The sequence below is a fragment of the Nelumbo nucifera genome, chromosome 2 (assembly GCF_055504915.1).
Source record: "Nelumbo nucifera cultivar China Antique chromosome 2, China Antique-T2T, whole genome shotgun sequence".
NCBI lineage: Eukaryota > Viridiplantae > Streptophyta > Magnoliopsida > Proteales > Nelumbonaceae > Nelumbo > Nelumbo nucifera.
In genome coordinates this window covers 62789349-62933527 of record NC_142650.1, presented here as the reverse complement: position 1 = coordinate 62933527, position 144179 = coordinate 62789349, and the positions used below count along the sequence as shown (strand labels likewise).

The 144179-nt window shown below is 38.5% G+C and overlaps 4 protein-coding genes and 1 pseudogene across 6 annotated transcripts; 3 read left to right on the top strand and 2 right to left on the bottom strand.

Annotated features, from left to right (window-relative positions):
- Nucleotides 1-30534: 30534 nt before the first annotated feature.
- LOC104607693 (protein SELF-PRUNING-like) lies at nt 30535-32172 on the top strand. Its single transcript, XM_010273385.3, has 4 exons — nt 30535-30823; nt 30993-31054; nt 31530-31570; nt 31647-32172. Exons 1-4 carry the CDS (start codon nt 30614-30616, stop codon nt 31862-31864), a joined length of 531 nt encoding a protein of 176 aa, XP_010271687.1. The 5' UTR covers nt 30535-30613; the 3' UTR covers nt 31865-32172.
- Nucleotides 32173-46454: 14282 nt separating this feature from the next.
- Nucleotides 46455-94523, bottom strand: LOC104607694 (Sodium Bile acid symporter family). Of its 3 annotated transcripts, XM_010273386.3 has the most exons (14): nt 94211-94522; nt 93848-93953; nt 90616-90723; nt 90447-90514; nt 87887-87965; nt 87706-87764; nt 87547-87615; nt 63124-63237; nt 62212-62233; nt 49485-49552; nt 48214-48299; nt 47350-47479; nt 46768-46869; nt 46455-46686 (listed from the first exon to the last, which is right to left on the bottom strand). In XM_010273386.3, exons 1-14 carry the CDS (start codon nt 94406-94408, stop codon nt 46612-46614), a joined length of 1284 nt encoding a protein of 427 aa, XP_010271688.1. In that variant the 5' UTR covers nt 94409-94522; the 3' UTR covers nt 46455-46611. The 3 variants fall into 3 exon arrangements, with proteins under 3 accessions (XP_010271688.1, XP_088754467.1, XP_088754468.1); XM_088898341.1 differs by lacking the exon at nt 63124-63237 and having other exon boundaries at nt 94211-94523; XM_088898342.1 differs by lacking the exon at nt 46455-46686 and having other exon boundaries at nt 46762-46884; nt 94211-94523.
- LOC148802267 (THO complex subunit 5B pseudogene) lies at nt 58457-60242 on the top strand (annotated as a pseudogene).
- Nucleotides 94524-118107: 23584 nt separating the features above from the next.
- On the top strand, nt 118108-120963 carry LOC104607695 (zinc finger protein WIP3-like). Its single transcript, XM_010273388.3, has 2 exons — nt 118108-118814; nt 120328-120963. The coding sequence occupies exons 1-2, from the start codon at nt 118245-118247 to the stop codon at nt 120775-120777; spliced, it is 1020 nt and encodes a 339-aa protein (XP_010271690.1). The 5' UTR covers nt 118108-118244; the 3' UTR covers nt 120778-120963.
- A 21052-nt stretch (nt 120964-142015) lies between these two features.
- LOC104607696 ((RS)-norcoclaurine 6-O-methyltransferase-like) lies at nt 142016-143498 on the bottom strand. Its single transcript, XM_010273389.3, has 2 exons — nt 142606-143498; nt 142016-142395 (listed from the first exon to the last, which is right to left on the bottom strand). The coding sequence occupies exons 1-2, from the start codon at nt 143356-143358 to the stop codon at nt 142093-142095; spliced, it is 1056 nt and encodes a 351-aa protein (XP_010271691.1). The 5' UTR covers nt 143359-143498; the 3' UTR covers nt 142016-142092.
- Between the last annotated feature and the right edge of the window lie 681 nt (nt 143499-144179).

Below are 144179 nucleotides of genomic sequence, written 5' to 3'. Positions count from 1 at the left end.
CAAACGATTTACATCAAATTTGATTGTCTTTTACAGGAAAGCAATATGACAGGTTACTGCAGAGGAGACACCTGTCAGATTATTACAATAAAATTTGATTTAGAGGAAAGCAATGCTGTAGTTGGAAACGGCAAGATGATTCCATGCCTGTGTTTGGAAAACGAGCATTTTATTGGGGAGCGGGATCGTGTAAGTTGTAAGAATACTTAGGCCAAATGAGTTTAAACGCCTTGAGTCCAACTTGAGGCCGGGTTATGATTAGGGATGGAAATAGATCGGATCAAATTCGAATTCGATCCTATACTGTTCATGGTGGATCCGGTCGGATCGAATCTGATAGGCTTCTATCTGAATTCAAATCTTATCGGCAAGTCAGATTTTCGGATCTGATCCAATCCGATTTATTTTCTTTAAAAATAATAAATTATTAAAAGAAAAATAAAATATATTAATTTAAATTTAAATAAAGAAAAAACAAAAGTACAAGAATTTTTTATAAAAAATAAATAATATAACAAATTTATAAAAAGTACAATATAAATTATATATTTATAAATAAATAAATAAATAACATATATATGTATTATATATATTTATATAAATAAATATATAACATACATCGGATCAGATAGGGGGGGTGATCCAAATCCAGTCCAACAATCCAAACAGGGGGGGTGTGATCCGAATTCGACCAAATTGGATAGGATCTCGGACCGGATCAGATCGGATCATGATCCAATCCATTTGCACCCCTATATAGACCCAGCCCATAATTTTACATGGTCTCGGGCCCATAGACTTGAGGCTTTTTTATTTTTTGAGCTGAGCCTAGGCCTAGGCCTAGCCCTTAAGTAGCCCCAACACAGCCCGAGTTCAAATCAATTATAGACATTCATACATACATATATACATACAGACTGAGCTTGATTCAACTATGGACATACATACATAGATACATACTTACATGCATATTTACAATATTTGCATATATACATACATATATGCATACATATTTACATACATGTATACATACATGTCTAATTATAGAGTGGATTCATTGACCAATCTGAGCCTGGCCTAGGCAAGCCCATCCCAAGTGCATTAAATTATGGTGCAGACTGGACTTGGGTTGAGAAGATCAAGCTTGACCTTGGGCTTGGTTCAGGCTCAGTCTTAGGCCCAAATCTTAGAGTTGGGAATAGATTGACCATAAACCCAACCATGCCCACCTGACCATAAACCCAACCATAAACCCAACCATGCCCACCTGACTTGCACCCCCGTCAACATGGTGGCAGCAGGTTTTGATGCCAGATCTCATCTACAACAAGTTAGAGATCCTACTAATTGAGCCACCATCAATTGGTAATTGACCCAAAGTCTAAAGTATTAGTCTTAGCGATGAGCATGGTTTGGTCCTGTTTGAAGGTAGAATCTAGAACCTGTCTTGTAGGGGTCAGTTCTAGGGTCTACCCTCAGAGCCTACTCTTTCTTTTACCAAAAAACTTGATTTTCAACAACAACAACTATAATATAGTTCAAAACCTATCATTATAATTTAAAATTTGTAAATATTACCTTTTACATTATAATTTAAAATTGAAGAAAAATGACCAAATAACTTAAGTTATTTGATGGTCAAGTGAGACAATGGTCTTTATAACTATGAATGCATTGGTCTAAATCTTCACATCTTCAAAGTATTTTAGGATATATTTGAAGGCAAGTTCAGCTCCACCAAGTAGGGGTGTCAATTGGATTGAATTTGGTCCAATCTGATTCAGTTCAATGTGAATCAATTACAAATAAATCAGATCCAATCCAATCCAATGAATATTTTGGATCATTTTGAATCGGTCCAATTCAATGTTTGGACTATCCAAACTGTTCAAATTCTGTTTTAATGTTGTTATCAGCCTTACAAATTTACAATTAGTATTGCACAAGGGTTTATACCAACAAAGACCAAATTCAGTACCTTTTTATTGTAATGGGAACTAGCCATAAGCCCTATCTCTTTATCGTTTACCTAGATAGATGTTACCAAAACCCTATAGCCATAGCAACTATACCTCCAGTAGACCGTCAAATGAATTCAAATCTCTTACCCACGGGAATTCTACCCACACCTACATGATACTATAGCTGTACATTGGGAACAATAAGCTGCATTGCATCTCTCTACCATAGCCTGGATAGATGTTACAAATCATATAAAAAACATAACCATTGATATAGAATCATTCAAATTCCAGGAATGGTCCACCTATTGAAAAAAATTGTAAGGTTCCATTTGCAGTGGAATTGCACCAGTAAAAGTGCATGGAAGTGCAAATAAAAAATGGAATTTATACTTTATTTTTGCTTTATAGGGAGATGCTTTATATGTTCGGTTGGGTGATTATATTTTCAGAGTGTATGCAGAGTTTTTGGTTTTAGGAAATCTCATCTCAATGGGAGGAAATAAGAAAGGGCAAAACCTAGAACAAAATCAAACCAGAATTTACGTTCAAATCATTTGTATTTCTATACTTTTGCATCAATGCAAATGAAATTGCATTGAAAACAAACTAAGGCCTTGCGGGACCACTGCATCTTAACTAATAAACATATTGCTGGAGCTTCTTGATGTAAAATGCCAAATAATGGAGGGAGCATCATTTAATATAGAAGTATAATTCGTCCAAATTGCCAACTTGTCGCTTCCTCTTGTTCACATTTCAACTCATTCCTACAAAAAGATTCTTTCTTACTTTTATTCTTTTTGTTTTTTTTTTCGGTATGAATCATTTCCATGAAGGTTACCAAATGTGACATCTTTCTTTCTTATTTTTTTGTAAGTCCTAGGACAAACAAGTAAGACCTGAATATGAATGAATAGTATTTTTCTTGGGTAAGTGTATTTATTCATGTTTTTTTATTTTCCAAGTAAATAAGAAAATAACCATTTTAGTCATAAAAAGTCATTATTAAAAGGGGTAATTTGGTCCCATCCAAGTGTTGGCAATTTTCCCCCAAGTGGGAAAAGTTATTTACCCACTTAGGAAATGGGTATCTGGAAAAAAGAACATGGGTATCCCATTCCCCAACTCCCCCCCCCCCCCCAAATCTGAAAAAAGAACAACCATAAGGGTCCATTTGGTTCGTGGGAATATAGGTATAGGAGTCTAGAATCGGAATTGGAATGGTCATTCCCTCTTATCCCCCTCTCTTGGGAATGAGAATTCATTTCAGCTGATTTCCATTCCTATTCCAATTCCACTCTGAACCAAACAGGTTGTAAGTCTCTAACATGGGTCCTTTCTCATAGGTGTGCCAGAACTAGGGGTGGCCCACGAGTTGAGCTTTTCACAAGTTATTCAAGCTCAAATTGTGAAAAGCTCAATTTGAATCGGTTTAAATTGAGTTTCAAGCCAAGCTCAAACCCAATATATAGGCTCATTTACTTATCCAGCCGAGCTCAAGCCCAATAAAGCTCGGCTCGTGAGGCTATACATACATACATACATACATATAAAAAATATATATAAATAATATTTTTAGTTTTTATATATAATAATTAGTTTTATAATTCATAATTTTTATGTCAAATAAAAAAATATTTTTATATGTATAATTTTTATTTTTACAAAACGTTTGGTTCACGATCCTATTCGAGTTGAGCCGAGCTCGAAATTACAAACTTTTGACTCGAGCTGAAATTGAATAGCTAGATATTTGAGTTGGCTCGGCTTGACTCCATCCCTAATATTTGAAAAAAAAAAGTTCATCAGGTTTGATACAAGAATAAAACTAACTTAGGCCAATTACACATAACCCCAAAACTAATGCTTGAGTTGGACTTGTAGTGACAACTCAATTGGGAATGTAACAGGCTTCTTCTTCAATTTTGCAAAACAAAGCCCGTGCATCGCCTGGAGCCTGGCTGCTAGTAAGTAATATTCACTAGATGAACTCTCAAGCGAAGGGATTTTCCTTGAGCAGAGGATGTAACACCCCAACCTCTTGGGTTATAATTTTGGGCAACAGAAATTACTGCAACTGCAAGAACATGAAACAAAACTCTGTTACACTTGCACAGAACCCATTTTTTTTTATCTTTATTCACCACCTCGTTCCATGTGTTTATCAGCCTACAACACGCTAGTGTTCATCCAGTTTCAGTTTGACAGCATCACACATTTACAGCCCATGGTAGAAGTAAACATTGAAGCAACCCAGGGGATACTAAGTTCCCATACCATGAATCCATCAGAGTCGTGCCAGTGAGGTTCGTTCAAGTTCAAACCTATGTCATTACATATGAACCAGAATTAGATCATGACCCATGACAGGTGGCAAAGAGACAAATAAACAACATATGTATACAACATTTTTTAAGAGAAACTATGTATACATAATTAAAGATTTGTTTTGCACCTAACTTTGATTCAGGTAAGAATTAAATCAGTTAAATGGTGAATATCCATGCCAGTGGATATCAATGCAAACAGTCTCCAAGATATTACTCAATGCCCTTCCAGGTAGCTAGAAAGAAGGCTGTCAAATGATCATATCATGACCCATCTCCAATCAGATACAACTGGGTTAAGCCAGATTTGACTCTCAAATGGTAGATCCATTTATAATTGGAGAAGATTTAGATCTTATTCACACAGACAGAGCACTTTAGGTACATGCATACATTATAAACATATAATACCATAGTTTATCCGAGTAGTGTTTTCAATGAAAGGTTGAGGGTTAAAAAGCACACAAGACTTAATAGCCGGATTTAAATCAAATTCCCATGTAGTAAATACGTGATTGGATCAAATTCCCATGGGAAAAGAAAAGTATGTTAACAAAGAAATCTCAGTTATCAGTTTAAGAAAAGAAAAGAAAAAAAAAAAAAAGTTATATACCTACTCCTAGCTGAATCTGAATGGGAAGAAATATATTTAGTAATTGAGCTTATGATGTAGAGCCCATGGCTGAAAACGGGAAGCCAAAATCATATTATTATCTACGCGACTAGGCCCATACAGCTCTCATTAGGCCTTTGAATGAGTTCCATGATGGACCGGTTATAAGGCCCGTGAAATGAGCCCAACACTTTGGGCTTTGGAGACCTACTGACTACTGAGACACCAAGAACAGTGACAGGTCCCACAAAAATTTCTTGCACTGACTCCCAAAATTAAATATTATATGGAGCAAATTAACATTTTTTCCCCTTAGTGTAGAAGTCCATCCTTGTGTAATGAGCAAATTAACATTTATAAATAGCGTGAAAATTATTATAAGGAGGGAATTAAATGCAAACTCCACACCAGTGTTTAAAAGGCGTGGGAGGATGAAGGTGCCCCTGAAACACTCTGAGCTGCGCTGACAGATCTGAGGCGTACACGTCATCATATCATTCTTTCATGAGGCGTGCTAGAGGCGTACACCTCATGTAATACGATAGAAAAAAACAATGGATATGAACCACCAATCGTGTCACTCTCTCCATAATCAAACATGATAATACAATGGATATGGATAGCCAGTAAATAGGTTGAATTCATAAAAGAAGTGAAAAGCAGCATACAGAAAAACAATCACTACATGATATTCTTTGTGCTAATGTTAAGTAGAAGGTAGCAAGCACCATAGTTTAAAAGATATGGCTCCACACAAGAAATTGCATGTCAGAAAGCAGCACAGCCAGCACTTCAATTAGACTTCAGTAACAAAACCAGGGATAAAAAGTAACTTGCAAGGCAAACACGAGAGACCCTGATAGAGGTCAAGAGCATACCCATCCAAAGCACTGAAACCGAAGAGGAACTTGTATTTTATTTCTAATAAAAAAAGTAGAATAAAGAGGAAAAAGAGAAAAAAGAGGAACTTCAATTAGACTTGTAGACCTTTTAATTCTAAGGTTCTATTTGGGAAGAGTGCAAATACATGGTCTACAAGAAGATAGGATGCATAGTGTTGAACTAAATCTTGTAGCCAAACCACCAATCCTTTCTGTGCAAACCACCACATTTGCTCTTAAATGAGTACTCGCATTCTATTGCAATCTGCACAATTTGACAGGTCAACAGCCCAGATTTGCCATGCCAAGTGTCCAGCTGCAGCCATCAGAAATGGATAAAAGCATATGAACTTTAATTATGTATTAGGTGTGTAGGAGATAGGCTTTGGGATTCTACAACCCATAAAGGTATGTATAAGGTACGGTATTAGGCTAAACCCAACCTACATATTGTTGAAAAGCATATGAACTTTATGTACACAACCAGAGATTCTATTGTAGGTAGGATAAGGTTTGGTTGGGAGATGATCTCTTTGAAAGACAAAGAAAGACTAGGAATTAGGGAGATTGGCTTTCGGGCTAAGGGTGTTACGGTAAGGAACCCAAAAGCAAAGGGTGCTCGAGTGTTGGAGGCTGAATATCGAATGCTGAATGACTTTCAATACGAGGAGGATCTCTATTTATGGGGGAGATCCCGAGATCCTTAAAGGTAGGAGATAAAGGTATTTGTGACCTATCGGGTACTGTCAATCATTAAGAGCACCACGGGGTTTTCGCCATGTGTCTCATGAGGATTTTCCTGAGGATCGGCTTTCTTTCCCCCTTAAGATCCCTCATTACTCACATGTGTTACTACCTCTCATGCGCTTTATTTAATTGACGTGGCATTTAGTGACGTCACTGCTTGGTGGGCGGTATCTTGTTAACCCTACGTGGCATTCCACCACGTCTTTTGATGGGATGTGAGTTTATCACGGATTTGGGCACACGCGGGCCTCACCATGGACTCAGCCCAGGTTTCTCTTGGCTCGGGTCACGCGTAGGCTGTGAGTTTATCGCATGTCCGAACAGGTGTGGAGTCCTGTCGCGGGTTTGGCCATGGTTTCCTTTGGCTCAGGCTACGAGTGGCCTTGCCGAGGGTGTGTAGTGAGCCGCGAGTTTATCACGGTTCTGCGATGTGCATTGTTAGTTCATCGCAGAACTTGTGGTGCATTACGAGTTTATCACAACAGGAAGGTTGATTGTGGGTTGCTCACATGCAACCTCATGGTATTAATTTGGTGTTTGATGTTTTCTAAGGGTCTGAGCGGACACTATATACCTATATATACTGTGTTAAAAAATGCTCATACGATTAATAACCCATTAACATGGGTGATTAAACAATTGACCCGTCTGACCTGTTCAATGGATTATTAATTATTTGTATTATTATTTAAATTTTATATGATGATATCATAAATAGACCCGTTTGAACCAATCAATTGAACCATTGAACCTTGACATCCTCATCACCTTGGCTAACTTAACCAACAAAGTCTATGCTCATAAGGTCACACCTCGTGGCCTTTGACCTTTGATTTGTTTTGGTGCTTTTAGGTGGCACCCTCGGCCAAGACACCTCGAAAATTACCTAATCACCCTTTTTACTATCTTTGCTAACATTAAGATGTATATTATTTAAAATCTTAGAAAAGAAGTATTATTCTTCTCGTACCATGTCTTTATGAAATAATAGATTTTTTTTTTGTTAGCAACATCCTAGATTTTCCCATATACACAGGTTAAGCCTCAAAAAACTTCTACGTCGAGTTAGGTTAAGAGGACCTAGGGTTTTTCTTTTTTTGGCTTGGGTTGGGTCAGACAGAGATCAGTTGTAAGCTTATTGAGGGTCTGGGCCAGCCTGGCCTTGGAAAAAAGTCATCTGCCTGGGCTGGGCCAAATAATGCAGGCCTGGGAGGAGATGATGATCAATCCTAGGAATCAAGGTGGGAAGTGTAAATTATCTAGTAATACGGAGTCAAATATAGAACACCTAAAATATGTGGGGGAGAGGTGTAAATACATTAAAATCTTAGGGTTTAGATGAAATAAGATTTTTGAAGCTAGTTGTCCGTGGAACCTCTCAACTACTGCAAAACTAGTAAGCTTCAATGGCGAGGATTTCTAAGGTTTCTATCAAAATCAGGCAGACGAGGTTTATTAAAGTAAGAGAAGTAAGCATTATGACTCTTCAAGTCTTCCTATGTCTTTTATACTAGAACGAGTTTTGTGTTTTGTTCATCTACTTTCACTTTTCCTTTTCATTGATTAAGGTTTTACTGAATAGCACTTGGAGTTATTTAGAGGAGCATTTAAATCAGATAGCTAGAATGTAGAGGTTTCTTTCTGTAATGCCTCATTTTGTTACTCGTTTCCAGTATTTATTGAATAGAATTTGCAGAAAAATGTGGTTTTGTATTCAAATTCAATTTTTTTTTTTTTTGTAATATGTATAGCTAAAACTCAAGAATTTCAAGAAGAAAGCAGTAATAGTATATCTCAAAACTTGAATACATGCGCTGCCTTGCAGCGTCAAATGAAGGATTATGCCACTTATGGTTTGTATGAAGAAGCTTGGAACCTTGAACAGCATGAAGAGGGTATTCGAGAAACCTACTATGTATGACTACAATGCATTTTTGTATATGAAATCAGGTAATGTATCAATAGAAGATTTAGTTGAAGACCATAGTAAGATGAGAATACTTGGGCCATCTCCCAATTTTAGAACTTCTCATTTTCTTTTGGTGTTGGTTTTATGAACATAATTTCACAATTATTTTGTTTCTAAGAAAGAATTTCACAATTATTTTACTTAATAGCCTTATGATTAGTAGTATCTTTAGCATTCGCCTGTCTTTGAATATGTCCTTTTACTTCCACCTTTTACCTTTCTCTTTCTTTTGGATAGGAAATTGTAACTTTCATTAGCTTAAAAATAGAAATACAATTGTCAACTACAGAAATATAAGATGACCCCTGATCATAAAATCAAATTACAATGCAACCCAAAACAAAGACTCCCGATTCACTCCTTGTTTTGCTAGAATGTCAATAAACCATTTATTGATGGTTGATTTCTTAGTCCAAATAACATGTGCACGCAACTCCCTTGTGAGGCTCAGTTATTACCTTACAGGTTGTCTAAGGGACCACGGTTCCAGACTATTTGTTTGCATCCATCCTACTACTAACTTCGAATCTCTCTCCATTTCTAGCTATTGAATGCCCAATTGCTTAGCCAATCTGAGCCCTTGGAGGAGGGCCATCACTTCTGCTCTAAGCAAGTCCCCCAATCCTATTGGTCCATCATACATAGCCGGGATTCTTCCTCCCACATCTCTAAATACACCCCAAATTCTAGAGGGTCCAAGGTTCCCAATAGAGCTGCTATCAAAGTTTAGTTTCACATTACACAACAAAAGAGGGACCAAATTACTTGTATAGTAAAGGATGAAATAGATGACCCTACTATTATACTCCATCCTCTAGTCAAGTCATCTGCAGAGACATCCTTGAACAAGTCTAGAGTTTTCAACTAAAGTATGGCCTTGATGGTGATCCCTTCTATAAATTCACGAACTATTTTTTCCCTCAGAAAATCCTATTGTTTCTCTCTTTCGAACTGCCCACTGGATAAATTCCCTCGTTGCTCTCCACATCACCCTTCCCTTCTTTGGTTGTCGGAAGAAGCTAGGGTCAAAGAGATCTGCAATACTTGATGGAGAATTCCACCTACAATCTAAGAAAGAAGATAACCAATCCCATATAAAAGCAACAAAATGACAAGATATTACCATTTTTTATCAACAACACAAAAAAAAGATTCATTAATTAGAAAAGTTCAAGTACAACAAGAAGTTGTGGGCAAACAACCAGTCCACATTGTCCCACTAAGTACATCACAACCCCAAGCAAACCCAAAAAAAATCCCTTTATTTTACAACACATCTCAACATAAATACCCTACTAACTATAACATAGCCCAAAACATAGATTGCCTTTGAACTCTTTGCTTAGGTAGACCATCAACTATGTTGTTAGCTAATCTTCTAATCTATCTTATTTAGAGGCTTGTTTGAATCACCCGAATTCATTTCTTAACTACCAAATTATTCCCTCCCCTTTTCTCAACCAATTCCCATAGTTTTTGAGTCCCTTTCAACAATCAAACCTATCAATCCCCATTTCTTTGGCCTTTTCAACACTAAACATTGCTGCCTTCATTTATGAACTCACCACATCACCATGTTGAATAGGACCTGAGAACATAGCTAGCACATTTCCATTCTCTTTCCTTATTAGCCCACTAATGCCCAATGGCCCTGACTTTCCCAAACAATTGCTATCATAATTTAATTTCTTCCGCCCAACATCTGGAGGGGATTTGGATTCAATCACAATAGATTTCCTAAATGTAGTGTTTCAAATTGTTCCCTGTGGCCTGAAATAGTCTTTTGAATAAAAATCAACAAATAAATTTAGTGTTTTCGCCCAATGTGACACCTTTAAAATTATCACTTCAATTATAACATCTTTTCTTCTTTCTTTGTTATCATCCTCAAATTTCATTCTTCCTAAACTATCCAAGAAATTGTTGCTCTAATGCATCTTCCCATAATTATGCCTCTCCTTTTAGATCACTTGAAGAAAGTGAGAGCTAAAGAGGCTTTCTTAATTATTAATGGGAGTCCATCTGCATCCAAACAGAGAGGCAAACCACTTCCCAAATGAAGTTAGCAAAAGGAGAAGAGATTAAAAGATGAAAGGTTGTCTCACCATGCATCTTACATAAGGAGCACCAATTTGGGGCAAGCACCAATTTGGTCTTTTCTTTGAAGTAGATCATAGGTATTGATGGAGCCATGTAACACTTTCCAATAGAAAGTACTGACTTTAGAAGGGATGGGCCAAAGAAAAATCTCCTTGTTAGGGAAAGGAGAGGAGGATGTGGCAACAAGAGAGTTAAAGAAGGATTTGTAAGAGAAGGACCTAGACTGATTAAGTGCTCAAACTCTAGAGTCTGAGCTATTGTCCCCCAAAACCTTTGAGTTCAATAAGTTAACCAAATCGGAGACAATAGACAATTCAAATTCTCTCAGATTTCTAACAAAACCCATATTCCAACTCAAGTTTGTAGGTGAAGAAGAAGAGCTAATAAAATCACTAATGGGTTTTCCTTCTAGACTAGAAAGAGCAAAAAGGAAAGGGAATACCTTGGACATGGGGGAATCCCTAATCGAAATGTCTTCCTAAAATCTGATTTTCTAACCCAAAACCAAATCATACATAATGTGAAGAAGGAATAAAGGAAGAATGTCAGGGATGGCCTTCCAAGGAGTAGCCAAAGTAGCTCTATGCAATTAGCCTACCATATCCTTGAATGCGAGGAGTGTTTTGCATATTTTTATGTGCGGTAGGATTTGGATTCTAAAAATCCATCTTTCTATGGGTTTTGGGGTGGGTATAGGTTGAGAGGTTTAGAAAAATGGGTAGGGTCTAGAATTTACAAACCCACCCCATTGTCATTCCCAGATTTGAGGTTCTTGACTTTCTCATTATTGTCATAAACAATAGCCCCCCAAAAGGATTAAAAAGGCAGTCTACTATCAAGGAGGTTCTCAACCACCGTCTTGGCATTGTATAGGATTAAGATGTTCTGAATACCAAGACAGTTCAGATCACCAATGGCCATTAAAATGGCCCTCAATTCTCCTTCTTTGGCAAAGCCACACCACTCGAGGTTTCCTCTAATGAGAATCAAAAGATAGTAGTTGCAACAATCACATAGGCTAGAATTAACAAGGATGACAAAGAGGAGAATGTTGCATTAAACAAGACAACTGCTTCCAACCCGAAGGTTGGAGGTTAGGAGGAGAAACTCTAGACACTCGGATTTCACCAAGCGATGAAGATGCAAGTGAGAAAAGCTCTAGAAGAAATCTATCACAACCTCTTGCAATTAGGATGGGATATAGGATTACTTCATTGTTAAATAGATTATTCTAGGCCTTCCAAATCAACCACACCGTGTAGAATAGACCAGCAATTTGAAAGTCCCAATCTAGAGATGAGTGAAGTAAAGAAAGAAACCATGACTCTAGCATATTGAAAAGTGCCCATTTGGAATATCAAAAGTTCTCACCCCTAAAGGGCTTAGGGGCTAAATTGCTCTCTTATAGTCACACCTCAAAAGCATATACTCCAGACTCACATTTGCTTTTAAGCAAGCTCAACAGAGAGAGAAGACAATAATATGACAATCTACCAGTGATTTCTTCGTTGTAATAACCTCTATACCCAGTCTCCAAATAAAGTTATGAATTTTTATTGAGGCTTTTATTTTCCAAATTCCTTTTCACAAGGTACTATTTAGGTGAGGAGTTAACCTCGTTTGGTTGTGAGCAGTACATGGGATTGAGAAATTCTATAGCTTGACTTCACCGAATAACACCCTTGCTAAAAGGACCCCCAAATAATGGTGATGATGCGCTATCTGCTCGCTCCCTCGTGTCCTGTGACAGGGCTCGAACAAGGCTCTTATCTGGTAATGCCAAGCTGCATGGCCGAGCTGGTATCTGTACGCCTGAGCTGGAAAGAGCTGTAAAGAAAGAAGGATTAGAGTGCCTAGGTAGGTTTTACCCAAGAGAACACTCCGATGCTTAAGTCAGAATGGGGATTTCATGAGAATGTGTGAGAGAGCTTGAGTGCTTCAGTGTGCATACCTCTTTTGGGTGGATTTGGGGTCCTTTTATAGTTATCTAAGGTTCAGGTGCCATTACGTAACGTCCCTGAATCTTTGGCGGAGATGTTTCCGCAATTTAAGGCATGCTGGTGTGCCAGTTGCTAGACTCGCATGGCGGTTACAAGTCACCCTACGGGTCTTGTGGCGTACGGTTTGGCGAGTTGTTCCTATGATCACGGTAACGGTGCCTATGGGGGCGTGGCGTGCGGAATGGTTTAGGCGAGCTCATGTTGGCGGCAGCCTGAGCTCGCCCCCTGCTCAGCCGCCCACTTGATGTTGGGTGTCACATGTTGACTTGGACGTTGTGCTGACGATAGCGTCCACATGCCATAAGTTGAGTGGGGTGACCAAAATGCCCCTCATCAAATGGTATCTTCATTAACTAACTAAGGAGAATCCCTTGTATAGTTGTACACTCCTCAATAGAGAATAAAGATTGAAGCTTCGAAATGTTCCATCTCCAAGGCAAGGAGAGCCTTGCTTGCAAGCTCAAGAAGTCATTATATGGTTTAAAACAAGCTTCAAGGCAATGATATAGGAAATTTGATTTCCTTATGCTTAGGATTAGGTATCGATGAAGTGAATTTGATCATTGTGTTTACATGGAATTCTTTGACAATGGAAATTTTCATGGTTTTTAAAAACGAACCGGTGACCGAACCAATTAGGGGTCCAGTTATTGTTTTGAATGGTCCGACCGTTTGACCCGAACGATCGGCCCGTTCTGACAAAACAATAAAAAAAATTAAAAAAATTGGAAAACGGTCAAAACCGTTTGAACAGTTAACCGGCCGGTTCAACGGTTTACTGACCAAAATCAACGGTTTTGGGGAAAAAAATGGTTTTGGGGGAAAACAGAACCGGTTAGGTGACCGGTTCCCAGTTTTTCCGGTCCGACTATCCGGTCCAGTCCGGTTTTGAAAACCATGGAAATTTTTATTGCTAGTTTTGTATGTTGATGACAAGCTACTTGTGGGTAAGGACAAGGTAAAAATTAATGAGCTCAAAGCACAATAATCAAGTCTTTTAAGATGAAAGACCTTGGCCTAGAAAAACATATTCTTGGAATTGAAATATGAAGGGATAGGAGCCATGGTACTTTGTCTCTTTTGCAAAAGAGCTTTGTTGAGAAGGTGCTTAAAAAATTTAGCATAGAGAAGTGTAAGCTAATAAGGACATCATTTGTAGTTCATTTTAAATTGTCTTGTGAAGAATGCCCAAAATTAAAAGAGGAGATGAAGAAAATGAATGGGATTACCTATGCTAGTCTTGTAGGGAGTTTGATGTTTGCTATGATATGCACTAGAATAGATATGGATAATCCAGGTAAGGTGCATTGGAAAGATTTTGTAGATGCAAGTTACAAATGATCTTGGTAAAGGAATGTCCAATTAATTGGATGTCTAAATTACAAAAAAACGTTGCATTATCTAATACAGTAGTGGCTGAGTATATGGCTTTAACCGAACCTTGTAAGGAAGTGGTTTGGCTTCAAGGTTTGATGGGTGAGGTGGTATTCACTCTAAAGCTATAAAATTATCTTGCAATAATAATAATAATGTTATATTTGCTTGGCAAAAAATCCAGGAGGACAAAAAATATTTTGATGTAATACCATTATGTCCGAGAATATTGAAGATGGAAAGGTGCATTTGGGGAAAGTTGACACGAGGGAAACTTGGCAGAAATTTTAACAAAGATGGTTACACTAAAGAAGTTGGAGTGGAGCTTGACTTCTCTAGGTATAATATAATGCCAAGGTTATTGTTTCTTTAGTGTTTTGGCAAGGTCAAGTGGTGATTTTCTATCAAGGTGGAGATTGTTGTTTGGGTGTATAAAACCACTGTTTTATTTTCTCATTCACTTGAATGGTGTCTTCTTTCTCTCAAAGGGATACTTTCGAAATGTGCATTTTATAACTTAAATCATGGGACATGAGCTGTTTGGCAACAAGTACTAAGGAGGGGTACGTTATATCCTTAGTGGGTTTTATACTTTTTCAACAGAGGAGGAGGAGCAGAAAAGGGAATGGGAGAAAGCTAATTATGCTTGCAAGATACACTTGGGTATGGTGGTTTTCCTCTACAAAGGTTCTTTCCTCTTCCTACAAAAGGGCGGATTCCATTTCTTTGTTTTCTTCATGATGTTATTTAGGTTTGTGGTGACACTGTGAAGGTGTAACACTCTTTGCTCAGGTTGTAAGAAGGACTTGTATAAGTGGGTCATTTCACAATACTTTTAGAGAGGTGCTATACACAATCTATTGTGCCCCTTTTCTTGATAGCGAATCAATGGCTTGCTAGCTTTGCCCGTGAATATAGCCCTCATTGAGTGAACCACGTAAATCTTTTGTCTTTCTTGTGTGATTGATTATTTCTTTTGCATTCCTTTACTTTAAACTCTTGATTTGTCATTTGTGTTGCTTATTAGTTGGTGATATTAGAATGCTTTAAATGTTGTGAATGCTAACAACTTGTTTAGTCCTTGGGCATAGCCTTCAACACCAAAGAAATATTCCTTGGTTGAGTAACTTGAAACCAATCATAATACCTTTCCATCCTCACAAAGCTTGATGATTAGTCATTTGCTCTGGGATGACCTGTTGGGGAACAATATTTAGCTCCCGGCTCCAATGACTTTGCTCATAATGAATGAACCTCAAAGAAAGTTTAACAAGTAGGGCTTGCTTGAAGAGATGCATCTCTCAAAAACCCACTCGACTTAAGGAGATCCAAAATGTCCAATAGAGTAGGTCCCATATAGTTAGGACAAGGCTTAGATGATGATAATGATGATGATTGTTATTGATCATGTACTTTGTCAGCTTGACATAAAGCTCTAGACAATTGTGAACTTTAGTACTGCTTGAACCATTTGAGTTGCTTTCACTTAGTTGTTTGAAGAATCCACCAAAAGAAACTTCAGTGGGAAGCCACATGTTTTTGGCTTTAAGATGGTTGCTTTGGGCTTTATGGGGTTTTCAAAACATAGCTTATAGGCTATCTACGTGGATCCTACTTCACAAAGCTAGAAAGCTACTGCATGAAATTAAGCTCCCCAAGTTGAGGAGTTCAGATCTGCTAAACACAACACACTGTTGTCCACGTCCACCTAGCCGCACATTGGGAAGATTGGTTGTATTTTACATCGTTGATATTCTCAATGTGTGGCTGGATGAACCTGGCCAACAAATGTGTTGTGGTTAGTAGCTAGATCTAGACTCCAAATACGACATTGAATGTTTTTATCACTCGTTTCATTTGAAAAGGATTATTTTGATATGTTAATGAAAAAGCACACATATGAGTGGACAGTAATCCTAGGGATTCAATGCCTAATTTTAATGACAAAAAATTTGTTTCACAAATGGTGTCCAATTCAAACAATTAAGCTTAATTTTATTATGTTGATTGTTTATATGGCCAAGGTTTCATCTTTTTAGGGAAATTTTAGAGCTCTAAATTAACCCATTTTGAGGTCATTTGCCCCCATATCCAAGACATTTTAATTTAGAATCCGCCATAGATATCAAGATCAATGGTTTAATCTGTAGTACAATGATATGGAAAATTTTGAAAACCAATGTTAGGAACTACAGTTATTTTCATTTTAGAACTTTTTATGGAAACATTAGGGGGCTGGTGTTCATCATTTCCAAACAAAACAATTGTCACATCAGTTAATACATAATTGCAAGATAGGGCTGCAACTTGCGTGTATCCAATTTGAGCCTACCCTCTAAATTGTATAATATATACACAAAATGTGTAGTTGTATACATCTATATATACTAATATAAAATGGATACTTGCTTTAGTTTTGGTGTAGGTCATAAAAGTAAGTTTTGATTTTATGATAAACTTATTACCACATTTACTTGTACACATGTCCTCACACTATATATATATTACAATATATAATATGTATATTATTGACCTAATAAGCTCACACCCATGCACAAAAATGCATAATATTATGCATGTTATTTATATAAAAGCATCTTTTCGAAATCATTTATATGCACTTAACAATGACATTTATGCATTTTTTTCAATCCATCTTGTTCCTAAATTGGGTATAAAGCCCACCAAAAAGAGAATGTGCGAAATACATTAAAAAAAAAAAAAAAAAAACTTTCAAATCCAACCAACTCAGGCCCAACTAGGCCGACTTGAGATGTTAAGCTTGGGTTGGTAAAGCCAGGTTTGAGGTGTAAGTCTTTTTGTTGGTCAACCTGACTGTGAGCCCCTCGGGTCCCCAACTTCAAGTGACTAAAATGTGTAAGTCCTAATGTATACATCATGCACTCATTGGCTTGAAAGTTTCTTCTGAAAAACTTTTTGGTTTTGAGGTTTAGACTGTGCCAAAAAAAACATGCTGGTAAGGTTGTAAGAGTTGCTTTTGGAAACATACCAATAAAGCCGAAATAATTTTAAACCCTTAAGTGTTGTTTGTATCACCCAAATAATAGGTTGCCCGAGAACACCTCTCTCTCTCTATAAAAATTATTCCCACTTACTAGGTAGCTTAATGGCTTTTGCTATGTGGGTTATTGAAACATCTTTGTAAAGGGATAACTGTTTACATAATAATATATATATATATATATATATATATATATATATATATATATATATAACTCCTCGTGTTTTATAGCACAGAGTTACTGTTAATTTTAGGGAGAATGATGGTTGAACTCAGGATTAGAATTTGTAGGTTCAAAGTACTATTGGGGTAGATATTGATGTCAATTCACGAACGGGCATTGGTGCATAGAGTGTGGGTTATTGACATTTTGAATGTTTATACCTCTGTAGTGGAAATACAAAATTTGTATTGGATCTATCTGTACTTTTCCATTAATTTTAAGGGGTTTTATTGGCTATTTTATTTGTCTGCACGGGAGATTTGCCAACTGTGCAAAATAATCTGATTACCTTTCTAGGAATGCAACCCAATAATAACATAAATCTATTCTAATATTTTTTCCAAAATTAAAAGTCTAATCCAAACCAAAGTTAATAAGATGAAGTATTATTTCTTTATTTCTTTTTTTAGGGGTTGGTCACAAAAATGTTATCTATATCTTATTTACTCATTAATTCCATGAAATTTTGAATATGTTATTTGTTGTCCATGTAAGAACGTAATCTTAGGGAGTCGTTCAACTACCTGACAATGACCTCAGAAATACATGAAAAAGATATATGTTTAACCGATGGAATACTGGACCCAAGCGTCTACTTTTAAATATTTAGGGTACTCAAGTATTACAATTGAAAGTTCAAATACCTATCCGTTACTACCCCCAAAGTACATGGTAACTATCTATAATTTACCCTATCGTTAATACATATTCATATACAGCATTAGATGGGCTAGGCTTCGTATATCACTCATTTTCAAATACTCTATGACAAGTAGTCCTATTATTATTCTTATAAGAGCAATTTTATAATATAAAAAAATGTTTCTATTTGCGCACAGCGCACTGAGCTATAAATGTTGCACGTTGCAACAAGGGCCACTCCAGTCACTTATCAAAACAAAAAAAGGGCCACTCCAGTCTATAAATCTCATATATGAATACAGAGTGCAATATATGGTGATTTTATATGGTATCTTATCATAGAATTTAGGGGTGTAATTTGGGTGGTCCAAATGGTAGGGAGACACACTTTGTGGGTTATCCGAAGTTGATCCGGACCCAAATGGTAGGAATACACATTTGCTAATTTCATCTCTGTTGGAGGCATTTATTCGATTTTTTTGGCATTTCTTGAATTTGCGTCATTTGCAGAGGTTTCTCAAGTTGTTTTTGTGATCAGTGCTTGTGATTACCTACTTTTATCTCAGCAAACTTAACATGCTTTTATGGTTGTATTTTTCGTTATTGTTAATTTTCTACTTTGTAACCTGAGTATTTATGAATGAAAAGAAAACCCAAAATTTCATACAAACTAGGCTTACATGTTCCGTCCTTGGGTTGGGCCTGGGCCTAAAACCTTAGTATTTTCATTTTTCATGCTGGACATGAATCTAACCCTTGGGTAACTCCAACCTGACCTGATCCTAGTCCGACTCTAACACAGTCTGAACCTTATACATACATATAATAGATAATATAGTCTACATACATATATAAGACGACTAATGCATGTATATAGTTCATTAATGGATGATACCGAAATTGGGTTGATTTCCTATACCTTTGAATATTTATTTTCTTATTTAATTATTTTCTCACTAAATAGAAAAACAATAAATAAAAGGCTCCCACAGAAAGCTTTTAGGCTATCTGAAACATATATTTTGATATGACTAGAACTTGTCCCATGAATAGAGATGGAGGCAGGAAGGCACTAAACCAAAGATATCATCATCATCATCAACTTTTAACAATTGATTTCTTCTAGTTATAGAAAGAGATTTATGTCAACTTGGATATATGGAGTCAATCGTGTCAACTTATTCAGTCTTTACTACTACTCTTCCCACCCAAATGACAAAATTCAGTTGATGGTTTTCTTGCCATTTTGTGAAAAAAAGAAGTATTTTTGTTGCCTCTTGCATTTTATTTGCCAAAGCCAAAGAAAAAAGAAATGACAAGTTGTTCAAAATTTTAATACAACTTTGCATGGGAATATTATGATGCAAGGGGAGAAGGAACAGAACTTGCTTACGTAAAGTATGGCTGGGGAGACATCGGGTTGGTCTCCATCAACATTTTACATCGATTTGTGTTGGGGTTTTCCGATTTTAGTCCATTCAAATTTTGATAAAATCTGGGGTTTTCCGATTCGAGATTTCCGAGTCCCACACTGGTTCTCTGTTATGTAGTATGCTCATCGAGTGTGCCTATCAGCTCGAGAGACTAAAGCTGTACCATAGAGAGAGAAGACTAGAATATGGCCCTTGTCCGAGGAAAAAATGTACAAATGGAGAAGTTGGTTAAACTAAATTTGAATTTAAGTATATTAAGGCTGTGTTTAGTTTGAAGGAAAAAATAGGGAAACGAAGAGAAATATAAGGAAAATATAAGGAAATCTTTATAAATCTTGTATAGGTTTTTTCTGGTTTTTAAAACTGGATTGGATAGGGAACTGTTTTGGGGTCTGGTTTTTGGGTTGAGCACCGTCCAGTCGAAACGAACAACCTGCTTTAACAAAAAAAATTTAAAAATAAAAAAAAATAAAAAATGACCAAAAACTATTGTCTGGGTCGATGGTTTGACCGCCCAAGTCAGCGGTCAAAAACCATTGGCCAAAACACGATTTTGGGGTGAAACGGAACTGGTCAAGTGACCGGTTCCCTGTTTTTCCAGTCCAACCATCTAGATCAGTCCAGTGTTGAAAGAGAAGAAAAGGCAGGCATATACATATTTCATATTACCAGCATTCAAAAGAACAATAGAGATTTAAATAGGGGTGAGCATGGATTGGTTCAGTTTCATCACAGAACCTATAACCAATTCCAGGGTCGATTTTGGCCTTGGCATTTTGTTCCAGAATCTACTTGTGGAACTTGTTCTTTTTTTATTCTCCCCTTTCAAAAAAAATAAATAAAATAAGAGAAAGTGTTTTTTAAAATCTTGATTTTCATTAAATATAATATATAATATAAAACTTATATTATCTTTATTGATTAAAATGGGATAGCTATGGTTGTTGGGGGCCAACAATATACTGTTGGGAGCGTTTTTTAGGATGGGCATGTTCACCTATTCATGCCCATGTCTTTCATTTTGATCAAAATAAAATAGGGGGCAATTACTAATTTACCCACTATCATCGTAACGTGGTATTCCCAAAATCGCTCTCAACAGATGTTGTTGGTCCCCAACAACCAAAGTCTTTTCCGATTAAAATGAATAATTTAATATGTAGATTATCATAATATATTAATATATGGTTCAAAGCTTATCATTATAATTTAAATTTTGTAGGTACTACATTTTACATATTATACACATTCAAATATTAAAATGAAAACAAATGATCAAATCACTTAAGTAACTCAATGGTCAAGTGAGACCATGACCTTTGTAACCATGAGTGCTTGGGTTCAAAGCTTTACATCCTCAAAAGTGTTTTGGAGTTTATTTCAAGGCAAGTTTAGTTCCAAGGCCGGTTCCACAAAGGTTTGTTCCACTGAGACCAACCAAGGCATGCTCATTGGGTTGATTTAGGTAGGGTAAACCCCAAGACTTTAGAATCGGCCTAGGTGGGGGTTGGTTCCAAGGATACGGTTGGATCAAGACCAGTTCAAGGTTGATTCTATTTGATTCCAGGTACCAATGAGCTCTTTTCTTCTTCTTCTTCTTCTTCTTGGGCTGGACCTGGACCTAGACCTTGATTAACCAAAGCCGGAGCTGATCCAATCCTAACTAACCGTCACCCAACAATAACCTAGTCCAACTATATATGTATATACATGCATAGTGAATAAGTTATTAAGGAGGATGTAATCTCATTAATGACAATATGACTGAAACTGAATTTGGGTTAATCACTAGAAAACAATGCAATAAGTTATTCAATTCAGCCACTTTAACCTAATTTACTTCTGTCTAGGTTGCCTTAGAGTTACAGTCCCACCCCCTAAAAAGTAAGGAAGGTTGAAAGTTGAAACATATTGATATGCTGAAGATTAGGAAGGGCACTAAACCAAAGATGCCATAATCAACAACTTGCGTTTAGACAATTGATTTCTTTTCTGTATCAAGAGCTCTTTCCAATCACCCCAACTTGGATGGTGGAGTCAAATCTGTCAATTTATTCACTCTTCTCCTCTTCCCTCCAAAATGGCAAAATTCAATTAATTGATGATCCTTTTTGTCATGTTGTGAAAAAAAAGCATTTTGTTGCTTCTTATACTTTTATTGTCAAAGATATAAGCATAGGAACATTATGATGTAATGGGCGTTGAACTTGCTAATGTAAAGTATGGTTGAATATCTCTTTGGAAACATCTATAAAATTGGAGTCCGGATAAGCTAGGCACATTTGGTGGAATTTAGTTTTGCTACTTTTGTAAAGGAGGGAATTGTAATGGTGGATGTTGAAGCCACCTCATCCTATTATATAATAAAGGGAGTTTAAATCAGCCCCCCACAAGATTGCCTCCTACAACGTCTGTCATGTATTGGGAACATCTTCCATGATGACATCATCATTTTTTTTATTATCATCAAAGATATTTTCAATACACGACAGGTACTGATGGGATTTTGTGGAGGGCAATCTTGTGGAGGGTTGATTTGATCTCTAATAAAGGTTTAAATTTGTTCAAAACATAAGAGATGTGGTCTTATTATGTAATGTGAAAATGACCATTCCCTCCTTTTTAAAAAGGATAAAAGTTCTTACACTTGGTGAGTACACTAAGCACACAAGTGTGCAACACCTGTCATACAAGTGTGCTTAATTTATTTATCGAATAGGTGCTACACTGTTGCACGCTAAGATATACGGTTTCAAGCCCTACTATTGGCTCCCACGGAGAAGAGTTGTTAGATTATTAGTGAAAAGTGATGTACTATGCTAAGAAAAAGTGAAATACAGTCCCCTGTGGGAGCAAAGGGGATGATTGGTGATGGGTCAATTTGATATCCGACTAGAAATCCGAATTCAATATGATATTCGATGGATTTTGAAAATTAATATTTGAATTTGAATTCGATTAAATATTTAAATATGCGATTCGATTTGAATTCGATTAATTAATCATTTTAAGTAATTGATAAATATATAAAATAAATATTTTATTTATATAAAGTATATAAATATATAAATTATTTATATAATTTAATTACTATATATATAAATTATATTAGATATTTAAATATTTTATATATTATATATAAAAATTAAATAATTGGTCGAATTCTAATATTTATTGAACTGAATCAGGTCATATCCGAATTTAAAACCGATTAGTTATTCGGTATGAATAGGATATCCGAATTGGACTGATTACATATTCAAATTATTCGAATCCGATTTGATTATGTCAAATCTCGAATTTGAAATCGAATTTTCGAATACTGTTGACAGCCCTACACATTGGGACATATAGATCTCGAAAAGTTACCTAAAATAAAAAAAAAATCCCAATCAAACATCGGAGTGCAAAGTTATGGACTCTGAAAGTTTTGTATGCATTAAATGTGCAACTCATAACTCAATCACTAGGTCGAACGGGTCAATGGTTGAATTGGCCGGGTTGAACAGTTCTTGACCAAATCAACAATTTTTAACTATCTAACGAGTCTTGACTGAACCGGACCCAAAATCCTAACCGGGTGATGATTCGACCGATTGGACCTGCGGGTTGAAAACATTGGATGATTCAAAACCAAAAAAAGTGTTGCGTAGCCGTTGAGTTTATATCAGATTAACCATTGGAAATTGAGAAAAAAAAGGCCTGAGTATAATGTACAATATAGTATTTGTGTATGTTGTTTATTGCACATAATTACCATTAGGCAACACAAGGGGGAGAATGCCCCAATAATTGATATAAGGCTTTTTGTGTTTTTTTTTCCTTTCGAAAAAAAGGGAGAGAACGCCCTCTAGCAGGAAATGTGTAAGATGGTGGTTCCTTTGAAAGTGGTTTTCGCGTAATTAACCTGAAGTCTAGTTAATGCATCTTTCGAAAAAAAAAGGCATGTTAGGTAAGCACAATGAGTGAGTAGATAATAGTTATGTGACACATGTTCTAGTTAATGCACCTTTTATTCAAATGTTTTTTTTTCTGTTAGACAGCATTTATCTATTATTATTTTAATATCTTTGTCAAAATAATTAAAAATAAAAACAATAAAAAGAAAAAACTTAAATGTGTTGGGATTTGGGACTCATTTATGTTTTCCTTTTTCATTGTTTTTTATTTTTATTTATTTTGACAAAGATAAGAAAATAATGGATAATTTCCGTCTAACGGAGCAAAAACGTTTGGATGAAGGGCGCATTAAGTAGGACATGTGTCACACAGCTATTATGTACTCACTCGTTGTGCTTACCTAACATGCCTACTACATCCAAACCCGTCAGCACGAGCTCACCTCGACGATCACTAGATACCAACATTATCCCTTGCATGACAAACTTTTTGTTGAGAATTGGGGTTACTAAAACTTGGAGGATAAGCTCTGAGGCACGTCTGAAGACACTGTCTTTAAAACATTATTTGCCCCCACTAAGTTTCATTGAGTTTGTTGTTGGGTTACAAGCAAATCCATTCTTAGGATACAACAGAGCCTTGGGCGAGAATTTGCAACCAACAAAGTTGAAGAGTCTCCGAAAAACCTTCTATGAGACAATAGCAGACCAGACTGAGAGAGAGGGAGAGAAAAAGTGATTTTCGATAATTCTGTGTAAAAATGTTTGATTCAAGCTCATAGAAGTACAATTCATGGACAGTTTTTGAATAGTTATTAGTAAGCAGTTTCTTAACTGTTATAAGTGGACAATTTTTGAACAGTTATAAGTGGGTATTTTATTAATTGTTATAAGTGGGCAGTTTTTAGAATGAGAGTAAAGGACATATGTGTCATTTTTTATGCCCGTTGTATGTTGCTTATATAAGGGGTAAAAATGTCTAATGAAAAGTCTAGAAAACGGGCTATTAGCAGTTAATGATTGTTACTTTTGAACAATGTCTCTTGATCACACCTGATCGAATCGTGACCGTTGATCACATCAACAGTCAGCCTCGCACCAAAAGCCAAAACACCTCATTGCACCACACACACGCGTGCACGCATGTTGCATAGTAGCAAGTCTCAATACTCTACTCTTTATATCTAAGGAGTGTAAATCAGCTCATATTAAAAAACCCAAAACAATTCTTGTAACTTTTCAATGTGGGACAAGTTAAAAACTGGTTTTAGTAAGAGAAAAATTATTTTTCAAAACATGTGTACATGAGTATTTTTTCATGTAATTGACCAATCAACCCCATTGGATTTAATCTCTAATGAGATTAAAATCCAACACTTGTGAGCCGGATAAAAGAATTTGTCAAGTGGTGGTGTCTTCTTGGCCTTGGTCTGCTTGGTTTGGTTCCTGCAAGCTAGCTAGTGTTCAAAAGATGTGAACTAATCTCGTCGATTGAACTAAATTGGTGGTGTCTTCCCAATTCTCTCTCCTTTCATTCCCCTCTTCTCTCTTTTGCCCATAAACCTCTGTCCTTCCTACTTTACCCCATCATTGCTCTCTCATTCACTCTTTTTCTTTCCTCCCCTTCACCCTACTCAAGCCTCTCAATAGGCCACATCAACAATGTTGGCCTCAACCATCGTGTCTCAGAGTACGAAGCCTTCCAAAACATTCTCCTCCTCTCTCCTTTCTTCTCTAGCTACTTCATTCAGTTTTTCTTCCACTACCCAGTGAGTTCTTCCCGTATATGCTAACTTGAAATACCCAATTGATGGTGAGCAATCTAGAAATTCCTAGTTAGAAGGTTACCTGGATGCTGGCCGCTTAGCGAACTGGTTCTAGCTGCAAGAAAGTAGATCAGAGAACCCGAGGTGGCTAACCCGGCGAGGTCGCTCTGATCCTTAAGTTAGTACTATATTTTGATAGCGAGCTGAAAGCTTGAATGCAAGTAAGCTAGTGAGCAAATAATCGCATGTACCTTGTGCTATGGGGGTTAATCCCCTTATATAGTTGGGCTGCCATGAGCCCCAAGAAGCCTCTTCGGGATCTTCGGACCGAGTGGTAGGAGTCCATTCCGTTTCGGAAGGTGGCCAACGTACTAGCTGATAAGGCTTATCGTGTCCATCTGATTCAGGCGGAACGAGCATCGCCAGAGTGAATGTTGGTCTGGAGGGCTATGGCGTGGATGGCGGAGTTCACCTGCCAACAAAAGACTAAGGTCAGAAAAGAGAAAAGGAGAGAAAAGAAAGAGAAGGAAGAAAAAGCCCACTTACCACCATGCAGTGAGTGGAGGCTAGCCTGGCAAGCTCCTTGGGGTCCATCTCTCCCCAGCTGGCGACCTCCTCGTGGCAGATCGCCCTTCGGCTCTTTCGTGCAGCCACGATGTAGTCATTAACACCCTCCCAGTTCCTGGTAGGGAATTGCGGGAAGGGGAAGGGGCAGGATGGCCCAGACGGAGGGAACAATCCTTGCCCCGGGAGCTCGCCCTTCGCAAGGCCCCCTTCTGTGGCAACTCCCTCGGATGGGACCGGTGGGACCTCAGGCGGTGGAGAAGTGAAGATTGGGTCAGCAGACTCGAACTCAGCACCCCCAGAAGTGGAAGCTCGGTCAGGACGCGACCTCTTCGCCTTGCGCTTCTAGTTGTTGGATAGAAGGCGGCGTGCGTCAACACCAGACATGACGGCTGCCAAAAATCACAAGGTATTAGTCCAGTAAAAAAATTTTACAAGGCACTACGCGACCTAAAAGGCAACCTACCCAGGCTCAGGCCAGCCTGCGCAAGCTTGTCCTCAGTCAAGTAGTCCGACCAATGGAAGCCAACCGCTGCCCAGGATCGCAGTGTTTCCCAAACTTTGGGGTCCAAGTCAACTCCCGAATCCAAGATGGCAGCCCTCTAGTGAGTTGGGAAGGGCCACCCCTCGAGGTTGCGAACTACAAAATAGTCCCGCTTCCAGGCCGGGATCCTATTCGGCAGCACGTATAAGAGCTTGAAGCTGCGGCGGGGAGAAAAATAGTAGGAACGCCTTTCTGGAGGCGCTCCAGGAGAAGCATTCTTAATGCAAAGAATGGTGGAGAGGATGTCAAGGTCAAGGGGAAGACAGTACTCATAAAACAAAGAGATAGTCCCAACTACATTTCGGATGGAGTTGGGGTGAAGCTGGTCAACAGTGACGTTGAAGTGATTCAAAACCTCCACTATCAAAGGATGCAGAGGAAGACGAGGCCAGCGATGAGCTGCTCCTGGAAGATCACTATCTCATCAGGACCGTGCTCCCAGGGATAGTCACCGGAGGGGAAACTATAGACAAAGTCTCTGGGGAGGTTAAATTGGAGAACCAAGGTCCTAAGTCTCTCCATTAACATGGAGGAAGGACCAAAGCTATCTGGCTCCCTGCCCCGAGAAGTAGAATTAGCAGGAATAGGATTTCATTCACAAGGGAGGGGCAGGGAATGATCATTCCCTCAAATGGGGGAATGCCATTCCAGCAGGAATGGGAATGGGATTCAGATTCCACCCAACCAAAAAATTGGAATTGGAATAGCCCGTTCCGATTCCGATTCCAGATCCCCTATTCTTGCAAACCAAACAGGGCCTTTCTTTCATGGCATATTACTTCATTTATATTTATTATACGTAAAATATTATCTCATTGAATGTGTATTAGTGTCCATATTACTTCATTTAACTATTATTGATGTGTATTAATGTCCATTAATTATAATTTCTCATCTAATATTATTTATTTTTGTTAAATTATTTACTTTTCAATAATTGATAGTTTACCATATCGATGACACTTAGTATATCATTTTGATAATTTTGTCATCAATTTGGACATTGGGTTTTCCCATGCATTGCACATATAGGTCTCAGTTTGGAAGGAGCCTTATATCATGTATTTGCATCCATGATATAAGGCCATAAAACAGCTAAAATAGACTATTGAACCTTTTGTTCTCTACAAAATTGTGAATTGTGCTAGAATTCAAGAAATTATGTTTTAATAAATCTTAAAAGAAACTCTAAACCAATGTTTTCAAAACCATACCAGACCAGCAGACGATTGGACCAGAAAAACCAAGAACTTGTTACCTAATTGATTTAGTTTTACTCCAAAACCGCTATATTTTGTCAAAAAATGTTAATTTGGTCAACGAACCACTGACCCAAACAATCGAACTGTCGAACCGTTTGACCCGGGAATGGTTTTGGCCATTTATGAATTTGACAAACCATCCGTTTAGACTGAACAGCAAAAACTCGTTGGAGTCACCAAACCCATCACGTGGGTCCTATACAGAGGAGTTTGAATTTGGGCACATTGAATAAGCACTCAGTAAATTTTTGGACACCTGTCCCATAAATAGCCCCAGCCTACCCTTCAAATTTGTAAGTCAGCTTTCGAAATGTTTATTGAATGCTTGCTCAGTGTTCTCACAAGGGTGTGCCGGCCTCCATGTAGACAGACCCAATTTACTGAGTCAATGGGATCCCCTGGAACTTTAATTATCTCAAGTTTATTCAACTTCACATTATCATGACTCAACTGCTCAACCTCAAACCATGTCGCCAAATCCATATAGTGAGTAGTGCTGTTAATGGGTCGGGTCTGGTTTGGATCAAGGTAGACCTTACCCATGACCCGATAACTAAATATGCACAGCCAGTTCTGAACCAAATCGGGGCAATCAGGTTTGATCCATGAGACCTGATTATAATTAACAGCTATATTTTTAACAGGTAATTAATTTGATAATAAACATACTTATTTGTTAAAATGATATAGTTAGACATCATAAAATTGAGTTCAAATCATCCCCACAAGATAGTTTCCCACAATGTCCCACAGCATATTCTCGCCATATATTGGAAATATCTCCTGATGATAATACTAGAAATAATGAAGCGTCATTGGGAGTTGTTCCCAATACACGGTGAGGATGTACTGTTGAACGTTGTGGAAAACTGGGGGGTTGATTTCAAACTCCATAAAATTGTATAAATTGTACTAAAGTTTATAGGGTGGACTGACCTCATAGTATATCACGAAAAGAAGTATTTTTTTTTATGGTGAAAGAGAAAAAAAAATAGGCATTAGACTGGAGGCACCTTTGCTATATGTCAATATATAGTTGGTATCATGGTTTTCAAAATCAGACCAGATCGGACGGTCAGACCAGAAAAACCAGGAACCGGTCAGGTCAGGTAACCGGTTCTGTTTTCCCCCAAAACCGGATTTTTTCAAAAAAATGTTGATTTTGGTCAACAAACTGCTGAACCGGGCAGTTAACCGTTTGAATGGTTTTGACCGTTTTTTATTTTTTATTTTTTTTGTCAGAACAGGCTGACCGTTCAAACGGTTTTGACCATTTTTTATTTATTTTAGTTTTTTAATTTTTTTTTTATTTTTTGTCAGAACAGGCCAACCGTTCAATTCAAAAGGCCGGACCGTTCAACCCGGTAACTAGACCCCTAACCGGTTCAGTCTCCGGGTCAGTTTTAAAAACCATGATTGGTATGGGTGTTGCTCAACTTGAAAGTTGAATCAAGTAAGGGTGTATTTGGTTTGAAGAAAAAAGTAGGGAAAGGAAAGATAAGGCAGGAAACCCATACAAGGTTTGTAAAGGTTTCCTACTTTTTCCTTTAAAACGAACATAGCCTAAAATAGATCAAAACCCAATTATAATTGAAAATTTCGAACATATAATGAAGACCAAAATCCTATATAATTGAGTCAGGTGTGTCTATCGAATTTTCCCAATGAACTGACAGCCCTAATGGGTTGTGCTACGTATAGTTCATCAGTCTATCCCTTTGTGCAAAAAGATTGTCAAAAATTAAGATCGTACCCAGTCTACCCCTCTCAAGACCATTCCAGGATTCCAGCCAATAAGTGATAAACAGGGTAGGGTTGACACATGAGAAGGTCTCTGTTACACCATGTGGTAAGGGATATTGGGCTTATAAAGCTCTGATACCCCCCATGAAAGGAGTTGGATGGAGTAGTAGAAAAAACAGATGAAGCTCTTTCAACTTTAAGCCTCCATTATTGAACTTTCACATGTATGAGAGATTCCTGGGTCGTCTAGATCTCTTTGCTAGGAGACTAATAGACTAGTAGCCTAGAAAATGTTCAATAAATCCTACTTTCTTTGAGTTAGCCAGCAGAGAAAGATCCAATACATGTGCATGGGTTATGGCTATGCTGACATGGAATGAGCTCGCAAGTGAATTATAGCTAATTCAGACCTTCACCGACTTGATGGAGGAATCTGATTGGCCAAATGAGCATCCCATGTGGCTAAATTTAATTGGGAAAATCACCCAAAGAAATCTAAATTGAACCCCTCTTTACACTTGACATGACAATGCTAGACTGTTATTAATATTTAAATACACAAATTTCATTTCATAGAGGAAAATGAACGGCTAAGATGATTTGATCATAAGGAACTTCAATTTTATCTTGCTTTCTTTTTCTTGATTTAGGAGATCTCCAAGATGAAAGCCATGATCTGGTTGTGGGTCCAAACATGTATAGAAGCACTGGTTATGTGTACCCCTATTATTCTACTTAAAGCAAAAACTTAAAAAAATAAAATGAAATCAAACTTTATGCTAAGAAAGGAGAAAAGGTGAAATATGAGTTTGTGCATTTAGAATTATCAAATGAAGTCCAGAGGTGGGAACTCAGAGAAGCACTTTATACATTTCCATCAATAGAACTCCACCTGTTCTTTTGCCATTTCAAGAACTCCCTTGAATCTCTTTACTTGAAATGACATCTGAGCACTAATTGAGCACATATAGTTGGTGCATTTGTGGTGGAGTCCCTTTATGCTTCCCAACCTCGTTAGAGAATCTTTCGGATTTCTAATTCCTTTATTGTGTATAGTTTGGGCAGTTTCAGCAACACCTCAATGGGTTCTCTCCCTTTACCTTAAATGAAAAAGAGAAACATCTTTCCCATATTAAGAATGTTCTCTCACAGGAGCTTGAAATAATTTCTCTTTGACTCGTTTAATTAACAAAAAAAAAAAGAAAAAAAAAAAAGAGAAAAACTGTCATCTAGCTTAGTGTAGATCCACATGCAGAATTTCTTTCTTTTTTTTTAGATTAACTAGTTTGATTTGTGCTACAAATGAACACGTCATTTGAGAACAAATGAACACGTCATTTGAGAAGATCAAAATTCACAAAAGCATCAGTTAGGAAAAATCTTCTTATAGAAGTAATTACAAAGTAAGAACCAACTCCGCCGCTCCCTATAAATATGAGGCTTCCACTCTCATACCCAGTAACAAGCCTTCAGAGAAACATTTCCCTATCCAATTCTCTCAAATCCTAAGTCTCTCCTTCAGTCCTCTCTCTTCTCAGTCATGGCAAACAATGCAAAATTGTTAGAGCCTCTCACTGTTGGCAAAGTAATTGGAGATGTTCTTGATTCATTTTCTCCAACAGTAAAGATGACTGTGACTTACAACTCCAACAAGCAAGTCTACAATGGCCACGAGTTCTATCCTTCCTCTGTAACCACTAAACCTAGGGTCGAGGTTCAGGGAGGTGATATGAGAACTTTCTTTACACTGGTATTATTTTACATCCCTTAGTTATTTTTCTTCAATATTTCCTCTTTATTCTTTTGACTTTTCCTTCATATATATATACAGAAATTGAGATAATAATACTCAAACCACCTAACATTCTTTTCTACATGTATATATTTTTTTTTAACAAATCCAACTTCTTCATTTGCAGGTTATGACAGACCCAGATGCTCCTGGCCCTAGTGATCCATATCTGATGGAGCACCTGCACTGGTATACTCTAAAATACACCTTCCAAAGAAGAAACAGTAACATATATATACAATCAAAATATGAACTAGAAAATATTCTAACAGAATTGAGCTTGTTACCTAGCTCTCATGATATGCTGCTTCACATCTCCCCCACACCTACACCTACAAAGAGAGGGTGGGTGATGGGTCTCTTAAGGTGCAAGTGAGTATTCCTTGTACTTGTTTCTGTCACTTGGGTCTGCACTGTCTGATAAGAACTTGGATTAGCACCCAAAAAGTACCAATTACACCATCCAACTGAGGAACCCAAACATGTGTAAGCATTACAAGGAGCATCCTTAATCAACTTCTGTACACAGAGAGGCGTTCATTATGATCTCTAGATCAATGGGTTTAACAAGACAAGAAGGAAAAAAGAGAAACTATATTTATTGTTGTATTCCATTTATCCACAGATTTTAAGCTCACCCTGCATTATATTCTCCTTCTTACAGGATAGTGACGGACATCCCAGGAACAACAGATGCTACGTTCGGTAAGTTTCAGAGAGAGAGAGAGAGAGAGAGAGAATGGGATGAAACTAAACTAACTGTGGGTTCTCCATTAAACAGGAAGAGAGGTGGTGAGCTATGAGATACCAAGGCCTACCATTGGGATCCACAGGTTTGTGTTTGTTCTCTTCAAGCAGAAACGAAGACAAACAATCACTCCACCTGCTTCAAGGGACCACTTCAGCACTCGAAAGTTCGCAGAGGAGAATGATCTGGGGCTTCCTGTGGCTGCTGTCTTCTTCAATGCCCAAAGAGAAACAGCTGCGAGAAGACGTTGAAGCAGAATCAAGTGAGCGCCCTTTGGACCATGCTACTGCAACAAATCCACTAGAAAGTTGCTACAATAAACTACTGTGTTTGCCCAAATCAAAATGATCCCCCCTTAGCTAGAACTATAACTAGAAGCCTAGAACAATAACGTATAGAAGGAGCAATGGAGGATGTCTATCCTATAATTTTTAGCTTTTTTTTTTTCTTTTTCTAGGGTTGTATGGTTGTGTTGTCAATGTGACTGTACTTCTTGCTGTTTTCCAGTACGATACTGTTTTGAATTGAGGTACTAATTAAGTAAATGGGTGTTATTTAAGTATGAGTCATTAGCTCATATACCCGTCATGTTTTTTTCTTTTTTTTCTAACAAACCAAGATTCAGTCTTTCCAATCTCTACAACTGCAATCAAAGGCGCGCAGATAACTGAAACAAAGGCGTTAACCACGGGATACTTAACCAATCAATAGTGTAGACAAGAGTTTTGTATACAAATAAGGAGGGCTGACGTGTCTACACTTTATTGGTTATTCCCATAGCCCTTATAAAACTTGGATACCTACCTTCAACCAGGAAACTTGGGCTGTTGGAAACGTTCTTGGGCATGACACGCTACCATGGGTGTGGGGGTAAAAGAGTAATTGTCCTGTATCTTCTTTTCACCAAAAAGACGAACAGGGGATTCAATGGGTTAACGTGTCAATTTGTCATGCCCCATAACGCTCCCAATGGCCAAAGTTTTCTCACTTTCAACAGCCCATGCTGTGAATTAATGTGTCCACGCTGTCAAATTGAGATAGACAATTTCTTTTGGAAAAGTATCGGATAGGTCCAAATTTCTGAATTCCAATGCACAGCTATAAACATTTAAAATGTCAAAAATCCACATTTTATACACCAATGTCCTCATCAATTCCGAGCTGGCACCCACCCCAACTGTACTTTTGGGCCTAAAAACTGACCCTGGGATGAACCGTCATTCTCCCTTTTTTTCATAGTGAAAAAACTTCAATTGTTTGAAAAAAAAAACATGAGGTAAGGTGCACAAGAATTTTTTTCCAAACGTATATATATATATATTGGGCGTTTGACACATTTTAGGGGGTAGGCAGGCCTAAGACCTACACTTCTACCCTATTTTTGAAAAAAAAAACTAAAAAACAATAAAAAAAAAGTGGTATAAAATACTGATACACCCATTTGTCATATGGGAGTGTATCCATATTTTGAACCTTGAGTGGGATATAGACGGGGATTGTGAGGATTTTTAAGGCATAGGAGCCTGGGGTCATGGCTCCCTTTGCCACTTCGTGGCTCCACCCCTGCCCAAACAACCAAACTTTGAGTCTAGATCTCCTACACATCTCATTCTAGAGCATAACCTATAAAGACTCAAGCAAGGGATGGCTCAAAACCCTAGGCTAGAGCTTCTACTAGCAGGACCAACAATAACCCTTATGTCAGCTGCTAGTTAATCACTTGTAGCTGACAACAAAACCATATCCGGCCCCCTATCAGATCAGGTGGATCAAGAATGGCATTCAGGTGACAGAAATCTATAAGGTTCCTCTCTCCTTGGGTAAACTTTATAAAGACACTGTCACGTGTGATGTAGTAGAAATGGATGCATGTCATGTGTTGTTAGGGCATCCATAGAAATATGATGTTGATTCTACACATAGAGGAAGACAAAATATGTATTTGTTTAAATAGGAGAATAGGATGATTGCTCTTATACCAAAGGGAGGCGCACCCAAAGCTTCTAAAGTGGAGAGACAGTGTTTCCTTTCAATATCTTCGTTGGAACTTAAGTTTTTTTGTAGATGCCAAGGAGGCCAAGGATACATTTGTTTTGGTGATCAGGGGTGAGGTAGAGCCCGATCGTGAAGTTCTAGAGTAGGTGCAATCCCTATTGGACAAGTTCAAGGCCCTAACTATGGAACTAGACCATCTACCCTTATGTGTGACATCCAACATCAGATTGATTTGATATCTGGTACCACCTTGCCAAATCTGCCGCATTGCTGGATGAGCCCAAAGGAGAGTAAGATCCTAAGAGAGAAAGTGGAGGAGCTGAAAAAGGGCATATTTGAGAGAGCATTAGCCTTTGTGTAGCACCTGCGTTGCTAACATCAAAGAAGGACGGAAGCTGGAAGATGTATTGATAGCTATGCCATCAACAAGATCACCATCCGATACAGATTTCCCATTCCTCGATTGGATGATAAGTTGGACCAATTGGGAGGATCCAATATGTTCTCCAAAATTGACCTGAAGAGCGGATATCACTAGATCTGTATCAAGCATGGCGATGAATGGAAAACATCATTCAAAACTAAGGAGGGCTTATATAACTGGTTGGTGATGCCCTTCAGACTGTCTAATGCTCCTAGCACGTTCATGTGGCTGATGAATTAGGTACTCAAACCCTTTATTGACAAGTTTGTAGTGGTCTATTTTAATGATATTTTGATCCATAACAAATCTATGGGAGATCATATAAAACATCTACAGAAAGCACTAATGGCACTATAGGAGAATGAGCTCTATGTCAATCTAAAAAAGTGTCACTTCATGACCGATAGATTGGTGTTCCTTGGTTATATAATTAGTGCTGATGGGATACATATGGATGATCAAAGGATCTAGGCTATTCGGAATTCGCCATCTCTAAAGATTGTGACGGAGGTACACAACTTTCATGATTTGGCCATTTTTTACAAGAGATTCATCTAAAATTTCAACAGCATTGTGTCCCCCATCACCAACTATTTGAAGAAAGGGAAGTTCAAGTGGATAGAAGAGGATAAAAGAAGCTTTGCTGAAATCAAGGAGAGGTTATATTTTGCACCAGTACTAACTTTACCAGACTTTGACAAAGTCTTCGAGTTAGAGTGTGATGCTAGTGGGGTTTGAATCAGTGGTGCTCTATCTCAAGAAGGTAAACCAGTAGCCTACTTCAATGATAAATTAAACGAGGCATGATAGAAGTGGTCAACATATGAATAGGAGTTGTACGTAGTTATTCGAGCTCTTAAGAATTGGGAGCATTATCTAATTCAACAGAAGTTTGTGATCTATTCAAACCACCAATCACTAAAGTATTTTAGAAATCAACAACACCTCAACAAGATGCATGCCAGGTGGACAACTTTTTTAGAGTAGTTTCATTATGTTATCAAACATAAATCTGGCGCTACGAACCGTGTAGCAGATGCATTAAACAGACGCTTCACTCTACCCATCACTATAAGTAATGAAGTTGTTGGGTTTGAGTGCTTGAAGGATCTTTATGAAACTGATGAGGATTTTGGCAACATATGGGAGAAACATATCACTAGACAGCTTATTGGTGATTTTCTTGTACATGATGGCTTTCTATTCAAGGGAAACAAGTTGTGTCTCCTTAGAACATCCTTACAAGACAAGGTGATTCGTGAATTACATGCTAGAGGTTTGGATGACCATCTTGGCAGAGACAAGACAATCAATAGCATGGAAGAAAGGTATTATTGGCCTCAACTGAAGAAGGATGTCAAAAATTATTTGAGAAAGTGCCCTGTCTAGCAAGTCACAAAGGGGCAATCTCAAAACACAGGTCTTTACATGCCTCTACCAGTGCCGTTAGAACGTTGGGAGGATTTATCTATGGACTTTGTGTTAGGACTCCCCAGAAATCAAAGAGGAGTATATTTTGTGTCCATGGTAGTCGATCGATTTTCAAAGATGGTAAATTTCATTCCTTGCCACAAGACTACTGATGTAGCACATGTGAAAAAATTATTCTTCTAGGAGATTGTGCGTGCAAGGAGTGCCTAAGTCTATCACCTTAGTTGGGACAATTAGTTTCTAGCTCACTTTTGGTTGACTTTATGGAAGTAGTTCAATATTGAACTTAACTTCAATAGCACAACACATCCTCAAACAGATAGATAAACTGAGGTAGTAAACGAAACTCTAGGCAATTTGATTAGGAGCATCTATGGTGACAAGCCCAAACAGTGGGAGATCTCCATTCTCCATCATCTACACAAAGGAGCCCAAGCATGTTCTAGATCTGGTAAAGTTGCCTAATGTTTCTGGCACGAGTGTCGCATCTAGAGCCATGGCTGAACATTACCAAGCTACTGTAGCAGAGGTGAAATAGAAGCTAGAAGAGTCCAATGCTACATACAAGGCAGCAGTTAGCGACAACGAGCGAAGGTATTTGGTGTAGGAGACCAGGTAATGGTGTTCTTGTGTAAGGAGCGGTTTCTTGTTGGTACCTATAGCAAATTGAAGCCAAAGAATTATGGTCCCTACCAGATCTTAAGGAAAATCAACAGCAATGCTTATGTTGTTGATCTTCCTAAGGACATGAATATCTCTGAAACCTTTTAATGTTGTTGATTTGTATGAATACTTTCCATCTAATGGTCCATCTTATCCAAAGATTAACTCAGGGACACATTTCTTTCAAATGGAGGGGAATGATGTAGAGCAGCTTGCAAATAAATACATGGAGCAATTGGATAGGAAGAAACTGCCTAAAAAATGATTGAAATGATGAAAATGCATAGTCCCACGGAAGCACTCAACTTTCTTATTTGTTTCTTTTTTTTGAGTTCCCTAGTCTTAGTAGAGTTCTTATTTGTTTGTTTTATTTTAGATTAGTTAGGAAAGGTGTAAGAGTTGTCTCCTTTCCTATTTGTTTCCTTAGGAATTGGTTTCCTAGTTTGAGTAAGTTTGTAATTCAAGGCCTATAAAAGGGACCCTAAGCCTTTGTTTAGAGGTAGTGAATTTCAAAAACAATTTCTTCAGAGTTTCTCTAATTTTCTAGTGCATTACCAGAGTTTCAACCTAGTGGATTCTAGGTCTTTTCTTATTGACGTGTAACTTGCACGATATCAAGCTCAACCATAGTTTTCGTCATGCGTTAGGAACCAAAGATTCCCTCTCAATGGAACTGGGAGAATCTAGTGATGTTCAATGAAAAAGCAAATGAGATTCCTAGGTAGGTACAACCAACATATTGGGGGATCCAAGGAGATGGGGGAATTAACGATGAGTCTCACCATTCATCTACAAGCGGTTATTGTTCTATCTCTAATTTGGGACATGGCTCTTCATCTAAGAACTCGATACATATGCATTTATTGACTCATTATTAAAGGGGGGAACAAAATATCCAATTTTAATTTTGATTAGATGTCTAAAGATTTTAAAAAGAAGAAAGAAATACCCATGTTAGAAGATACTAAAACTTCTCCAGCTCTGGAGGTTTCAAGCTCCGAGGTGGTTTTCCCATGCCTAAGGGTTTGTTTGTTTTCTCTTAACTATTATCTCTTAAGATGAATCTTTTAGCTTTAAGAGAAAAATGGTTGTTCATTTCCTCTTATCTCTTATCTCTTAAAATGCAATCATACAACTTTTTGTTTTCCAATGATACCCCCAAAAGACAAATAAAAACTCTCATATATGGGGTCAAAATGGATATTTGATAATTTTCAGAATTCAGAACAACATTCTTTGCATTCAGAATTCAGAGAAAAGAAAAGTTCACCAATACCAATATACCTCTTAATATAATTATTGAACTTTCAGATGCCAGACTTTAGAGCAAACGAATAGGCCCTAAGAACAACGCCTTTGAGGAAGAACTCCTCCCATGTACCCCACCTCATCATCACCATCATCTTCGTCTCTACATTCCTATCATAATCCTTCACCTTAATGCACACCTTTCTTTTCCTCCCAATCAAACCTTTGTTTCTCTGATGTTGTTTTGTTCCTTTCAAGAAACATAGACAAATAGGTAGAAAGAATAAAAACGTAAGATTCACATAATGGGAAATTCTGATTTTGGGACTTCAGTAGAGAGATGTAGTCTCAGAAATTTCTATCAAAAAAGTTAAGCAAAAGTAGTAGGAATCTGGGTGGATACGGTTTTGGGACTTTAGATATAGAATTGTTAGGATAGATCTGGGTGGAGGATGGTTAGATTGCCCGGTTTTCTTTTGAAGAAATGTTATATTTTGAAAATTTGAAGAAAAATCAAGGGCAAAGTAGTCTTTTCTATCTTTATGTTATAAGTTTCTAATGATTGTCCATTCAGAAATTATAAAGGTATTACTTTAAGTGATTATGCAAACAGTAGGATAAGTTCTTGTCTATTTGTTAAGCTTAAGGTTCAAAATATCGATACGCCGGTAGGGGCGTATCGGGCGTTTTAATATTTGTTTTTTAACTTTTTTTTTCAAAACTGGTTCAGGGGAGCCAGTCTAGGACCCTTCCATCCCCTGAACCGGTCAGACCCCTAATACACCCATTGTAGGGGCATATCGGAAGGGTCCCGGAATGATACATATCGGCCCGTAACGATACTTTGAACCTTGGTTAAACGATAGATATAATTTAAGTATTTAAAAGTGCGATAAGTTTTTGTCAATTAGTGACAATAATAAAAGTCGTCTACATGTGCCATTATTATTTTAAATGACAAAATTATCCCTGACTAACCAATCTGCCCTCAAGATTAAATTTTATATATATGATATAAAAACACCCCTATCTTATGTTCATTCATCTTACACCCACCATCGGTTAAATTTGAGTGAATGCATATAGATCTATTTTCAGAATTTTGGTTTGAATTAATTGGCTAAAGGAGTATTATTGTAATCTAGAATTTGTTTCCTCAGGGCAAATTTCTGACAAGTGGTCTCTTAGAAGTATCCAAACGTTATGATAAATTAAGATAAATGAAGAAAGTTGCAGAGCATTTCAGATGATGACACTAATAATGCCGTGAAAGTTTTCAAGAAGGCAAAGCTTTCTTCTTTTCTTATGCAGAACATGATCCTCACGATTGCAATAATTTTATATTTCGATAGAACTTTACAAGTTCAGAGCTGACATCCCGTAGAGCTTAGGAGAGAAAGCGGTGGTCCACTGTCATTTGTCTTTGGAGAGAGAGAGAGAGACATCAGTCAAACTGCAGAATTTCAGAAAGACAAACTTTTCAGAGGGTTACTCACTCCAAACTGTTGGTTGTCAGAGTACTTCAGTTTGAGAGAGAGATGTCGAATTGCAGAGAGGGCAGGCCGGTGTTTATGTGCCACGTTTCGCTTTTTAATTGGGTAAATGCAGATTTTATAATTTTATATTTCCATTGATTCACGGTAGCCGAGTGGGTATCTGCTGCTATGTTATTACGAAGCTTTGTGTCTGTCTTCCTACTGTAGAATCCTAGTTTCGTATTAAGAGATGAAAAGATAAACCAGAACTCTTCTTTTACGTTTTAAACATTTTGCTCAGTAACAGTTGAGAAAGCACGTAAGTAAAATAGCTTCTTTTTCTTAATATTAATAGCTTAAAGAAGAGAGAATTCAGTGAAGAGATGTTGGGGGATAAATATATTCAATATTAGTGAAAGCTTATCTGAGATTGTGTAAGCTACAGTTGTTGCACCAGAAGATCTCTTTCGCTTCTTTATCTGCTGATCGAACAATAAATTTTTAGCATGGACTACTTCCGTTCGTTGACTGTTCTTTCCTCATGGCCTACGTTTGATCTTCATTCCTTTGAAACAGGGAGGATCGATTTAGCTAGAAATCTGTACTTAGTTTTTTTTTAATTGCTCTAGAAGTTCAGTAGAACGTTAACAACATACTTCTTTGTATGTATGCTTTCTGCACTTTGAATTGGTATCTTTTCCCTTTTGCTTGTCGTCTTATCTTCGTTAATTAGTCAGATTGTTGGAGGACAATGAAAAAAAGGACGTTCTGAGCCTGAGTCTGAGTCTGAGGGAGTTGGCATCAAATCAAGCTATCCTTACCCATCTTAATCTGTCTCTATTCCTCTCCAAGTACTAGTTTTTGCAAGTTGCGCGCATTGATCCCTTCTCGGCCATGGGAGATGTTCTTGGTCCTTTGACAATAATAGATCATTAGGTGTTCAGGTGTAGGGTCCGTTTGTTACTGCATCTCTTCTTTCTTATGCATGTTTTGGTACGTAGGAGAAAAAAAGAAAAAGAAAGAAAAGAAATTAGAGTCCTTTCTCAGTACTCAGTAGTGCATATAGAAAGCTAGAAGCAGACCTGCAGCGGGATGGCCCCTACAGCTGCAATTATCGACTTACCCCAATCTAGGCTTGTTGGCATTTTTAGGGTTAGAGCCTGCTGGTCCATGCCTACTTCAACTTCACATTAAACATCAAATCATGTGGATGGATTGAGTTTACTAGTTAGGGTTTTTGGTGAATTTCCATAAATGATAAACTGATAATTAAAACTTAAGGAGAACTCAATCTTAATCTAAAAATACCTTGGCCTTAAGGAGATTTCCAGTTCCCACAGATTTTCAAACCAAAAGAAGGTGCTTGTCAATGCAAGTTACACAATAGTATCAAAATGTATCAATATAAGATATATATATATATATATATATATGCATTGAGAGGAAACAGTGAAATTGTCTAAATTCAATATCGGGGTCCCACCTCTTATCATACTGTCCAAAACTTATCTATAGTATATACTCAAAGCAGAACCAAGGAGGGTTGTGTCAGTTTAGCTGTGAGTGTTAAAAACTTTTTCCAAACCCATATCAACATTGAAGCTTACCCTTCTCTCTCAAACATGGTATTAGTTTGGTGAAACCTCTTATTGGGATAAGTGTCGACCACGCAGATCATGTACCGATTTGTGATGTACACGTGGACAAAGAGAAGAAGACACGCAGCTATAGGGAAGATGGTAGGGGCCCTTTAGTAAACGAGAATTTCAATTGGACTTGTAAAGTCGTACTTTGAGAAATCGGGGTACAACCGTACAACTAATGTCTGATCGTAGGTATTAACTATTAAGTATGGGACAATTACAACTTTGTTTTCTGTATTAATCTAATTTTATTTGAGATTTATTATCTATCTAATAATTATATTTAATTTAAATAATTAAATCAAGGTTTGATTTATAATTTAAAAGTCTTTATAGTAATTCTTTTATTTAAATTAAACAATTGAATTACAAAAATAGATATGGGCTCATATCCTTGGGAACAAATACTTTTTTCTACAAGTAATCATGTATCTAAAGTAAGCACATTTTTTAAAAGTGGAATTAACTATTCTCACTACTTTTCAAAGTGGGTAGATAAATGTTTGAGAAAGAAAACTTCTCTTTGAAAGTAGAAGGTACTCAATTCTTAGTTACTCTTTCTTGGAAAAATAAAATGCCAATTATCCGAGGGAAAACCCTTTAAATTTGAAGTTTTTATTTGGGAAGGTAGGATGCCATTTGATCCAATTATAAATGGATTGAATTTGCACCACCCTAATGGGATTGAATTTAAATTTGAGTTCGAACAATATGCCATTATTATTGAAATGGAAGATATGTGTAATTAAGATATTAAAGTGTTGGACATGTCAAATAATTGGTATTTGACTATTTTTGTTCTATCAAGCCTCAGATCTGAATCTTCCAAGCTTGTCAATCTGAGCACAAACCAGCTTCTTAAATACTTAAAAACTTCCTTATGGAAAATATAATTAAATTTATTTCAAGTGTGCCATTTCCCTATTGTTTTGACCAAAATATCGTTGTAATATGGTGTAAAATGAGGATGAAGTTATTTTTTTAAGTTTATTTCAGTGAGGAGATCGAGGATGAAGAAATTTTTTGACAGTTATTTGTTGATGAAATGTGGCTTCATGTCATTCATACAGCTACGAGTCTTTGTTTCAGTTTTTGTGTTATGTATTAAATACTTTAGTGGGTACTTGAATTTGATTAAATATATTACTCAATACGGCTGGTTAGTTAATAGTTGCTCTTTTCTTTTTCTTTTTTTTTGTTTTTAACTTACTGTTTTTTCCATTTTTTTTTAATATTGATCCTCATAAATCACAATCCCAATGGAAGAATGACCAATTTGACATGAAACGTTGAGTGTTTTTACGCTTCAATTTTTTATTCATTTCATTCTATGTAACCATTTGACAATAGGTTGACCGCTACTCCATGCTATCCGCTTCCGCTTGAATCTGGAGCCCTGGCCATGGAGGATGGGTTGACTGCTGTCTCTTTGGATGTAAGATCTTTCTATATTGAAGCTAACTGTCCAAATGGTCATCAGGAGGCGTCCATCGTCTTCAAAGGGAAAAGTACAATTACTAACACTTGATGTCTTTGAAATCTTTGGCCCTGTTTGATAACGTTTCGCGAGAGCGTTTCTATTATTCCTAGCGACTAGCGTTTTCGGGGAATAGAAATGGCAAAAATAAAGCTAAAGAAACGAGTCATTCTAGCGCGAGAACAGCACCCAAAGAATACTGGGAGTGACAAATCAAGGTTTTCAAAGAATACGTTCTCTGGGAATACACGATTCCCACAACATCCCTTAGTACGACATTTCCACATGAGTAGGGGCATTTTTGTCATTCCACTCAAAATAATAAACTCCCAGCCATGATGATGTTCATTCATCGATTCTTCGACCTCATCTCTACCGCTGCATAACTTAGGGAGGTGAACTCTGGTCAATGACCAGAAACACATCTCCGACAACTTTTTTTTCGGCCAAAATCATTTACATAGGTATGGTTGTCTTTCTTCTTGCCATTTCTTTGTTGTAGACATGTGGATGCTCTATCTTTTAGTCCTCTGATCTGTAGTTCTCCCAACCCTTCTTCTAAGAGAGAGAGATAACAATAGCTAGCTTAAGACACGAGTAGATAACAGTGGGTCTGCATTTCTCCCATCCTGTTTTGGTTGGAGCTAGATCTTAAATCCTAAAACATAATTATTCTCCCAGAATGAGAGAATCTAACACGTTACAAGCAAGGTGAGATAATGGATATACAACCTTCCACACACTCTCAAGTCTTCTCTCAAACAAACAATCCAACAATGGCTTCCACCCCAGTTGCTTCCAACCCTTGTGCAAGTTAAACCTCCCAAACCCTATAAAATCTCCTCTAATTTGTCTACCAACTTCCTCTCTAAACCAACATGTACAAGTAGCAGAAGCAAACCCATTACTAAGGAGACAAGATAGAAGCAATTTCTCTAACAAAGTGATTAAGGAAGTTCAAGTGGTGTCGTGTTTTATTGGTGAATGGGGGGATATATTGCTATAACATTGAAAGATGGGACCAAGGTGGACCACAGAAGTGTACCCAAGTTTAAGAAAATTGTCAATTATTGCCTTTTGGCATATTTCATGAAATAAATCAATTTGCTTATTTTTCTAGGAAACCAAATGAAGATATCTACTAGTAGATATCTATACCAATGGATTCCATTTGACACAAATATTGGCTACAACTCCTTCCCACAGCAATACTTTGATTAGTTTTCTTACACTATGAGGCCTAATTACTGAATCTGTGGAATTTATCCCTCATTTTGCACCAAGTTTTCTTTTTTGGTAGAAAACTTCATTAACTAGAAAGGTAGAAGGGAAAAGGAAAACAAATAGAGCAAAACAAACCCACAAGAAACAGAGCATAACAAAGAAACACTTGACAAAGACTGAAGACCAAGGACTAAGCACACTGCAACTAAAGACCAACATAACACGATCCCTAAACACCTAAACAAGACTATTACCAAAAAAAAAAACACCATTGTCGACTTTCCAACTTATTTTATTTGTTTACAACTTATTTCTATTGTTTTCTTACACAAATATTCTACTGTTTCCAAATTACAAAAAAGCAACACCGTTCATTCATCAAAACTAATGACATTTGTTGGGAGTGGCCGAATTATTTCCATTTTACTTGCTTTATATTTGTAGTTGTTGTTCACTTCTATTGTTTACCTTAAACAGTGAAATGATGAAAAATTTACAATCGAAGTACGGGCAAGAATAGTTTCTTTATCCAAACATTGTTTCTGTTTCTATAGAATAAAAATATATTTTCAATGAACAAATTGCCAAATGCCTTTGTTGTTCCTAAAGAGCAAGAAATAAAATTCCTGTTCTAAAACAAAAATTTCCTCGAAAACAGGAACAGGTGGAAACATTGCCAAACAGGGCCTTCGCTTCTGGTTTCCTATGCCCCAGGATCTTGTAATAAAGTTGCACATAAGTGCATAAAATGGCAAAGCTAACTGTCAATTCAGGTTTAAGTTGCAATTGGGTGAGAGGTTGTTCTTTGGTTCTTCATGACTTATTTCTGAGTGTTTGTAACTGATCTTTAATTGATGAATGAAATGCACTAAATGGCTGTTTCAAAGAAAAAAAAAAACAACAACAAATTCTAATTGTAGTTTGGACTTAAAATTTGTTCAACGTCAACAACAATGGTGGATTTAGAAAGACAAAATATAAAAGAGGTGAGTTCGGGAAAAGCCTTCCTTTCTATCGTCTAATACTTCTGCAATTTTGAAACCAACAATTTTCACCGTTTCAGGTCTTCTTTAATATATCACAAACAGTTGAGTTGCAAAAACCAAAGTATTAAATCCATGAATTGGTGGTACCCAAGGTCTTTACAGTTATTCCTTTCTTCTGTTTAAAATTGGTAGACATTTTTCTTGTAGGTTATAGGAGTCACTTGTCAGCTCTGTTTTCTAATTGTAATGGATAATAGAAGAAAATGAGAATCTGTGTTTGATTAAAGGGTTCAACTATGATACCAGAAAGATATGATATAAAAAAAAAAGCTTAGGGCCAATCGGCTGGTATCACAAAAGATGTGTTCAATTAGGTGGTATTAATCAAAATTCAGGGGTGTGCTTTGATACGTCAAAGCTTTTCCAGCACCATGTGTTTTTTATCATAGATTTTCGCTTGATTAAAATACAATTAAAAATTGGGGTTTTTACTGATCAGTCCATTCTTAGAATTTCTAGCTCCACCGTACAGGTGGGTTAGGAGTCCGCTCGGAATTGATGCCAATTCATGGGCGGGTACGAGTGTTATAGCTGGAACTATTTATAATTTTGAATTGTTGTAGGTCTGCAGTTAAAATCAGAATTCTGAGGTGGGGTGCAGTCTAAAAATCCCTCAAAAAAATTTAAAATGATAAATGGGTCCCACCACCCTAATAATTGATAATATTTATTGAGGTAAACGTGGGTTTGGGTTTGAATTGAACACTTCCTCTTTGAGAGAATGAAAATAGCTACACTCACAACAGATGTTTTTTCTTAGAAAGTGGGTAGACTGTGGACACATGTCTAAACTAAAAGGTTTATGTTTGAGAATGGAACTACCCACTTCTTAGATCCTATTTCTTGAAAAAATAGGGTGCCATGTGTTTGAAGGAAGAGATCTCTAATTTGAGGGCTTGGAAAGCAATAGAGGAGTCTGCTGTGGACAACTGCATTTTAGAATAAAGTATGGACTAGGGTTTTTTGTTTTTTGTTTTTTTGCTTCAGCTTAGTTTGGAAGGACCAAAGGAGTACAAATATAAATATGTACAGTACAAATATATACAAAATAATACAAAATACAAGGTTTTGCACTCTACAAATTTGTATTTGTACTCCTTCCAAACTGAGCCTTCACAGAAAATTTAATTTAAGGCTCCATTTGGGAAGAGTGTAAACACACATGTTCAATGCAAACACAAACGTTGTCAATTTCTTGAACCTTGCATATTTATATTTGCACCGAACATGTTTGTATTTGTACTCTTCCTAAAAGGAGCCTGAGGCTTCATTTGGGAGGAGTGCAAATACAAATATGTTCAGTGCAAAACCTTGTATGTGGTCCATATTTGTATTTCTAAATCTTGAATTTGCACTCTTCCCAAATGAAGCCTAAAGCTCAGTTTGGAAGGAGTACAAATACAAATATGTAGAGTGCAAATACTTATAAAATAGTACAAAATACAAGGTTTTGCACTCTACATATTTGTATTTGTACTCTTTCCAAATTGAGCCTTTGGAAGGAGTACCAATACAAATATGTACAGTACAAATACATACAAAATAGTACAAAATACAAGGTTTTGCACTCTACATATTTGTATTTGTACTCCTTCCAAACTGAGCCTAAAGAACTAGCAACGAGGAAATACAGCCAGGAGGGTAATCAACCCACACAAGGGACCCACCAACACAGGATGTAAAAACTACAATGCACATGAGCTAACTCATTCTACAGCCTACAAATATGAGAAAAGGAAATAGATGAGTTGAAGTCGAGCCCAAAATTGATAAAAGTACTTGGTGTTCGTGAACTGAACCCAGGCCAAATTATTAGTTCCTACAGCCTTGGTCCATTGGTGGGGATTGGGGAAGTTTGATTATGCTTTTGGAATGTGATTCAGGCAGTAAATTACGCTTTATGTCGTTGTTTTTCCTAAAGGAAAGCAATAACTATGGTTAAATTTTAACTCAAATATGAATTATATGTTTTTGTTGTAGCATAAGGAGTCATAAAATCAAATCAAAATTTGATATTCACCATATTATTTTTTTTTCAGCCGATAATTAAGGCTATGTTTGGTTTGAAGGAAAAGGGAAAGGAAGGAAAAGACAGAAACCAATACAAGGTTTGTAAAGGTTTTCCTACCTTTCCCTTACTTTCCCTACATTTTCCTTCAAACCAAACATAGCCTAAAGGAACACAATTCTTAGAAAACAAAGCTAAAAGTAGCAATTAAGTGCACAACTACAAAACAATCTTGAAAAGCAAACAAAAATATTGCTTTGGTGTGTTAGGAACAGGAACTACAATTGGAATCGGAACAATTTTCAAACAAAAATATTGCAAATGTACATTATTCTGAAGTAATGTTTCACCTGTTTTTCCATGTTTATGCTTCCTTGTCCATGTTCGAAGAACGATCCTTATGGAGCCAGAAATTTACTAAAAAAGAATCGATAATGATCTACACCAAAAATTTTATCTAGGTAAAAATGTTTGTGCATTATAAGTCTAAATCAAGGGATAAAAGCAATCAATGAATTACCTGGTTGATATGTGCTGCAACACAAGGAAGAACCAGCAAACCTGATTCACCAAGTGCACCACCAAGCTGCTCCACAACTGTTACCAATACAGGGAGGGTTTTCTAGGGAAAGAAAAGCTAGAAAGTCAAACCACATTTACTACTTGGTCATGTACAGATGAATACATATTGCATGAACAGAGAGAATTGAATCAATTGATCCCCCAAAAGAGATCTATAATTTATACAACTCCAAACGGTATATACATCTTAATGAAACTTTTACTACATTAATCATATTGTTCAAATGAAATGACAGCCAAGGTGCTTGGACAGTTATCCAGGTGGGCTAACTTCTAAGGAGATCCCCTATGTGAGACCTAGAATAACTAGTCCCAACCTCCCATTTCATAAAATCATTCTGTCTAGAGATTATGACAGTTTGAAAATGAATATGGCCCTAGCTAAGGTTGGATAGCAAAACAGGATTCATGTAACCAACCACATATGATAAGGCTTTGTCAAGTTTAGTACTGAGCTATGAATATAACCAAGAGAACTACATTTTTGAGGGAAGTCTTTAATTTAATTGAAGATACTAACCTGGCTTGCAACAAGTACAAGAGCACGGGCATTCTCTTTCTTTGAAAAGACTGATTTTCCACCACCAGAGATAGCTGAGATACCATGTATTGCAAGGCTGTTAAAAGCTAAAAGGATGAGATGCAAGAGTCTGCAATAGGTGAAAGGGATCACTATTGTCAGTGAGAATTTTATTAAAGCTGAATCGTTCAGAATGTGCAACATGAATGGTAAAAGAAATTTAAATAATTTGTGCTGTTGACCACCATGGAAGCTTTGGGAAAAAAATTGGCCGTCTAAATTTGACAATCTGGGCTGTCAACATGGCCCTCCCTGTATGACATGTCAGTTCACATAGACTTGGCATGACAGTATTGGTGCTGGATGCATGGCTTGGTGAACTAGTGTGACACAAGGAGAGACCAGTTGGCAGCCTAAGCTGTCAAACACAGACGATGTTTTCTTGAAGTTTTGGTGATGTTTCGTCCTTGCACCATTAATGTAGCACATCTATGCATCATTCTGGACTATTTTTGATGGACAACATCCCAAAACTATACCATGTATCACATAACTGAAACTAGAAACACAGAGAGCTAAAATTTGGGCAAACATTTAAGACAAATACTAGTTGAGAGAGGACAAAAAGTCCATCAGCAGTTATGATCCACCATAGTAGTAATGATTTGTAAATTTGTAAACAATATATGACCCCTCATAAAACAGTATCGTAGCCTGAGACATGTATTAAGTATTTTTTAATTGTTGGGGACCATATGTACTGTACATTAAACTGGAGCCAAGCTATTTTTTTATTTGCAGTAATTTCTATTAATATCCAAAAATATCAGGAAATAACATACAAAAAGAAGAATGAGAACATACATTCCCATCCCGATAGCTACAAGGAATACTGCAGGCTTAACCATTAGCAGAAGTGGACTTGATATGCTCACCTGTACCCATGGCACCTGGAATAGCATACATAATAGTTAAACTCTAGATTATCTTAAGTAAAAATGTGCTCAGACTTGGCACTACCTAGCCAATGAAGGTGCCTAATAAAAAATTAGCAAGTAAATTAATGATAAACTGGACAAGAGAAGGCCAAATCCAAGAGCCCCTAGAAGACCAAAATCTTATTCAAAAAGCCAATCTACAAAATTAAAGCTTCACATTTGAATTGAATGGAACATGCAGAACTTGATCACACATTATCTGGTTCCATATTTGCACCAATGCTGAAAAGCAGGATACAATCAAATTGTTTGACCAATTGATCATAACTGGACTATAGTAGTTATAATGAATCAAATTACACCCTAAAATAGACAGATATCTTCAATTGTTCAATTGAGAAAAACATTTCAACTGTCTAGTTCAACCACTCTAAAGATATTATTATTATTATCGTTATTATTATTATTATTATTATTTACTTCTTTCAGCAATTACACCATCTTAACTCAGGATCTGACTGCTGGTTGCACTGAATGCCGGCCTTCTTTTTGGTCTAGCATCTGGTTTGGTCTTTGAAACATTGATTTGCACAAACAAAAATATGTAATTATAAGGAAAGGGTATTCAAATACCACTATTTGGTGTCAACAAAGAGGTGAAATCATACAAATCTCAAGCAAAAATTTCTACACAAAAATCCTTGTTTAATGTATTATTTAACTTTGTATTATGTATACATTGCATATGAAACTGATAAAAAATACTACTTTTAGTCAATAGAATTAGATGATTATTTTCATAAATGAGAAGCTTTCAATAGTTTAGGTAGAGAGAGTATGAATATGAAGATAAGAAATATCTTTAACCTCCAGAAGTAAAGCATCAATACTTGCTTCAACCATTTCTATATGCAAGAATTTAGTATATCAGCGTCTTTATTTACTCAAAACAAACATATATTAAGCCTACTAATTGATAGGAAACAACTCATCTCAAAACCAGGTCTACATATTAGCTAGACACCCAAACTACAGTGCATTCAAATATTGTACAAAACGCAGCATCTATGATTTTGTACCCATTTTACATTAAATGCATAAACCAAATAGTGTTACAATATTTGTGCAACATTGAAACATTTTGATATCATCAAATGGCTTGACAAGGAATGAAAGGGGTTGTGGTTCAAGTCTTACAAGACTGAGGAGAATTGCACTAATCATTGAAAAATGTTTACGATTCTGATCAACATACTCTCCCACACCTACAATGCAGGCAATATCAGGTTTATAGCATGTATTTTGAATACAGTCATTTGAATGGACATTGAAATGTGTGTGGGTGCCAGGTGTCCAATTTTATATGCAATCCTGCAATTCAAATATACAAGTTCTTCATTATCATCTTAGTGAGGGCATATCTATCATCTAAAAGACTTGCTTAAGCTATTATATGCAAACTTCTGGAGCAATGCATGAGCACAACATATTTGTTTTTTCTCTCCAAATGGTGTTGAAATTCATTGAAAATCAGGTATACTGATGCAGGTCAGTGACAAGAATGGAGGAAAAAAACATGATAGGCTTCAGACTCACAACTAAAATATATATAAATGATAAAAAAGATAATAATTGATAATAAAATTTAATAGTTACAATGAAATAAGAGATAACAAGGATAGGATACTGGGAGACATGCTCAACCCAAGGGATAGCAGCTCCCTCAATTCATCAATTCAGGAACCTGTTAGCATAATGAGAGGAATCACTTCTCTAGTGGAGGGTCATTACTTCCACCAACAAGATTAAATTAATCCCTTAAGCTTCCCCTCCTTGTCACCCATGATGGGTTTATATATAGCTTTGCAACTTCTAAGAGAAGATACCTTCAACATCATGAGAGACACATCTACTTTGATTTCCCAATGGGAGTCTTCACTCTTCTCTCTTGGACCTCTACTCTAAGAAAAAGGGCTCCCTATGGCCAAAGTGAGAGCTGCTCAGAGTGAGAGTAATTGAGACGTTGATTGCAGAAGTGTTGTGGTATTTACAGTCCTAAAGGTTAAACAGCATGGCTTGACATATTCCAACAATCTTAAGGCTTTTAGTATATTGGTCAAGTACATGACAGTTACTCTCCTTATTTGTCTTTTGAAGAGATGTCTTCTGGTTCTGGTAAAAAGGAAGAGGAAGTCAAATTGGAAATGATGCAGTGTTTTGACCTGGCCTCCTGGAGAGGAGTTTATTAAAAGGATCTTTCATTGAATGAAACATAGGATTCTTCTTCATGGATGAGGATGGGCGAAATCATTCTGAATTGGACCTAGAATTAGTAGGCATTGGTGTGTACAATAGGGCTACTATCCTAGAAAGTGGCAAAGACAATAATGTGTTCACTGAAAGAGAGCAGGAAATTATGGCATTTATTGAAAAACATGAAGGTCAGCGGGGGAAGCTTGGAAAGAGGGGAGGGAAGGTCAGTTCCTGCGAGCAAAAAGATGGAAGAAAGTGTTGAAGGTGGAAGCGAAGACTTTCATCTTGGAAGAAATATGGACTAGAAATGGACTCTCTCTAAAGATTGTAGAATCGAGGAAAGCTTCTTTGCTTCTCGAAGGAAGGGCAGTACCATGGTTCCAAGGAGTTCTCGATGGAGCTAAAATAACAGAAAAATCAAGGGAGTGGAGGTGCTGTCTATTGGAACAGAACAGGAAGTACGTGGCTGAAAGAAAAGAGAACAAGTACGGGAGGTTTTTGGGAGTGCAGGAACACTTTGGTGAGGGGCTGAAGCAGTTTACCTGTTTCCCTGAAGGAAGGGAGGCCTCGGGATGGGATCAGTTAGCAGAAGCAATTCAGGAGTTTATGGTGGTAACTAATGACAGAGAAAGTGCCCTGAAAGATGGTCAAAAAATTAAGGAGCAATCTGAAAGTTTCCAGGGAGATCCCAGGAGAGGAGATAGGGACAGAAAGTAAATTGCAGATTGATGCTAGACTAGGTTTGGTGAAATTGTGGGTGAACAAACCTAAAGAGGATTGGCAGATTAAACTTGTCCTCTCGGTAAACAAGAAAGTAAAAGATTGGGAGAGACTAGGTGAAGAAGTCCTACAGATTTTGAAGACCACAGAGGTGTGGCAGATTTCTCCCTTTGACGACCACAAGGCTGTAGTGTATTTTCAGGGGATTCCTCTGGATTTTGCTACTGTTTCGGCTGTAACAGAGCAAGGTGTGGTGGTGTTGGAGAAATGGAAGCCTTTATGCAATGTACAGTTGTCTGGTCCGACTTTACGTGGCAGCCAAGACTGGTCTCTTACTCCACTAGCCCAGATAAACCTAATCCGAGATATAATAGCATGAGGTTAGAAGAGGAGGATTCTGCTTCAGACTGGATAAGTGTAGATGATGAGTCTCTGAGAGAGGAGTTGTATGTTGAAGAATCCAGCTATGGTAGTATACAGAGTAAATGTCGTTCAAGGTTTAGGGAGGAAAATGACCCAGGATTAAAGTTACTGTTCGAAGAAGAGGCTTGTACACTTCCAGGAGAGTTGGTTTGGCCTAGAAAGGAGTTGGAAAGAAAGAAAACAGGCTCGGGTGAGGAGAAAACTGAAACAGGGAGAAAAGGGGATCCAATCCTTTGTAAAGACCAGGGAATGGGTGTTTGTACGGTGTGTGTTGGCAATCTGGTTCCTCCAAGCAGAGCTATAAACTTCCCGCTTCCTACTGCAATCAATCCAGATCTTGATTTCGAGGCTCCTATTCCCAGCGAAAGTCAAACAAAAGGGGTTCAGGCTATTCCAGCAACTCATATTGTGTCTTCTTCCTCCCAAGGTTTGGATTGTTTTCAGGTTCAGTTTTTGGTTACTAACTCTGTTTCCCCAAGTCCTGTGTGTGTCTGGCCTACAGGTGATTCCAGCCCAGCTTTAAAGTCTGCCAATTCGTTTGATTCGGGACAAGTGACAGAGGTAATGTGGGAGATAAATTCAAAAGCAGAGGTAGTGTGGGAGTTGATCTTGGAACTATTTAGAATCAGAATGGAAGAGGAGCTGAATGTGAAAGAGGGTAGGGTTGAGGAGGAGATTATTCAATTTCCCAATACAGTGGAGAAAAGTGGATACAGTGGAAAATCAAAAGGACAACGGAAAAAGAAGAAGAAGGGGTCAGGTAAGAAACTAGAAGGAACTGAGAAGGTGGAAGAGTCTAGTAAGGAGGTAGGAGAGCTTTCTAAGAAGAGGAAGAAAAGGCTGAGTGAGGTGGAGAGGTTGAAGAGTGGGATGGTTTATGATAAAGCGAGTGGGGGTAGGAAGGATAGAAAAAAGGAGTAAAGAGGGTGGTTTGGTTGGGGCTACCTGAATTGTTTGTCCATGAAGTTAATAAGCTGGAATGTAAGAGGTTTGGGGAGTTCAAAGAAAAAGCGAGTGATCAAAGACTTCTTGAGAAGAGAAAAGCCAGATGTGGTCTTAATACAAGAATCAAAATTGTCTGAGGTGGACGAGAAATGGGTGAGGAGCATTTGGTCAACAAGAAATTTGAGTTGGGCCTTTGCACAATGGTGGGGAGCTTCAGGGGAAATTATTACTTTATGGAGAAATGAAGACTGGGAGTGTGAAGAAGAATTAATTGGGAACTTCTCGATGTCAATAAAATTGAAGAGAAAGGAAGATGGGTGGGCTTGGGTGCTAACTAATGTCTATGGTCTCACCTCTTACAGGGAAAGGGAAGGTTTCTGGAAGAACTAGCAGCTGTTAGGGGTTTGTGGGATGGCCCTTGGTGTTTGGGTGGGGATTTCAACGTAATAAGATTCTTAAACGAGTCCAATAACCCCAGTCTAGGATTACATCTAGCATGAGGAAGTTTAATCTTTTTGTAAAGAATTTTGCATTGCGGGACCTCCCTCTTCAGCAAGCAAATTTTACTTGGTCAAACTTCCAAGAAAACCCTACTTGTTGTCGTTTGGATAGGTTCCTCTTTACAGTGGATTGGGAAGCTGAATAGGGGATTTTAGGTGTTACAGCATTATCGAGACCTATTTCAAATCATTGCCCAATCAGGTTGTCTCAAGAAAGACTAGATGGAGGCCCGTGCCCTTTTAGGTTTGAAAACATGTGGTTACTTCATCCAGAGTTTCTAGCTAAGGTAAAAGAATGGTGGGAAGTGGACCAAGTGGAATTCCAATGGAAGGGCTATAGGTTTTACAAGAAACTACAACTCCTAAAAGCTAGACTCAAGGTTTGGAATAAAGAGGTTTTTGGTAGATTAGAGCAAAGGAAAGTGGAAATCAATCAGAGAGTGCAGGAGCTAGATGGACTAGAAGCTGAAAGAAGGCTGGGGGAAGAGGGTAGGGTGGAAAGATGGAATTTGAAACAGAAACTGGAAGATCTTAGAAAGGAGGCGATAAGCTGGAGGCAAAAATCCAGGTGCAAATGGCTAAAGGAAGGGGACATCAATACAAGGTTTTTTCATTCGTTGGCAAATGGGAGGAGAAGGAAGAATTCTGTTTCAAAATTGGAGTGAGATGGGCAATTGATGACAAGGGAAGATGATATAGCTCAAGCTTTGGTTAATCACTTCAAATTAGTGTATCACAACCCAGGGAGACCTAGTGAGAGCTTAGAGGACTTGGAGTGGAGGGTGGAAGATAGTGTCTTATTGGAATCTTGGAAAGAAGATTTGAGGCCCAAAAAGTGAGAAATGCAATCTTCTCCATGGATCGAGCTAAAGCTCCTGGGCTTGATGGTTTTTCAATGGCCTTCTATCAAGATTGTTGGGAGATAATTAGAGAGGATTTGTTGTAGGTTTATAAAGAGTTCTATGAGAGAGGCAATTTTAACTCGGGAGCAAATGCAACTTTTATTGCCTTGGTTCCTAAGAAGAAGGACACTCTCCAACCAAAGGATTTCAGACCTATAAGCCTGGTGGGAAGAATGTATAAGATCATCTCTAAGGTCCTAGCACTAAGAATAAAAAAGATCCTCCCGTCTCTAATCTCACCGTATCAAGGGGCCTTTGTAGAAGGAAGACAAATTGTAGATCAAATACTTATTGCCAATGAATGTGTTGAGGTGAAGAGGAGGAGAAAGGAAAAGGGGTTGGTTTGCAAATTGGATCTTGAAAAGGCATATGACATGGTGGACTGGGATTTTTTACTAGAGGTTCTCAAGCGGAGAGGGTTTGGGGAGAGATGGTGCAGATGGGTAAAGGGATGCATTTCTTCATGTCATTTCTCAATATTGGTGAATGGTGTAGCTAGGGGTTTATTTCCTGCAAAGAAGGGTATTAGGCAAGGAGATCCATTGTCCCCATTCCTCTTTACCCTAGTAGCTGATGTGTTGAGTGTCATGATTTCGAGGGCCGATGCTAACAATTTGATAAGAGGTTGGAGGATTGGTAGGGAGGGGGTGGTGGTCACACACTTACAATTTGCAGATGACGTCATCTTGTTTTGTGACGGGGAGGAAGGGAATTACGGAACTTAAAGAGTCTAGTGCTTCAATTTGAAAGGAAATCCAATCTTAAAGTGAATTGGGGAAAAAGTTGTGTGGCAGGGCTCAATCTAGGCAGAGAGAAGGTGGATTCCCTAGCTAGGATTGTGGGGTGGGAAGTGGGGGGCTGGCCTTTACAATATTTGGGGCTACCACTAGGAGGGAACCCAATGGTTGAGAGTTTTGGTACCCTGTAATTGAAAGATTCTCCAAGAGGTTAGCAAATTGGAAGAGGAATTACATCTCTTTAGGGGGTAGGATAACCTTAATCAAGTCAACCTTAGCCAACCTGCCAGTTTATTTCCTGTCTACCTTTAGAGTACCAATGAAAGTAGCTAACCAGTTAGAAAAGATAATGAAGGATTTCTTGTGGGAACCAGAGGATACTAAGAAGGATCACTTAGTGAAGTGGGAGGTGGTTTCTAGGAGTAGGGATGATGGAGGCCTTGGGTTAGGAAATATATGATTAAAAAACATGGCTTTGTTGGGGAAATGGATTTGGAGACTACCGATGGAACAGGACAAACTTTGGTCTAGAGTGATTGTTAGTATTCATGGATTGGCAGATAACAGCTGGGATGTAGGACTCAACCCTGGGGATTCTCAGTGTTCTCCTTGGAAAGCTATTCAAGGTATTTTTCTTATGCTTCCTTCTTTCAAATATGATGTCTGCGCTGAAAATAAAGTCTTGTTTTGGGAAGATGTTTGGGTTGGTGAAAACTCCCTTAGAGATAGATTTCCTTCTATTTACTCCTTGTCTGAAAACAAAAGAAAAGTGATCTCTTCAGTGTTTGTTGATAACTCCTGGGATTTGGGCTTGAGAAGAGGTCTAAGGGATTCTGAAATGGGGATGGCTGATGATTTGATCACTCAGTTAGGGGAAGTCTTTCTTGATCAGTCCTGTAGAGATAGCAGAATTTGGAAACCTTCCCCTTCTGGTTTTTTCAATCGCTCTTCTTTCTATAACATTTTGCTTCAGACCTCTAACCTTGTAGGGAACTTTCCTTCAAAGGAGGTGTGGGGTAGCCTTGTACCCCTTAAAATTCAGGCCTTTTGTTGGGAAGTGGTACTCCAAAAAATCAACACCTTAGGTTTATTGCAGAAAAAGAGGCCAAATATGTGCCTCTCCCCCCATGTTTGTTGCCTCTGTTTGGGTTCTGGTGAGACAATTTCACATTTACTAATCTCATGTCCCTTTGTGTTCTTTATTTGGTCTTGGTTCTCTTATCTCTTTGGCTACAGGTGGACTCCCTCCTCAAGAGTGGTGAACCTCTTTGATCCAACTTTTTACAGGCAACCAACGATTCGTGGAAGGATTATGTGGAGAGCCACTAGAGCAGTATTGTGGTCAGTGCGGGAGGAAAGAAACAATAGGATCTTTAAAGGCAGATGTAGATCCAAGGAAGAGGTTGTGGAATAACTACTAAGGTTATCCATTGGTTGAAATCCTGTGATCTTTTTAAGGATTTCTCAGTTGAAGACATTTATAGAAGTTGGGGTATTGTGGCATCTACTACTACTTCCAAAGCTATGATACAGGAAGTTTGGTCCCCATCGGCACAACAAAGGGTGAAACTGAACTTTGATGGAAGCTCTATAGGTAATCCAGGCCCATCTGGTATAGGAGGTGTTTTCAGAGATAATGAAGGCAAGATAATGGCTTTGTTTTCAGGTCCAATAGGAGTTGGAGATTCCTTAAGAGCGGAAATCTTGGCACTACATCAAGGTGTAAAACTGGCCAAACAGTTGGGGCTACAACAGATTGAGATAGAGGGAGACTCCAAGTTGGTAATTGGGTGGATGCAATCAGGGCAGCTGGGAATTTGGCAATATCGACAGCTGATAAGGGAAATTCTTAGCATAACAAGGGAGGTGGGTGTTTGGTTCAAGTGGGTAAGGAGATCAGCAAATGGTTTTGCTGACGCCCTAGCAAAACAAGGGACTGCAAGGGAGAATCTTTTTTGGGCAGTGCTGTAATGTTTGATGTTTATTGGATCAACCTTTTCTAATAAGGGTTGAATTCTGTATTTCAGGTTAATTTATCTCTAATGAAAGTTATCGTTTCTGATCAAAAGAAAAAAAAAAGAGAGCAGGAAGATGTTGATGGGTCTCATCTTGCAAAATCAAAGGGAGGCTTGGGGTTGTAGAGCTCAGGGAAGGGGGCAATATCATAGGGAAGTCTAGACTTGATGTTCCTATTGGGAGTAGGGTGTTTTTGGGTTTCTGTAAATGGTAATCTTAGGTTTTTATTTTCTCAAGGGATTGTGAAGTTTGGGTGCTTTCATTGCATGTCTATTTATAGCAGGGTGTTATCTCTTGGTTTTTTCACAATTAGCCATTTAACCCCCTACTTCCTAGATATCAGTTTCCTTTTCTTCTTTTTTGCGTTTATTTCTTGCCTTTCTTTCCTTTTTTCTAAGTAGTCCTTGGAAACCAAAGGCCATCTGTAACAGCTTCAGCTCACAAAATCCAATCCCAAGACCAACAAGGGGACAAACCTAACAAAAACCAAACACCAATAGCAACTACCTCCATCAACCTGACAAACCAACATCAAACATTATCGGTTTCTTGACTCCTCTAATGTGCCTCCCCCTTCCTAATACCCCCTCTTAAAAATCTTGAATCAATACTGTCAAGAAGTTCATGGCCCATAGTCCTCAAGATTTCACCAACCTGTTTTGGGTAGAACCAATCATAGATTGGCTGGTTAAAAGGGAAGAAACTTTCTTTTGGAGGTAGGATTACTCTCATCAAGAGTATCCTATTTAACTCACCTATTTACTATCCTTCCTTAAAATTCCGCCTCCGGCATCTGTGGTTGATTCTATAGAGAGGATGTAAAAAAATTTCCTTAGGAACATCAAAGTGAAAGAAAAGAAGTATCATGTTGTGATATGGGACTAAATTTGTAGACCTAAAGAGACGAGGGTTTGGGGATAAGAAGGGTGAGATTATTCAACAAAGCTTTGCTAGGGAAGTGGCTGTGGAGATTTGGCATGGAGAGAGAGGATCTCTTTGGAGGAACTACAAAGGTTAATGCTTATAAATATGGTGTGTTCAGATTTGATTCGGACTCTAGAGAAGTGACAGCTACATATGGCAATATTGTTAGGAAAGATATTACTAAGTTTCATAATGCTTTCTTAAATCTTACAAAATTCAAGGCTGGTGATGGTAAAAAAATTAGGCTTTGGGAGGATACATGGCTGTTTTTGGAAAATTGTGAAATCTGTCCAAGATTTTTAAGGTTAAGTCATAAAAATATTACAATTAGTCAATGTTTTGAGGTGAGGCAAGGTATCGTGGTGTGGTGTTGTTATGGACGCATTCCTCGGGAAGACTTACCGTCGCCACCGGCAGCAACAGGCACCTGACCAACCGCCAGCAGCAGCAATGATTCAATGATTCTCATCCTACCCAGTTCGGCAACAGCAGCCTTATCTAGATTAGATTAGATCATCTTGCTTGTTCTTATCTTATTCTATTGCTCTTATCTTATCTTGTTAGTAGCTTATCAGATTAGGATTAGCTTATCTTATCCTTAGCAAGATAGAACTGGAAGTCTCCCTATTCAGCAAGGAGACTCCCTTTGATTAGGACTCTTGTAATCTCCTATTTAAGGAGACCCCATTATTGAATGAGGATATCAAATTTCCAGTCAAGAAAGAGAGTAAAAGGAGAGTTCGGTGATCCCTTGGACAAATCACCCTCTAGGACGCCAAGATAGGTTCAGCTAGGAAGGGGAGGAACAAGGGAAAACAGGAGCTTTTCCCCGTGGACCGACCCGTGACGCGATCCTATTCCCGGGCCCATAACAACTTGGTATCAGAGCCAACCGTCATGGGAGATCTGGAGCAGCTATCATCCAGGGTCCACGAACTGGAGCATAGGCTCGTGGAAACCAGCGTGGAGGTTCGTGAGGTCAAAGACGATGTCTGGGAGCTGCGACGCTTGCTGGAATCGTATTTCTCTAACAAGGAGAGGAATCCAGAAGGGGTTGTAACCACAAACAGCTGCCGACCAGACTTGACAGAGTCGTCCGGCGAACAGCAGATCGTCGCCCCGGTAGCCGCAGTCATCCCCAAGTACAGCAGGCTGGAATCCCCGTCGTACAACGGCAATGGAGACCCCTTAGGCTGGCTGTATCGCTGCGAGCAGTTTTTTTGGAATCAACGAACAGATGACCGGGATAAGGTAAATCGTTCTATATTGCTAGAAGAGGATCGTGTTAAAGCAGAAACAGAACGTGCTAAGGCACCAATAGATTTCACTACATTGCAGCTCCACAATTTGATGTATGAGAAAATTCATTTTGTGAAAGCCATAAAGGTGCGCAAAGATTTCAAGTCAAAGTATTCGGATATTGAGCTTGTGCCTGAGGAAGAGTTTTTCAGTTCAGCCCCTCAAGATATTAAAGGTTTGTACTATCAAAAGACAGTGCACATGACCTGATGCTAAGGCGGCTTAATTTTGAGCTTTCTCGGCGAAAAGAACTCTGCAAACTTCATGAGAAACTGGAGCAACACAAGAAAAGCCTTATGGAGACCATTGCACACCGAAAGAAGTTCCTTTCAAGTCTCCCGAAATCTTTGAAGAAAGCATCCTTGCTTGTCCAACACCAACTAGGGGTTCTGCATACAAAGAAATTAAAGCAGCATAATTTAGCAGAAGTACTGCCACCTCCACTCTATGTGATTTACTCACAATTGCTAGCTCAGAAGGAGGCATTTGGGGAGAGTATTGAATTGGAAATTATAGGAAGCATGAAGGATGCTCAAGCCTTTGCCCACCAGCAAGCAATTAAGGACAATGGTGTTTCTACAAATATAGAAATGAATAAGTTGGAGGATGATGCGCCTGATGAGGAAGAGGAGGGCCAAAGAAGGAGAAAGCGGCCAAAGAAGGTTACTGGAAAAGAGAACCTTGACCAATCAGGAATCTATCGATCTCATCCTCTTAAAATCATCCTTCATATACATGATGATGAGGTTTCAAATCCCAAGCCTGCAAAACTGGTTACTCTGAGGTTTGAATACTTATTGAAGTTGAATGTTGTATGTGTTGGGATTGATGGCTCTCAAGAAGGACCTCAGAAGAACATCTTATGCAACTTGTTTCCTGATGATACTGGTACTGAGCTTCCCCATCAGTCAGCTAAGCTCTTTGTTGGTGCTGCTGTTGAAGTCTTGGTAGAATGGTGTAATTTACCATCGGCCGGAGCCACATGGCTCCCATTGGCAGAGTTCCACGCCACATATCCAGAGTTCGAGCTTGAGGACAAGCTCGTAGTCCATGAGGGGAGTAATGTTATGGACGCATTCCTCGGGAAGACTTACCGTCGCCACTAGCAGCAACAGGCACCTGACCCACCGCCAGCAGCAGCAGTGATTCAATGATTCTCATCCTACCCAGTTCGGCAACAGCAGCCTTATCTAGATTAGATTAGATCATCTTGCTTGTTCTTATCTAGATTAGATTAGATCATCTTGCTTGTTCTTATCTTACTCTATTGCTCTTATCTTATCTTGTTAGTAGCTTATCAGATTTGGATTAGCTTATCTTATCCTTAGCAAGATAGAACTGGAAGTCTCCCTATTCAGCAAGGAGACTCCCTTTGATTAGGACTCTTGTAATCTCCTATTTAAGGAGACCCCATTATTGAATGAGGATATCAAATTTCCAGTCAAGAAAGAGAGTAAAGGAGAGTTTGGTGATATCTTGGACAAATCACCCTCTAGAACGCCAAGATAGGTTCAGCTAGGAAGGGGAGGAACAAGGGAAAACAGGAGCTTTTCCCCGTGGACCGACCCGTGACGCGATCCTATTCCCGGGCCCATAACAGGTGTCCCAAATTTAGAAGACCGCTTTTTGACAGAGAAGTGGAGGAATGTGTGCAGTTGTTGTCTAAGCTTCAAACAGTGGAGATCAGCCCAGATAGGCCTGATATGAGACGGTAGAAGGAATGCAAAATGGTTGCCTTACTGTGAAATCATTTTATAAAGCCCTAGTTAGAAATCCAATTGATCAATCTCCTATTACAGGAATCTGGGGTAATCCAATCCCTCCAAGGGTTGAGGCCTTTGCATGGTTCTGGATAGTTTCCTATTCAAGATCATTTTTAAGCAATGGAACTAAGATGGCTAGCAGATATTATTTATGTGGTTCTAATGCTGAAGATGTACTGCAACACTGTTTCGGTTGCCCTGTAGAAAGGTTGTTTGGGAATACTTCTTTTCAGCTTTTAAGAAAATCATTTCGAGTCCTGGCAACCCTAAAGAAATTTTTTCACATTAACCAGTGCTTCATGCTCACCAAAATGGAGCCCAAGCCCAACAAAAGAAAAAAGTGCTTCATGGCATTAAGAAGGTGATTTTTTTCTTTTTGGATATGTATTCCTTTTGCTGTGTCTTGGTATATTTGGAAACAAAGAAACAGAAGAATCTTTGAAGACAAGTCCAAAAGCAAGGAGAAACATTGTTCAGAGATTGGACATTAGTTGGTGATTATACATTTTAGCCGAGTTTCCTAATGTTCAAAGAGAGTCCTTGGGTTCTGATTTTTGGTCTATTGGGAAAATTCAGGAGGAGGGGGGTATTGATATGTTTTATCTCTAGCCTTTCTTGTTGGGTGACTTCTGTTTTTTTTCCTCATCACCCTATGCTTTCAGAGCCAGTCTGCATATGACCCCTTTCATCAGCCTGATAACAAATTCTTCTGTTTGAGTCCTCTCCCAGAAAAGAAGCCTGCCATTGCTTAGCTCCACCTATCACTTAATGAATTTCTTTCTTCCACCCTGGTTCTGAGATTCCAATAAGTTTTACAACTGTGTCATCCATACTTGCCATGGAATCATCTTAATTCATCGAAACATAACAAGCCAGGTTAGGTGAGGTACACATGGATTTTGGCAAGGCCATAAAATGAGCCTAAACTGTGAACCTAAGCTAAGCACACCTTAAAACATTAATTTTAATAGGCATTCTCACTCCCTTTACTTCCATTGCCACTATGCCATGAAATCTTGTTACATCTTTAATGGGTACAACATGATTGGGCATTTGGGCCTAAAATTCCCCTCCAGAGATGCCACAATACTCAAAACATAGCACTCCCTGAATTTGATTAGGGTTGCATTTCCGTTTCAGGTGCCTGATTTGGAGAAAATCGGGTGCCCAGGCCCAGGCCCCATTTCCGTTTCAGGTGCCCAGGCCCCATTTAAGACTAAACATATGAAAAATCCAGGCCCACCCATGTTGCACCCCTAGATTTAATACAGGTGCCCACCTATGTTCCAAATATGAATATAGAGCCACTAAAACATGTTGTGGTAGTCAATAGATACATACAAGATAAGATAGCTTGACATGTTTCTTTTAGGGTTAATCCTATACAGAAACAAGAATCAGGAAGTTGTCAAAAGGAAAATGGGTACTGGAACAACACTTACCACTGAAGAAATCTCGGAATACCTGCATTTTGAAAACAAGTATCAGTATCACAACCTAAGAATCATTAAAGAAAAGAAATAAAAAGATAAAAATAAAAATTCGCCAAACACTTGTGCAATATCAGAAAGTAAAATATAATCTTTTTTCTTTTCTCTTTTTTTCTTTGAGAGAGAGAGGGATATGGTATTGCACTCATTGACTTAATCATGGTACAAGTATAACCCTGTACAGTGAGTTACTACACAAAAGATCAGGCAAGCTATACTAGCCTGCACTGCACCATAAAAACAAAGATGCAGGCTCAAAAAAAAACAATTATAGGGTGTATTACAAAATAAGCCCTATTGTTGCATTTGGCGCTTTTTCCCTTTAGGCTTTTTTTAAACTATATCTTGCTTCTAACCCATTAAATATGACTTCACTTCACCCTTAAAAAAAGCTCAAAAAAACAATTATGGGAATCTTTAAACTATATCTTGCTTCTTGCATATTTCACAATGTTTCCACTATGTCTATAATTTTTACAATATTTCCATATGAGATTTTCGACATTTCTGACACGTTGCCATTATTTCAATGACTGGTATATCTGCTAATACCAACATTTTAAACCTTGTATATATGTTTTACCTCTAAATTTCAGGATTTAAAGATTTAAATTAAAATTTTCCATTTTGGTCAGTAATACTAACTGTTAAACTTTTATTAGAGGGATACAAAAAAAAAATAGCATTGGGGTGAAGTCTATATTAATAACTAGCTTAACCTGGGAAATAAAAGAAAAAAGGGGAAAATGAAAAGGAATTTTTTTCTAAAAACTGAAAGTCAAACCATAGCATTTTCCCTTTCATTTCAGCAAAGTTTAAACAACATTAATACATAAAGTTGTACAACAGAAAAGAAAACAATACCTTCCCCAATATCAGAGGAATCAGAAGGGTAGTAATGAGACTTCTAAGCAACTGTTCAGTTGGTATGCGTACACCCACCCCATCCGCTATGAACTTTGAGATTGAAAAAGGAACCTAAAATGTGAACCCAACTTTAATACATACTTTTAATGATTCAGGAAAATGAGTTATCTCAGTGAAAGCATAAAAAAGACTACTACAAGATGACAATGCAAATACTCAAACAAAAATGAGAAAATAGTTAGGAGAATACCATAAAGGATAAGGATTAGGAGTTTTACACACTAATCTAATTTGTAATTTCATTGTTATTGAGGTGGCATCTGATGAAACAGAAGTCCAACATCTGAAAAGCAAAAAAGCTCTAGATTTTCCCAAAACATTTGATTTCTATACACCCCTTGTTTAGCTAAACTAGCGAGCCAACTGTTTGCAAATCTTGGAGCCCATTGAATTTTTACCTGCATATTTCTTCTCAGCCACCTCAGTTTCTTCAATTCGTTTCCATACTTCCAAAAAGCCTTTTCTTCCTTCTTCAACCAACTAGTTATCACCTTAGAGTCTTCTTCTATGACAAGTTTCTCAATGTTCAATTCGCTAGCTTGCTGAACCCCTTGTAGAGCCATCAACAATTCAGCCCTTGTAGAATCTCCTTCACTAATTGACTCTGAATATATTGCTCTCGCAATTCCTTCTTCATCCCTTATAACTCCTCCCACCCCCGAAGGTCCCAGATTCCCCATACTACTTCCATCAAAATTCAGCTTCCAAAATCCATTCTCCGAGGGTTCCCATACTCTAATAGCCATAACATTTTTTGTTGAAGCCAACTCTCCTCACTTTCTTGTGATATTATCAACTGAGAAAGGATTAAAAATCCCCAAAGATTTTATCCAAACACTGATCTAATCATTATACATTCCATTATAGCCTCCTTGGTTCCTTTTTTTCTTTGAATATTCTTGCAGTCCTTTTTTCCCAAACCATCCATAATATAGCAGTCCTTGTACACCTCCAAATCCCAGATTTCCTTTCTGAAAGCCAATACCAATTAGACCTAGAAAAAGCAAAAACAAGGGTAGAAACTTAGACATCAACTCATTCTTGAAAGAAGGACTAAACAAAGAAGGGAATTGGCCTTTAAGAGTGGACTCCCCTACCCAAATATTTTCCAAATTAGGGCATTGTTACCCGAGCATGCATTGTACCTGATAAAAGGAAGAATACTGTGAATTGCCTCCCAAGGAGATCCAAGAATAGTCCTTGTGGATAATCCAGCGTCCCATCCATTATCCTCCAATTCATGAAAGCTAGCCACCACATTATGCCAAAGTTTTTTCGTCTCTTTTGGTAACCTCCACAGCCATTTTACTAGTAATATTAATGCCACATTCTTCTTGTCTACCTTTCCAATTCCCAATCCCCCATTTTCTTTAGCTCTAATCACAGTTTCCCATCTTACTAACTGGTCCTTCTTTCCTTCCCCCAGTTCCCATAAAAAAATCTCTCATAATTTTCTCCACTTCCTAATGTCAATACTCTTGGCCGAATAGAGAAAAGAACAAGAATAATCTTAGAGGTGTCAAGAATAATGACCCCCACCTCAAAGAGTCTCTTATATATTAAAAGATATGTACAATTACAAGAATGCCCATACAGGGCTGAAAGAGAAAAGAAGAATAAGATGTAAAAGTAATATACAACAGGAACTATACTAATAAGGTACATCAAGTTATAGCCTCCACACCCCCCCTCAAATTGATGCCTCGACATAACCATCAGTTTGCCTATAAGAAAGAGATGTTGAACTCTAGTCATAGCTTTGGTGAAAATATCAGCAATCTGCATGTCTGAGGCTACATGAGGAAGCAATATAGACCCAGTAGTGAAGAGATCTCGGATAAAGTGGCAGTCCACCTCGATGTGCTTGGTCCTCTCATGGAAGACAAGGTTAGATGCAATCTTGATAGCACTCGTATTGTCTACATAGAGAGGAATAGAAATAGGAACCTGAATGCCAAGATCCATAAAGAGAGATTGTAACCAAACAATCTCACTGCAAACCGAAGACATGGCCCTATACTCTGCTTCAGTGGAAAACTTGGAGACTGTTTGTTGTTTCTTACACTTCCAAGAGATGAGTGAATCACCCATAAAAACACACCACCCAGACATGGACCTACGAGTGTCTGGACAACCAGCCCAATCCGCATCAGCATATGCTCTCAACTGAATAGGAGAGGAGGAGAAGAACAGTCCCTAGGAAGTTGTGCTTCTAACATATCGAATGATGCGATGAACAGCAGTCATATGAGGCTGACAAGGAGCAGAAACAAATTGACCAACAACCTGGACAGCATGAGAAATATCAGGCCAAGTCATAGTGAAATAAATGAGGGACCCCACAAGCTGGCGATATAAGGCAGCATCAGGAAGTAAAGGACCTTCAGATTTAGATAGCTTAAGATTTAGCTCCATAGGTGTATCAACATGCTTTTCATCATTAAGACCAGCAAGTTTAACAAGGTCAGAGGCATACTTCTGCTGACAAACAAAATACCCTCGATCACTGCAATGTACTTCTAGTCCCTAGAAATATGTTAGAGGCCCCAAGTCCTTCATGTGAAAGGAATTATGAAGTAATAGTTTCAATTCACGAATGCCTTTAGCATCATTCCCAATCAACAACATGTCATCAGCATATAGTAGGAGAATGGTAATACCCTGAGGTCGTCTCATAACAAATAAAGAGTGATTAGAAGAACTTGCAGACATCTTCACCAAGGGTCTTCATCATGTGCGGCATAATGATTTGTGTGACAAGTTGGGCATGACTGACATCTTTGCTCCAACTTAAGGGGGAGTGTTGAAATAGTTTATTTTATTTCTTGTCTTTTAGTCTTGTCTTGGTAGGGTCTGTTTGGTTGATTAATGTCTTTTTTTATTTTTCTGATTATTGTACTTCACTTACACAGGGACACAAGGGTCTTTTCCCCTTTTATTTAGTCGCCCTATATATACTAATAGAAGCTGGCACCGCCATCACTGTTCCATTCCCAATCTCTTCTCTTCTCTCTTCTTCTTCTCTTCTCTTCTCTTCCTCTTATTTCTGGCAGGCCACACTGTCAAGACAATCCAAGCCAGTGTTTTAAAAGCGCAAGGGCCTATTTGCGCCTGAGGCGCAAGGTGCAAGGCGAGGTGCGCACCTTTTTAAGGTGCAAAATTACAAAAAACAAAACTAAAAAATCAAAAAAAAAAGTCAAAATTCCAAAAAAAATGCCAAAAAAATTTAAAAAAATGCAAAAAATATTAAACATAATGTTAATAAAAATATAAACTTAAATTTTAAAATAAATGATTTAAAAAACCTATTATCTAAAATTAAAATACATAAACATAACATGTAAAGTGTATTCAAATGAAAATTTAAAAATAAGAGAAAACATATACAGCATTTTCAAGCATGTAAAACCCACAAGTCCATGTTAGGGTCTGAAATTCTTATTTCTCACATAAAAAATAATGACTTTACAACTTTCATTGCCTTTTAAGATGTTTTATTGCAATGAATGAATGAACAACACAGCCGTTAGACTCAAAAAGCAGCAAAAAGCGCAAATTTTTATAAAGGCGCACGCCTGGGCTGAGGTGCAAGGCGCATCAAGCGCGCCTTTTGAAAGAGGTGCACCTAAGACCTGGGCGAGGCGCATACCCCAAAATGTGCCTCGCATGTGCGCCTCAGGCACGCCTTTTGAATCACTAGTCCAAGCACAAGGATATCAGAGACAACCAAATTCAGCAATCAAGAAGATGACAGTCCAAAAAAAAAGGCAAGTTTTAAGACCATCGAGTCTAAGGCCTTTCAAATATGAATCTGAAGTCTGAATCAAATAAAAGGGAGGCAAGAAAACCCTAGGACAACACCAGATCTAGGGTTATAAGTTGATTGAGTCAGCCGATTGAGAGAAATCTGTGATTTACCAACACATCAGACTTCTTCTTCACGAGAAGGGAGGTATCTTATGCTGATTGAGGCAGTCCTTAAAAAACTCCAAACCAGAAACTGAGTATAGGGTTAAGGAGAGCTTGAGAGAACCCTTCGATCTAGAGAGAAAAACTTAAATCGCAGGCTGATGTTGAAGGCCTGAAGTTCAAAAAAGTTGCAGTCCAAAAATGGAAACTGTAAGTGCTGCCGCCCTAAGAAGAAGATCAGAACTCCTTCGAAAACTTCACCAAATCAGATGTTGTTTGTAGGTGGAATAGATCAGGTCTAGGTGACACCAGATCTAAAGTTCAAAAATATCTAAATTTTGAAGTAAAAAACTCACCAGATCTGGAGTGTGCGAGCTGGGTCCATAGCCGAAGTCGAGATTGCGACCGTTTCCTCTGTGGGCGAAGCTCGTTCCTCGCCTTGCTCCGCAGGCCGCTCTAGTTCGAGGTCGTCGGCCGCCTTGGTTTTTCCCTTCAGGGCGGCAACATAACACTTGCGGGACTCGAGCTGGTCGCCCCGCGCTACCCCCACACCGAAGTCCGTAGGGAACTTCATGGCCAAATAGTAGGTGGAGACCACCGCCCGTAGGATATGCGTGATCGGCCGCCCTATTATGGCATTGTATGGGGAGGGGGTCGCGACCACCAGGAAATCATGGTTGAGTCTGACCACACAAGGCCGTGTGCCGACTTCCACAGGTACTGTTATTTTTCCGAGGGGCCTGACTTCCTCTCCGCTGAAACCCACCAGGGGAGTGTTCGCGGGCTTCAGCTCGCTCCTCTGTAACTGTAGCTGGTCAAATGCTGATTTAAAGAGGATGTCCGCTGAGCTGCCCGAATCTACGAGTACGCGTCTGACCTCGAAGTCACTGATCCTTAGTTTAATGACAAGCGCGTCATCGTGGGGGTAGTGGACCCCTCGCGCGTCGTCCTCCGTGAAGAAGATTGGTTCTTCGGTCTTTGGTCTCTTTGGGGGGTTTCGTTCCTCGAGGGCCGCTTCGCGAACTGAAGTCCGGGCTGCTGCCGAGGTACACCCTGCTACCACCGAACCTCCCACGATTACATGGATGGTTCCCCGAACTAGCCTCTCTTCCGGAGGCTGTCGCTGCAACAGTTCGGCAGGTCTACTGCTAGATTCGGGGGCATCCTTTTCGTGCTCCCCTTGCCGACCTACCTTATTGTTATTATTGTTGTGCTGTACAAAGTTTCTCAAGTATCTGCGACGGATGAGCCCCTCTATCTCGTCCCGGAGATTATTACACTGCTCGGTACTATGACCATGGTCTCTATGGAAACTACAATACAAATTCTTATTTCTCTCGTTCGGATTTCCCTTTAGGCGAGGTAGCCACTTCACGTATGGGGCGTCCTTGATCGTCATTAAGATCTCGGTCCGCCTTGTGTTTAACGGCGTGTAATCAGTCCGAACTGCTAGGGGAGCTCGGAACGACTGGTTCGGCTTCGGCTCCCGGGCCGGGTTTTTCCGGTCGACTGGGTTGGAAGGCTCGCCTTCCCTCTTTCTGTTCTCGTTCCCGCCTTCGGTTCGTTGGTTGATTTCTTCCTCTGTCCTCATGAACTTGTCCGCGAGCTTGAGGAATTCGGCCACGGTTGCGGGCTGATTAGCTACCATGTGCCATTTGAATTCTTTGTGCGTTACCCCTCTTTTGGCCGCCGCGAGCTGCACCACGGGGTCCAACCGCGGTATCTGCAAGCATGCTTCATTGAATCGCTTGATGTAGCCCCGGATGGATTCTCCTTCCCTTTGGACTACTCCGAAGATGCTTTCCTCTGTTCTGGGGCACCGTTTGCTGGTGACAAAGTGTGCGGTGAAGACCTGCACGAACTGAGCCCAGCACTTTATCGACCCGGGGGCCAAGTTCCTGTACCAAGTGCGGGCTACCCACCTGAAGGTGGTGGTGAAGGCCACGCACATGCACGATTCGCTGGCCCTGGCGAGGTGCATTTGGGACTGGAAAGCGTCAACGTGGTCATTGGGGTCGAAGGACCCGTCATACTTGTCCAGAGGCGGAAGCTTGAAATCTCTGGGCAAGGGGACCGCCAGGAGTTCTGATGCGAGGGGGGAAGGAACTGAGAGAATCGGGGCAGCTCCTACCTCGTCCGAGCTCGTCTCTTCTTTGCCTCTGAGCTCTGACAGGACATGGGTGGCGGTTCGGCGACTTCGCCGGCGCCTTCGTTGTTGAGTGGGCCTTGTACTGGTGCTGCTGGCCTCCGTGTTGCCGAGCTCGATGGGCCCGGAATGCTGGTAGTCTGCTGCTGCCAGGGCGCCGAATCGGTTTTCCGTGAGTGGGAACTCGGGCTTGGAGCGCCGAGGTGCTGATCTCGCGGGCGAGGTTCCCGACCCGCCTGCGAGCTGCGAGGCAGGGATGATTTTTTTCTCTTTGGCCTGGGGACGAGGCCTGGCTGTTAGGGGGTTCTAGGGCCGGGAGGCCTTTCCTTGGTGGGGGCGTCCATCCTGCGGGGAGGCCTTAACCGGTCTCGGAGCAGGGTGTCGAGGTGGCAATAGGGGCTGATTCAGCGGCAGTTGGGGGAACTGCTGTTGATAGTGATACTGGGAGATGTGCAGTACTTGGTGCTGGTGAAGCTGGTGTTGCTGGAACTGTTGCATTTGGGCTTGCATTGCCCGCATGCACTGCATCAGGTCGTCCAACCGGTTTTGGCTGGCTGCCAGGGGGACGGCAGTCGGTTCAGTAAAGGTTGTCTCAATAGGGGAAGGAAAGGGGATGCTTGTGGCAGGAAGGTTTACGAGCGCCACTGCTTGTGGCGCATTCAAGCTGGGGATTCCATCCACCGAAAGGGGGATGGTGAACTGTCCAACGCACACCACGGGAACTTGAAGTTGTTCCCCGGTGGTGTTTGTCTCCGTGCCACGTCCGGCGTTGCTGGAAGAGGCCATGAGTGTTGGATTTTTTGAAGAAGAAAAGGGGGTTATGAGAGTTTGGAGGGAGGCTTTTTGAAGCGTCCACAGACGGCACCAATTGATGATGCGCAATCCGGCCGGTCTTAGCTGTCAACGACCTTGCCTCTGAACTGAGTAGCAGGGAACCTGAAACAGAGGAGATGAGGAAGCTCCGGGGAGAACCCGGTGTAAAGGCTCCGAAGCTTAAGTTAGAATCCTTCAAAGGCAAGATAAAACCAGATAGCGCAAAGTTTGCATACCTCCTCTTTGGGGGAGTGGAGAGCCTTTTATAACCACCTCGCGCACTCACTCCTAGGCTCCTGTCAGGTCGAGAATGAGTATTTCCGTGCCTCTGCCAGTTCGGGTGTCATCGCCTCTGCTGGGGCAGAACCGTCACTGCTCTTTTTGTCGGAGCCGTCTCTGTAACTAGAGGTAGCGGTGACAGGTGACGGTGGCAGGTGGCCGTCAAGCGTCAGATCCCAAGTCAGTCAGGTGCGCCGCCCCTGGATACGGACTCCTTTGGTGTCAGGTACGGTGTGGTTCGTCCAGTTCAATGCTCTGGAAGCGAAGTGCCTGGAACGGTGCGTGAGGCGAAGTCTTGAGTTCGGATAAGGGGGGGTCCCGAACTGTCATAAGACGGGCCAGTTCGGGTCTCTGCTTTGTGTGACTCAGGGCCAAAGGGAGAGTTCCGGCTCCTCGTAGGGAGTTCGAGCACTAAGTAGGGAGTTCGGGCATCCTGCAGGGAGTCCGGGCTCCTCATAGGGAGTTCGAGCTCTAAGTAGGGAGTTCGGTCACTTTGTAGGGAGTTCGAACTCTAAGTAAGGAGTTCGGGCATCTTGTAGGGAGTTCGGACCGTCGGTCTCTTCCCTTTGGTGTTTGTACCCTCGGTACATTGTTTTAAGTGCCGAGCTACTTGTTTTTTGCCACGTGGCATGATTTGCGAGGTCGGGCCAAATCTTCCTTCATCAGGATTGGATTCGGATTTTTCTGCATCCGATCTGTTTACAGCCCTAAGACCAAGTATGAATGATATCAGTCTTGTATAAAGTAGAAACTGCCACTTCCTTCCAATTTCCGAGAATGTCATCAGTTGGAACATTGGAAAAGAGTTCTATGGATTTGAGCCAGTGGGCCACCCTAATCATAATTGTTTCAATTAATCCTTCTTTGCTTCTTTCCTTTACCTTATGCAATTTGTCAATCAAGTCTCCCTTTTCAGTGGAAATCTTGTTACAAACCACACCCAATTATGTTATGTCCCCTAGTATCTATCTCAACCACCCCTAACTAACATTTGATTTGAATTAGAAGAGGCACCACATAAGCAATTAAAAAGTTTTCCCTTTCTTATATCTGTATTTGTAGTAATACCCTTATTTAAAATTCCCCCTCTCCAATTCCAATGTCCCTATGCTAAGTCTAAGAACCACCACAAAATCCCCACCTACTATACCATCATGTGATTCAGACTAAACTTTTAACTCAAGTTTCTTACTTTACCCTCTTTTTTTTTTTTGAAGGATAAAAGGAAATTCATTAAATTGAAAAAAGCAGTACATCTCAAAATGATGGTTGTCTAGTTGACAAACCAACTACAAATCAAAAATTACACTGTAAAAGAATCAAAATTACAAGGATTCAATTCCAAAGTGCTCCAGAAATTCTCTAACAGATCAGACTTATTCACTTGGCCAAAATTTGGAAGACTGAGGGCCCAAGCTGTTATCATGTTGCCCACTCCTGCTATTAGATATTCAAAGTTCTTTGTCTTGTCTTCAAATACCCTTCTATTTCTCTCTTTCCAGATGGACCAGCAAACTGCGAATGGAATACAGCTCCACAGGATTTTGTCTTTGTTACTTCCTCTGATTTTCGGCCACTTGGAAAATAGCTCTGCTGGGGCCAAAGGATGAAATACAATCTCTCCAAACAGATAGGAGAAAAACTTCCACATGAAGTTTGCCACGTTACAAAGAGAAGAATAAAAGGATTGTTTCTTCCTCCTAGCTACACATATAACAGCAGTTTGTTAGTTGCAAGCCTCTAGATTTCAAGTGATCACAAGTTGGAATACTGTCATGTGCCACCAGCCAAGCAAAAGCTTCTACCCTTGGGGGTAATGGGTTACCCCACACTCCTTTTAGGGTCTGATAACTGGATGGTCATTGGTTCTAGAACCACTTCCCCCACATAGTCTGCCCAATCTCCTGAGAATAAGAATTTGTCCAGCCTTCTGAGGATGGCTGGAATTTGGCCATTCGACCAGGTAAACTTCCCTCCAACCAGCGGTGGATCTATCAACTCATTATTAGTTATGAATTCTTCAAACCTCCTCATGCCTACAAAAGTTCTTCTATCCCTTCCTCCCTTCATTTCATTTCTTCTTTTTACTACATTGAAATCCCCACCCATACACCAAGGCCCATCCCACTTCTGCCTCAGCCCTCTGAGTCAAGGTTTTAAAAACTGACCCAGAAGCGGAACTACTTTGACCACCGGTTTCTGGATTAGATGATTCTAGGCAATAAATCCGATTGAAATATGAGGAAGTAGAGAAGAAAAGGGAAGAAGAGACAAGAGAAGAAGAAAGAAAGGAAGAAAAGGTTTGGAGCAATGGAACCATACTGGCGGCGCCAGCTTCTATTATATTATAAAGGGCAGCAGAAATAAGAAAAAAAAAAAACTCTTGTACCCCTGCTGTAAGTGAGTACAATAACAGCAAATAAAAAAAAGGCTTTAACAAGCCAAACAGACCCTAACACAAATAACTAAATTATTTCAACACTCCCCCTCAAGTTGGAGCATAGATGTCAATCATGCCCAACTTGTCACACAAATCATTGTGCCACACATGATGAAGACCTTTGGTGAAGACATCTGCAAGTTGTTCTTCTGAGCTGACATATGGAGTACACACTTCTCTATTTACAAGTTTCTCTCTAATAAAATGCTTGTCCACTTCTATGTGATTCGTCCTATCATGCAGGACTGGATTAGCAGCAATATTGATGGCAGCTTTATTGTCACAGTAGAGTGACATAGGGTTGTTCACTACACCTAACAGATTTCTTATCCACATGATTTCAGCAACTTCATGAGACATCGCTCTATATTCTGCTTCAACACTAGATCTTGCCACCACACTTTGTTTTTTACTTCTCCATGTGACCAAGTCTCCTCCTACAAAGGCACAATACCCACTGGTAGACTTTCGGTCATCAACTGCTCCTGCCCAATCAGCATCAATATATACTTCCACCTTTAAGTGTCCATGTTTCTGGAACAGCAAACCAGCTCCGGGAATCTTCTTGAGGTATCGAAGGATCCTCTCTGCAGCTTCAAAGTGAGTTGTCCTAGGATTGTGCATGAACTGACTAAGGACACTCACTGCATAAGCAATATCAGACCTGGTCATAGACAAATACAAGAGTCTCCCTACGAGTCTATGGAACTTCTTCACATCTTTCAAAAACTCTCCCTGACTGTCTCCCAAGTAATGATTAGATTCAATTGGTAAGTCAATTGGTTTTACCCCCAACTTGCCTGTATCTTCTAGTAGATTTAGTACACATTTCCGTTGGGAAATAAAGATGCCCTTGTGAGAGAGAGCAACTTCAATTCCAAGGAAATAACGTAAGGGGCCTAGATCTTTCACCTCAAATTGAGTGGCTAAGAAATTTTTGTCTCCGTATTTCAGCCTCCCAATCTCCTGTGATCACTATGTCATCATACACAATTAGAGCTACAATTTTCCCTTCACCTTTTTTCACAAATAGAGTGTGATCTGATTGGCATTGTTTGAACCCCATCTATTGAACTGCTAAGTGGAACTTACTAAACCAAGCCCGAGGTGATTGTTTCAACCCATATAAAGATTTTTTTAAACTGCACACTTTTTGTTCACTGCCTTTGGCACAAAAACCTGGAGGTTGGGTCATGTACACTTCCTCTTCCAAGTCACCATTCAAGAAAGCATTTTTTATGTCCAATTGGTGAAGTTCCCAATCAAGATTTGCTGCCAATGAAAGAAGAATCCTGATAGAGTTCATCTTGGCTACTGGAGCAAAAGTCTCTGCATAGTCCACTCCATATACCTGTGTAAAACCTCTTGCTACCAGTCTAGCCTTGTACCTTTCAACAGTTCCATCAGCCTTGTGTTTCACTGTGAACACCCACTTGCAACCCACTGGTTCCTTCCCTTCAGGAAGATCCACCAACTCCCAAGTGTCATTTTTTTGTAATGCATCAATTTCTTCCGACATTGCATCTGTCCATTCAGGTTTAGATAAAACTTCTGCCACATTCTTAGGAACGGGGACATTGTCCACAGAAGAGAGGAATGCACAGAAAGAAGGTGAAATGTGATCATAGAACACAAAATTAGAGATAGGATGATTAGTGGAACAAGATCTAACAACCTTTCTCTTAGCAATAGGAAAATCAAGATCATTGATGACAAAGGAATCAACATTGAGAAGAATAGGCATATCAATAGGAGCAAGTACACCTAACTGATGAGAAGGATCTGCCTCTGGCGAATCCAATGATGTTGGTTGCATAGTGTCAGGTTTCACGGCTCTTCAACTCTACTGGATTTTATGGCAACGATGAAAGACACAGAATGGAGGATTGGGTAAAGAACGTAGTTGAGTTTGAGCCGCCTGTTTCTCCTCAACCCTACTCTCCCCCTAAGGAGAAACCGGGAAGAAAGGTTGGTTCTCAAAGAATGATACATCAATGGAGACATAGTACTTGCGAGAGGTAGGATCATAGCAACGATACCCCTTTTGAGATTGTAACGAGATTATAGGTTACGAAATTATAAGTTGTAATTATGGAGTATTAGCCCAATTAGGAATAGCTTGATTATAGGAATTAGATTTTCTTCCTATTTTAGTATCTACAAGGCTGTATATATATGTACGATTTTCTCAGTTAGAAAGACATCCATTTCTTCCAATTCTTGTTCTATCACATGGTATCAGAGCTGGAGACACCAATTCCAGTCTGAAATTAATTTCTGGTTTTCTTCCCGTTGCTGCCCAAGTGAGCAGCTTTGAATTCTTTACGTTGCCCAAGTGAGCAGCTGCTGCGATCTCTAGGTCACCCATTCCGAGTGACATCTGCATCTCATTGCCCCTACCAGTGGAAGCGGAATCCCCAGATCGGCCTACCCACCAAGTTGCATCACTGGAAACCCAGCGACTGAGCCACACGCGCCGTCACAAGTTTCTGTCGCTCCGTCACGCGCCGGAGCGTGAAGGCGCGTGTCACGGACCCACTTTCACCGGTCTCATTTCCGATGATCGCCCCAGCCTCGGTGTTACTCCTGTGATGTTTGTTTGCCCATCAGGAAAGTCTTTCTTCTCTGTTCTTTTTATACAATTGATATTTCGGTGCTGCCAGTTGTAATTTCTTGCTGTTTGGGTGTTGCATCTACTACCGATTCTGTTTAAGTGTGTTTTATTGGCTTTGTTGGTTGTCAAAAGTCTATTTTCTTGTGTTTATGATGGCGGTTGAACAGAAGAACTTAGCTATGCCTAGTGTTATCCCCATTCTGTCTAAAATCACTAAACAAAAAACTAAACAGAACTAATTATTTAGACTGGAGTAAGACTGTTCGTTTGTATTTACGGAGTATCTCTAAGGACAACCATCTAACTAAGGACCCTCCTACTGATGAGACTCCTACTGAATGGCTAAGAATTGACACTCAATTGTTTTTGCAAATCCGTAATTCTATTGAGAATGAGTACGTTGGTCATGTCTCTCACTGTGAGTTTGTAAAAGAACTAATGGAATATTTGGTTTTTCTGTTCTCTGGTAAAGAAAATATTTCCTGTATTTTTTATGCTTGCAAGGCATTCTATCGGGCTGAACAACAGGATCAGTCTCTTCAGACCTATTTCATGAATTTCGAATGCACTTATGAGGAATTGAACGCCTTGTTACCTTTCAGTACTGATATCAAAGTTCAGTAGACTCAACGTGAACAGATGGCTATTATGAGTTTTCTAGCTGGCCTTAATCCTCAATTTGATGGTGCTAAGTCACAGATTCTGTCTAATCCTGAGATTACCTCTTTAAAGGATGTCTTTACTAGGGTCCTTCGTACAGATACTAGTTCCCATACCTCACCTGTACAACAACCTAGTGCACTTGTCAGTCAAAATAGTGGATCAACTGGCCGGTCTCGTTCTCAGAATAGGGTCTCAGTCAGCTCATGTTGTAACTACGAGTGATGCTCCTCATCCATCGTCAGATCAGAGCATTACAATTTCTACAGATGAGTATGCGAAATTTACCCAGTATCAAGAGGCATTAAAGAACTCCTCTCAGTCCATCACTGCCCTTGCTGAGTCAGGTAAAACCAATACATGTCTTCTTTCTTCTTCCTCTCAGTGGGTCATTGATTCTGGTGCAATAGATCATATGACAGGTAATCCTAGTCTCTTTTCCACTTTCCAATCACACACTTTTCCTTCTTCAGTCACCTTAGCAGATGGTTCTATTTCTTCTGTCTTTGCTCCTAGCACTATCAATCCCACACCAACATTTTCTTTGTCATCCGTATTGAGTTTACCAAAATTTTCTTATAATTTGGTATCTGTTAGCAAACTCACTCGTACTCTTAACTGTTGTATCTCATTCTTTCCTGATCATTGTCTGTTTTAGGATCTTATGACGAAGAGGATTATCGGTAAAGGACGAGAATGAAGAGGTCTGTACATTTTGGATACCCAGGAACTCCGGACCATTGCCTGTTCCAGTACATTATCTCCTTTTGAAGCTCATTGTCGGTTGGGGCATCCATCTTTACCTTTGTTAAAGAAGTTATGTCCTTAGTTTCATGATGCATCTTCTGTAGATTGTGAGTCTTGTCAGTTTGCGAAACATCATCGTCTATCGTCTGATTCTCGAGTTAATAAAAGGGCTAGTCATGCTTTTGAGTTAGTACATTCAGATGTTTGGGGACCTTGTCCCATTATGTCTAAGACTGGATTTCGATATTTTGTTACCTTTGTGGATGATTTTTCCCGTATGACTTCGCTTTATTTAATGAAATCTCGTTCTGAGTTGCTTTTACATTTTAAAACTTTTTGTGCTGAAATAAAAACCCAGTTTGATATGTCTGTACAAACATTGCGAAGTGATAATGCCAAAGAATATTTCTCTAATTCCTTTCAGACCTACATGGCTCAGAATGGAATACTCCATCAATCATCTTGTGTTGATACTCCATCTCAAAATGGAGTGGCTGAGAGAAAAAATAGACATCTTCTTGAAACTGCCAGGGCTCTTTTATTTCAAACACATGTTCCTAAACAGTTTTGGGCTGATGTTGTTTCTACAGTGTGTTTTTTGATTAATCGCATGCCCTCCACTGTGCTAAATGATCAGATTCCTTAGAAGATTTTGTTTCCTAATAAATCTGTGTTTCCTGTTGAACCTCGTATCTTTGGATGTTCTTGTTTTGTTCGTGATATTCGTCCGCAGGTTTCCAAATTGGACCCCAAGTCATTAAAATGTGTCTTCCTGGGATACTCTCGTCTCCAAAACGGGTATAGGTGTTCTCTCCTCTCTTGAACAAGTATCTTCTGTCAGCTGATGTTAAATTCCATGATCTTCCTTTCTTTACCGCTCCATCTACACCTGTGTGTCCACAAGAGGATGATGATCTACTAGTGTATCATGTCACCGGTCCAGACTCTAGTGTTGTTCCAATACCACCACCACCACCTTCTCAACCAAAACCACCTATTACTCAAGTCTATTCTCCACGACCTAATCCTCCTGTGACAAGTCCGGCACCGGTCTCTTCTTCGTCATCGGATCCAATGCCCAGTGACATTGATCTACCTATTGCTCTTCGGAAAGGTAAACGTCAGTGTACTTATCCAATTTCCTCTTATGTTACCTATGATCGTTTGTCCTCTACTTCTTGTTCGTTTGTTGCCTCTCTTGATTCTGTAGGGATTCCCAAATCTATTCAGCAGGCCTTATCCCATCCTGGGTGGCGTGATGCCATGCTTGAGGAAATGAATGCCTTGACTGATAATGGTACTTGGGGTCTGGTCGATTTACCTGCTGGTAAGAAAGCGGTTGGATGCAAGTGGGTCTTTGCAATCAAATTTAATTCTGATGGATCAGTGGCTCGCCTAGTGGCCAAAAGCTATGCACAGACATATGGAGTGGACTATTTTGATACTTTCTCCCCTGTGGCAAAATTGATTTCAGTTCGATTATTTATTTCTCTGGCATATGATTGGCCACTTTACCAGCTTGATATTAAAAATGCTTTCCTGCATGGAGATCTTCAAGAGGAGGTTTATATGGAGCAACCACCTGGGTTTGTTGCTCAGGGATGAGGAAGAGCAGTAGAGAGGTTTGGGATGAGAAAGAGCAAATCTGACCATACTGTTTTCTATAAGCAGTCCACATTTGGCATCATTCTACTTGTTGTATATGTAGATGATATTGTTATCACTGCGAGTGACACGCAGGGAATCTCATCCTTGAAATCCTTCTTGTAGAGCCAGTTCAATACTAAAGATTTGGGGCACCTAAAGTACTTCTTGGGGATTGAGGTGGCAAGGAGTAAAAGAGGCATTTTCCTGTTTCAGAGGAAGTATGTTTTGGACCTGTTAACAGAAACTAGGAAACTAGGAGTCAAACCATGCAGTACTCCAATGCTTCCTAACCAGCAATTCACAAAGGATGGAGATGCTTTTGATGATCCTGAACGATATAGAAGATTAGTTGGAAAGTCGAACTATCTCACAGTGACTCGTCCTGACATTGCTTAATCAGTTAATATTGTAAGTCAATTTATGTCCTCTCCTACAGTGCATCATTTGGCAGTCTTAGAACAAATCTTGTGTTACTTGAAAGGAGCTCCTGGGCGGGGGATATTGTATCGAAATCATGGTCACAGTAATATTGAGTGTTTTTCTGATGCGGACTGGGCGAGTTCCAAGATTGATCAAAGGTCCACTACTGGCTATTGTGTTTTTGCTGGCGGTAATCTGGTTTCGTGGAAGAGTAAGAAGCAAAATGTGGTGTCGCGATCTAGTGCAGAATCTGAGTATAGAGCAATGGCACAAGCTTCATGTGAGGTTATGTGGGTTTCTCAACTCTTACCTGAGGTCGGTCTTAAAATCTCAGTTCCAGCGAAGCTATGGTGCGATAATCAAACTGCGATTCATATTGCTTCGAATCCAGTTTTTCATGAACGAACTAAACATATTGAGATAGACTGTCATTTCGTTCGTGAGAAAATTCAACAAAACTTGATCTCTACAGCATATGTGAAGACTGGAGAACAGTTAGGAGATATCTTTACAAAAGCTCTTAATGGAGCTCGGGTTTCTTATATTTGTAACAAGCTGGGCATGATTGACATCTATGCTCCATCTTGAGGGGGAGTGTTACAAGATTATAGGTTACGAATTTATAGGCTGTAATTATGGAGTATTAGCCCAATTAGGAATAGCTTGATTATAGGAATTAGATTTTCTTCCTATTTTAGTATCTACAAGGCTGTATATATATGTACTATTTTCTCAATTGTAAAGACATCAATTTCTTCCAATTCTTGTTCTATCACAGAAAGCAATAAGGAAAAAACCCTCAAGAAGCCGACAAAGAAGAGTAGGGGACATTGGGGAGGTTGAATGTTCAAGAGGAGAAGAGATCTCTGGTCAACCAGGACTTAAGCACTAAAGAGAATACAACAAAGGCAACAGAAGGAAGAGCATACGTGCGATCTGATCCAAGTGCCCTGGTGTCTACTTATAGAAGTGAGGAGGTGAGTCGGTCTTACTCGTCGGGCATTCTCGTGTTGGAAGCTCTATATAGGGGGGAAGAAGAAGGAAAAAGAATAGAAGAAGAGGCAAGAAAGAACACAATAGAAAAAAGAAAACTCTGAGATGAGGGAGGGGGTGGAACACGAATCATGGTATGCAATAGAAAAAGAAGACTCGTAGGCATAACTCGGAATCCAAAAGAAGAGAAACAAGGGGAAGAAGTAGAAGGTTCAGAGACTGGGGATAGGGATAGAGAAAGAGAGAGAGAGTAGAAAAGACTCAAAAGGATCAAGAAGTCATGAAAATAGTATTATTGGTAAAAAAAAGTCAAGGAAATAGTACAAAATGGGAAGGTGAGTATTAATAAATTGGTGGAGAGGGAGGTAGAGATAGGAAAGTCTCTCGGTCTAGTTTTTTGGGGAGGGGAAGGCATCACGAAAGTAGCATTTGAGAAGTTCGAAAAAAAAAAGAAGAGAGAAGAGAAGAAGAAGAGGGAAGAATACATAGAAAAAATAAAGGGGTGGGACAAGGAAGGTAGAGAAGAGGAGGGTTTGGATGAGATTGAGTGAATTGGGGGGAGGGGGAAGACAGGGACAGGGGGAGGAAGATGAGGATTCTTAGTTGGAATTGTAAGGGGTATGAGGGATGGAAGAAAGAAGGAGATAGTGAGGAACATGCTTTGAAGCATCAAACTAGAGGTGGTTCTACTCTAAGAAACAAGATTGGAAAACTTTGATGTAAAAATAAAAAATGAAATATGGGGTGAAGAGGGAGGAGACTGGTTGGAGCTTAAAGCTTAGGGTCTGTTAGGGGGAGCTGTAATTATATAGAATCCATGGGTCTTCAAAAAGGTCGGGGAGGAAATTGGAGTGTTCTCAGTCTCAATGTGCTTACAAGAAGTAAATGGTGATTGGAGATGGGGTTCAACAAATGTTTATGGGCCAAATGAGGAGGGGGAGAGGGAGGAACTTGGAGCACTATTTTCAAAACCGGACCAGACTAGGCGGTTGGACTGTTCAACATGGGAACCAGTCATAATTCCAGGTCCGATTTTGAGTTGGATCACTTGTATGAAAAAAACGTTGCTTTTGTCAAAAAACCACTGACTTAGGCGGTCGAATCGAACCGTTAAGCCGTTCGACCTAGGCAACAGATTGCAGGTTTTTTAGTTGATATTATTTAGATAAACACTAGTCATTATCTCTCTCTCTCTTCTCTCCCTCTTTCTTCCTCCCTGCCCACCTATTCTATTGCTCTACATTCTGACGCACTTTCTTTGTCACCTCTCACATCTCACGTCTGACCTCTCCCCTAGTCCCCTCTCACATCTCTCTACCCCCTATCTCCTAACAATCTAATACATATTAATGTGTCAGCTTTTAAGTTTTAACTTTTAAACATCAATTTTAATAGAAGGCAAGAACAAAAATTATAAATTAGAATATGAATCTCATATGTGCATTGGGGGGTTTATTTCTCAAAAATTAATGTTGTTGGTCAATTCATTCGACCCGGATGGTTGAACAGTGTTGAAATAATTTAGTTATTTGTGTTAGGGTCTGTTTGGCTAGTTAAAGCCTTTTTTTATTTTCTGTTATTGTACTCACTTACAGCAGGGGCAAAAGAGTATTTTCCCTTCTTATTTCTGCCGCCCTATATAATATAATAGAAGTTGGCGCCGCCAGTACGGTTCCATTGCTCCAAACCTTTTCTTCTTCCTTTCTTTCTTCTTCTCTTCTCTCTTCTTCCCTTCTCTTCTCTACTTCCTCGTATTTCAATCGGATTTATTGCCAAGATGGTATCAGAGCAAGGCTGTTGAATCTGGGCGACCAAGTTTTCTCTTCAAGTTGCTGAATCTGGGCGGAACAGAGGATTGAATCTGGGCTGATCAAATCAGATCTGCAACTGGTACAACCCTAAAGTTTTCTTTCTTCTTTTATTTCTTTCCTTGGTCGTGTACCAAGTGGAGAACAAATGAATCCAAACCACTGAATGTCGGCAGACTTTTGTGAGGGTTATACCTCTTTTATTTGTTGGATCGTGTGATCCTATACCTGTGAAAAGGTGACTGTAGGTCACAGATGACCTATTTTCTCTGCTCGTTAGTCTGATTTCATGTGTGGTAGGATCTCTCTTATTGATTAATGCTGTGGTGGAACTTACTGGACAACCAGTAGGCTAGGACTGTTCTTCTTGCAGATCTGAAAATCAGTCTCGTCATAGTTCTTCTTTGGAAATTGGTGTTGTTTCTTGTGCTCAGATTAAGTCCAGAACTGAATTGTTGTGTGTGGAGCTTTTGTCGATATAAGGAGGGATCCTAAGTTGAGAGTTTTGTTGTAAGGCTTACTTAATTGTTACTCTATAGCTGCTGTTAGTAGTTTACAATTACTTGTTTTTTTTCTTATTATATGCCGTCAGGGGCATACTTGTAATTTCTGATTCTTTTATGAAGTTAATATAAATAGAAAACTGGCGGCAGCCAGTACTGACTTTTTCCTCTCAACCGTACCTCTCTCTCTCTCTCTCTCTCTCTCTCTCTCTCCCAATCCCCACAAATCACCACATGGTATCAGAGCAGGTTTTCTGGGTTGAAAAAGACCTACGATCCCTCCTGCCCTATTTTCAAAAAGTGTTTGGACGTGGCTGTTTCTGCAGAAACCCTAGCAGGTCTCTGGCGGCTGTTTCTGCAGAAACCCTAGCAGTTTCTGGCGGCTATTTCTGCAGAAACCCTAGTAGTTTCTGGCGGCAGTTTTTTTGGGAAACCCTAGCAGTTTCTGGCGGCAGCCTTTGTGATTTCTTTTTCTCGGTCGTAATAGCAAGAAAACCCTAGTCGGAGAAGAGAGATGCTGGTGCCGACTCCTCTATTCGATGCTGTGAAGTCAAGTTCAGATTAGCACCTTCGTACAAGTGCTGAACAGGTGTGTTTTTTGTTTCAGTTTGTCTCAGCCTTCTTTGGCCGAAGGTTAGAGTGTGTGAACTACAGTAAGACTGATTGTACTGTCCGTATTCCTAATTGGGCTAATACTCCATAATTACAGCCTATAATTTCGTAACCTATAATCTCGTAACACTTTCTATCTCCAAGTGTGAGTTGGAATCCCCTTCTTTCAGCCTGTTGGATCTTTCTTCTTCGGTTTTCTGGGTTGTTGTTCCTTTACTTCTCTCTAAATCCACAGTCTTCCCTTCTGTGGCAATTCTCTACAAATTTCCTTCCACCGCTGAGCTTGTCACTATCCTCTTGTCTACCTTGCCTCCTAGGATCTTAGATCTTAATCTTATATCCATTTCCATATTTGGTCACCACCCAAACCCAGTTTCCTTTTTCTTCTTTCTTGTGACCTCTGCAAACTTGTTTCTTGGAACTCGAGCGGCCGAAACTGGTCTTCTTTGAATATGAGGTAGTTTTTTCAAGATTACCCCTTCGTTGTTCTTTTGACTCTTGCCCCTCTTTTAAAATTTACCATTAACCTATTGAAGCAGTAATCTCTTTTTGAGCCTGACTCCCTGTTACCAACTGGTGACTTTTCCTTTCCCCTTCTATTCCCCCCCCCCCCTTTAAATCTATTTCCTCCTACTAATCCAAGCCCATCAACCTCCATGTGTCCCCTTTCCTATTCTGCTAACTCATCCTTGTCTTCCACTTATAACTTCTTTCTTAATATTTCTGCCAGCTCATCGTCTTCTTCCTCCTCCCTTCGTCTCTTCAACTTCTTTGACTTCTCCAACTCCTTCCTCCTTCCCTCGGTCTTCTTCCTCTCTTCTCCTCTCACCCGATGTCGCCTCCACCCTTTGATTGCTCTCTGTTTTACGATATGTGCCATCTACTCCTTTAACAAACAGCCTTAGGTCATACCATTCATTGCAAAAACCATGCACATCCTCTTTGGAACATCAGTCATATTTTCTACTTCAACTAATATCCTTGCCATGTCCATTTTCTCCCATGTCCTATTTCTATCATCCAATCAAATGAGCCTTATGCATGAAGCAGTGGTTTCCTCGAATGTGTTGATGCACCGTGCATGTAGCGGAATCCCCACTATACCTATCCACTTCACACACTTCCGTCTGCCTTCTACTAGCTCTTCAGCCACCGGTGACCACCAATACAGCCTTAGATTGAAGTCTCTTTCCTTTAGTTTCTCTTCCTCTACAACCTGTTTAGCAAATTTTCTGGTGTGAAACATTACCAGTAGTAGCTTTGTGTGCAGTTTCCTCACTCCCAAAATCTTTTCTCTTCCCCATTCTAATTTTGCCCAACTCTCAAACTCCTTTATTTCAACTTCTCTCCGACTACTCTACCCACCAAACTTGCTCGAAGGACATTCAATCTCTCCTCCAACTTCCCTGATTTTCTTACGTCCACTACTTCCTCCATCTTTTTTTTTATCAGTAAATATGTATTTTACTAAAATTCAAATTGTAAGCATTTTATACAACTTGATGATGGGATTGTTGATCCCTTTTCCTTACTCTATTCACCCCTCATTACAGTGTAGCCCAAAATAATTGTTGTCTCAATGCCCCTTGTTTTGCTAACCCATCAGCTAGCCCATTTGCACTTCTTCGAACCCATTTAAATTCAGCCTCAACCTCCTTTGCAATCTTCTCCACTTCCCTAATCACATGTTTAAACGTCCATGGGGTGTGGCTGCTATTTGTTGCCCATGAAATTACTACTTTTGAATCCCCTTCCACTTCAACATGTCGGAATCCTAGTTGTTTGGCTAGCTTTAACCCTTGTAGTAATGCCAATAGTTCAGCCTTCAACGAGTTTCCATTGCCAATCGGCCCTGAGAACATACCCAATATCCTCCTGTCGGAGTTTCTTAATACTCCTATTCCTAAGATGCCTGGATTTCCATATGAGCACCCATCAAAATTCAGCTTTACTTTATTGCCTTTTGGTGGTTTCCACTCCAGCCTTACTTTATCTCTTACTCTCGAAGATTGTGCTACTTCGAACCATGTTCTTAGAATATCTATGACTGAGAAGACTTGAAAGCAGTCCAAGAGTTTTACCCAATGGGATACTTTCACCTTGATACTATCCATCACTTCCTCTACTATTCTACTTTTTTCCAAGAAAATTATGTTGTTTCTCTCTTCCCATATTACCCAACAAATTGCTGCCTTTGTTGCTTTCCACATTACCATCCCTCTTTTCTTTCTCTATCTCAAGAAATCATGGTTGAAGAGTCCTGCCACATCTTGAGGGGGAGCCCACTTGCAGCCAAAGAGAATACAAAGAAATCCCAAATTTAATGCACAAAAGAACAGGATATCATTAGATGAGAAAGGGTCTCACCACTTTCCTTGCACAGTGAACACACATGAGGAGAAAGTCACATATATGGCCTTCTTTTCTGCAGCATATCACAAGTGTTTACCTTTACCAAGGAATACTTCCCAACATAAAGCTTAGATCTTCGGGGGAATAGGCTTGCACCAGATTTCTTTCACACAGAAAATCCCACCTAGAGGGTTGGGGGAAGCAAGTACTTTGAAGAAAGAGGAGCAAGAAAAGAGGCTGCCTGGAGATCCTACTCAGATTCTTTAGTCTTCCAACAAAGGGTCCAGGTGGATCTGCTCTAAGAGGTTCAGCAAGCGGGTTAAGGATTCACACTCATTCTCCCTTAGTCCCCTTCTAAAGCCTAAATTCCAGTTCACACCAGTTGGACACAGTGATCCCAACATGGATATAGCTTTCCCCTTAAGGTTAGATAGTGCAAAGAGATCAGGGAATTTGTCTTTTAGTGGGATTTCCCCTACCCATAGATCTTGCCAAAACAGAATTCTATTACCTTGTCCCACATCAAACCGGATGGAATTGAGGAAAGTAGGGTAGATTTCATGAATTGCTTTCCAAGGAGAAGCCGAAGACCTGTGAGGGGAAACTTTTGCATCCCAGCCATTTCCAGCCACCCCATGAATGCTTTTGATCACTTTGTGCCACAATCTATCACCCTCAAAGGGAAACCTCCAAAGCCACTTACCTAGTAGAGTTGTGTTCCTTAAAAGGATGTTCCCAATTCCCAAACCCCCTTGTTCCTTGGGTTTACTAACCTGCTTCCACTTGATCAAGTGATCCTTCCCTTCCTCTCCTGGGTCCCATAGGAAATCTCTCATATACTTCTCTAGGCATCTTGCTACCTTAGAAGGGATTCTAAAAGTTGAAAGGAAATAGGTGGGGAGGTTTGCCATAGTGGCTCTAATCAAGGTTATTCTTCCACCCAACGAAATGTAATTCCTCTTCCAAAGGGCTAACTTCCTATCAAACCTTTCTAACACTGGTTTCTAGAAACCAACTGACTTGGGGTTTCCTCCCAAGGGTAAACCTAGGTAACTAATAGGCCAGCTTCTGATCTCACACCCCAAGATTTCTTCAAATCTTATTAGTTCTCCTTCGTCCAAATTGACCCCTACAATTCCACTTTTGGTCCAATTTATCCTCAGCCCTATCACTCCCACAAAATTATTCAGCAGCACCCTCAAATTTTCCACCAACTCCTCATAGCCACTACTTCCTCCATCTTCTTCTCCCCTCCCAACTACTCTACCTGCAAACCATCCACTACTACTGCCATTAGTTGATCCAGTGAAGTGAATCAAACTACTTCATTGAACCAGAGGCACTAAACACCTGACCAGCATCAGAAAAGTAATCTCTTCCTCAGACTTGCCAAATGCCAAATTGCCAACTAAACACCTGTCGTCCCACTCTTCATTTTCTAAAGAGTTAGCATCATTCCCCTAACCCCATTCTCATATTATATTAGAATATTTTTGAGTTTTAGCATGCGAATGAGCAATGGCCAACCCTGTAATTAAAATCTGTACATTGAGGCACCCAAATTTATGCAATTTGTTGAAGCAATTCAAAATTAAGTCATCTGTGGGTCATAGACCATTATGTTAAAATAGTACAAATGGAATCATTTCACTGATGAGCTGAATATTACTAAAGCTTCTTTTTTTCACATGTAAATTTTTCATGCAGAAATCTACAATTAGATAGAATATTATAAACCTACAAAAATTGGCATAAATTTTATTAAGTTTCCTTAGATTTAATGCTCAAAGCATCTCAAGGTAAAGTAGAATTCTTCCTTATTTTTACTGAATACAAATTTACTTCAACTCAACTAAGCCTTGTCCCAACTAAGATTGGTAAGCTACATGAATCCCAGTTCACCACCATCCCACTCTGTCCAGTGCCATATCCATTGTTACACTATGGACTCTTGAAACATTACTATCAACTGCAATCTATGTCCTTTTTGGCTCTAGCTCTTCTAAACCTTTCAACATGCAATATTGATACAAATTTACTTATACATAATTTTAGACAGCTAATGTATTACCAATTAAGTAAAAATATACATTTGTTTTTTGAAAAAAGAAGAATTACACAGATAATCTATGATCTAGTGGCCAGTGACCAAGTAGTTTAGATGGTCACTTGGTGTCCCTCCAAAATAAGAGGCACAGGATCAAACCCGCAGAACTGCAGGCTCTCTGTGGTATAACCAGTAGGCCTCACTTGCATCATGCTATGTCCCCACCCCTGACTCCCCTGTAATTTGCTGTACATAATACAAAAAAAATAAAAAAATAAAAACCCTAAGATCTAGTGTACCTGCATATTCTGTAAAATACCACATTTGCTTCAGAATTGCAAGTAATGTAACTTTAGTTCAAATAGCTTACAATTAAAATGCCCAACAGATTAGAAACCACTGTCATTGCAAGAGCAAGAGGAGAGTTCCCCCCAACAAGCTGGATTGAAGCAAAATGCAGTCTTTGTTAAACACAAAGCTAAATATGTAGAGGAATCCATTGAGAGAGAGAAAATTGCAACTAGCATACCTGTGTCAATGCAACACCACTTGACAATGTCGTTGGCATGCAGCTAAAAATAGCTAATCCTGTAGGAAGCTAAGAACATAGTAAATAATTCACATAATCTACCAGTAAACTCTAAGAGACTACTATTCACTCTAATTAAGATAGGGAAAAAAACTATAGAATTTAAACCCAGCCATCATACCTGTGACAAATTCTTGAGGAACCAGCTTAAGTTGCAAAACAAGCCTTGAGAAGAAGGGAGTAAATAACAGAATCAAACCCTGCACATATAAGTAAGCAAAATGTTTAAGAAAACTTATACCAGCTACAACAAAGTACTAAGAAACAGAGTGGACATGATAATCATAAACAGCATACAACACAAGGACATGATAATAGTGAGTTAAGAGAAATCAGATGACAATAGATCCTTTTTCTTGATGGATAACTTGAAATGTGTATTGATATATGGATAAAGAATAGTGATTATATGCAGTAGTCTTAGTGCCAAAAGCACCCCATGGTTACAACTTACAAGGGCACTGAAACTCACAGCTCCATCCAATTTTCTCCTTTTGTCAGGATACAATGTTCCCATGCTCCCCAACTGTGGATCCCCAAAATATAGAAGTCATGTTAGCCCCTTGTCTTTCTAATGCTTCTGCAATGCTGTTAGCTGTCGTACTTATCCAACTGAAAGTCACTCCCAACAAGACCCCCCCCCCCTTTCAATTAGTATTATGCATCTTCATTCTTCTTAATATAAAAGATTTTTATTAAAAATAAAGAAAAATGAGATCCTCCTTCCTATTCTTCTTCCTCCCCTTCCTCCTCACCCGCCCCCCTCTTAAGGAGAAGTTGTGTTCGGGAGGCTTACACCTCTTATGTTCTGAACTATACCTCACACTTCTAGATAGTGGAACACCTCACACCACACCTCCGCTTTTCTTTTCTTTTTGATTAGTAAACATGTATTTTATTTAAAGTTCAGATTGGAACAGTTTATACGGCTTGGTGGTGGGAATGTTGATCCCATTTAAGCACACTTTTCTGTCCCTCATTATAGTGCAGCCCAAAATAATTGCTGTCTCATTGCCCCTTGTTTGGCTAGAGAGTCAGCTAGCCCATTTGTACTCCTTCTGACCCATTTGAATTCAGCCTCAACCTCCTTTGCAATCTTTTCCACTTCCCTAATCACATGTTTGAAAGTCCAAGGGGTAAGGTTGTTGTTTGCAGCCCAAGAAATGACCACTTTTGAGTCCCCTTCCACCTCAATATGCCTGAATACCAGCTGTTTAGCTAGCTTCAAACCTTGTAGTAATGCCAATAGTTTAGCCTTTAGTGAATTCCCCGTGCCAATTGGTCCTAAGAATAAAGCCAATATCCTCCTTTCAGAATTTCTGATTACTCCCCTCCTATACCTGAGAGTCTCCGATTTCCAAGGGAGCTCCTATCAAAATTCAGTTTGATTTTATTACCTTCTGGTGGTTTCCACTCCATCCTTACTTTGTCTCTCACTGTGCTACTTCAGTCCAAGTTTTAGAATGTCCATGATTGAGAAGACTTGAAAGTTGTCCAAGGATTTTACCCAATGAGCTACTTTCACCTTGATGTTGCCTATCACTTCCCCTAATGTTCTACTCTTCTCTAAGAAGATCATGTTATTCCTTTCTTCCCACACCACCCAGCATATTGCTGCCTTCATAGCTTTTCACATTACCATCCCTCTTTTCTTAGCTTGTCTTAAGAATTCACGGTAAAAAAGTCCTACCACATCTTAAGGGGGAACCCACTTGCAGCCAAAGAGAATATAAAAGAATTGCCAAATTCGATGCACAAAAGAACAGGATATTAATAAATGAGATAGGGCCTCACCACTTTCCTTACATAGAGAGCACAAATGAGGAGAAAGGCAAGCATAAGGCCTTCTTCTCTGCAACATATCACAAGTATTTACCTTTCCAAGGAATATTTCCCAACAAAGAGCTTGAACTTTCGGGGGAATAGGCTTACACCAGATTTCTCTCACAGGGAAATCCCCAACTAAGGGGGTTGGGGGAATAGGCTTACACCCTACTTTGCATCCTACACAGTAGAGCTTAGAACTGTTGTTGTACATCGTATTCCACCAGAATATTATATACGCCATCAAACAGTACAAAAACCTAGCCCCAAAACCAAAGAATATCTGCAATGGATTGCTTGCGGAAGACACCTCTTGTCATCCTTAGTGTGGAACACGGACGAAAAATTGCATTTGACCTCAACTTTTTTTGGCACAGCTGCACCAAGACCAAACAACTGGACAAAGACACCACACCAAATGAAAACCAACCTTACCACTAGAACAAAAACATCAGTACTTAAGACCCTAAACAAGAAAAGCTTTTTGTCATCAACAAACAAACCCCTTAACTACACAGGGATAGATGATATTAGCACAAGTAAAAACACCTTCATAGATTATGCTTTCATCTCATCACCTTGAAACAACAAATACAACCATTGGCATTAAGAAATTCACAATCATACATAAAACTGCCAAATAATTATTGGAAACACCATTCCCATCTAGTTACAGAAGTATCAGAGAGATGAAAGACTTACTATGAGAAGGAATGCATATATTCATACACATGTGTCGGTGTGTGTGTGAGTGTGAGTGTGTGTGTGTGTGTGAAACAATTAAAAGGAAAAGAAAGAAAACAGATGAAGAAGAACCCATGACATACATAAGGCACACAAGTAATTCGAAGTCATACTAGCCCAAATATCCCTGCAGGCCATGCTTGAACTGCTGCACCAACATCCCCACTTCGCAACATCAACCCTATAACAAGAATAAGGAAGGTTTTAAAAAAATGTTGTACAAGAATAACACAAGTATAAAGAATACAACAGATACAATAAGTAATAATTTGAAAAAGTTACCTGAGATGAAGAATATACCAAAGGTGCTGAATTTTGACAGAGAATATTTGTGAGCAAGGCAACCAAGTCTAGGATTTGCAAGCCCTACAGATACTGCACTAACAAGAGCTGTGCAAAATATTTTGTGAGGAAATAGATAAAATTGAAAGAAAAATTAAAATATTGAAACACTGACATGAATGTCATGCTTAACAAGTATAGAGGTTGTCATATGTGTTTACATGCATGTTGTATGTTTTTCGTTTTTTAAGTTACCAAATATTAATATATGAGTAATTACACATATTTTTAAGTCAACCAGGCAAAGGCATTCTTTTCTCTAGTCATGAGCACATGAAGATTTAAGGGTTTATTGATGCAGATTGGGCAGAATCCATTGATGGACAATGATCAACACCTGGTTATTGTACTCTTGTAGCCGGTAATCTCACCTCTTAGAGGAGCAAGAAGCGGTCTATGGTTGTTTAGTCTAGTGTAGAAGCTGAATACAAAGTCATGACGCATGGTGTTTCAAATATGTTATGGGGGAAGTAAGGAAGGAGGAGTTGGACCATTTTTCTGCAGTGTTTGAATGCCAAAACGGGGAACTACCTTTTCTTTACTTTGGGATTCCGGTAGGGTCTATTGGTCTAAAGATACTGCAGCAGGGGTTTGGACTTTGGAGGCCAATGATAGAACGAGTGGAGAAGAGACTAGACCGCTAGAGAGGTGGAAAGCCAAATACCTATCATTGGGGGGAAGAATCACATTGGTTAGAAGTGTTATTTCAACCCTGTCGATTTACTATTTATATCTTTTGAAGATTCCAGCAAAGGTAACAGAAAATTTGAGAAGATTCAAAGGGACTTTTTGTGGGAAGGAGTAGGTGGTGCTAGGAAGTTTCATTTGGTGAAATGGTACAAGATTTGTAGGCCAAAAAATTATGGTGGGTTGGGTATTAGAAGGGTCAAAACTTCTAATAAGGCCTTGTTGGATAAATTGTCATGGAGATTTGGGCTGGAAGGGGAGAGGGAGGATCTTTGGAGGAGGATTGTAGCTAAAAAGTATGGGCTGGTGAGGTTTGGATGGGAGCCAAGGGAGGTTTCCTACTCTTACGGAGTGAGTGTCTGGAAGGGGATAATGTTGTTCAATCAAGAGTTTAAAGATCTAGTAAGATTTAAGGTGGGTGATGGGTCAAGGATTAGATTCTGGGAAGGTGAGTGGTGTGAAGTAGGGAAGCTTTGTGAAGTGTGCCCGAAACTTTACAGGTTGTCTGAGCACCAGATTAAGGTTGATCAATGTTTTGAAGTGAGTGGAGAAAAGATTGTATGGTGTAACAAATTCAGAAGACCCCTGCTGGAGCAGGAAACAGAAGAATGTATTCAGCTGCTGGAATTATTACAGAAAGTTGAGGTGTCTTCTTCAAGGGATGGATTGTGGTGGAAAGAGTGTAAGAATGGGGTTTTCTCTGTGAAATCTTTCTACTTAGCTCTGTTAAAGGATCAGCAGGTTTCAGATTTTAAGGGAGGGATCTTGGGGAATCCCATTCCACCTAGAGTGGAAGCTTTTGCTTGGTTGGTTGCCATGGATAGCATCCTAACAGTTGATCATTTGAAAAGCAGAGGTTTTATTTAGCAAAAATCTGTGTCATGTGCTGTTCGGAAGAAGAAACTACCTTACATTTATTCTCTACTTGCAAGACTGCAAAAGTTATGTGGAATTACTACTCCTCAATCCTCATTATTCGGGCAAAGAGTTATTCAGCCAAGCTCAGAAGCAGAAACTTTCTCTGCCTGGCCAGAATAGGGGGAAGTAGGAAAGCAAGGATAGTATGGAGTTTGAAATTCAATAGCTGTAACTTGTTTCAGTTTTATTCTGGGTTGTGCCTTAGTACAGTTTGTTTTGTTTTGTAAGCTAGGTGCCATCTTGTCACCTATTGTCTGTATCTGTTTTTATTTAATAAAATTTATTTTTACCATTCAAAAAAAAATGTTATGGGTGAGACACATGCTTAACAAAATTGGGATTTCTTATGATGGACCTATTTGTCTATACTGTGATAACCAATCTGCAACTAGTGTTGCTCATAATCCGGATTAACATGATAGAATCAAGCATATTGAGGTGGGCAAACACTTTATTAGAGAGAAGGTCGCTCATTCATCAAAAAAATAAATAAAATAAAATAGAGAGAAGGTCACTTTAGAATAAGTATGCCTTCCCATTGCAAGTACAGATGGACAAATAGCAAATATCTTCACCAAAGGAGTTAACCAAGTGAAGCTGGATCATTGTTTAAGCAAGCTGGGCATGCTTAATATATATGCTCAGCTTGAGGAGGAGTGCTGAAAGATCCGTCAGCCCTTTATTGGGCCTTTTTCTTTTCTTGTTGAGTTGTTCATGTTAGGCTTTAGTTCTATTGTTATGTTAGTGGGTTATGGGCCTGATCTGGGCCTTATTTTTCCTTCTATTTTACTGCCACTTGAACGGGGCAGATTTGTAATTGTGATCCTCAATAGTTGAGCAACTTCAAAAGAAATAGGTCATTCCAGTCTTCTACAATTTGACAGTTTCTCCCAGTTCTCTCTTGTCTTCTTCTTCTTCTTCTTTCTTCCTTTATGTCTTCTACTTCTGGTCCTGCTACTTTTCTTCACTTATTTTTAGTTTTAATCAAATATTCTTGGCTGAAATCACGTGTAAGACATTTTGAACAAGTTGGATAAATTAGCATCAATTTTCAACCTTGAGGTGCCATCGTTACATAACTACAACAGTTAAAATTAAATCTACCTATCTCATGTTGCTTATACTTAATACTAGGGGTGCACCTTGGGTTAGGTTGGGTTGTGTTGGGAATTTGATTCCAAATCCTAACCTAAGCCTGATCTAGTTGAAATTCTTCAAGTCGGGCAACCCAACTAGCTGTCCTACTTAATACAGTGTACAAGGGCCAAGGAAAACCATCTCATACTATGAAATGGGTCATTATCCAGTGCTGGTCCAGGCTGTCCAAGGTCTTCCGAGGGTGTGCCAGATACAGACCTCACACTATATAATAATATGAAATAAATAAAGAACAAACTAAATGGAAACACGGTGAAACCACAACTACAAAATGAAGTTGATGGTGAGATGTTACAAATACTGGCATGTTACTCCCAAGGAATATTTGTGAATAATAAGGCAAATAAAAAGAGAAATAGTTATAATAAGAAAAAAATTATCAATTACCCAATTCAAGGAAAATGATTACCTAATGGAAGGAAGTTTGATCCAACAAAACTCAGTATTGGTTTCACCCAAGTTAGCAGAAGTACTGAATCCGGAATCCTAGCATGTAGATTTCCATTTCCATTTACCTGAGATACAACCAGTATTCCATTCAACAATACACCCTTTTCAAGCGTTTACATGATACTGAGACACGGAAAACTTAACCATTTAGATTTTGGAAAAGAAAAGTGAAAAATCTACTGTCATAGATGCAATTCTACGACGGGATCTTGAAAACAGCACTGAAGAAGAAAACGCATAAAAATAGCGAATTAGAGAAAAGTACAATTAGAAGATAGTTAAACCCACATCTCAGAAAGACATAGAGATCAATTCTATATACCTGATCAGATCTTTCACTGGCTCTGATAGTCCGTGAAGTCGAGGGGAAATTCCGACGAAGTAACAAATTGGGGCTAGAAGTAACAGAGTAACCGTGCATATGGATGTGAATTACTGAAAGAAATGGATTACGAAGCCGGGGAACTGTAATACCCACCACCGGAGGTCTGAAGGCTAGGGTTTGAAGAGTTCCCGCCATTTTCGACCTCGAAGACACCAACGGGCAACGGCGCTATCCAACAGTCCAGTAGATAAGTACCAGATGAACAACGTTCACTACCCAGGGCCAGGAGTGCATGAGGCCAGAAGACGCTAAGAAAAAAGACGGGCCATCTTGGGCCGTATGAGCCCTCCAGCCTAAAGCGTGGGTCAGGCCCAAAATTTGAACCATCATCATAGATCATACAAATACTATTAACTTTTCAAAACCGGACCGGACCGGAAAAACTGGGACCGGTCACCTCATCTGACCGGTTCCATTTTCCCATTTCCCTCAAAACCGTTGAACCGGCCAGTTAACCGTTCGAACAATTTTGACTTTTTTCAATTTTTTTTATTTTTTTTGTCAGAACGGGCCAGTGTTCAATTTTGACTTTTTTTTATTTTTTTTATCCATTAATAATTTATAAAATGTATAATCTCAACTTAAAATATATCAAATCTATTAAAATTTCTAAGATGCATATCATATGCAAATTCATAATTTTTAACTTTTAAAATGATTATTCCATTATTAATTATATTTTTATTCCTATATTTTTCTAATTAAAAATCTTTTTCTAGTATAAATGTAGATTAGTAGATTTGATAGATTCAATTTAAGTTTATATTCTGGAATATTTTGTAAACAATGGTTTTATTTTCTAAATAATGAATATGATTTTATGTAATGTAAATATCATGTGCAAATTTATAAATTTTAAGTACTAAAATAATTATTCCCTTATTAATATTATATTTTTATAATTTTTTCGAGTTTCAAATAATATTTGATATAAATGTGGATTTAATATATTATTTATTTCTATTATTTTATAAAATAATGATTTTAAATATTACTTTTTTAATTTTTAGTTAAAGCTAACCGTAATATATATTATTTATTTGAATTGCATTTAAGTAATAAAGAAAAATACAATTTTTATTCTTTTATTTATGACCACAAAGAATAGAATGGCGTAGTAGCTTACAGGCGTGGACATTAGGTTCTTTTTTGCTTCTTGATGTAGGTTTGAATTCTTGCAACTGTTTTTTTTTCCAATAGAAGAGCACGCATATGCGTGTTTGTGTGTCATGCGTAGCGTGTATCGATCCGTACCGATACATGCCCGTATCGACCCAATACGAAGAACTGGCATGATGCATTTCCAATCATAGCGTATTGGGAGGTAAACGCTTATTTGAATAAGTGTTTGGGGAGGTGCTTTTTCTATGTTTATTCTAAAATAAGCATATAAAAGTCATTTTATTATAGCTTTAATGCTAACTTTAATGGCAAATAAAATGCCCATAATTGTGTATTTAGTCCATCTTTAATGGTAAGGGTTCAAAATATAACCTCAATTATTACTTTCCACCTCATTTAATCCCCTCTTATTAATTCTTATACTTAAATTATTAAATTCCATTTTCTCTTATTAAATTACATCTGTGTCAATATTTTTAACAATATAAACCCATCTATTTTAAAATTGACTCATAAACAAAATTATTTTTAATTCAAATGGTGGCTAAGCAATTTAACCATCTGTAAACTCTGGGAAGCTCATGGCCGGCTCAAAAGATTTGGAGTCGGCACCCATTATTTAGAGGAAATGGACCCTCATTTCAGGTTAGAAAAGCTCGATTTAAGTCCTCGATAGTGACTCCATCTTCCATAGGAAAGGCACACAACCGGGAGATTTCGGGTTCCAAGAATTGGGAGAGGGAAGGCATTAGCACCCCTCTCTTCAAGCAGTTGTAGTAGCCCAATACGGGAGTTGTTCAGGCTTAGTTTTCTTTTGGGAAAAACAGAGACGGCTACAAGAATTTATCAAATCCGAAGAAACATGCTTTCAGATTCTCTTACGACCGATTTTGAGGTGATGTTATCGGGTCTAAGTACTGATTTCCCTAAGGCCCTCGCCTCTCTGCCTATATTCTCAGTCAAGAAGAAATTGAAATTGATGGTTCTTTGACATTTTAGAACTTCAAGCAACCTATAAAACTAAAAAACTTACCTTTTGGCATGTGCCTTGATGGGAGTTTTCCAACAGCTAAGAGATCTTCAAATGGAACTTGAGTGAGGTAGGAGCTAGACTGAGTTGAGTTTGGAGGATAAGCTTCAAGGACTTTGGGATTACGAGCATAATGGATGTATCACAGAAGTTGGCAAATCTCTCTTCCTCCTTGGTTTCTTTTTTATTTTAGGAACCTCTCTCAGGTTTATCTCTTTTAGGTCCTTCTTCTTCATCCGGTCCCCCTTAGGTCTCTCCTCAAGTCCTTCTCAAGCTCGAGCTGGACTTCTATTTATAGAGAAAATGGAGGGGGGGGGGTCTGAAATTCGCTTAGCTACAGTGCTTGTGATTGAGCAGAGTTATTTCACTGAAATAGGCAAGATTCTTTCAAAGAAATGGATGTTCAGTCAAGTTTTCCTGTTTGGTGAAATTCTTTCTTTGATTTAGGGGTGGTTTTCATGGGTTTTGTGCGGCCAATGGGAGCTAATGGCGTGCCAATATTTGTTTATTTATTACACCTCTAATTGTAAGAGTTGAAAATGTAACTTTAATTATTACTTTCCACCTCATTTAACCCTTTCATGAAATATTATACTTAAAGGTATTAACTCCCATTTAAGTTATTTTTCACCAATAAATGGTACTAATTAGATCTATGTCTATATTTTTAACAATATAATCCCATATATATTAAAACCTATATAATATTACACAAAATAATAGTATAGCCGATAAATGGTACTAATTAGATCTATGTATCTATACTATTTTTTCACCACGTGCGCACAAAGTTATTTTTCATCTAGAATTACACAAAAAAATGAATAAATTTTACAAATAAAACATATTTATACATGTATAATATCATATATTTAACATATTAGCAAAAAACAAGTGTAAATAATAATATTATTTTTACACACATATAAATAAAAAAATATAGAAAAATTGAACACATCTATAACTCGATATTTACACTACTATTAAAAATATGAATAAAATTTTACAACTTTGTTTTGATTGAAATACCCATTTTTTGAATTTAATGCTTATTTAATTGTGAGGTTTAAAATGTAGTTTGAACAACAATTTTCACCTCATTCAATTCCTCCTCTTTAAATCTTACATTTTTTGATAAATGAACAAAAATATACACTATGAAGATAAAACATTAAAAAAAGAAGAGTCCAGCCAAATAGGTAAGCCTACCAATAACACCCAAAACTTTGTAGCCCAATAAGAGGTGTTTACATATGAGATTCAGATTTTGCAATCTGCATCTGATTAATAGTGAAAAACAAAAAAAAATAAATTTAAAAAATACCTGAATTTTATAGAAGATTTTGGATAGATTATTCGTATCATTGTCATCATGTAGAATTGCCATGCAAAGCACGTGCACACTATGAATGCAATGAGAAACCTTTTTTGGACTAAAATTACCCTCTATTATCCAAAGGAGAAGAAGGAAGAAAGGAAGAGAGAAGAGAGACAGAGATTTGGAGTCACAAAAGGTGCTGGCGGTGCTAGCTTTTTATTATTTATACTAGGGTGACACAACTTAAAATTAAAAAGGCTGAAAGTACCAAAGTACCCTGCAGTACTAAACATACACAATAACAACATTTCAACACTCCCCCTCAGGCTGAAAGTACCAAAGTACCCATAGGTAATAATGTCGCAAGTGATGTAACCCTTTTGTGAAGATGTTTGCAAGTTGGTCTTTAGAACTGACATAGGGAGTACACACTTCCTTGTGACAACCTTTTCTCTGATGAAATGTTTGCCAATTTCGATGTGCTTAGTTCTATCATGCAGCATAGGATTAACAACGATGTTTATGGCTGCTTTGCTATCACAGTAAAGAGTCATAGGTCCATCAACTAGAAAGACCAACTCACTCAACAAATTCTTTAACCACATAATTTCTGCCACTCCATGAGAAATTGCCCGATATTTAGCTTTAGCACTAGACCTATCTACCACATTCTGCTTTTTGCTTCTCTAAGTAATTAGGTTCCCTCCTATAAAGGTACAATAGCCACTTGTTGACTTCTGGTCATTCAAGGATCTTGCCCAATTAAAATTGGTGTACACTTCAACTTTCAAATGCCTGTGCTTTTGAAACAACAAGCTTACACCTAGGAACTTCTTAAGATATCTGAGAACTCTTTCTGTTGCTTCAAGGTGAGTAGTCTTAGGGGTATGCATGAGCTGGCTAAGAACACCGATTGCATAAGCAATGTCTGGTCGAGTCATAGAAAAATATAGCAGTCTTCCTACAAGTCTCTGAAACTATTTCACATCCTCAATGGGTTCACCTTGACAGTCTCCTAATTTGTGGTTAGGGTCAATAGGGGAATCAACAGGCTTCACTCCCAATTTTCTTGTGTCCTGGAGTAGATATAGGACATACTTTCTTTGGGAAATGAAGATACCCTTTTGTGAGAAGGCCACTTCAATCCCAAGGAAGTACCTTAGAGGACCTAGATCCTTCACTTCAAACTGGGTAGCAAGGAAACTCTTCAACTTTTGAATTTCATCATTCCAATCACCAGTGATAACTATATCATCAACATATACTATCAGTGCTGCAATCTTTCATTCCCCACTTTTCACAAACAATGTGTGATCAGATTGACACTGCTTGTATCCTCTTTGCTGAACTGCTACATGGAACCTACTAAACCAGGCTCTCAATGATTGTTTCAGGCCATATAATGATTTTTTTTTAACTTGCACACTTTCTGTTCATTACCTTGAGCCCAAAAACCAGGGGGTTGCACCATGTATACTTCCTCTTCAAGGTTACCATTTAAGAATGCATTCTTGATGTTGAGTTGATGAAGTTCCCAGTCAAGATTGACAGCTAAGGAGAAAAGAACTCTAATGGAGTTCATCTTAGCAACGGGTGCAAAAGTTTCTGCATAATCCACTCCATATGCTTGTGTAAACCCCTTTGCTACTAGACGAGCTTTATACCGCTCCATTGTGCCGTCAACCCTATGTTTTGCTATGAAAACCCATTTACACCCAACTGGTTCCTTCCCCTCAGGAAGATCTACAAGTTCCCATGTACCATTTTTATGTAAAGCATTAACCTCTTCCGTCATAGCATCTGTCCATTCAGGTATCAAAAGAGTTTCTGCCACATTCTTAGGAATAGGAACACTATCAATGGAAGAGAGAAAGGCCCGGAAGAAAGGTGAAATGTTCTCATAGGAAACAAAGTGGGGCATGGGGGTGTTTAGTAGTGTCAGACCTAACACCTTCCCGGTGAGCAATAGGAAGGTTAAGGTCATCAACAATAGAGGTATCAATGGCAATAGGGTCAGGAACATCAATGGGAACTGATGATGCGCAATCCGGCCACTCCTAGCTGGAAGTGACGAGGCTTCTAGCTGGCGACGAGCAAGAGATACCTGCAAGAAGGGCGAAGGGGCCCGGGGTTGAATACTCGGCGGGGACTCTTCGATGCTTAAGTTAGAACTCAGTAGCAAGCTAAGAGAGAATTAGTTTGCAAGAATATGAGAAAGCTAGAGAGTGGTGAATATGCGATACCTCGAGCCCTGGGGGTTGGAGTCTTTATATACTAACATTTTGGCAGGTCTGGAGGGGCTGATCCCAAATCCCTGCTGTGGCAATCCGCTATTGGGTCGTACCTCGGAGTGGCTGGCCGTAAGTAGACTGTTCATGGGCCGGGCCGAGCCGGGCTCGGGCCGGGCTTTGACTCTTTATTAACAGAAAAATGTTAGGCCTAAGCTCACCAACGGGCCTACAACTTGGGCCCAAGCCCGGAGCCCGACCTAATAAAAGAAATTCAAAATTTTCCCTATTCAAATAGACATTATCTATTTTAATTCATATGTTTTTTTCCCCTATTTAAATGAACAATGGGCCTACAAGTGAATCAACAACCTTCTCAAATCAAAAAAATTATTCAAATGGACATCACATAGGGTTTTTTCTTAGGTTTAACTATAGGTCGGGCGGGGCCGGGCTCAGGCTGGGCTATTTTGGCAAAGCCCGAGCCCGGCTCGAATTTTATGCAGGCTAGGCTTTTTGGCCTGAGATTAAGCCCGCGGGCCAAAAAGCATGTTCAAGCCCGTCCGGGGGTCGGGATCGGGCCACTCGGCCCATGAATAGGTCTACTGTCAGGGCCGAGAGCAGGCGGGCTACAAAGACCGTTGCATGGTACGGTCCCGCTAGTTGGGAGACAACCTGCAGGCACGACGCCACCAGGTGGGAGACAGGGGAGCAGCCTTCTGAATTGACAGGCGCTGCGCCGCTAGACGAGGGACGCGAGAGCAGTCTGGCAGGTACGACTTTGTTAGATGAGAAACTTCTCGTAGAATGCTGAGCTACCCCGTAGCGAGCTACTGGTGGCGTGCTGAGATGATTCTGCCTGAGGCAAGTTGTCTTCGAGGTGGCCCACTTGCTTGGGCCTGGAGTGAATTTGTTGTTCTAGTTCACGAACTGGGATGAACTTAACTCAGAGTGCAGCTCGGGGCATCGGTGGTGAGCTCCTCAGGGTTCAGGCTGGCCCCTATGTTAGGCAGCTAGGTCGGTGCCTGTGTTTGGCAGCCAGCTCGCGCCTGTTCCAGGCTAAGGATGAGTTGCCTGTGGCGAGCTGCCTATGACGAGCTCGAGCTGTCTAGTAGTCAAGAGGCTGCACAATTGGCATGAGGTGCCAGGTGTCACAATTTCATAGGAGGGCCAAATCCACCCTCATCAGGAACCAAGGTACCTAGTTAGGAAGGATCCACCCCTGGATAGTTTGATGGTATTGGTGGTATAGTTTTTGGATGCTCCATAGCTCTCTGACTTGGCTGGCCTCTGTGACGTCGAAAGAAAACATGAAAGGGAGGAGGACTGGGAAAAGGAGGCAACTGAACTAGTTTCTCCTCATTTCTACACTCTCCCTAAGGAGAAATAGGGAAGAAAGATTCACTTTCAAAGAAAGAGACATCCATAGAAACATAATATCCCCGAGAGATGGGATCAAAGCATCGATACCCCTTTTGAGTGAGGGAGTACCCCAAGAAGATGCAAGGAATAGTACGAGGATCCAATTTTCCATGGGTGGGAGCCAGATTTTGAACAAAGCAACGACAACCAAACACACAAGGAGAAATAGAAAGAAGATGAGCCTAGGGAAAAAGAAGCTGATGTGGGGCTCTGCACTCTAACCAGCGAGAGGGCATACGGTTAATGAGATAGGTAGCAAAAAGGACTGCCTTAAGCCAAAAACGCTTTGGGACATTCATATGGATGAGTAAACCCTTGGCCACTTCAAAAAGGTGTCAGTTCTTTCTTTCAGCAACACCATTTTGTTGTGGTGTTCGGTCACAGGAGCTACGGTGAAGTGATCCATGTGAAGCAAAGAATTCGGTGAGATCATTATGAAAATATTCTTTTGCATTATCGGATTGAAAAATTTGGATCTTAGTTTGAAATTGGGTGAAGATCATTCGGTGGAAATCTTGGATAATTTTTGGTACTTCATCCCTGGTTCGCATGGGATATATTCATGTGTATCTGGAGTAATCATCAATAAAGGCAATAAAATATTTGTAGCCACTCTCGGACAGTAAAGTAACAGGGCTCCAAACATCATAATAAATAATATGAAAAGGAAATTCAGATTTATTATTCTTTGAAGAAAAATGAGTTCTACAATACTTACTTAATTGACAAGTTTGACATGTAAACTGTGACATTGACACTGACTTAAACAACTCTGGGAACACAAATTTTAAAGACTCAAAAGACAAATGACCGAGACGACTGTGCCATAAATAGACCTGACTTGTATTACACTAGCTCTTAGACTCCATGACTGTAAGACCAACCTTATTCTCCAGCACATAGAGTCTATCCACCATACGTCCTCTACCAATCGTCTTCCTAAAGGCCAAATCCTAAAGTACACAATAAGAAGGGAAAAAGGTTACTGAGCAATTTAAAGAATTAGTGATACTACTAACATAGAACAAATTAATCGGGAATTTTGGAACATGTAAGACATTAGTCAGGGTGAGGCCAAAGGGAAGAGAAATGGTTCATTGACCAGCTATTGTAGAATACGAACCATCAACTAGTCTCACCTTGTCTCTTCTTGAGAGAAGGTGGTAGGTATGAAAATAAGTGGACTTACCAGTCATATGTTTTGACGCTCCAGAATCAATTATCCAAGGAGAGTCAGGGGGATGAGATGATACATGGAAAATGGTGACAGAGTTACTTGATGTAGACGTAAATGAAGTTGAAGGATGAGAAGAATCTATCTGACGAATTACTCTACCATAGAGTTCCAAATGGTCACGGAAGGAATTGATAATACCCTCCCTTGGGTCAGAACCAGAAGTGTGTGTTTGAGACATAACAATAGTAGGGAGCTGATTCTCCTGAGAAGCCATATTTGCTGTGGTGAACTTTCTTGGACCTTTCTGTCCTGACTTCTTATTCAGGTTTGAACCTTGCTTCTTGCTTAATTCATGGGCCCTTTGGGATTCCCATGAAGATCCCAACATGTTTCTCGGGTGTGTTGGGGTTTTTGGCACTGGGTGCACCATAGTTTGTCTTTGTCTTCCACCTTTTTTTGAGGGCCCACCTTCTTAAAAAAATTTCCCCTACCTGTAGTAACATTCCCTTTTGCTATTAACACAACTGCATCCCCTCCGGAATTGTTCATTAAATTTCTTCTACTTTATTCCAACTGTAGTAATGCATAAACCTCCTAGACAGAGGGAAGATCCTTGCTGCCTAGGATCTGGACTCTGATGGATTCATATACTGGATTTAAACCAAGGAGAAATGCAAACATTCTCTGTTGGGAAACAAGCTTCTTGTATGCTTTTGCATCTTCATCACACTTCCAATCTACACTCTAATAGTGATCTAACTCCTTCCAGATGGAGGTCAAATCTGAATAGTACGCAGAATGGTTCTTCTCCCCCTGTTTACAAGTGGATGATTCTGTCTGTAACTGATAGATTTTTGCATAGTGACGCAGTTCAGAATAGATCAATTTTGCCTACTCCCAAATCTCATAAGCTGTTTCAGTCCACATAAAGTTTCTTCTCACATGAGGTTGCATAGACACCAAAAGCTAGGACATAACCATGTTGTTTTCCTGGCTCCATCTATCATACTCAGCACTCTCAGAATTTGTTTCTTTAATTCTCCCATTTATATACCCTATTTTCCCCCTTGCATTAATGTATAACTTGATCCCCCTCGACCATTCTAAATAATTCAGACCATCGAGGGGTATAACAGCCATAGGGAAGGATAAATCTATACCCCCACTTGTTCCATTCTGCATTGAGGAGACTCCAAAAGTGGTAAAGTCTTCACCACTCATAATCACAACTTCAGGTTATACTCAACTGAACACAAGAAAGACCAAATAGAAGCCGCCGAACACCCCAATAAACAAAATTTCACTAGGGAATTAGTGACAACCACTCCCCTCCTTTCCCCTCTTTTAAATCTCAGTTCTTCAACAAAAAACAGCTGCTGTTACCGAACTCACAGGTCATCACTGCCTACCATAAATCAGGTATGGCTGTTGTAGCAGCATATACAGGTCATCTCTTGACCTACAAATCAAGTGTGGCTGCTGTTGCACCATATACAGGTCATCCCCTGGCCTACAAGTTCACTAGAAGGATGTTGTCGCAGCATATAAAGGTCATCACCGACCTACAATCTGTTACAAGGATCAGCCAATCCCACAAAAAAGGAAAGAAGAGGGACTGCTTGCCTCACATTAACAGTCTAAACCTATTACAAGTTCTGTTCTGGCACATGACCAGAAAAAATAAAAAAAAGAAAGGAGAGAGAGAGAGTACTTCAGTCTGATCTGAATCCGGATCTAGATCTTCAATGAATCTAGATCTGGATTTGGCGAAGGGAGAAGACAGAAAAGGTTTGATCAATCTCTTCTTTCAGATCTCACAGTCCCGCTCTGATACCATGTTATTTAGAGGAGAAGAAGGAAGAAAGGAAGAGAAAAGAGAGACAGAGATTTGGAGTCACAAAAGGTGCTGGCAGTGCCAACTTTTTATTATTTATACGAGGGCAACACAACTTGAAATTAAAAAGGTTGAAAGTACCAAAGTACCCCTGTGGTACTAAACATACAGAATAACAACATTTCAACACCCTCTACTTCTTTGTTTGAGAGGGTATAAAGGCCATTTTATTACAACTTTAATGCTAACTTTAATGGCTACTTAAATGTTCATAGTTGTGTATTTAGTCCATCTCTAACGGTAAGGTTGAAAATACAACTTCAATTATTACTTCCCACCTCATTTAATCCCCTCTCATTAAGTCTTATACTTAAATTATTAACCCCCATTTTCTCTTATTAAATTAGATTCGTGTCAATATTTGTAACAATATAAACCTATATATTTTAAAACTGACTAAAAACAAAATCATTTTTAATCCAAGTGGTGGCTAAGTAATTCAACCATTTGAATCAAATTGATTTACCTACAAAGTCATTGTTAGGTAATAAAACTTTTAAAATAGAAATAAGGAAAAATTCCACTTTAGTCCCTTGAACTTTGGGGGTAATGTCAAGTTAGTACCCAAACTTTCAAACGTGTCACTACTGTACTAAACTTTCAAAAAGTGTCAAGTTGGTCCCTACCGTTAACTAACTGTCAGTTATCTATTGAAAATGTCAAAACTACCCTTCAAAAGAATACACTATTCATTGTCTTCCACCTTAAGACTGAACCGGTTGAGGTGTTTGAGATTCTAGATTAATGAAGTCATTGTCTTCTACCTTTTATCTGAAACACACATTCTTGTTTAGTTATTTCTTTGCTTTCAGTTATTATTTCCCTCTATCATATTTCATGTTTTTTTTCTCTTTTTCTTTGAAGATAACCAATTTAGTCTCAAGGTAGAAGACAATGAACAGTGTCTTCTTTTGAAGGGTAGTTTTGACATTTTCAACAGATAATTGACGGTTGATTAACGACAGGGACCAACTTGACACTTTTTGAAAGTTTAGGTATTGTAGTGACACATTTGAAAGTTCGGGTACTAACATGACATTACCCCCAAAGTTAATGTCAAAGTGACACATTTGAAAGTTAGGGTACTAACATGACATTACCCCCAACTTGACACATTTGAAAGTTAGGGTGCTAAAGTGAAATTTTCCATAGAAATAAATATAGAAACTTACAAAAACTGTAGAAAAAATTAGACACATTTATGATATTTTGATTAATCAAATTAAGAAAAATAAGTGCAATAAACAAGAATTATTTTTATTGGTAATGAAAATGATATACATAATTTAGAACTGTCCAAAAATGAAATTATTTTACTGTTTGACAAAGATCAATAGTTCAAATTTTGGGTTAAACATGTTAACTTTAATGTCATAAATAAATAATAAAAGTTAATAAAATATAAAAATACAAAAATGAAAAATACATAAATTTTTCAAAAAACATTTAGGCAGAAGTATAATATCATATATTTATCAAATTAAACAAAAAAGTAAGTATGACATATTAGAATTATTTTTACACACAAAAATACAAAAAAGTTATAGAAAAAACTAAACGCATCTATAATTCTATATTTACACTATTATTAAAATATATGAATAAGATTGTGAAACTTTCTTTTGATTAAAATACTCATTTTTTAATTTAGTCCCTATTTAATTATGAGGTTTAAATTGTAAATTGAACTACTACTTTTCACCCAATTCAATTTCCTCTATTTAAAGCTTAAATTTTTTTGATAAATGAGCAAAAGAAAAAAGATACACAAAAAAGATTAAATATTACAAAAAGAAGAATCTATCCAAGCAAGTAGGCCTATCATTGATATTTGAAACTTCACAACTCGATCCGATTATCACGTATTTGGATGGGGCGTTTAGGTAATTAGATGTGGATTTTCAATCCACATTCGATTAATAATAAAAAACAAAAAATTAAAAATATATAATGTTAATAGAAGAATTTGGATACATTATTAGTATCATTATCATCATCTAGAATTGCCACGTGCATAGGGAGGAGAGAATTAAAGGAAACGAAAAAATGTGGAAAATCCAAGTAGAAACAAACCTGGATCGGTTCTCTGCCGTTGGTGGCCTTCACTACTTCAAAGAGATGAATGGGAAGGAAATAGAGAAAAGATAGGGTTTCCATATCATGTTTCTATTAGGAGAATTACCTTGAAATACTCCAAAAGTTGGTGGACAAGATTGGAAGGGAAAAACAAGAAAAGCGCTTATTCAATAAATGCTTAAAAGTAGCTCAAATTTGAGGATTATTTTTTAAGCACTTTTTTGTGGCTTTTGTCAAGCGCAAATAAGAACTTATTTCAGGGTTTTGTTTGGTCCCTATGGTTAAAATAAATGTTCCCAAACAGGGGGGTTTAATGGCTGAAAGCCTGAAACTAAAGTTGTTTAGATCAGTAGATTAATATACTATTGAATATTTTTTTACTTAATTTTTTTATCCACTTCAATTCAACAACGTCAGTTGTTATGAAATGGACCCCTAACTCTTAACAAAAGTGATAAACAAGAGGGTCTATCACATCATTTATTCTGTTGGAAAGTGAAGGGTTTAAATGAGAGAGATCGGCTTCCGTTAGGGCAAACCCGTGCCCACACCGTTCTAATAGCCTTTTGCAACCTTGCATTGGGAATATCTCCCCATGAAATAAAGCACATAAGTATGGAGATATTCTCAATACAAAGTAGTAAAAGCTGCTCGAATGAGCTTTGCCTTGACCGATGCCGAATTCTAAATGAAAAGGATAAAAAATGGTGGAGCTGTGGTATGCTGGTGTATTTGGAAGGAGAGGAATTAGAAAATATTTCAAAATAGGAGTAGTTCATTGGAGGATCAAATCAGGAAGATTCTAGGCACCATCCATTCTTGGTTGGCTACAACAGAGCTATTTAAAGGAGTTGCCCATCAGACCTGCCATTTTGTTTTTGTCACAACCTTCTTAATCACTTATTTATTAAAAGTCAAAGCAATTAGCAATTCAGTTCAGCCACTTTAGTTGTTACCAAGGGGAGTTGAATTTTCTTAACGATGGCATTTGCATTTAATACATTGATAACTGTTTGCTATAATCCTCCATTCCCCTCCAAGATGGTTCTTAATTCATATCAAGGATAATTACTTAAATATATCTTATATTAGGCATACCCTATGTTTGCAAAATTACGATATACCTTGTGAGTAAAGGTGTAAATCTGGCTCAGCACGGCATGACACAATGGCACATGGGTCGTGTTGGGCCAGGGGTTTTAGGACCATGGGCCAGCATGACATTATGCGTGTCGTGCCGCCTGTGGCCTATGTATTGGCATGACCCAATTTGTAGCACGGTATGACCCGACCTATGGGCCCGCAAATGGGCTGAGTGCAGCCCGTTTGAGAAAACTAGCCATTAGGTCTCTTGGAGGACCCCCCCCCCAAACAGCTAGTTTCAACTTTTTAAGGGAGTTTTTACAAAAATACCCCCTCAATCAACAACTATAAGCCTATAAATAGCTATATAGGGAGGGTATTTATGTATTTTGGCTTTAGGGGAAAGAAAAAGACAATAATGCCCCTTCAACAACTATATCGTATAATATAACAGCTAGTTTGGGTCCTTTGGGACTTTGGAGGCATTTGGGTAAATTGATAAATGACTTTATAATGACCAAAATACCCCTCCCAATAATTAAAAAATAGCTAATTTTTAGGGTATTTTGGGCAATCTGAATTCTCTTCTCAAATCTCATTATCTCATACTCTCTCAATCTCTCATCTCATACTGTCATAGTGTCATACACTTAGCAATTTAGTAGGCTTTGGCCTTTGTGGCTTTAACTGTTGAAATCAAGTTGAGATTTTAAACCGGTAATCCAACTATCCAGGTAAGTGTAATTAAATTAATTTTTACTTTTTTTAGAATTAAAAAATGGCAAGCTCATCCTGAAACCAATTCCCCAACAATAGGTTCACTAGCCCCATTTAGAAAGTATTTAAAATAGAGGAGGTTGAGGGGAAGGGAAAAAGTGTCATTTGCTAAAAATATAGGATTGACTTTAGCTTCAGTAGCAAGTGTGGTACTAGCCACTTGGGTAGACATTTGCTCTTCCATGAGAAGTAAGAAAAAGACATCTACTTTAAAGATTTGTTGGATGTTGAGGACAAATTATAAGACAAAGGAAGGCATGCCACTACTACACCTGATGAAGCAAATGATTGAAGTCAAGGAGATGGAGTAGTTTTTTCAATTTTATTTAAATTATTTGTTATTTTTTCAACAATGTAATTTTTTATTTTCAATTTGTAAATTTTTTATATTTTAAATGAAATAAAATTCATATTTTTTCAATTTATTATCCATTTTGTATTTTGGTAAGTATTTTTTTCATTTCTTTGTTAGCTTTTTATTTTTTTTTTCAATTTATTTCCAAAGGAAAATTAAGTATTTTAGTTTTACTTAGCAAAAAAATTAAAAAATCAAAATATCAAAAAAAAAAATCTAGGCCTTTTTGGCCCTGTTTGATCCAAGCCCAAGGCACGACTCAAACATGTGGCATGGCTTGCAGCCCACCTAGCTCAGACTTGTGGCACGGGTCTACAAGGGGGGCTCGGGCTGTGGGCAATTTTAGGCCGACCCCCCCCCCCAAAAAAAAAATAAATAAATAAAAAAAGTCCCAGGGGGAGGCACGACTTGAGACAACCCATGGGTTGTGCCGTCTCGACCCAGCACGACCCGTTTGATAGCTTTATTTGTGAGATGGCCCCATAGGCCATCCGTTAAGGAAACATTTAGGGTCCCGTTGAATATTTTCATAATCTCAAATTTACCCCTCCAAACAAGAGCAAGAGTACCAAAATGATACCCAGCAACTTTGAAGCATCTCTACTAGTGATGGATGATAAGCTAGCTACAAATTGAATGGAGAAGCCACAAGTGCAAGACAGGTTAGCAATTATTGCTACGCTTAGGATGTGTTTGGTTTGAAGTAGGAAAAGGTAGGAAAACCCTTACAAACCTTGTATAGGTTTCCTTACCTTTCTCTTCCAGCCTTCCTTTCCCTACCTTTTCCTTTAAATCAAGCATAGCCTTAAAGTGAGATCTTATCATCATAGGTCCCAAGAATCTTGGACTATGAATGAGGTGTGTTGGGTTTATGAGGTTTCATCAAGGGTATTTTTGGGAAATCTTATAAATGTAAGTTGTGTTATGTCTTGTAATCTCAGCCATTGGAGATAACTAAGATCCAAGGGCTGGTATCTATTAGGGTTTTTCCTCTCTTGTTGTCTTTTGTCTTTTGAGAAAAAGAGAGAGTGAGAAGAAGAAAACAAGAAGGAAAAGCACATGAACGTGAGAAAAAGAAGGGCTGTAGAAGGAGAGCCATTATAACTCTATTAGAAACTTCTATAGTGGATTTCTTGTTGTTGAACGTCCGTGGACATAGGCCATAGTGCTGAACCACGTAAATCTGGTGTGCTCTCTCCATCTCTCTTCCATTTTCTACTTTATGAGTTCTGCATGTTAAATTTCTGCTTTTGTATGTTTGTTATGCTTGAATACACTGTTCCATTAGCATAGTTTTAAACATTTAGAACTGGTATCAGAGCTATTGGTTTCCTTTATAAGAGAAGAATATCTTTTACATAAGAGAAGAGCTAGATGTCATTGAACCGGAAGATGAACATGTAAATGGTGAAGACGCAGAAAATTGTGATAGAGTGATGCCAAGAATCAGAAGAAGAAGAAGGGAGATGGAGAGAAGAGGAGGGACATGATTTGAAAATTTAATAAACAGTTAAGGCCATTCTTGTCCTTTTATCTTTTTTTTTTGTCAATTTGAGTATGAATGGCAACTGGTAGGGTACCCATGCAAATTGTCCTGTTCCAAACCCGTTAAACCCCTTGACCAAAGGTTTTTTACTAAATAAAAGTTTCTTAATGCTTATAGTGTGACTTGAACCTAGATCAATTAATGATAGCGCCAAATCTCTTAGCACTACTTTAAGCCACTAAGCCGTCACCTTTTGTGTTATTTAATGAAATAAAATAGGTTTTATTAACTTTTGTGTTCATTAAAACAATCAATACATATATATGATTAACAATTCCAACTAAAAATTAAAATAAATAATATTTAAAATTAGCGTTTTATAACTAATTGAAATAAACAATCTATAAAATCCAAATTTACATCAAATGATGATTTTAATCTCAAGAAATTTATACAAATAAAATATTAATAAGAGAATAATTATCTTAGTACTTAAAATTTATAAATTTGTGCATGATATATAATATAATAGGTTCATATTTATGCATCCCAGGTATCGGGTATCGAATACCCTAAAGTCAAAACACAAACCCTATAGGGTTTTAATCTAAAATCCCAAACTGGTCCCAAACCCTATAGGGTTTTGATAAACGGGCCCTATTAGGGTCAGGACGAGTCGGATACTCGAAAATTCTCGTAAAATTGCCATCCCTAAATCTGAGTGGCAAATGATTTAACAATGCATATTTAAGTGGTTTAAGAAGCCACGATGTATATTTAAGGCCCTATTCATTTTCCGAGAAGTTATTTACCCAAGTAAATGCATTTACCAATATTCTTTTATTTCTCGGGTAAATAAGACAAGGACCATTTTAGCCATAAAAATCCATTATTAAAAGGGACAATTTTGTCACATTCAATGTTGGCAACTTTCCCCCAATTGAGAAAGTTACTTACCCACTTGGGAGATGAGTATCAATTACTCGGATAAGTAATACCCAGAGAAAATAAAATTTTCATGAACCCCACATAAAATCTGAAAAAAAGAACATACAGTTAATGGAAACCAAAATCTCATTGGCCGACTTTTCCCCTCCCAAAATAAAAAAAAATGGACCCTAAGTATTTTAGTGAAACCATAACGCATATTTAAGTAATTAACCCCATAAAAAATGCATCCAAGGTTGTGATTTAACAAGAGCAATGTGAATGAGTCATGACACTTCAGATCTACTAGATACCTATTAGTCCCATAAGAAATCACATTCAAGGTACAGACTGCGGTGTAAATTAGTCTATATTCTTTTTTTTTTCTTTAATGGCATTGTCTAATATACATGCTCAAAATTGCATTCCTATTGGAGGATCTAACAACAAATACCATAATGTTGTGTTTACTTGACAGAAAGTTTTCCTAGATTTTCTATTTCTCTCTTATTTTCCATCAAACCAAGCGCGAACTATTATGTAACCACGGGATTCCAACACCATTTATGAATTTCTTGCCAAATGATACATACTTGTCTGATTGATTGGCTAAATAAAATGGTTCTATTGGGTTAGCAAAGCCGTGGAAGCAATTATTGAGGTTTGCTAGTTCATTCCTGCTATATTTTCTGCCAAATGAGCCACCTATGCTAATATTATTCAAGATTGTGATTTAGGTTTGATTTGGATGAGCTTTTGCCATTTGGTATGTGGGAACTAAAATTGAGCCAAAAAGTTGATAAAATCTGTTACTTTAAAAAACATAACAATCCAAAGCCAAAATATTTTGAAGTCACAAAACAAGAAGCCTAAAATTGGAGCTTTATGCTTTGGGGCTTTGATAAGCTTATCCAAAAACAACTTTAATTAGCTGAACTAGCATTTCCAAGCTTCTGACTTGTGTGGACCATTAAAGCCGGTGCATATTTAAACACAAAAACTGTCACCCATTTTTGGCCCAAGATTGAATGGCTGCCTCTCTTATTAGTTTGGCTCTATGTTAGTTACATTCATCATCATTATCTAAACTTTAATTGTTCCAATTATATGGGGTTGGCTATAAAATCTTATCCCGGCATTCAATTTGATTACTGTCATATCCGTTGTTAAATTAGAAGTTCTTGAACCCTTTCTCACAATCCTTGTCATGTAACTAACATTCATTGATTTCATTTTGCTCTTTTACTCGATGAACTCCTAAGACTGTGTTTGGTTGCAGTGCAAATAAATTTGCACTGATGCAAAACCCTGGCAGTGCAAATGATTTGAATGTAAATTCTGACCTATTTTTGTTTTAAATTGTAGCTTATTTTATTTGATTTCAGTGCAAATGAAGTAGATTAAGACATGGAGCAGAATAAAGTAAAATCCAAAACAAAATTAAGCAAGAGATTGCATTTTTTTTTTTTACATTAACACACCCATGCATTTGTACTAGTACAAATAAATTTGCACTGCAACCAAACACAACCTAAGACTCAGTTTGGAAGGAGTACAAGTACAAATAAGTAGAGTGCAAAACCTTGTATTTGTATGTATTTATACTATGCATGTTTGTATTTGTATTCCTTCCAAGCGGGGTCTAAATAAAAAACGAAACAAAACATTTTTTCTTTCACACTAATGAATATAATATTCAATGCCTTGATCTATCTATACTATAAGCATATACTTACTTTGGGTTCCATGCAAGTGATAAAAGATAAATGTAATCATATAATATTAACTAATATCTTTACCCTTAATTTTAAGCATGTATAACATATTCCCTTATATTAGTATTATATAAAATAGATACTTGCCTTAATTCTCTTATATACTAATGAGATTTTATTGTTGCCCTTTCATCATAACAGAAAGAGTGCAAATTCCAGATGTGCATTTTTCAATAATCATATGTTGCAATATGAGTTTTATAAGTGTGCACCTCAAATGCTTTTTATTTGGTATTTAATGCAACACATTAATAACTCTGGAAAGTAGGTGAAAATATATAGTGGGATTCAATTCTGAATAACTGCTCCAACTACCCAGCTAACTTACCAATTCACCCACCACTCAGTTGATTATAAAAAATTAATGTTGTAACATTACCCCCATAGCAGGTATACAACTAAATTGCTCATGGTGAAATATTTACAACTCGGTGTGCTTTTGCGGTATTGTTATGAGAAAAGTGTTTTTGATACCATAGAATTGCTTTAAAAAGAATAATGAGTTTTTAGGACAATTGACTTATACTTCCCAGTATAATGATTAATCAAATGCTTTTTTTCTTTTCTTTTTTTTTGCATACGGTTGTATTTCAGTTTAACTATATGCCCAATCTAGCTCTTTCTCTTTTCCCTTTTAACTTCTTTTCTTCACAATCAATTACAGTCTAAATCCCTTTTCTTTCCTTCTATAATCGTTATATATATAGAGAGAGAGAATCAGTCAATGGCTCAATGGGTTGGTTCAGAGAGAGAGAACTAAAGATTGCTTAAAATGACTGTTGAAAATACACCTAGTCTTCTTGTAGTGGTAGAACTCCACGTCAAAGGAGAGAGAGAGAGAGAGACTCCATTTCAGGTGCCACAAGCATTACCTCGAGGCCAGGCCCGCCAGGGTGTGAAGTGGTCCATGGAATGTAGGCCCACCACCCAAGAGAACTTGGCTCATGGGCCTCATATGAACCCAACAAAAAAATGTGTTCATTCCAGTATGGACTTAATGACCTGATATAGCCATATAGGGGATCCATATGGGTCCCTTCCCCTTAGTATTGGCATTCAGTTTCCACCAAATTCATCAACATCGTTAGATAGGAATTCATTCACACACACAGAATATCCAATGGCTAAAAATTGTCACCTCACCTAATAACAGTGTTTTTAAAACCTAATTGGAAAAACCCTGAACCAGTCGGTCACCTTATTGATTTCATTTCACCCCAAAACTGTTTTTTGACAAAAAAAAAATGTTGATTGGATTAGAAAACTACTGACCCGGATGATTGAACCATCGATTTAGACAGTGATTTTTGACTATTTTTTGTTTTTGTTATTTTTTTATTAGAATGGATCGTCCATTTAGACTGAACAGTCGGACCGTTCGACCCGAAAATCAAACCCAAAAGGATTCCCTGTACGATCCGATTTTAAAAACCTTGCATAAAACACCTCCACGAGATCACGTTTGCTAATCAGAGTTGATTGGATCACCGATCAGCAAGTGGGAGGTCACGGATTCAAACGCGTTCAAGGGGGGAATGTTTTCGCACTTAGTGTAATCTTCCCACGCGCTCATGTCTCCTCATGTGCGCGACGTCGTACGGCACTATCGCCCAGCTGATGGCTGTATACTGTCACCAAGATCTCGCCGTACCCAAAGCCCCATTTTCCTCTTTTCTTTTTTGCACCTTTGTTTGTCACCTGCGGTGAGTTTGTCCCTCAAATCAATTCTTTTTTTTGCACAGGATTTGCATCAGCTTTCAAAAGTTGCCTATGTGAGCTAACACTCTAGCCCAATATAACCAAAGCCATAACATGCCTATGTGCTATTGTGTTTCTTTTTTTATTCCAGCCAGAGTCACGGGGTGGGGAGATGTTCCTTCAACTTGGCCATGATAAAAATCACAATCAAATTCCTGTGGCAATGACTTTATTAAAAGACAAAAAATATTGAAGAAAAGATGAGATTGACACACAAAAAGATGTCTTCTTTAATGTTATTCTATGCATAATTTCTTTGTTCATTCTTTCAACCAACATCTGTTATTGATTTCTTGAGTCTTGCTAGTGTGTGCTGATATAAGCAATTACAATGTCAATAAAGTTAGAGATTAATCATATTTTATTGTGTTAGTTAATTGGGTAAAGTTGGAGAATTGTGTTTCGGCATTGAGGTGGCTGGTCTGGTGGCATTTTGCATACGAGGTGCAGAGGGACTGTAGATGATTCTTGTCATTAGTTTGGAACTGGATTGTGTTGGGCAAGGTCAAAACAAATTCTGATGGAAAAGGAATCGTGATTGGGTATTGATTATGAGAGATGTGGTAGACCACCTACTTGTTCTTTTTTGAAAACGTAGATAAATAAATTTAAGATAGATAGTGCCATAGGGGGGTCTTTATTCTCACATACCCATGATCCAGATAAAACAAGACAAGGATTATAAATCAATCCATTTAATGGGGTGATCTCATTAAAAAGATTGAAGGGACTATAACCTAATTTATTCCAAAGCTGATATTGCTGTTGTTGTTAAATATTACATAAAAAATTAGGGATTGGCAATTTTTCTCATCATTGACGGGGATCCAATTTGGGGTCGGGGATGGAAATTGTTTTGGTGGGGCAGGGATGGGGATGGGGATTAATATAAATCTCTGATCGGGTTCGGGTCAGGGATGGGGATTGAGGTCCCCGCCCCGCCCCACCCTGACCTCGATTATATATATATATATATATTAAATATTATTATATTATTTTTATTATATACATCAAAAAATATTTAAAACATTATTTATAATTTATAATTTTTTATTTATTTTAAATAAATTTATTAAAAAAACTATTATCTAAAAAAATTTTAGGAATTCGGGGAACCCATCTTCATCGGGGATCGGGGATAAAGGACAAATTTTAACCCTAACAAGAATTGAGGATGGGGATGAGATTAATTTTAAAACTGGGATGGAGTAAGGAAAATATGATCCCTACCCCATTGCCATTCCTATAGAAAACCCTAACTGGTAAGACTCAAAAGCCTACAAACATGCTAAGGGTAATTTCTTTCAACAACATAAATCAATTTATGGCACTAGTCCTCTGAATAAGAGAAACAATTAATTACCAACTGAAGAGACTGATGGGCCATTATCTTTGCCGACCATAACCTAGTTTTAATTGTTGATTATGTGATGATTAAGGGGAAGCTTACCAACCAAAGAACCCTTTATCTAGAAAACCCATGTGGGTCATTGATGGAATTTTGAGTCGGTGCATCTTTTTAATATGCCTAATTAAATTATTAAATCACTAGTAATTCTCAATGAATACCCAACTCATCAAGGACTCTGAATAGCTTTGGTATGGTATTATGCTAGTAGCAGATAGCATATTAGGCACAAAAAACAGAAATGCAGTTGAACAATATTTCAAGAAGAAGTTGTGTATCATCCATATAGTGCCTGTTAATGGGATTGGGGTTTGATAATTTCCACCTAACCCAAAGCTCAAGCTGAAACCTACCCAGACAATTGCCAACCAATCAAACCTTAATTACAAGAGTTAATATATCTAAAAACCAGGTTAAGAATAGCTGACCCCTAACAATGAGCAGATAAGCAGTTTACAAGTATTGAATTGAGTAAGTTGATTCAGGTTGAGTTAGAGAGTGTTCAGTTGTAACTCCATCCAAACTCAAAACTAAACCAGGTTGGGATTAGCAAAACCTAACTAGGAAGGAAAATGAATAGGTACTTGGTATCTTTGAAAAGTAATGTGTTATCAACTTATCATCACTCCTCCAGACTAACCCTCTAAGGAACAATTCATATTCGTTCCTTAAGCACACCAATGAAACTAACATAACATTAACTTAGAAATATCACTTAAAAATTATGCCAAACCTGCAGAATATTTATATGACGATAATACAATAAAACCCTTGTGCGGATGCATGGAATATAGCATGAGAAACACATTTGGTTTCAGAGAATTTTTTGTTTTAAGTAAATAATATAACTTTGTTCATCCTAATTTATAAAATTAATATCCACAGAACACTGCTAATAGGCATATAAAATTTATCCTTCTTGTTAATAATGCAGGATTGCACTCTATCCAAGAGATTGAATTAAGCATTTAAGCTTAAGCCAAGAGCCTGTAAGACAGGAGGGCAGCTCCTGTCTGTATTCCACCTTAAAAGATAGACATGAGAGAGAGAGAGAGAGAGAGAGAGAGCATCTCTGATCTCCCTGAAAATCCCCCCCAACAGGAGATGTTGTCGACAAGTGTATGTGGGAGAGTTGCATGTTTTGAGAAGGAGCAAAAAGTTGAATGAGATCCAAACGTACGTCCCACGTCGCACCACAGATGCGGTGAACTTATTGAATCGGGGAAAGGAGTAAAGAAAGAAGAAAACTCACAGCTGCTTTTGTCTCAGTCCCACTTTGTTATATCACCATTGGAAGTTTCTTCCAAACGAACAAATTCTCTGCCCTCATTCTACTTCTACGCTTTTCTACTTCTGCAACTGATACTTATGATTTCATACGGGACAGAGACATGGTAAGCTACACCGGTCAAACGCCAACTACTTCAGCTCATGCACAGACACAATGGATCAAGATTTCCAGACCCCACCATTAAATGGATCCCACTTAAGCCAGAGATTATGCCAAAACTGACCACTATAAACCATTTTCATAGATTATTCCAAAGGGTTTTGATAGAATCTTTGAGCAATCCAAGCGAATAGGTTTAAACATCTGACGATGTAATTTTGATGTAGGGAATCTCTCAAGTGAGACCCAGACAATGGTGGGTCATAGTCCTCTTGGGCAATTGAGGAGGGCAGCTCATTCTCCCGTGGCTCTTTTCTTTTGATGGGGCCCCATTTGTTAATTTTGCAATACTAGTCTTTTAAATCCTTTTCTCCTTAAATGGGACTACTGCCTCTGTGTCAATACACCGCTAGATGTTCCAATTCCACGTAGCAGATAACTAAGCTCAATCCTTAAAGCCGCTCAGAAAGCATGATTTAAGACTGTTCTAGGTTTCTCTTATTTATATTATTGTTTGTTCATGTCATTTTCCCCCAACCCCACCACTACTCTCTCTCTCTGGGTACCAAAGAGAAGAAGAGAGGGAAAGGGGGAAGGGAAGGCATCCTCCTAAAAGACAAACCAAACCACCATTCATACAACAATAATAAACCATGAGTCCATGATTTCCCACCTAGACTGCTCTTGAATCCCCAAAGTCTTGAATAAAACTTTCTAAGGAGAGAGATCATAAACCTTTGAGAAGATGAGCATGAGCTATTATGCAGATAATACGGGTTTCTGCTTTCAAACACCAACCTTCATTGAATGGCTCAAACCTTCAGTCTCTCCCCTTTCATCATCATCATCATCATCTTTTTGCACGAATACTCAGCAGCAAGCTCAACCTCAGTTCTCAATCCCCATGAGCTGCTTACAACTGCCTATCTTCTATCAACAACAACAAGAAGAAGATTTCTTTCATCAAACTTCCCAGTGCCTCCCTCTTCTAAGCAGGTTTGCTGAGTCTAAGCCCTTGAAAGAAGAGGAAATTGAAGTGCAAAAGGATAGTGTTAGTATTAAAGATGAGAAGTTAGAGAAGATTACTGTGGCTTTGCATATTGGACTCCCCAATATAGAAGATTCTGATGATGATGATGAAATCAAGTCCTTAAGTTGTAAGGAAGACAAGTCCATGAATAAAAATCTTGAAGATTGTTCAATAAACACTGATAGTAGATTTTGGATCCCCACACCAGCTCAGATCCTTATTGGGCCAACCCAGTTCTCTTGCTCCATCTGCAACAAGACCTTTAATAGGTACAACAACATGCAGGTCAGTGATGAATTTCTGCATATTAGAATTTCTTCTCTTCTTTCCATTCTTTCCCTTCTATTTTGTGATAATAACAAATTTCAAGTTATTTATGCATGGCCATAATGAATGTCTTGAGTAAGCCTTTTACATGGTGGAAAATATGTCTTTTTTTTTGTTTAATCCATTTTCTTGAAGGGGAAATATTTCTTCCGTGTTTCTTCATTTTAAATTTTTGTTGTTTTATGTGGGATACTGGTATCATTTGATGTGTTCAAGTTGGTCTTCTGGGCTACTATAGTATCAATTCATTATTTCTCTAACTTAAACCACCTGATCGAGAGAGGGAGAGACCCAACAATAAATCAAAATATTTACAAGAGATCCACAAAATTTGAAACTTCATGTCACCAAGTGCCTGAAATTTTTCTTCAGATCTATTCATGTAAATATTGCTTAATGCATCCTCATGTATATTTTGGAAACATGGATATATCACCATAATGATCATCATCCTCATGTATATTTTAGAAACATGGATGTATCATACATTTAATTACACTTCAACCAAAAACCACTGACAAGAAACATGTTCTTATCTCGGTAAGCTTCTAACACAAAGTGAGGATGTTACTGAATTATGCTCGTAGATATGAGAATTAATCCACATCTTTCTTATGTCATCTAATTGATATACCATTTATTGATTTAGATCATCCAATTTTCAAGGTCATTTCTTTGATTCGCCCTAGTGGGAAAGATGGATCTGTTAACTGATGCTAAGCATCAAAGAAATTACATTCTGAGAATAAGTAGTACAGATACTATTTTTCTACCATTCGAGTAGAAAAGTCTCTGTATGGTTTTCGAAGCTCTTGGTTTTCCAGCAATACTAATGACCCCGCAAAAGGTACAAGATACTTAAAGCATCTCAGACTTCCAGGTGTTACAGTATGTCATTGTCGGTTTTGTCTAGCAATCTAATAGTTCTTATTAATTAATTATTTATTTTTGTACCATGTATGCTTAGTAACTAGCTAGTAAGAGGGATCTGATCCATAGTAGAAGTAAATCCTAATAATGAAAATTTTACTGCGATTAAATAGAGAAGTTTTTTATAATATTATTTCATGTTTGCAGCAAAAAAACATGTTTTTCCAAGAGATTATCTTAGAACAACATATGATTTTTTTTTTTACTTCCATAAGAGTTGTAACTGTCATCTTAGAGGTACTTGTTTTGTTTAATTAATTACTTTGTTAATATGAAATATCATATATTTCAGTTGAAATTAAAATAACCTATTAATGAAATTAACTAATAAAAACCCAAAAATAAAGGAAATATGGTAATGATCATAATGGGGTGAAATATAAAAATTTATCATTTTAGATGGCTTTATTTATAGATTGTAAAGGTGAAAGTTGCACCATGAACAGATGCAACATTATAGCATAAAGGTGATTTTTTATGGTAAAAATACAGTACCAGAAAAAGGACAATAATATTAATTTGTGTGAAATTTGGGATGTAGATGCATATGTGGGGGCATGGAGCACAATATAGAAAAGGACCAGAATCGCTTAGAGGAACGCAACCAACAGCAATGTTGAGGATTCCTTGCTACTGTTGTGCTCATGGCTGCAAGAACAACATCAACCATCCACGAGCCAAGCCACTGAAAGATTTCAGAACCCTTCAAACACATTACAAGAGAAAGCATGGAGTGAAGCCATTTATGTGCAGAAAATGCAGCAAACCTTTTGCAGTCAGGGGGGATTGGAGAACACATGAGAAGAACTGTGGGAAGCTATGGTTTTGTTCATGTGGGTCTGATTTCAAACATAAGAGATCACTCAAGGACCACATAAAATCCTTTGGAAAGGGTCACTCTCCATACCCTCCTAATGAAAATTTTGAAGAGGAAAAGGAATGCATCACTGGATCATCGGAAGATGAATTGGGTTCTGGAAGACAATTATGATTACTAGTTTGTCTCCTAATTAATTAATTAATCATTTTAGTTGTTGGGTATGAGTTTACTAAGACATCTAAGCTTGTGCTCAGTAACAAAAGACTCTCAACAAGTGTCTGATGCAGGAACACAATGGAGAGAAGTTTGCTACAGACGACAGTTGGGTGAATAGGAAATAATAATGACTTGAAGCTAGAGTCTGCAAAGTGGCTTGATCCAGAAAATGGTTGACATATGAACCACTGTCTTGAAGTAGTTGAATTTTCTTCACCCACCAGAATTTTTAGTACCTTAAAATTTCAAGCATATTCCAAGGTTAGCTGCTCAGGTGTCTAAAATCTCTGTAATGGAGAAAATTTGTCTACTTCATTGATTGTGAGTTTGTAATAAATAAATGAATCTTTCTTTCTCAAACACCATCACACTTAATACTAGCACATTGTTATTTGTGACAAATTTCTCCTAATTTAACTCTCACTCATTCATTGAACACTAAAGCAATTAACCGATTATTAGTTAATTTCATTGTTCACTGCTTGAAATTAAGGCTGTGTTTGGTTGCAATGCGAATTTATTTGCACCGATGCAAAACCATAGTAGCACAAATGATTTTGGTGCAAATTATGATTTATTTTTATTTCAAAATTTACCTTATTTTATTTGATTGCAACAAAAAAAGTAAAAAAAAAAAAGACCTAAAACAGAATAAAGCAAAACCCAAAATAAAATTAAGCCAAAATTTGTATTCTTTTCATTTGCACTCCCATGCATTTGTAGTATTGCAAATAAACTTTTGTGATGCGCACCTTTTATGTGGAGTTGATTCCTCGATCTCATTGTTTTAAGGTCATCATGAGATCTAATTTCGGCAAGTTATGGTGCATAAACCGCGTTTACCCCCTTTCATCTGGAGTGAATTTTGAGGATTAAAGAACAAGAAAAGACCGTCTTTGATACATGTAGATTATGCACTGCATAAAAGAAATTAATATATAATCCTTTCAAAACCTTTTTCTTTCCAAGCAACTTTTCTTATCTTCCTTTGACAAGTTATAGCACCCTTTTTTCAAAAGGCAAAAGCAAAATAGGGGTCTTTTGCTAGGTCCATATTGGAGGCTTAACAAACCCACCACCACTACCCTCTAATTTTAACAAAAACAACTATAATTTGATTAGACTCTCTCTCTCTCTCCTACGTGGCAATCCAAAATGGGAGTTGGGATCTCCTGCCAACAAAGTTCCAACACCCTACCAACTTGATCTGACTCCCAAAATGGATCCATATGTTTGCTCACATCATTATTTCATACGAGTTTCATCGTCACTAGTCCTCCACAATGACCAAAAGAAAAGTCTGTCATCTTACCCTTCTTTAATCATTTTAAGAAATTCAAGACAAAGGAGATATTCTTCACATTGGAATAGTTTTATACGGATGACGTGGACAAGAATATTACACATGCAAGTTATCCAGTCAGCCCCTCCCATGCATAAGATGGGTGGTATGATTTTCCATGCCTGTTAATAACCCTCCAACAGTTGATGTTTAATTAGAAGCAAAGCATGTAGTTACCTATCAATATCTTTAGCTTGTATATGTGTGCATGTGCGTTTGTGTATTATCCTGAGAGTTCAAATCAGCCCCCACATAATTGCCCCTCATAACGTCCCATAGTACATCCTCGCTGTGTATTGGGAACATTTCCTGATGATGACAACATCATTTTAGGTATTATCATCGGGAAATATTTTCAATACACGGCGGGGATGTGCTGTGGGAGAAAATCTTGTGGGGGGTTGATTTGATCTCTCATCCTGAGTTTTCTTTTCTATGAAAGAAAAGAAAAGTATTATTAATAAAAAAAGCAGTCTGAATCAGGTAGATATAACGTTGTAAGCACATCGAATGAGCAATTAGAAAATTTTTTGAGACTTGTCCCTTAAAATATTCCCAGCCTACCCTTGAAAAAGATTAAAAACCACTTGACAATTGTACGTGCTTATTATACTGTGTCTACTAGATCCGGTCCCGAAAGAAAGGCCTAAGAGGGGGAGACATACGAAACCTTACTTCTCGAAGAGAAAGCTATACACACAAGAGAAATAATTCTTAAACATAAACACTATACACTTTTACCATGCTTCACCTACATCTTTTGCCATTGTTATGTATAATCCTTGGTTTATATACACAGTCCTTTCTGAAGATTTCATGGTAGAACCTTTTGCAGAAAGATGTATATATGTGTTGATACCCAAGTGAGATGAACCAAGTAAATTTTGTTATAAAATAACCTTCCATATTTGCTTTGGTTTTTTACAGTTTTTTTTTTTTTTTTCAATTGACTAATAGAACTGTATATAGGTCTATGCATGTACTGTCATATATATGACACATGAAGCATACGGATCATGATATTTTGAGGATAGAGATCTGTCATGGGATGAGAGTCATATAAGAGATTAGTTCGGCTAAAACTAATTTGATTGAACGCATGATTTCACTGTATTCATGTTAACCATGTATATATATATATATATATATATATATATATATATATATATATACTTCCCATTTCATTTGGTTTTGGAATGCACGATGGAAAATATGCATTCTTTTAAACTATGGTATGTTTTGAAACCAACTAAATTTGGTTCTAAAACACAAAATATTGCAGATTTTTGAAATACATCAAAATCTCGTGTTTCAAAGCACACCACACCTTGGGACATTCAATAAACATTAATTTGGTATATTTTTACAAAAATATTTGTATTTCAAATCCCATTTCCTTAAAACATATTACACCATCATCGTAAATAACATTACCAAAGGTATAGTGAATTCCATTACCTACCATTTCAAACACACCACAAAAAGTGTTATGGAACTCAACTATCCACTGATCATTGTTCCCATACCACACCTCTAATCTTTCTCTTTCTCTAAGATTATTATTCTCTCGTTCCCACAGGAGCACAAAGAGACAATTTATCCTCCTATGTACTATTACTAATTCTGTATTTGGTTGCAGTGTAATTTTATTTACATCAGTATATAAATGCTTGGAGTGCAAATGAAAAGAATGAAAATTCTAATTAGTTTAATTTTGTATTTGATTTTACTTTGTTCTGCTTCACGTCTTAATTTACTTCATCTGTTCTATAATCAAATAAAATAAGATAAAAGTTGAAACAAAAGTAAATCCAAATTCTCACCTAAATCATTTGAACTACTATATATGGTTTTGCATAGGCTGCAACCAAATGCAGCTTAGGCTGCGTTTGGAAACGATGCAAATGGAGTGTAAATCCTAGTTCAGGGTAAATTTGCACTCTGGTTCACTTTTGCCTGTGTTTGGCAACATTACATTTATGCGTTGACAAATGACAGAAAACACATTTTTCAATGCATATTTATATTGATAATAAGATGTAAAGGTACATCAATAAAAAAGAAGTAAATTTGCATTCAAGTGGGCTTTTGATAAAAAAAGGCATATGCTTTATTGAAATTCATGTTTGTATCCATTACAGCTAAAAGTCTGTTTGGTAAGAAGGTAAATTTGTCAATGCAAAATTAACCCAACTTTACAAATTATATGGACCGTTTTACACTCTACATATTTGCATTCACACTTATTTGCATTGTTTCCAAACGCAGCCTTAAGGCTCAGTTTGTTTGGCAAGGTGCCAACCAGCTGGTTGGTAAGGTCTCCTATTGGTCGTAGCGGAGACTTGGGATCAAGTTCCGCCAGCACCTGGGTTAGGGGGGCTATGGGTTGGGGGATGGGTACCCACCCCCAGTTGTGTAGCTCTTGAAAAGATATATAAAAAAAGGCTTAGTTTATTTGTGGCACAAATTTCGTTTGCATTGGTGTAAAAGCATGGGAATGCCAATAGGCAGAATCTAAATTTTGGTTTACTTATATAATATATATTTTTAATATATTATATACATAATATCTATAATATATATTTAAATATATATACATATATATAGTGTTGAAATCCGGTTGTAATAAAAAAATGACTCAAAAATTTTAGTTTTGGTTTGGTTTTCCATTTAAAATTTCGATGGTTTTTAAACAAATAAACTGTTTTCAATTCGTCAGTCATCATTAGACCTGTTCATGGGCTGGGGTCGGGCTTAGCTTTTGTCAAATCTCTAATGGGCCCAGATCAAAGCCCGAGCCTGAGATAGTGTAAAGTTGGGTCCAAAGCCCAGCCCGTGATCACACGTGTAAAGAGGGTTAGTAGGAATAAAGCAATGGATAGGATTAGGTCTTAGCCAATGGCCTTGTTGTCTAGATGATCAAGTGGCACTTTATTGGGATCTATGGTGACCTTGAGAAATCAAGAGTGAAGGAGAACGAACGATGGACAATGCAAGAAGCAAGAGAAGACAGAATACACACTATTTTTAAGTGAACGAATCTTTCAAGAATATGAAGGGATTGAAAGAATCACATGACACTAATCCAAATAAAATTTCCACTTCTTCACAATAATGGGATTACGTGTCCAATGTTAATTAGAGAATTAGCCTAATGTCTTCTTCTTTGTACAAGAGTATAACCTTATCACATACATAAACGAAGTTGGTAAATACATATTTATACATAAACACGGTTCATCTTCTAACATCTCGAGTGTCGAGTATTGCATAGACGAAGTAGAGCGGCGGAAAGCAGTGTCGTGAGATCCGTGGAAGAGCTAATGTGAGATCCAGGGAACAAGGCCTAAAGCAATACCTAGTAGTAGAAAGGCCCAAAAGATCTATGGGATCCAATGGGTGCGAGGCTGGAGATCCGCGAGATCTAGATGAGTGTGAGATCCAATCCTCGTGAGGTCAGCCTATCTCCAAGATCTGCCATGAGCAATCCTGCAATCCCCACAAGTTGTGATCCATAGGCTTGCGATCTATAAGCATTGCAATATCAACAACTATGCGAATATGATGATCTCACATCTTGTGGAGATCCATCTGACTACGAGGCTAAGCTACCATATTCGACATTGGAAGTGAGATCGCAACTAAGTTTCAAATGATTTGACAATGTAAGTGGATCTCACCTCTATAGGAGAGAATCCAAATATTTCTTTTCAAATTCGAAATTTTACATAATCAAATTGAATTCAGATAATTCGAATATTTAATCAGTTAAATTTGGATATTTTATTCATACCAAATAGCTAATCGGATTCGAATTCGGATATTACCCAATTAGATTCGATAAGTATCTGAATTCGATTGATTATTTAATTCTTGTATATAGTATATAAAATTTTTAAATGTTTTATATAATATTGGACGAGGATAAGAAGATAAGAAGACTCGCGAGAGTCCCGGCTTGAAAGTCTTTATCCTAATCTGTACTTCTACTAATATAGGAAGTCTCTTTTCTTTATAGATTAGGAACTTCGTTTTAGAAAGTTTTGGGGAGCAAGGAACTCCACCGCCGTATGTATATAAATACCATAAGGTTCAATGGAACAACAGGATCCTTTGGGGCTTCCAAAGTTTTTTCATGGTATCAGAGTGGAGGTTGAAGATGAGGAAACGCGAGATTGGAAAAGAAACCTTGGCCTACTTTCTTCGTCCAATAGAGCTCAAAGAGAAGGGGAGAGATGTTGATGAAGACTTCTTCTCTTTACCAGGAGAGAAGGAAATCAAAGACCAAAACTTCTCTTTAATGTTCCCTCTCCCTTCACTTTTACTTCGGGTTCCTTTCGGAAGAGGATGACTTGGACGAAGAAGCAGAAACGGAAGGCGTGGTTCCCGTCGATGGAGTTTCAGTCTGTTTATTCTCAGAATCCCCCAGGTCAAGAGGATGAAGCTCGCCGGCATGTCGTAGCCCTCCTGTGCATAGATCCACTGCATAACCTCAGATCTCTCCCTCTCGTCAGCAGTTCCTCGCATTTCTCGAATTCTGTTTCTCTCGACTACTTACCTTCCTCAACCTCGTCTTCGACTTCAAGATCCAGTAGCGGAGCTAAGATTTGAGGCCTCTACAAGTGAGAAAACAACTTCATCGACCGGTAGGCTGCTAACAGGTTCGGCTCACCGCTCATAGCTTCGGCGGTGTGGACCTGCTTGGCTTCCCCCGCGTCGGCTTCACTGTGCTCATCTTCTTCATTGCCGTCAATGGCGGGGGGGGGGGGGGGTGCGGTGTGATTGGAGCTGTGGCATGTTTATGTGGGACTGCTTATATCGTTGCTGAAGAAAGGGAGTGTTGTAACGGTAATGAGAGGTATGTGTTCTACGATCTGGTGATCAGTAGTGGTAACGAAGTTGTTGAGAGCAACACCGCATTCGCTTGGCGCCGGCAGAGTCCAGACTTTGCACTCCAGTTTCCAGTTCGGCACTTCGTCTTCTTCATCATCTGTTCCAATCGACTCCAGAGCAAGAGCCAAGAGTAGACCCCTGTCGCAGTCAGGCAGGCACTCTGCACTCAGGTAGAGACATAGAGTTCTTCAGTTCTTCTTCTTCTTCAGTCTTCACCGCCATCTGACTTCTGACTGTCACAGTTTAGGCAAGAACTCTTCACTCAAGTAGAGTTCTTCGGTTCTTCTTCTTCTCCAGTCTTCTTCCAACAGCGGCGATACCGAATAGTTATTCTCTTTCCTTTTCCGAAGGATCGGAACAATGCGCAACAACATTAGCAGCCGAAGCTCCAAGTTTGTTCCTGCCAGTCGACGATTCAGAGGATAATCAAAGACTGTCGTGTTTCTTACTGTTTCTTCTCGATATTATTACTGAGAAGTCTTGCTGATCGGTTACCATGGCTGCCAACAACGAAGGGAACGGTGAGAGCTCAAGTAAGTCTGAATGGTGGGGAGAAAGACCCCGCGGTACGTTGACCGGGCATGGAGCAGGTCGAGGAAAAGGGGGTGGACCCTTTGGCGGATGTGACCGAGGTTCAGCAAAAACTCATGCTCAGTCATCGGTAGGGTGTGAGGTGGCTGCTAATGCAGCCGTAACTGACGGAGATAGGACCGGACTGAACGGGCTTAATGACGAGCAATGGCAGACTCTTGTAAGCATGCTTGATGCTTACAAAACCAGGATTAATGAAAAACTCTCCGGTAAGACTTACTCCACTGAATGGATTGTTGACTCTGGGGCGTCACATCACATGACAGGGAATTTAAATGTGCTCGTCGACACCTATGATGTTGCACCTTGTCCTGTTAGGTTACCCAACGGTGCGCACACCGAGGCCATGAAAGAAGGCACTATTGAACTTGGAAATAATTTTAAATTGCTACATGCATTATATGTCCCAAAACTCAATTGTAATTTATTGTCAGTAGGTCGGTTACTTCGTGACACAGATTATATTGTGATGTTTACTAATAAGTTGTGTGTGATACAGGACCGCATCTCGAGTACTCTGATTGGTGCGGGTGAACAGCTTGATGGGGTTTATGTCTTCAAGGGTGTGGCGCCGGTTCAAGCTTACAAGACAGATGGAATTGGGTCATGCGATTTGTGGCATCGGAGATTGGGACGCCCTTCTTATCAAACGGTTAGCTTACTTCTTAATCTCAGTAATAGTAAGAACAAAACCTGTGATGTTTGTTTGAAGGCAAAACAAACTAGAGATGTTTTTATTCAAAGCAGCAATAAGGTGATTGATTGTTTTGCATTAATTCATTGTGACCTATGGTGTGCTTATAAAGTACCTGCATCTTGTGGTGCTGCATATTTTTTGACAATTGTTGACGATTATTCTCAAGCAGTTTGGATTTATTTGTTGGCTGAAAAGAGTGAAGTTGGTCGAACACTCAAAAATTTCTATGCAATGGAGAACGGAATTTTGATGAGCAGGGAATTTTGTTTCAAACTTCCTGTGCTGGAACACCACAACAAAATGGTCGTGTAGAGAGAAAACATCATCATATTTTGAATGTGGCGAGAGCACTGAGGTTTCAAACACATCTTCCGATCAGCTTCTGGGGAGAGTGTGTTTTGACCACAGGGTACTTGATTAACCGGACACCTTTGATCCTTCTTGGTGGTAAAACACCTTACGGGATGCTATTTGGACAAAGTCCTACTTATAAACACCTCAGAGTTTTTGGTTACTTGTGTTTTTCGCATACTCGGGACCGTGACAAATTTGCCGCTAGGAGTAGGAAATGTGTCTTTGTTGGGTACCCTTTTGGGAAAAAGGAGTGGAAATTATACGATCTTGAGTCTAGTGATTACTTCATCTCACGAGACGTGGTATTTAGTGAGGCCGAGTTACCCTTTGCCACTCCGGAACATCAATCCAATCCTCCCATAGCCACAGAAAATGTTGGGTTGTCCTGGGCTGTCCAACACCCGAAATTTGCAACTACTCCTCCTGACATGGTATCTGAGTCACCTCATACAGAAGTCAGGGGGAGCAACACGATCAATGAAGAGAACATCAGAACACGGGTAATGAAGAGGAGGCAGACCCCCCTGATGAGACAAGGAGCCATACAGATTGTAGGAATAATGAAACTCCAGTTGCTCCTCAGCCCACCACGGAGTTATTAGGGCGTAGACATCGAGAAAAGCGGACCCCCAGCTATTTACAGGACTTTGTCACACACTCTTCTCAATGTTTAGACCCCTTCGTTGTTTGTCCTACATCATCTTAGTCCTCAGGTACTCCTTATCCCATAACTCATTATGTGACGTATGATAATTTTTCTATGAAACACAGGCATTTCTTGGCAGCTGTTACTGTAGGCTGAGAACCTAGTCGTTTCTCTGAGGCAATGACTGATGCTCGATGGCGCGAAGCTATGCGCCAAGAAATACAGGCTTTAGAAGACAATGGGACATGGACCTTGGAAGACCTCCCTCCTGAAAAAAGGCATTCGGATGTAAATGGGTCTACAAAATTAGTACAACTCTGATGGATCCATTGAAAGATTTAAAGCACGGTTGGTAGCCTTGGGCAACACTCAAGTTGAAGGTCTTGATTACAATGAAACCTGCTCACTTTCCTATTACTCAGAATCATAAACTTGCCCTTGCTAACGGCAAGCTCTTGGATGACCCGGAACGGTATCGACGTCTTGTGGGCCGTTTGATTTATTTAACCATTACACAGCCAGAGCTCAGTTATTGCGTCCATGTCCTAGCTCAATTTATGCAGAGTCCTCGAGTTGATCATTGGGATGCGGCCTTACGTGTTGTTCGTTATCTGAAAGGACGTCCTGGTCAAGGAATATTTTTGCGCTCTCATAGTGAAATGCAATTATATGCCTACTGTGATTCCGACTGGGCGAGTTGCCCTCTCACTCGTCACTCTCTTACTGGGTATTTTATCATGTTCGGACATTCCTCCATCTCCTGGAAAACCAAGAAACAACATACTGTCTCCCGGTCCTCTACCGAGGTTGAATACCGGTCAATGGCTACTACCAACTATGAGTTGAAGTGGTTAAAAGGTTTGCTATCATCTTTGGGTATCTCTCATCCTCAACCTATATGCTTGTTTTGTGACAATCAGGCTGCTCTGCACATTGCCGCGAACCCTATTTTCCATGAGCGGACCAAACATATTGAAGTTGATTGTCATTTCATTCGCAATGAGCTCGAAGCCGGCACTATTGCACCTGCCTATGTCCGTACCGGTGAACAACTTGCCGACATTTTCACCAAGGCCCTCGGACAACAACAGTTTGATTCCTTCCTTCCCAAGCTGGGCATTCGCAATCCTCATGCACCACCTTGAGGGGGAGTATTGGATGAAGATAAGAAGATAAGAAGACTCGTGAGAGTCCCAAAGTATTTATCCTAATCTGTACTTGTACTAATATAGGAAGTCTCTTTCTTTTATGGATTAGGAACTTCGTTGTAGAAAGTTTTGGGGAGCAAGGAACTCCACCGCCGTATGTATATAAATACCATAAGGTTCAATGGAATAGCAGGATCCTTTGGGGCTTCCAAAGTTTTTTCATATAATATATATAATAATTAAATTATATAAATAATTTATATGTTTATATACTTTATATAAATAAAAGATTTATTTTATATATTTATTAATTACCTAAAATAATTAATTAGTCAAATTGGAATCGTATTGAATATTCGAATATTTAATCGGATTTGAATTCGAATATTAATTTTCAATATTCGTCGAATATCGAATTTTTTAATCGAATTCGAATTTGGATATTGCTAGGTCCGATTCAAATTTGATTCGTTTACACCCCTACTCTCAACTCGTGAGGAGGACTAAGCAATCTCTAAGACAACTAATTTCTTACAAAATTCGTGCTTTTCTCTCAATAATACTTTAGCTATCACAAGTGAACCATACCTATCAAATGGATTTTTTCTAATTGCATCACCTTTTGTTCCAAGATGCCTCTCACCTAATGGCATTTGATTTCAATATTAGTAAATGTTTGGTTCTGTGGGTGTTTATTGTTTTAAATGTTTATTTTAGCAGTTTTACTTTAAGTGTTTTTTGCTTTTATTGTTTGGTTGAAAATAATAATTTTAAATGTTTTTTACTTTACAACTCAAATTAGCACCCCATAAAGTATGTCACATAAGCATTTCATTTCATGAAATGACTAGGTGTTGGGGGGAAACAAGAATTTTACATTTCCCCAAATGCCTCATGCACTAAATCCAAGTGTTTATGCTTTTTGGTGTTTATTTGATAAACATTGAAACCAAATTGTGGTTTCATGCTCAATAAACATAAACGCCCATGTGGCATTGATGTGACGGTGTTTTTTCAATAAATGCCAACGGAAGCAAACATCCTCTTGGACTTCAAGGAAAAGCTAGTGTGGTGGTGCTGCTATTCAAATGGCCCGATTGGGGGATTCAAGCTAACTGAAATTCCCATTCTCTCTTGCTATCTGCATATCTTCATGCATTCTTGAGCTAGTTTGAACTGCAAATAAGTTGAGCCTTTGATTTTGTTTTAGAAAACAAATAGAAGATATTGGCAGCACACCTCGTGGTTTGTAGTTTCTGTTGTATTTGTTTCCTATCTCTATAAAAAAGAATTTTATTTATACTTGATAATAGGGGTGCAAATGGATTGGATCATGATCTGATCTAATCCAAATCCAATTCTATTTTTGCTAGATATGTGCCATTTGGATAATACCTTGATTCAAATCCAATCCAATCCATTTGCATCCCAATTTTAAAGCAAGGTTTTCGAATTATCATTGACCTGGATGGTTAAACTGTTTGGCCCAGAAATTGTCCAGACAACCAATTCCATTTAACTCTAAAATGGTTTGACCCGAGTGGTCAAACTATTGGCCTAAACAACAATTTTGACTATTTTATTTTAATTATTAATTTTTTAAATCAGAATGGACTATTCATTCAAACCGGATGGTCGAACCACTGACCAAAAAACCGGTGGCCAAAGTGGTCCGATTCCAGGTCGTTTTTCAAAACATTGCTTTAAAGTCTATTTTAAAAGGTAAAAAAATAAAAAAAAGTTAACTTAACTACGGGGGATATCATAAGACTTTGACAAATAGAATATTCAATGTGGTTTTCTCTTGTATGGTTATAAGAATAAAAAATCCAATGCCTTTGCACCAATCGTAAGTCAAATTTGAAGCTAAGTTAAGCCCATTTTGCACTCGTAAACAAATTAAGCCCTATTTTGCTTTTTAGTTGTTTTTTTATTACATTCTTATTTTCTTTTTTTTTTCTTTCTTGCAAAAAAAAAGGAAGAAGCCTTGCCTTTAAATGCGTTTATATAATACCACATATGTTTATATAATACCACGGGACCGGGGCTAAAATTTAAATGCATTTGCCGGGAGTCGAACCGGGTCTATTGCTTGGAAGGAAATTATCCTAACCGTTGGACTACAAACGCAAGATGTCATTGGCATATAAATCCATCATTTAGAGCTGAAAGCAATTAACCAGATCCCGATTGGACGCAAACATAATTGGGCCCATCCTGAGTCGATAAATTAGGAATTGTGTTCAAATATGTTTTGGTGGATCGGAGCCCAGAACCACTTGAGCCCGACAAGACCCAAAAAGCAATGCATACAATAGGGTGCAGCTCTGAATATACAGCCCCGACCCATCATTGGGTGATCCACTGTACCACTTCGTCCTTTTCAGGATGCTTATCATCGTTAGGCATCATGAGAATTCTGTAGTATAGACTGTATTTCTATATTCTGTGTTTTGGGTGAGCATTTGAATTTATTTGTTAATCTTCAACCGATTGCATGGATATGATCCTCACTATGATGTCAACGGGTGGGCCTCATCAGTGTATCCCTTTTTCCATTAGCCTATGGAAATCCTTTTTCAAATTGTACAGCACAATAGGAAACATGATTGTTGTTGTAGAAACAGACTGGGCTGACCTTATTTTCTTTCCATCTTGAACAAATTTAGACTCCGTTTGGTTTGTGATGTAGGGTGATTTGGACGACCTGATAATAGAGGGACACGTGGACACGACCTAGCTGGTAGAATTATAGCTCATCCTGATGTATCCAAGTCTGAGACGGACCCAGTTTGGATAACTGAACCACTTCGAGACAAGTTCACCTCGGAAGCGAATCCACCTCGGGACAAGTTCACTTCGGGGCACAATAACGTCAAGCTCACTTCGGTTAACAGGCTCTTTGGCATTCGTAATAGTTCGGACCCAGGGGGCATTAGTTTGGGTACTATTGACTGACCTCCACTTGATAACCCCGAAGATTTCGTCACCAGATTTCACGTTTCACGGGGTCACGCCTCGTAATAGCTGGCCATATCTTCTTCGACCGATTCGGACAGCAGTGATATGCCTTACCGGCTGGTGCCATTATCTCCTATTAATTCGGTAACGGGCCTCATCACGGCAAGAATCCCGGAACTACTCCGAGGAACCCACGAGGACTCCAGTATATAAGGACCCCAACCCTTTGGGGGTAGAGGTACGCGCACAATCACTGCTTACTAGCTCTCTTGCTTTCTAAATTGTATTCAGCTCGCACACTACTGACTTAAGCATCGGAGCGACCTCACTAGGTAAGCACTCCCGGGTTCTTTGATTCTTCCTGTGCAGATCCGCCAAGTCCGTCATTTACTGGAAGCCACCTCATCTCCAGCTAGGAGCAGTCAGTTTGCAATTGAAATTGGAATGGAAATTAAAATCTTTTGGAATCGAAATGAGAATAACCTATTCTCATACTCTGCTGATTCAAACAGGAATGAGAATGGAAATTAGAATTAGTAAGAATGAGATTTCAATCCCAAAGAAGGGGTGGGGAATGGTCATTCCCTCAAATAGGGGAATGCCATTCCAGCAGGAATGAAAATGGGATTCCAGTTCTACCCAATCAAACAACTGGAATTGGAATAACTCATTCAGATTCCGATTCCAAACCCCTATTCCTACGAACCAAATAGGACCTTAGTTGTGTTAGACTGCTTTTAAAAAATTATGGGCTTCTATGGATGTGTTCAAGATATAACAAGCAGGTCCAAGTTGAAAAAGAAACAAAGGGAAGGGAAATATTGCATTGACAGGAGGATGTCAGATTGATCAACTGATGATCCAGTATCCTCAACAGGAGTCCACATGGTCTGTCCCTTAGGGACAGAAAATTTTCTGTCCCATCCAATTATGTTCTAACACATCACACTCTCTTATGTCATTTTGAAACTAATGAAGTTAAAGTTCTAATGGCAGTATGGACGCCAAGTTTTATCAAATACATTTAACACGAACCTACCACTCCCTTCGTTTCATCGTTCCCGCTATTCTCTTCCCTTCCCTCCCCACCGCCCCTTCACACATGCATCGGGAATCGTACCCCCAGTCAAAGACAACTTTGCAACCTCCCTTGCCACTCCAATTAATCCATCCAATCAAATGCCTTCTTTCTATTTTCTCATTCTCTCTCTCTCTCTCTCTCTCTCTCTCTCTCTCTCTCTCTCTCTCTCTTCTTCGGCCCAAATCTCCTCTGCCCATACAACATCACCAAGAACTACCATTGGAACTGCCACTGTCACAATAATCAGAGTTAATGTGACATTAATTTGAATGTTGGAACCATCATATTGTCCCACTTTTGAGGTTAGGTTCTTGTGCCCACCATTTTTATCAGTGCAAAAACAACATACGTTAAGTTGTTAACGTCAATACCTACATGGTTATTGTTTATATAAGCAAATTCAATATTTTCAACTGTGTTGAGTTCAACTAAACTCATTGTTGGAATCGTTGAAGAGGCCTAGAGATTGGATTGGTAGAGCTCTCAGGAGGCCTCTTGACGGTGTGATCACGAAAGTCATTCCATTGCCACCTATATCTGAGTACTCGCACTGAGGGATATTGTTGAACACAAAACTGGTAGAGAAAGAGAAGACTTCATCATCCGATTGGTTCTTAAACTAGAGTGAATAGGGGTAAAAGGCATGACCTGACTGTTGTATAGATCGAGTGGTTGGTTAACATCAAGGCTGCTTGGTGTTATCTGTGCTAGACCATCCATGCTCAAGTCAGCACCTCGGAAGCCATTATAGATGAAATCGGAATTTTTTGAGTCTACAAATGATCCAATCAAAAGCAGAAACATAGACAACTCTACAAGCTTAACAAACATGACCAAGTTCCTTGTTGATTTATTGATGAGTGCCACAATGCCTTTTGAGAACTAATACAAACCATTTTCCTTGAAAAGTAATGAGAAAAAGTTTTGTTGTCATCCAAGGGGCCTTTGTTTCAATTTTCTCTCCAATGTTCTTCATGGAAAGAGTGAATGAATTCAGTAGAGTCCTTTGGGAATACTAGTCAGGTCCCTTGTTTCAACTTTCGATTGTACGAGTTTTCTTTGTAGCCAATAATAACCAAGTCGCAATAGAAAAAAATTAAGTAATTGGTTCTTACAGGGAGGTGAAGGCTGTAGATCGCCTTTTACAGCGGTGAGATTCAGACTATATGTCGATGCTGTATAGAGGCGGTGCAACTCGAGAGAAAGGGAATGATAAGTGAATTAATTATTTTTAATAAATTTTGAAATCTGGACTTTTATTACTGTCAAATTCAAAAGAAAGAGGGGAGGGTGGCGTGTTCGGCTGTTATTGGACGAGATAGGAAATTTTCTATCCCTTGGGGACAAATGATGTGAGTTCCCTCAGTAGGGAAATGTTCTGTTAGTGTTTCAGAACACTGCCTAAAACTTTATCTTGGTCAGCTTAACTCAATTCTATAACAATCCATTTTCCCAACTAAGTCAACAACAAAAACTATATTGAACCTTGTTTACTGATAACAAAACATGGATATTTTATTAAAATAGCTAATCAACTTCACCTCTAGATAGACTATTTGTCATTGAGTTTGCATTTCTTTGGATAATTTGAACATCATATTAACTCTAGCATCCAAAGATCTTTTGGACAGTGAGTTGAGATAGCAAATCAATCAGCTCATGATCCAGTAACCTTAGCAGGTCAACATGCTGTCAGTCTTTCAGAAGGTTGCCTAAAAGGTAATCCTAGTCAACTGAATCCAGTTCTATAACAATCCCTTTTTCCAAGTTTGCCAATGACAAACATTTACTAATATTAGACCTTGAGTACTGAAAAAAAGGATATTATATTAAAGTAATCAACTTCACCTCTAGCTGTTAGTGAGTTGACATTTCTTTGGACCAATTATGCTAATTAATTTTGGAATCCAAAGATTTTAGCCTTTAAGGACAAACCAATTGGCTTTCCTGTATGAGCATTTTGCTACTCTAAATTGAATTCTCAACAAGCAATGCAATTTTGGTCCCCATTGGTCAATTCCTTTCTGATCACAACTGCCCCAAAAGTTAAAGTTTCACCTACAATTAGGACCTTACATTAGAAAACTCAAAATGAAAAATGAAACTAAAAAACCTCAATACCTCACTGTTCCATCGATAAGGTAACAAAACCCAACCATGTTCACAGCCACTAGAATGGAACTACAAATAAAGTGTAGCTCTATACCAATATTTTTCATAGAGAAGACATTACATGTAGAACACCATTAAGTCACCATAAGCATCAACAACAGCCTAAAATGTCAAAATACAATGGATAAAGGGACAATTAAGTGTACTTTGGACATTTTATATGTATGTGGGACCGAGTTTAATAATTTGATTTCATCATTTGTGCATGTATTCATTTTCATTCGATTTTGGGAGAAGTTTTTGTTAGTTAAGTGTTTTGAATTTTGAGAATGGATGATATAATTTGTACTAAAGTATCTAGCAATTTAAAACTAAGTTGTATATATGACTCAAATGTTTTGAATAGAGAATGAACTTTTTAAGGCTCCGTTTGGTTCATAGGAATAAGGGTCTAGAATTAGAATCAGAGTGGGCTTATTTCGATTCCAACTATCTGATTGGATGGAATCGGAATACCATTCCCCTTCTTGTTGGAATGGCATTCCCCCATTTGAGGGAATGGTCATTCCCTTCCCCTCCCTTGGGAATGAAATCCCATTCTCATTCTTGTCTGAACCAAACAAAACAGACTATGGGAATAAGCCATTCCGATTTTGATTCCGATTGCGAACCAAACAGACCCTAAATTTTATTTGTAATTGATATTTTGAATTTTGTATTTCATTTCAATTTAAACGAATGTAGAGAAAACACGTTATTTGAAGCAAATTAAAAATAAATCTGAGAAAATACAGGTTATAAGGAAAAATTATGGGTAAAATACAAAAACCTCCCCTAATGTTTCTAACAATCAAAAAAACCTCCCCTCAAGTTTTACTTTAACAAAAACCTCTCTTGAACTTTTGGAAAACTCAACATAAACCACCCTTCATCACTGTCCCAGACGAAAAACTTTTGATTGATGCATTATTTTTTAAGTACCCATTTTACCATTTTACCTATGGCAAAATATGGCCTTCTATGCTTTTTTCCAAGTACCCATTATCGAACAAGCAAATGATCAGAATGTATGATTTCGATCAAAATGGAACAATGAACTTTGAAGAATTTGTTGCTCTTAACAAGTTTCTTCTTGAGGTTGTTCAACAAGCTTTTTAGACCTAGATAGGGTCGTGGATTTCTTGTTCCTAATGATGTTTATGAGGCTTTGGTGAAGGTTGGGTTTTCCCTTGATTCTCTTGCTTTTTATATAGTTTATGAGAGCTTCAATCAAACGATGAATGAAAGATTCCAATTGTATGATTTTGTAGCACTTTGTATATTTTTATTGAAGATAGGTATCAAGTGTCGAATGAAACTCATACTCATTAAATTACAAGAGACACGCATATTTAGACAAGACTGAGACAATTGTAACAGAGAAAATACACATGGCAAGATATAGTTGTACATGTAACCAACTTTGATTTTACTCTATTATTCTAACCCCCTACCCTTTAAGTTGGAGCTTCATTGATGCCCAACTTGGATAAGTGTCCAAGGAAATGGTCAGCCAGAATAGCCTTTGTAAACAGGTATGTGGGTTGAGTATTGCCTGACACATGTGTTGTAAGTAAATCACCATGTTGGATAAGGTCACACACAAAGTGATAATCAATCTCGATGTGTTTCTTACGTTCATGAAAAACTGGATTCGTAGCAATGTGAATAGTAACTTTGTTATCAAAGTAAAGAATTGGAGGTCCATTCAAAGTAATAGTGAGTTCAGAAAGAACTTGTTGTAACCAGATAATTCAGAAGATGCAGCAGCCATGGCACGATATTCAGCTTTAGTAGAGGATCATGAAACTGTGTGTTGTTTCTTAGTCTTTTATAAGAGGGGGGAATCCCCAAGCAAAGTAAGATAGCCAGTGGTGGAGTGGCAAGTAATGGGACATCTTGCCCAATTAGAATCACAAAAAACTTGGAGTTGAGGCTTGTTTGAAGCTAAGAAAAATAACCTAGTAGAGAGTGTGCCTTTAATGTATCAAACAACTCTGAGTGTACCATTTAAATGTTCTTGATAAGGCTCATGCATGAATTGGCTTAGGTGGTTGGTTGCAAAGCTTAATTAGGGGCGAGTGTAAGTGAGGTAAACAAGTCGGCCCACTAGTCTGCGATATTGGACAGGGTTTGAGTAAAGTGGACTAGAGCTATCAACAAGGTGATTTTGTTGTTTCATTGGAGTGGCACAGGGGTTGCAGTCTTGGAGTCCTATATCTTGGATAATATCAAATGCATATTTGTTTTGACTAAGAAAAATCTCAAATGTTGAACGTGTGACTTCAAGGCCCAAGAAGAACCATAAGGGGTCAAGGTCCTTGATACCAAACTTGTCATCTATATGTTTCTTGATTAATAGAATGCATTCATGATCATTGCTAGTAATGATGATATCATCTACATAAACAATGATGGAAACAAAAGGACGTTTTGGAAGAAGCACTAAATAGGGAATAGTCAACAGTGGATTGAGTGAATCCAAGAAATGTCAGAGCATGTGTAAATTTTGCAAACCACATTCTGGAGGCCTACTTAAGACCATATAGAGATTTTTGAAGTTTACAAACTTGAATAGCACCAATAGTTGTAAATCCTTGAGGCACGGTCATGTATACTTCTTCATGGAGGTTTCCATGAAGAAGAGCATTATTTACATCTAGTTGGTAGAGATCCCATCATTTGATTGCTGCTATAGCAAGAAGACAATGGAGGGTGGTTTTTTTCCATGGGAGCAAAGGTATCATGATAATCAAGACCTTCAACTTGAATGTAGACCTTTTCTACAAAACGCGCCTTGAAGCGCTCAGTGGTATTATCAGCTTTGTATTTAATTTTGTACACCCATTTTAAACCAATAGGATGTTTGCTTAGAGGGAGAGGAACAATTTTCCATGTGTTATTTCGCTTTAAAGTTGCTATCTCATCGGCCATGGCTTGGTGCCAGTGAGGGTCCTAGGCAGCTTGATCATAGGATTTTGGTTCAACAAGAAAAAAAAAGAGTAGCGGAAATGGTGGATCACTGCTCTATACCATGAAGATAGGTATCAAGTGTCGAATGAAACTCATATTCATTAAATTACAAGAGACATGTATATATAGACAAGACTGAGACAGTTGTAACAGAAAAAATACCCGCGGCAAGCTACATCTGTACAAGTAACCAACTTTTATTTTACTCTATTATTCTAACATTTATAGACTATTAGGAATATATTTAATTGATTTGATACAACTAAGCAAGGCTGAGTAAGACTGGATAGCAACCAGTTTGTTTACTACACTTCCAACTATAGAATATGAGATATCAAATTACTCCACCATGTTCTCCTCTTTGTCTAAAGATACCCTCGGAATTCTTTTGGTGCTTGAGGAAATTGTGACAGATAGGCATTTTGTGTATGCCTGAGTGTGAAGTTCTTTCTTCATCACTATTCTAGTACATGGATTGAAAGTGAACATGAGATCTGAGATCTGTTGTCCATGTTTCTTTGTATAAGCATTATAAGTGTGTATTTATTGTTAGATTTCCAATGAACTGGTGGACATTTTGAGGTAAAAAAAAATGGAGTGCTCTCTACCGGATTGGTTTATCAATAGTAAGAACTGCTTGCTTTTACCGTCACAGGTTTGCATACTGTCTCTAGGGTATTTGTCTGAACTCGATGAAGTTTCAAGTAGAAAAAAAGGTGGCATAAGTCTGAACTCGATGGAGTTTCAGAGAGAAAAACGACGGCATGAGTTTGAACTCGGTGGAGTTTCAAGTTGAAGAAAAGGGCGGTAAATGGGTTATTTCATTTTATGTGACATCATATTCAAAAGGGTAAAATGTGTATTTTAAAGAAATCATGCATCAATCAAATGTTTTCATTTGGGACAATGAGGGAAGGGAGGTTTATGTTGAGTTTTTTAAAAGCTTAAGAGAGGTTTTTGTTAAAGTTAAAGTTGAGGAGAGATTTTTATGATTGTCAGAAACTTCAGGAGAGGTTTTTGTATTTTACCCAATATATATATATATATATATATATATATACAGATTTCACGTCTGTTGCTAAAAAATACACATCAAACTTATAGTGGTAATTGGTCCATCTTGTAGTGGCAGTCATAGCTGCCACTAGACCTATTTATGGGCCTGACTTTACACTTTGTTGGACTCAGTCTTTGAGTCGGGCCCATTGAACTTTTAGCAAAAGCCAAGCCCGAGCCCGACCCATGAACAAGTCTAGTTGTCACTAAAAGTACTTTTAGCTACTGTTTTTTATTTGTATCGGTAACCAAGAAAACTACTGCTAAACTTCTAGGGTAGTTTTTTGTTTGTATCGGTAGCCGAGAAAACTACTACTAAAACTTCTAATGATACTTCTTTTAGCGACAGTTTGATGACTGCTAGTAAAATTTTTAATAGTAGTTTGGAAGGAATACAAATACAAATATGTAGAGTGCAAAACCTTCTATTTTGTATGTCTTTTATATGTATTTGTACTTACCTATTTGTTCATGTTTGTATTTGTTGTCCTTCCAAATTGAGCCTGTATATATAATTGTGTTGATTCAGTTTAGGTATGTAGGGCCTACATGTATATGATCCATTTTTTATTGAACAAAATTTTCCAAAAAAATTATTTAGCATTGGTAGAGGTGTAAATCAGGTCGTGCCGCTTGCAGCTTGCGTGTTAGCACGACCCATATATATATATATTATGATATAATATATTATTATATTAATAAAATAAACAATTGTGTTTCGATTTTATTAAATTAATTTATTTAATTATTGTATATATAATCAATTGTGTACATCAAAATTCATATAAAATTAAAATTTTAAATTTTTTTTCAATTTTTTCAAATAAATAGGCAAAAATAGCTTTAGCCCGATCCATGGCCTGACTTGGCCAAGGCTTGGCCCACGGGCCAGCCCAACCCGCAGCACGGCACAAGCTCGCATGGCTTGGGCCATGGGCCGTGTCGGGCCAACCCCCAAACTTTTCACAGGGGAGGGCGGCATGACCCGTAACAGCCCGCGGGCCAGCACGGCATGGCCCGCACTTTGTGCTGACTGCCCACGAGTCATGACCGGCACGACCCACTTTACACCTCTAAGCGTTAATAAATTAAAACCCACTTTACACCTCTAAGCGTTAGTAAATTAAAACTTAGAATGGTCAATCTCACTTGGGTAGGAGTTGGTAATAGGTAGTGGGAATTGCATAGATTGATTTGATAATAGATAGTCAAGAAAGCCATCATTCAGTGTTAGTCACAGATATGTGGAAAAAGGAATGGTCATCGTGAGCCTTGAACCCATCCCATACACTAATATATATGCAACCAAACAAAAGCTAAATATTATTAGTACTGAAGAAGAAGAAGACAAGTTGCTGGACCGGGGGAGGGGGGAGGCTAATAAGGATAGGCCTCAATTACAGAGTACTCAACGTCAGCTACATGTGTAATCTTATATGCAGGGAACCCTGCAGCATTAAAAAGCTTCTTCCATTCTGCCTCAGTCCTCTCTTTTCCTCCAGTGTTGAGCATCATGTCCAAATCCGTGCTTAGTAAAGTTTTTGTTAAGTAGGGATGCTTAGATTCCAAATCTACTACTGCGTCGGCGATGATAACTATTCCACCCTCTCTAGGCACTGATTCTTTGCATCTCTTTAGAATTTCAATGCATTGACCATCACCCCAGTAATGGAGGATGCACTGAATCACAGTACAAAAACAAAATATCAGTAGAAATTACAAACAGTGAATGCTGAAAATTATAGAAACTTTAATACTAGTAGGGCTGCAAGGCCAAACCCAACCCAATCTGACCAGAAAAAGGGGAAGGAGGGTTTAGTTGGGATGAAGATTGGATTAGGATTAGGGTTGAATAATGTGAAGAGATTGAAACAAACTCAACTTATTTACCTTCAATAAGATGGCATCGGCACTGGGAATGTGTTTGAACATGTCGCCTGAAATCCGGTCGACCTCAGGGTAATCAGGGGAGTCGGCAATGACATGAGGTAGACCATAAATTGTACATTTTAGGTGGGGAAAGGCCTTGGCAATGGCTCCCATGTCAGTTCCAGAGCCTCCACCAACATCCACCAACGACTTAATTCCTTGGAATACATCCTTGAAGTCTTGAATCAAGACTGATGTGAAGAGCCTGGTATCATGAACCATTGATTCATTGAACAACATACTCTTCTCCAGATGATCAGCCATGTATGTCGATATGCTCTTCCCTAACACCTTCTCAAAAGTTGTCTCCTCGCCATCGCCGGCCAAGCTATCCTTGAGATGGTGCCAGGGTGCTATGAAATCCTTGTCAGTGATCCCAAATATGATTGACGCCAAGCCCTTGTCCTCCCACCATTTTACAAGCAACTTAGCCGGTGGAGCCAGCCCATATCGAGCTTCGCCATCTAGGGTTTCCTTGGTGAAGAGCTTCATGTGCACCAAGTAACGCATTAACCTGTGCAAGTGGTCGGTGTTGACCGACTTCAGAGGAATTTGAGCCCCCAGTTCAGAGAGCGTCAAGGGTTCTCCCTGCTTATGGATTATGTCTGCAATACCCAGCTCAATGGCACATCGGAGGACTAAAGTGTCGGCAAAGCCATAGACGAAATTCCAGATTTTAGCCTCGGCTGCTTGAACTTCCTTCTGATTTTCCATTCTCCTATCTCTACTCTATGCCTGCATGCCTCTCTTTCTTTTTTCTCTCTCTCTCAGGTACAAGTGCAAGTAGTCACGGTGTTCCCTTTGAATGTTTACAGTTCAGTCTGATAGGAGGAGGTCTCCAATGTAGTAGACTACATCCATTTACATTCCTTCCTTTTAACCGCCCACGCGCTCATGATGTTGAAGAGCAAGAGGCACGTGGGCACTCACCACATTTGCTCGTGAGTGGTTCTTTAGCTTTAAAACGTCACGATTCAGTACCCGATTAATAATTTTATTACGAAGAATTAAGGATTTGAGAATGTTAATTTTTTTTTTTAAATTTGGATGATTGATAAAGAAAATTAAATGATATTTGAAGGATATTTGTGTCTTTTCAAATTACTTAATAATTCCTTAATGGATTGATTAAAAGTTTGGGCACTAATTATCACGTTTTAAAGTTCAGGGACCAAAGTGGTATTAAGCCCAAAGTTCAGGGACTAATTACATGTTGAATTTCTGGTTGTAGATTCAATTAATGCTTTTCACCTCATTTAAACCCCTTTCATTAATTATTATATTTAAGGAATTAACTCACATTTTATCTTATTAAATTCTATATTTAAGTTATTTTTCACTAATAAATGCTACTATTTAGATCTATATAAGAATGGCAATGGGGCGGGGATTATATTCCCCATGCCCGATCTTGATTTTGAAATTAACCCCCATCCCTGTCCCCAATCCTCGTCGAGGATAAAATTTGTCATCCATCCCCGATCCTCGATGGGGATGGGTTCCCCACAGGGACCCAAATCCCCGAATTTTTTTTA

Coding starts and splice junctions, on each gene's coding strand:
- LOC104607696 (XM_010273389.3), bottom strand. CDS start 143,358: ATGGAAAATCAGAAGGAAGTTCAAGCAGCCGAGGCTAAAATCTGGAAT. Junction 142,396..142,605: donor CCGATGCCATCTTATTGAAG/GTAAATAAGTTG, acceptor ACTGTGATTCAG/TGCATCCTCCATTACTGGGG.
- LOC104607694 (XM_010273386.3), bottom strand. CDS start 94,408: ATGGCGGGAACTCTTCAAACCCTAGCCTTCAGACCTCCGGTGGTGGGT. Junction 87,616..87,705: donor GTGGTGTTGCATTGACACAG/GTATGCTAGTTG, acceptor GCTTCAATCCAG/CTTGTTGGGGGGAACTCTCC. Junction 62,234..63,123: donor TTCCTCTGATATTGGGGAAG/GTATTGTTTTCT, acceptor TTCAAAATGCAG/GTATTCCGAGATTTCTTCAG.
- LOC104607693 (XM_010273385.3), top strand. CDS start 30,614: ATGGCAAACAATGCAAAATTGTTAGAGCCTCTCACTGTTGGCAAAGTA. Junction 30,824..30,992: donor TGAGAACTTTCTTTACACTG/GTATTATTTTAC, acceptor CTTCATTTGCAG/GTTATGACAGACCCAGATGC. Junction 31,571..31,646: donor AACAACAGATGCTACGTTCG/GTAAGTTTCAGA, acceptor TCCATTAAACAG/GAAGAGAGGTGGTGAGCTAT.
- LOC104607695 (XM_010273388.3), top strand. CDS start 118,245: ATGAGCATGAGCTATTATGCAGATAATACGGGTTTCTGCTTTCAAACA. Junction 118,815..120,327: donor ATAGGTACAACAACATGCAG/GTCAGTGATGAA, acceptor TTTGGGATGTAG/ATGCATATGTGGGGGCATGG.